This window comes from Coffea arabica, chromosome 7e (assembly GCF_036785885.1).
Source record: "Coffea arabica cultivar ET-39 chromosome 7e, Coffea Arabica ET-39 HiFi, whole genome shotgun sequence".
In the NCBI taxonomy this organism is placed as follows: Eukaryota; Viridiplantae; Streptophyta; class Magnoliopsida; order Gentianales; family Rubiaceae; genus Coffea; species Coffea arabica.
Window position 1 is genome coordinate 18,518,718 of NC_092323.1, and position 144,179 is coordinate 18,662,896.

The 144,179-nt window shown below is 35.3% G+C and overlaps 7 protein-coding genes, 2 long non-coding RNA genes and 1 other non-coding gene across 29 annotated transcripts in view; 3 read left to right on the forward strand and 7 right to left on the reverse strand.

Moving 5' to 3' along the window:
* LOC113701095 (uncharacterized) overlaps positions 1–3,204 on the reverse strand; it is a 4,519-nt gene extending 1,315 nt beyond the window's left edge. For 4 of the 8 annotated variants that reach the window (XM_027221588.2, XM_027221587.2, XM_072059924.1 and 1 more), the window contains exons 1-2: positions 801–3,204; positions 37–104 (exon numbers count right to left, since the gene is read on the reverse strand). In XM_027221588.2, the coding sequence (XP_027077389.1) occupies positions 1,127–3,046 (1,920 nt within the window). In that variant the 5' untranslated portion in view covers positions 3,047–3,204 and the 3' untranslated portion in view covers positions 37–104; positions 801–1,126. Of the gene's footprint in view, positions 1–36; positions 120–800 lie in introns of all 8 variants that reach the window. The other 4 variants (XM_027221590.2, XM_072059925.1, XM_027221589.2 and 1 more) reach the window with 2 other exon arrangements.
* Positions 3,205–44,092: 40,888 nt separating this feature from the next.
* Positions 44,093–44,575, reverse strand: LOC113700684 (uncharacterized). Its single transcript, XM_027221145.1, has one exon. The coding sequence runs from the start codon at positions 44,573–44,575 to the stop codon at positions 44,093–44,095; it is 483 nt and encodes a 160-aa protein (XP_027076946.1).
* A 4,164-nt stretch (positions 44,576–48,739) lies between these two features.
* On the forward strand, positions 48,740–48,845 carry LOC113702588 (small nucleolar RNA R71). The gene has a single exon (XR_003451224.1). It is a non-coding gene; the product is annotated as a small nucleolar RNA R71 (small nucleolar RNA).
* A 15,027-nt stretch (positions 48,846–63,872) lies between these two features.
* Positions 63,873–69,052, reverse strand: LOC113701750 (uncharacterized). 7 transcript variants are annotated; one of them, XM_027222523.2, is made up of 4 exons: positions 66,575–69,052; positions 65,878–65,935; positions 65,726–65,797; positions 63,873–64,434 (listed from the first exon to the last, which is right to left on the reverse strand). In XM_027222523.2, the coding sequence occupies exon 1, from the start codon at positions 68,821–68,823 to the stop codon at positions 66,901–66,903; it is 1,923 nt and encodes a 640-aa protein (XP_027078324.1). In that variant the 5' UTR covers positions 68,824–69,052; the 3' UTR covers positions 63,873–64,434; positions 65,726–65,797; positions 65,878–65,935; positions 66,575–66,900. The 7 variants fall into 7 exon arrangements, with proteins under 7 accessions (XP_027078324.1, XP_027078330.1, XP_027078319.1 ...); XM_027222518.2 differs by having other exon boundaries at positions 64,009–64,434; positions 64,707–65,797; XM_027222521.2 differs by having other exon boundaries at positions 64,009–64,437; positions 64,707–65,797.
* A 4,391-nt stretch (positions 69,053–73,443) lies between these two features.
* On the reverse strand, positions 73,444–87,878 carry LOC113701749 (probable LRR receptor-like serine/threonine-protein kinase At5g63710). Of its 2 annotated transcripts, none has more exons than XM_027222514.2 (12): positions 87,730–87,878; positions 86,050–86,223; positions 84,956–85,085; positions 84,782–84,853; positions 83,988–84,131; positions 83,728–83,799; positions 83,562–83,627; positions 82,651–82,721; positions 82,419–82,562; positions 78,509–78,850; positions 75,965–76,359; positions 73,444–74,015 (listed from the first exon to the last, which is right to left on the reverse strand). In XM_027222514.2, the coding sequence occupies exons 1-12, from the start codon at positions 87,740–87,742 to the stop codon at positions 73,704–73,706; spliced, it is 1,935 nt and encodes a 644-aa protein (XP_027078315.1). In that variant the 5' UTR covers positions 87,743–87,878; the 3' UTR covers positions 73,444–73,703. The 2 variants fall into 2 exon arrangements, with proteins under 2 accessions (XP_027078315.1, XP_027078314.1); XM_027222513.2 differs by lacking the exon at positions 87,730–87,878 and adding an exon at positions 87,220–87,356.
* Positions 87,879–94,125: 6,247 nt separating this feature from the next.
* On the reverse strand, positions 94,126–100,996 carry LOC113702446 (signal recognition particle 19 kDa protein-like). Of its 3 annotated transcripts, XM_027223662.2 has the most exons (5): positions 100,769–100,986; positions 99,816–99,917; positions 97,857–98,048; positions 97,588–97,687; positions 94,126–94,561 (listed from the first exon to the last, which is right to left on the reverse strand). In XM_027223662.2, exons 3-5 carry the CDS (start codon positions 98,031–98,033, stop codon positions 94,431–94,433), a joined length of 408 nt encoding a protein of 135 aa, XP_027079463.1. In that variant the 5' UTR covers positions 98,034–98,048; positions 99,816–99,917; positions 100,769–100,986; the 3' UTR covers positions 94,126–94,430. The 3 variants fall into 3 exon arrangements, with proteins under 3 accessions (XP_027079463.1, XP_027079464.1, XP_071915738.1); XM_027223663.2 differs by lacking the exon at positions 99,816–99,917 and having other exon boundaries at positions 100,769–100,996; XM_072059637.1 differs by lacking the exon at positions 100,769–100,986 and having other exon boundaries at positions 94,208–94,561; positions 99,816–99,999.
* Positions 100,997–109,357: 8,361 nt separating this feature from the next.
* Positions 109,358–110,830, forward strand: LOC140010987 (uncharacterized). Its single transcript, XR_011818189.1, has 3 exons — positions 109,358–109,512; positions 109,801–109,957; positions 110,782–110,830. It is a non-coding gene; the product is annotated as an uncharacterized lncRNA (long non-coding RNA).
* Positions 110,831–123,627: 12,797 nt separating this feature from the next.
* LOC113700685 (protein FAR1-RELATED SEQUENCE 5-like) lies at positions 123,628–128,001 on the reverse strand. Its single transcript, XM_027221146.2, has 5 exons — positions 125,884–128,001; positions 125,680–125,760; positions 125,441–125,512; positions 123,827–123,895; positions 123,628–123,699 (listed from the first exon to the last, which is right to left on the reverse strand). Exons 1-5 carry the CDS (start codon positions 127,999–128,001, stop codon positions 123,628–123,630), a joined length of 2,412 nt encoding a protein of 803 aa, XP_027076947.2.
* Positions 128,002–130,797: 2,796 nt separating this feature from the next.
* LOC113701136 (protein COFACTOR ASSEMBLY OF COMPLEX C SUBUNIT B CCB3, chloroplastic) lies at positions 130,798–134,685 on the reverse strand. Of its 4 annotated transcripts, none has more exons than XM_027221647.2 (3): positions 134,515–134,685; positions 131,676–132,214; positions 130,798–131,245 (listed from the first exon to the last, which is right to left on the reverse strand). In XM_027221647.2, exons 1-2 carry the CDS (start codon positions 134,611–134,613, stop codon positions 131,690–131,692), a joined length of 624 nt encoding a protein of 207 aa, XP_027077448.1. In that variant the 5' UTR covers positions 134,614–134,685; the 3' UTR covers positions 130,798–131,245; positions 131,676–131,689. The 4 variants fall into 4 exon arrangements, with proteins under 4 accessions (XP_027077448.1, XP_027077449.1, XP_027077450.1 ...); XM_027221648.2 differs by having other exon boundaries at positions 130,798–131,267; XM_027221649.2 differs by lacking the exon at positions 130,798–131,245 and having other exon boundaries at positions 131,273–132,210; positions 134,520–134,685.
* Positions 134,686–139,854: 5,169 nt separating this feature from the next.
* LOC140010891 (uncharacterized) lies at positions 139,855–140,433 on the forward strand. The gene is made up of 3 exons (XR_011818077.1): positions 139,855–140,144; positions 140,240–140,301; positions 140,395–140,433. It is a non-coding gene; the product is annotated as an uncharacterized lncRNA (long non-coding RNA).
* The last annotated feature ends 3,746 nt before the right edge of the window (positions 140,434–144,179 follow it).

Consider the following 144,179-nt stretch of genomic DNA (forward strand, 5'->3'; position numbering starts at 1 on the left):
ATGGAACTTGCTAGAGTAGAAAAAGTATCTTAGTACCATTCTGATGTGCCAGTACGACTTATTTCTTTTTCTTAGTTTTATTGCAGATGGTGCCCCAATAGCAGCTGTGCAATAAAAACCTATTCTTTAGTTATTATTGCAACTCAGGAAAAACCAACTATTAATATTAAAGAATCCAATAATCAAGCCTATTGTCAATAAATAACTAAACAACACATGCATTTGTTTAAAAAAAGGACGGAGAGTTTCTTGGATGAACTATTCAAGGTTACTGCAAAAGAACGATATTTTTGCTACACTTCTACTGAATGTCTGTATAATTTAGTACAGCAATGACAATTAAACGGGAACTGATCAGAACACTTTTTTTGGATCATACTTAAAAAGTTTGGGTTTACTCAAATGCAGTTAAAACAAATCAATAACTTAAAAGTTTGGGTTTACTCAAACGCAATTAAAACAAATCAATAACCATGCCTATTTATAGGACCTCAAACTGTGAATCCAAAGCAAGAAACTGGTCTAGAAAGTTTTTACACTTTCGAACTGGCTGCACTTTTGGCACCATTTAGGAATTAAAATAAAAGTAACAATTTTATCTTTGAAAAAGTTTTCTCGAAATTACAGAACTGCAGCTTAAAACTTCTCTAGAAATTCAAAGTCTCAAACTATATTTGCATATGCCATTTCATTTCTTATTTCCAATAAAATCAAATATTAGTTATCCGAAGTAAAATTGACAGGCAGGCTAAATTACGGACACACATGAATAATGAACAAAATGAACCTGTACAAGTTACCATTTAAGTGATATGCCACACTGAGGTTCTCCATGGAAAGATCAACAAGAAGTCTCTTAGAAGAAGTGGTACAAGTCCAATTAACAGCAGCAGATTTCTTTGATCTGCCACACTTGTCAATTGAACTTCCCTAAGCAATGCAGCTTCTCCACCAAACTAAAGACCTTGGAGGTGTTTCACAAAATATGACCAAGAGATCTCCTCTAAGGCTCAGTTGCATCAAAGATGATAAGTGACAACAGGATCCAATTCGAACCTAAATAATGTTAGTTCCAGCAAATTAAAGTTCAAAGGCCAAAATAAATGGCAGGACTAACATGTTGCAACTAATGTGAAGGTCCTCTTCGTTCCCCATCTATGAACTTCTTGCTATCGGGATCAATCTTCAGCATCAACATTAGCACAGAAGGATTGTTCTGATTCTCAGCAGATAAATCAAGTAAAATGGAAAAGGTATGTGCATCCAGCGAGAATCCTCTATGAACCATTTCTTCATGATAGACCATCGCATCATCATAATGACCTCCCTTAAGGAGTCCTCGTAGTATAACATTGTATGTAAAATCATTTGGCAGGCAACCCTTCCCCTCCATCTTTTTAACAAGCTCTTTGGCTTCGATGAGCAGACCTTCTGAAAGCAGACCAGCAATCATGGTGTTGTATGTTCTAACATCAAGATCCAATCCTTTAAGGGAGAGATTGTTGAAAAGTTCTCGAGCACTATCGAGCCTCCTGCTTTTGCACAACCCATCAAGCATGATATTGTACATTCCAATGTGAAAATTTGTTCCATCAGCTTCCATTGCATGGAATAACTGCAATGCTTCGTCGACATGTCCAGTCTTGCATAATCCATCCAACACCACACAGTAAGTATGAAAATCAGGCTTCATGCCAGAAGCTTGCATCTCGTTGAAAATTTCTCGTGCACTAAGATACCTTCCTGAACTAAATAACCCCTGCAAGACAGTGGTATAAACAACAATATTAGGTGTTAAACCTTTATGCTGAATCTCTCGAAAGAGATTTATGGCTGCTTCCGCTTTCTTGCTCTTGAAATAGGCATTTATCAGAATACCATAGCTATGGAGATCAGGTGTAAGGCCGCTAGCAATCATGGTATTGAAAACTCTCCTTGCGTCATCTATTCGCCTCTGTAAACAGTACCCATCCATTAAGGAACAGTATGTGACTAGATTGGGATTTTGACCTTGCTGGATCAAGATCTGGACTACATCTTCAGCATCTTCTATATGCCCTTCCTTACACAGTGCATCCACCACTATAGTGAAAGTAATAACATTTGGAATAATTTTATAAACCTTCATCTCAGAAAAGATCTTGCGAACATCCTCCCATCTGCTTAAGTTGCACAGACCTTGAATCAAACAACTGTAAGTGACAACATTTGGGGGAATGCCCTTTTCAATCATCTCCTGCAAGAGGGCAAGAGCTTCATCAACCATTTTATCCTTGCACAAGCTGTCAATGATTGTACTGTACACATTAACGTTGGGCTTACATCTTCTTCTTTTTTCCATGACTCTTAGGAATTCAATGGCCGTTTGAATGTTCCCTACCTTACAAAGCCCATCTATCACAATCAGAAACATAACTTCATTGGGCTCGCAAAGTTTTTCGAATATTATCTTCTTAAACAATTCCTGTCCCTGGGGGACCCTATATTCTCGAAAGAGTCCTTTGAGTAGAGTACTAAAGGTGACCACATTAGGGACAAGACCACGCTTCATGAAAGCAGCCAACACAGTAAACCCCAAATCCACTCGACCCAGGAGGCAGTAACAATTAATCACAACACTGAGGGTGGCCTCATCAGCAGGAATGCCCTTGACACACATATCTCTAAAAAGGGAAATAGCAGATACATAATGATTCTTCATCTTAACAATACGGTTCAGCAATTGATTGAACTGAATAACACAAGGCAGAGGCCTCATCCGGACCATATGCCGGTACAAGCTCAGAGCATCATGAAGACTGTCGACATTATTGATATCATTCCTCAATCCCGGTTGAAATTTCAGAGCTTTTCCAGAAGAACTCTCAACTTTGCCACTAATAGCAGAATAAAAAGCTAATTGGGGTTTAGGGTTTGGGAATGCAGAGAGAAATGAAGCAATAGTAGTACACCTAGCAGTAGCAGTAGTACCTACTGAAGCCGCTGCTTCCTGAGACTGAGCAATGGAAAGAATTATGGCAGAAGAAGCTCTTCTCCGCATCGCCATTATCTTCTGCTTCTACAGCTCAAGAATTAATCACGTGTTAATTGTTTAACGGCTTTGCAATTGGTAAAATTAGTTTCACCAAGACGATATCATCCCCTCTGATTTGCTTTCTTTCTTTCTTTCTTTTTACTTTTTACCTCCGATTTTTCTCTCCTGTGTAGCTTTTCAAATTTTCATGGGTGAAATCTATGAATCAGACTAGTATTTATAGTTTTTGCAAAGTGGAACGAAAATTGTTTTTGTGCTTTATCGGTAATAAAAAATGGTATAAATTTAAGGGAAAATCGTCCAAAACGTCCCTCACATTTTATAAAATGACTTTTTTCGTCCCGCACTTTTAAAAGTGTAATTTTATGTCCCTTACATATTCACATCGGTCAAATTTAGTCCTTAACTAGGTTTTCGATCATTTTTTGGCCGGAATTCATCACGTGCAAGGCACGTGATCATTTTTAAGGGTAAATTTGTCAAATTATATTTTACATAATCTAATTTATAGTTCTCCACATTTTATAAAACAAATTTTTTCGTCCCTCATATTTTATAAAATAATTTTTTCATCCCTCACATTTTCACAAAATGAATTTCTCCATCCCTCACATTTCAAAAAATAAATATTTTCATCCCTCACTAATTATGTGTGTGAGGGAAACCCTTAAAAAAAATGTGTGTGAATACATTTTGTTTAAACACATGTATATGTCTATTTGATTTTGCTTAATAATACGAATAGCATAAATATATGTATGTGTCTATTTGATTTCACTTAACAATACGAATACCATATATTATACGTAATCATTTGATTTCATCTGGTATTAGCTAGTAAAAAATCTTGCATTCATTGTCAAGTTGGCCAATAAAGCTATTTTCGGTCAAAATACAATAAGAATATGCAAATTAAGGTTCTATTGGTAAATATTAGTCATAATCATATAAAAAGAGAAGATAACCCACAAGTTGGGCCCAATTACATACATGTGTTTATGCTATTATTATTAAGCAAAATCAAATAGATATATACATGTGTTTAAAAAAAATGTATTCACACACATAATTAGTGAGAAATGAAAAATTCATTTTTTGAAATGTGAGGGATGGAGAAATTCATTTTGTGAAATGTGAGGGATGAAAAAAATCATTTTATAAAATGTGAGGGACGAAAAAATTTATTTTATAAAATGTGGAGGACTATAGTTCATATTATGTAAAATATAATTTGACAAATTTACCCTTAAAAAATGATCACGTGCCTTGCACATGATGGATTCCGGCCAAAAAATGATCGGAAACCTAGTTAGGGACTAAATTTAACCGATGTGAATATGTAAGGGATATAAAATTACACTTTTAAAAGTGAGGGACGAAAAAAGTCATTTTACAAAACGTGAGGGACGTTTTGGACGATTTTCCCTAAATTTAAATACTTCGCTTGTAAAAGTCTAATGGGGGAAGATTAGATAAAGTGGAAGAAATTATAAATAAAAAATTTATTTATTAAAAAAAATATAGAAGTTCAACCAACCATTTAGTGGAAGTTTGAGGAAGTAATACTTACAAAAATATATTGTTGTTAGAGTTGAATTTGTTTGTAAGGGAGGATTTGTATTTACCACACAAATACACATCAACCCAAGCAAGCAACCATTATAATTGCAATTTCATTTAAACAATCCAAATGTTGATGTAAAGGATATAGGGTTGTTAATGGAGAGAGAGTTTTACAAAATTTTCGTTGAGGACGGAAAATACAATTAAACCATTTTTTTTGGTTGGTTGTAACATGAAATAAGTAATATCCAAACATCCCATCGATTAATTTCAACAAAATGTGTCACCTAATAAAAAGGAAATTTATCAATTGCATATTGTATAATTTACATACATACATACACACAAACATATCCACACATACTAGAGTTCTGGCTTAAATTGTTGAACCAAAATCGTTTTGCATCGTTAGATATATAACTTACATGTTTAAGAGAAAAGAGCAAAAAAGGAAAAAAAAAAAAGGAGTATGTGGTTTTCCATTTTTGATTGTATAAAATACAGTTTCTTAGTTCAGAAAAACAAATGTAACATCTCTCTGTGTCTATCTATTGTTTTTTTTCACATTCAAAAGCAAATTACCGGTAGGTAGCCGAAAGTATTTTAACCCCATGCAGATCAATAATGATGCTTAGCAAAGTTGGCCATAAAATCTCTACTATAGCAAACTCTCCACCAGTTATGGTGTTTAAAAAAGAGGAAAAAACTTGAGGAGCCCTTAAACTATTGTCTTTGTCATCTTTTGGCCTCCCATCTAAAATTTGTTTCCGATTGATTCTTAAACAATTAAAAATGTATACTTTGAGGACTTCTGATGACTTTAACCACAAATCTGATCGGAATTAAAGGGCATTTTTGTCCGTTCATGTTTGAACCCTTGGGACCAGCAACTAAGGAGTGTAAAAAGAGATTGAAAGATGCAACTCTTCAATTCTTAAGCAAGCCAAAATCGAAGCAACGGAAATCCTTTCCAAAAATCGAGTTTTGCCCATTTGTTGAAATTTCATCTTCTTCTTTTGCAAAAAAAAGAAAATTTAGGGTTTTCTTGCACGTATAACATTGGAAGCTTTGGGAGCTGGAAGATGCCAAGATCAAATCCAATACCTCCAACGTGTGGCTGCGGATTGAGTACCATTCTGAAAACGTCATGGACTCCACGAAATTCAGGTCGAAGATATGCGGAATGTCCAGTTGCTCAAGTAATGGATAGCAGTAATTTAGTGAAGTTGTTAGTAATTGCTCAGGTAAGTTGTTAGTAATTGCTGTTTGTTATGAATTTGGGTTAGGGATGCAAGTATTGGAAATGAATAGATGAAGAAATGTGTCCGTGTTCAATGGAGATTATACCTGGGTTGCTTCGGCGAATCAATCAAATGGAGAAACAGCTCACAAATGCCGAAGAGTCTGCACAAAAGTGGGAGTGCAAAGCAGCAAAATTGCAGACAAAAGTTCGAAGATTGGAAATTATGATGCAACAACATGCATCAAGGGAGAGGAAGTTTGCTCAACTCTTGCAATCACCTATGGCTTTGTGTTAGCAGGATTTGCAGTCTGGGTGTTTGGAAATTTAGGAAATAACGATCTATTGCAATTACCCCAAAAAGATGTATTATAAGCAAAGGAATGAAGAAAGTGGAACTGGAATGTAATGTACAAATGTAGTTCATGGGTGAATGGAAAAACATGTTTTGCTTTAATTGGACACAGAACGTATTGGAAAAACATGTTTTGCTTTAATGATCGCATCATATTGGTTTGTTCTGTTTTTGTGAGCAATATACAATTGGAACAATGGTCCGTTTGACGTGTTCATTTTAACATGTTTAACAATGGAAAAGCTAGAATAGTGTAAAACTGGATTATGATAGAACATAGGGAAACCAAAACCTTTTTGATTAAATATCAACTGCCAACATATAATTACATCATTAATACCAAGAGTCAAGCCACTTAATTAACAAACAAAAGGTGGTCCAACTGTATGACATCTACGAATAAACCACCAAAAAAACAAGTCATTTTCATGCTCGACATAGCACGAGACAAGTCATGTTCTGAAAGCAAAAGTAAAAGGGCATCCAATGCCATTGACTACGCTACAAATCTAATAGTTAGTTGAAGATGAAGGCACACATCCTCTTCCTCTTCCTCTTGCACCAGCACCCTCACTTTGAGTTGGATTGACATTTCTTCTTCCTCCTGTACCAGCAACTTCATCTTGATTTGGATTCCCACTTCCTCTTCGTCTTCCACCAGCACTTTCACTTTGATTTTGAGTACCACTTCTTGTGGATCTTCCTTTGCCCCATCTTCCTTTCCATCTTCCTACAGTAAAAGGAGGCTGCTTTCCAAGATAAGCATAGTTGGAGTTTATCCTTCCCTTTTCAGCATCAGTCAATGTATTGTTTTTCTTTGTCCTGGAGGCTTGATTTTGGGGTGGTTGCCGTTGTTTTTGCTGTTGTGTTGATGACTGAAGGGTGGTGGTTGGTGCTGTTGTCTAGCTTGAGATGGCTGTTGTTGTTGGTTGTTTTGTGATTGATTCTACTGTTGGGTAGGCTGGTTAGATTGTTGTCCCTGCTCTTTATTTGCATGAGAAGATTCAGGTACACCCTGCTTTCCTCTCCTTCTCTGAAAGTGTAAATCCGGCCAGATCAATATGTGGATTAATGTACAAACAATGTTAGTAAAAATTTAAATTTCATACTCGTTTGGACTGTTGCTTTTCTGAATTTTGGCTTTGCTGTTGCTGCTCAGTCCCTCTATCTCTTGAACAAGTTGCAGCATTGTGGCCAGTTTCTCCACATTTTCTACAGTGCATCACAACTATCTTGCGCAGCTTGGTACCATTTCCCTTTTCCTCTGTTATATCCCTTCTTCTAGCCTTTTTCGGCCTTCCAGGTTGTACACAAGCGATTGGAGGATCCATTTCCAAATGCTCATAATTAGGCCAAAGCGAGACCCCACTAATTGGCTCCAAGACATTCTTATAAATTTTAGCAAACAACTCTCTTGAGTAGCATGGGGCTGTGAATTGCATTGGATTTCTATCAGACACCAGCATTGCAGAAATGGCATGAATACAAGGAATCCCACTTATCTCCCAAAGTTGGCAAGTGCATGTGTTTTTCCTGAAATCTACTGCATATTGAGCTGCCCGAGGACCTTTTACTTGGTAGCCATACAAACCATTCCAGATTGGCTCCCAAAGGCAGGCCTGCTTAATTCTATCCTCAATCAATTCCTTGATTAGGGGCCCTACTGGTTCAGTCCATTTAGATATCTCTTCTCTTCTTTGTTGGATCCTCTGCATCACCTTCTTTCTTATTTGTTCAAGCATTGACATTATTGGTTTGTCTCTGGCTTCAAGAATGAACGCATTGAAGGTTTCACAAATATTATTTACCAGCATATCACATTTCGTATGGACTGGAAAAAATGCCTTGCACCAGTGCCTGGCATGAGGTGCTTTTTTCACCTATTTAAAGGCCTCACAATCAAAATCTTTCATGTCTTCCATGGCCTTGTTGAACTCTTTCATACTTGTACTAGTGGCTATACTCCACATCTTGGACTTTAAAGCTTTGTCGGGATGTTTCTTTTTAAAATTTCTGTACATATGTTGTACACAATATCTATGCTCACTCCCAAGAAGTATCTCAGACATAGCTCTGTCTAATCCCTTTACAAAGGTAAAAAAAACATGAGTCAACACTCAAACTGATAAATATGAAAAATATCGTTTCTATTGGAACAATTGTTAACACTCAAACTATATTGATATTCTTACCTTTTGTTGATCAGAAATGAAGGTGTAATGATGTTGATTGTCAATATTTAGGTCATCAGCAAGGAGTTGAAGGAACCATCTCCATTGCTCTCCAGCTTCTTTTTCAACAACTGCCCATGCAATGGTTCACCATCCATTGTTAGGGTCAACACCCATAGCTGTTAGTAATTGACCATGATGAGTTCCTTTAATATGACAACCATCAAGACCTATTAGTGGCCTGCAACCACTAAAAAATCCCCTCTTAAGTGGCCCCAAACAGCAATAGAATCGCATGAATGTTGGATTACCACCAGGTTTTCTGAATGGAGTGAACATAATTTCAGTCGTTGTACCTGGATGAGTCTTTTTAAGCTCCTCAGAGTACCTATCCAAAAGTTTGTACTGCTCTTCAGCTGAACCCTTCACAGTTTGAGTAGTTAGTGCTCTTGCTTTATATGCCACTGCTCTAGTGATTTTGGACCTATACTCTTCATCAATTGTTTGTATTAACTCTTTCACAGGCAGTTGTAGGTTGGACCTGTACCTCTCTTCATACCTATTTGCCAACCACTTTGAGGTAATAGCTCTATTCTTTCAAGCATGGCCACAGTTTTCATGCTTATCATAGATTGACTTCACACTAAGTCATTTGTGCCTAGACAATTTACTGTTGAGGCAAAAACAAACCACCTACAGGGGGGCTTACATTTTGCTCTAACTCTTTTTCTCTCATTTTTACAAGGCTTCACAGGTTTACCATTAACAATTGCATAGTTTTTAAGAGCTTCTTTGAACTCCCTGCTATCAGCAAATCTTTGCCCTTTAAAGAATCTTGGATTTTTCATGTCCCTCTCTGGGATAAAGTCAATGAATTTGGGCATATATCCTCCCCTTTTCTCAGATGACTCTTCCCCACTATCTAGTTGATCATCTATTTTGTCCCCATCAAATGCAGCTCCAACATCTATAGTTTTTGAACCCAAAGTTGCAGGCTGTCTTGCTTTATTTTTTCTGCCTTTCTTTTGTGATTGTTGGATAGGAATGTTAGAAGTTCCAGTCACATCTTCATGCTCCTGCTGCTGGCCTCCCATAGATTGCTGGTCATTTTCTGTTTCATCTATATTGCCTGCATCCTCAAACATCAAGTCATCTTTGCAGAAATTATCATCAGCACTGAATTGCTCATTATCTGAACTGTTGCTCGTGTCATCAGCAGCATCATTGTCTCTATCCTTACTAGTACCTACCCCTCCCACTGTTTTAGTTGTTGTCTTTTGTTTGCCATCTTTAATTTCAGCCTGTGAGGTTGGAATCTTTTCATTAAGAATGTCTTTCTGCACCTGTTTTTCTGTTAAATTTTCACTTACACTTGCACCACTTTTTTTTTGGTTTTGAGTTCCAGCATTCAAAGGCTTTTTAGTTAATACCATATCAGTACAAGGCTCCTCTATAACTCTGCCCTCATCATCTATTTCTTCTATCAAAACACCAGATTTTGGTAGTGCTGCATGTGTCTCTACAGGCTCATTGAATTGCATTTTCAATACCTCTTCAATGCTCTTATGGTCACAGTAAACTTCCATCACCTTGTATTCCTGTACCCAACTACAGAACTGGTTAACATGTTCATCAGTTTGCAATTGCCTCAGTCCATCAGGTAGAACACTTGTCGGCTCAAGGTAATAGTACAACACAGCTTCCTCTTCCCTATACCCCAGTTTTTTTAACATTGCATTAATCTCAAGCACTGACATTCTATCACCATCACACAAATCTATATGATCAACTTCACCACCAGTATAAAATCTGTGATCTGAACCATTAAACTTGCCCCCATAGTGCAATCTAATAGTAAAATATTCACTCCCATGTTTTGTATAATCATGTATCAAATTAAAGTAAAAATTCACTATATTCATAGAGTAGTAAAAATAAGCAGCAAAATTGCTAAATAAACAATTGCCCATGCAACATCAACTATTTTTTGTCAAACTCTATACCAGAAATTTCATTAATTTACTATTTTTAGTAAACTAATAATGGACCACAAATATAGTAGGACCCCATGCAACCTACCAACAGGACAAAACTCTCAGACCTTGTTTCCACCCAATTAATTTAATTAAACTCCACTATATCTAAACCCCTATCAACCAACATCTAATTCTTTAACAGCCCCTAAATCGTTCAATAATAACACAACAATTACACACACAAACCCCAACGATATAAGCTTACAAATCAAGAGGCACATTACCGTATACGAGATATGGGTCAAAATATGCATCCCTCCTTCTGATCATCCATTCCCTTTCTCTGTCCATCCGTAGCTTTCAATGCAGAATTTCTCCCATGCAACCTTCAATAGCTATAATTGAAAGATTATCTAGCCATTCTTATACTTTAGATGAAATTTCAACAAGAAATGGGTTTTTGTTATCGGCAAAACTCGATTTTTGGAAAGGATTTCCGTTGCTTCGATTTTCGCTTGCTTAAGAATTGAAGAGTTGCATCTTTCAATCTCTTTTTATGCTCTTTAGTTGCTGGTCCCGAGGGTTCAAACATGAATGGACAAAAATGCCCTTTAATTCCGATCAGATTTGTGGTTAAAGTCATCAGAATTCCTCAAAGTATACATTTTTAATTGTTTAAGGATCAATCGGAAACAAATTTTAGATGGGGGGCCAAACGATGACAAAGACAATAGTTTAAGGGCTCTTCAGGTTTTTTCCTCTTTAAAAAAAAAAATGTAACCAAATATTTTTTTTGTTACCTATTAATTGTAACTCAACATCTCTATCTCTATGTTCAATTATCACATTAAATTAAACACCACACTTACTAGACTTTCTTGTCCTCCCAACACCATTATGTTCTCATTTTCTATTTTATAATAAAAAATATAAAATGTTTTAGTTGACATACTTAATAAAACATATGCCTTTTTTTGTCCTATTTTGAAATAATTCTTTATCTTATATCACATGCACATTGTTAAGAAAATAAAACAAGAGAATAGAACAGTGCAAAAACTTCACTAACAAATTTCGCAAAAATAGGAGATTTGTTGATGATTTTTGAGGTGTATACAATACTATTCTTAAGGTATTTATTGCCTCCAATACATTTAATAGTTTGCTTATGGGTTAAAACAATATACCCTTAGGATACAACAAGAATGAAGAGCCTTTGACAGCAAAACCAAAAGATCTTTTACTAAGAAATGATCAAAATAGTTAAGTTAGTTTGTTTTATTAAAAACTTGTCATTTATATAGAAAAGACAATCCAAAAGACATCAAAACTAAAAAACCACAATTTCCTCACTTCAATGATCATCAAGAGGCTGCTTTAGTTTCCTTTAATGGGAAAAAAATACCAAAACTGTTTTCTCACTATAATAATTATCAAGAGGTTGTAATTAGTCTCCTTTAATGAAAATGCCAAAACCATTTCCTCACTACAATGGTCATCAAGAGGCTACATTAAGTTTTTTTTGTCAAATATTCTGAATTTAACAAGCTTTATTTTCATTTCAATTCACAAACTATTCCAACAATCCCCCACTTAGTTTGTAAATGAAATAAATAATCTAACATACATAAACACTATGCATAAAAATAAGTATCATTAGATTTAAACTTTTCTTTTAGTGTTAGTATATCATTTTGAACTAATCAAATCATGGTTGTTTTTAAAATATTAAACCAAGATTTATAACTTAGCCAAGAAATACCATATACATGGCATTTAAACATTTGATCAATTCACAAAAATTTAGCACTATTACCAGCCATGTGCTCGATCCTAGTTTCATGATCATTTACAAAAGTAAATCATACATTTGCTAGAAGCGGCACCACTTCTATGATCCTATAGGTGAAAACACTTTTAAACTTTATGTAACAAAGCACTTCGAAAGCAATTACATTTCATTAAGAATATAATTGATCATATATTCAACATCCCATTTTGCACACTAGTGAGGTAACTTTGTTTACAAAGTACTAGTGTTCACAATCACAAGGTGAACGAATTTACATGTGGAGTTTTTTCAGGTGAATTTTAAAGCGCTGTTGCTTTTCGTTTTGAGGTAATGCATTCGGCTTACATGGTGACGTTTTTCAACTATCTTTTTATATTTCCAATTACATATTTATCTTATATGCATTTGATTATAAAAAATACTACAACAATTATTTCAAATAATACTATATTTAGACACATTTTTTAAGCCTACATTAGGTTAGGAAATATAGACAGCTAGCATGATGATTATATTAATGTTTTTTAAAGGGTAAAGATTTTCATGAATAATAAGAAGTGGTGGTAAATGCACACCATATGGATAATACTCCCATAAGTATGAGTAAAGGGTCAATGGATGAAGATAGAAAGTTAGGTTTCAAATCGTTACTAAATCTTTAATTTTTTATTGGTACAAAAAAAAAATTGAAGCGAAATAGCTATTAAATGATGACTTTGATTTACTAGAAATATGGACCTATTCTATTCTTTTAGTTCCATGGAAACAAAATCCCATCTAACTTTAAACAAGATTAAGAACTAATAACCCATGTACTAATAAATTAACTAGTAAAAGATAGGGGGAAAAAAAGAAATTTGTTAAATTACAACATTAAAATGAGTTGGAGCACTCAATTCATTAATTTAGAATTCATTTTCATTCTCTATGACCACTGTTCCGAAGCAAAATAACCTATAATAGTCTATTGCTAACTTTTGCACATAGTTTGATAAATTTTCTCTTTTTTAGAATTTTTGGTTGATTAGTTACTCGTGTACCATTGCGTGAATTATTTTTTGTTCAATGTTAACCCCTGTTTTGCTTCTTTTTAAAAAAAATGATTTTAATAAATTCGTGATTGTACATGGTTGATCCCCTTAGTAATTGTGAATTTCCATCAATTGTTCTAAATCTACTTCAAATTAGAAACATTAAGGCTTAGATTTGTTTTTGATGAAACCATAGGGACTAAAAAAGAAGCCACACTTAATGCCAAATATTATAGATTGTATTTGCTTTCGTTGAAACATTAAGGATTAAAATCACACAGGTACCAAATATTAGGAACCAAAACTGTATATCTCCTTCTTGCACAATGTACACTTATAATTTGAAGGCGATTGCAAATAAACATCATTGGTTTATTTTTAGCGAAAATCGTTCAAAACGTCTCTCATATTTTACAAGATGTCTTTTTTTGTCCCTCACTTTTAAAAGTGTAATTTTACGTCTCTTACAAATTCACATTGACCAAATTTGGTTCCTACCTAGGTTTTTGACTATTTTTCGGCCGGAAACCACCACGTGACTTGCATGTGATCATTTTTTAAGGACAAAATTGTCAAATCAAATTTTTACATAATCTGATTCATAGTCTCTCACATTTCACAAAATGAATTTTTTCGTCCCTGACATTTTACAAAATGAATTGTTTGGTTCCTCACATTTCAAAAAATGAATTTTTCCATCCCTCACATTTTTCAAAATGAACTTTTTCATCCCTCATTGATCATGCGTATGAATAGTTTTTTTCTATAAACCCACGTATATGTTATTTGATTTTACTTGAACAGTACGAGTAACATGTAATTTATATTTATTGAATTTCATTTAAACATGCTAATCGTAGTTATACACATGCTATTCAATCGATATATATAGGAGTTTAAAACTAATAATTTTGTTTGAAACTCATGTATATATTTATATGATTTCACCATTTGAACCTATTCAATATTTGTGACATTTCTCTTTTGGTAATAATTTATTTATTGAATTGTATAATAAGGTCACCTAATTAATGGGTCCTAACTCGAATTCTATAATTATACTAACAAATTTTAAATATGAAATTTCTACTAGACACTTTTAAGACCAACAGTTGAATTACTTGCCTTGTGATTGTCTTAAAATTTGAAAATGCCAATCACTTATATCTTTTTGTCATACTTTTCTTTTGTTTATTTTTTCTATCCAAATTTAATTCGATATAAACACTAGATAATATTTAGGATTAAATGTCTTCTTTATTTTCAAATTTTGAGTAAAAGAAATGAATATAAGTGAAAAACTAACAATTTTTTTAAACCCATGTATATATCTATTTGATTTTACTTGAGCATTACGAATAGTATGTAATATATCTCTATTTGATTTCACATGCTATTCATACTGTTCAGTTGAAATCAAATAGATACATACATGGATTTAAAAAAAAATTATTCACACACATGATCAATAAAAGATGAAAAAATTTATTTTAAAAAATGTGAAGGATGAAAAAATTCATTTTGTGAAATGTAAGGGACGAAAAAATTTATTTTATAAAATGTGAGGGATTATGAATCGAATTATATAAAATTTGATTTGACAATTTTGCCCTTAAAATATGATTACGTTCAAGGCACGTGGTGAATTTCGACCAAAAATTAGTTGGAAACCTAAGTAGGGACCAAATTTGACCAATATGAATTTGTAAAGGACGTAAAATTATATTTTTAAAAATGAGGGACGAAAAAGTTATTTTGCAAAATGTGAGGAACGTTTTGAACGATTTTCCGTATTTTTATGTACACAAAGTCTAAAATTCTTCTTTTGATTTCAAATAATACTTCATTTCATAATGTATGTTTTTTTTGGTTTAAAGTATAACATAACTAATCATTTGACAGAATCAGGGGACAATATAAAGAGAAAAAGTGGAATTTCTCCTACTTTATCTAATAAGAAATGTTATTTACTAGGCTCAAGCCCAATTAAAGCCTGACGTGTTCACATGTATAATTGTATATATAATATACATATAATTGCATATTAAATGATATATATAATATATAGTTATTGACGGGTATTTTACATACGTGCAAGCTAAAAAATATCGAATTACACTCGTTCACTGCAAGTATACAGATCAACTAGTAGTTTAGGGTATATATCGGGTCGATCCCACAAGGAAGAGTGAACAATTACCGGTATTACTAAAGCTTCTCTATTATTTAAACTATCAATGAATTATAACAAATTTATCCTACTGAAATTATACAAAATAACAAATAAATGCTCCTTAGGTTGTGGTATCCCTAACTACTCATGCAAGTGCTATATTTGGATCATTAAATACTACATCTAGGCTAATTATGGTGTAATTTCCTTATGCATTTGAATCCTACTTTCGTAGTGAATCAATTATACTTATAACTAATCCATACCTATTCTCATGGTTATGAAATTAGCTACAAGTTCATTTCTTCAGTGAAATTACATGAAATGAATCACTAAAAACCACATAGGTGCACCTCTACTTTCGTGAGTGTACTCCCTATGTTTAGCACTTCTTGAACTAATGTTAAATCTCAATTTTCATTGTAGAAATAACACCTTAGATAATCACAATTAATGGTACCATATTAATCATGATTTAAAGAGCTAAAGTGCTAAATAACTTGCTCAAATCATAGCAATTAAATAGCCAAATGATAAACACTAACAATCATAGAAAGTTCAACCAAATCCAAGGCATAAACTTTAGAAACACATAATAGACATAAATTCCAGAACTTGCATATTAACTAAATTTGGAATCAAGTACAAAAGATAAAGAGTTGGAAAGGAATGTAACGCATGTCACTTGAGCTCATCACCTTGCCTTCTTCATCTCCATCTTAATCCTAGTCTAGCAATATACAAGAATGGATGAACTACTACTCTATACTAAACTAATCTATCACTAAGAGAATGGAAAAGCTACATTTTTGCAGACTCCAAACTTCTCCCGTATGATTCCCAATGTCCTCAGATCTCCCAAATGTCTCTGCATATAAGCTGATGAAAAGCTCCTCTCTAGTCCAAATTTGCTGCTCTAAGGATTCTCAAATCTGAAATTGTTAAGATAGTCAATAACAAATGTTTTTGACTTGAAAATAAGCCATCTTTATTGCCCTCTTGTCTTCTGAGGCATGTGCACCGAATTCTCTTGCAGATTGTAGCTGGAAAGTAGTTTGAACATAAGAGAATTGACTGAGCAAATTGCAGAATTGCTGCAAGAAAACGCGCCTACACAAAACGCGGTTACAAGTCACGTTTTGTGTACTCGCGTATTCACTTTGTCCTTACTTCAACTGCGATTTTCTCTATCATAAAGGCTGAACTGGCTTTTGTGCAAAACACCAAAGTTGTAGCCCTTTGAGTTAGGTTTCCAATGCTCTAAAAATCATCCAGATCGGAGCTTTGTAACCTGAGATATGACCAAAATACTAAAGACTGGTCAGAACTCTGTTTTCCACTTTGGACAGCTGAGTTGAATTTCGGTATTTCAACTTTTGGACTATGAAAACGGCCGAATTGGACTTTGATGTCTTCATACCAAATGTAGATCTCTTTCTTAGCTTTAAATTGGTGTAAAGATCACCTCAATCCGATCAGTGTAGCTCCAGATATAGTCAAAATACCAAAACATGTCAGAGTTGTCAAACCTGACTTTTCTTGATTCAAATTGCATTTTTCCTTTTACACTTCATATTTTATTTTCACCACTTTAATCTATCTTCAATCATCCAAATATCTTCTCAATGCACTTCATTTGATGATTGAATCATTAAACCTACAAAATATGAAGTTTTTACCATAAAAATCCATAAAATGCAATGTTTAGCCACTTTAACATAAAATGTAGTTTTTTACCAAAACCTTAGTTATTTTAGTTATAAAACTAAATAATCAAACCAAAATTAACTAATAAAACACACTAAAAAATACGTAAAATATATTCTTATCAGTTATACATATTATAACATTAAAATATTTATACTTTATATACAAATTCATAATATTTTATAAATATTAATATATTATATATATTTATGTAGTTAATAATATGTTTGGATCAAACCCGATATAAGCCCAAATTTTGATATTAAATGATGAGTCGAAAAGTCCAAAAGCCCCATTTATATTTTAAGTTTGGGCATATCAAAGTACGGTTCATAGAGCCTGATTGACTCTCCCGAATCTAGCAACAAGAATTCTCTTGATCACTTGACCAATGCTAATAGTCTTAGATTCATGTATTGAGTAACTTGTTAATGAAAAGAAAAAGAGAGAATAGAGCAAAAAATCAGACTATATGTGGCAAGGAAAAACTAGAAGGTTTTGACTTTTTAAAATGATAATGGAGCTTATACTCGTTGGTCGAGTCACTTCATCTACAGGATGCAAGTTTGATTCACCAAGGATGAGGTTGAGGGTCACTTTTGATCCTCTTGAGGGTGGGAGGGATAGAAGAGAGATGAAGGCATCTGTGTTCATGTCTAGACTAATGTTGGGAAGACAAAATGTAGCCAATTTTGTCATCAAAATTTACCCAAAAGGATGTTGCTGCGGTATGTCATCAAAGAAGAGGTGTTGGGAATACACTACAGAATTTACCCAAAACTTATGCTCAAGATACCTTGATTTGTAGGTACAAATTGTACACCAGCTTTAGAGAGCTCGATTACAGATGGGATTTCGATTTCTCCTCCACCAGTGGAGGTCTGTTGATGTTGGTGCTATTTAAATTTTCATTTTCTGGCTTTTGATTTTCTTTATCTTGAGAGAAGCACAAGTACTCAATTGGTGCTTTAATGAGTCTGAGTACAGGAAGATTAGAGATGATCGTCTAGGGTAGCTTTAGTATGACTTTAATAGGCTTTGAAAACAATATTCTTTTGATCAGACGTGCCGGGACTTTGTTCAACTTTGACATAATGTTCCAGACCAAATAACCCAAGTTGTTTAACGTGGCTAGACTTTCCAAAATAACTTTCTTTAGCTTCTTTGATTTCATCTCCTTCATCAATTTCGGTGATTTCAGATGGCCCTTCTAATTTAGGCACGATGACACGGTACAAGAAGTCAAGCAAATGTGCATAATCCATCACTTCAAATTTTGACAGCTCATCCATCATCTTAAATGGCAAAAGCTCGTTGGAAAACCCAATTAACATTAACACATTATATTTGCCGCCTCTAATGAAGAAAACTGAAGTTCCAACTTTTCCCGCAACAAAAATAGTGGAATTTGATTTTCAAGCATCACCATATCTCTGAGAATTGCGTTGTGTGCTGACTTTCTTCCTGCAATATCAACCAAATGAGACATTCTTGATGATAATCTAGTTAGTACTTTACCTTCTTTTGTGGCAAAGACTTGAAGGAACTAGAGCAAGACAGAGCACCCACAGCCATCATCCAAGCTAAGGTTTCACCGTTGAACTCTAAGTACTTGTGGTAGCATGCTCAAGTCCTAGGCTCAAACCATTCCAGCTGGTCCACAACGCTTTGAAACTTGAGGGATTGCAATTGTTTTTAAGTTCTTTTGGCCGAAGCAAGCTTGTATCTTTCCATCTCATATAATTCTGATCTCCAATGAGATATTGTTGGGTTTGTGGGCCAACTCAAAACCCATGTTACCAAACCTATCATTAGGACTTAAGGGTTTTCAAGTAAAAAGTGACAAGTAGCAGTCATGTGAAGCATTCTTTCTTCTCGTGAGAAAAGCTACAGCAATCACTTTTTCGCTTGCTTGGAGAAAAACGAGAAGAGAGAGAGAGAAAAGAAACTAGAGAGAGGGAAAATTCAAGATCTTGATTGGAGGGTGATTCGAACTCTGATTAACATGAAATTTTACCCACACGATCCTGTCGTCTGACTCTACTTATTTATTGATTCAGATTTTGAATTTTCTCTTCGTTTGGTAACACCTTTCCAAATCCACTTTTTTGATAGTTATAATTTTTGGAGGTGATTTTGTAATAATTTCACTTGATTAATATTGGTGATATTATTGTCATCCGAATATTACGGATAGACCTGTATATTTCTATTATTGTGATAGCGAAAATTTTTTACTGGAAGTCCTGTGATTTTTTTTAATTTGGATTTTTCACGTAAAAAATCTTGGTATCCTGTGCCACTTATTTTTCTTGCATTTTATTATTATTGTTGGCATTATTATTTGGTGATTTGATCTATCCTTAGTTTAATTGGTACTTGGAGAAAGAGTAATTTTTTTTAAGTTAACCCTAATATTGTATACCTTGCACTGGTACTCCTTTCCCAACAAAGTGGTATCAGAATAGTTAGATTGGACTGCTCATTTGTACTAGTTAAAAAAGATGATTCGGATAGTGGTTGTATGATAAAATTGAATGTAACTAATTATTCAATTTGAAAGTCTAGAATGAAAGACTACCTGTATTATAGAGATTTGTTTGAACCTGTTCTAGGGGATAAGGGTAGACCAAGTGATATAAGTGATGAAAAATGGGCTGTTATGCACAGAAAAACTATTGATAATATTAAAAAATGGATTGATCAGAATATTTTCTAGCACTTTGCTAATGACATCAGAACTGATGTATTATGAAAAAAGTTTGAGAGCATGTATGAACAGAAGACTGGTTTGAACAAGACTAGCTGTTTGAAGCAATTACTCGAATGAGATATAAAGATGGAAAAAATATAACCGAACATCTGAGTAGTTTTCAGGGATTGATAAACCATGCAACCACATTGAATTTGAATTCGGATGATGAGGTGCAGGCTTTGTTATTGTTTAGTTCACTACTGGATAGTTGAAAAATCATGATGATCTCCGTCAGTAATTTAGCTTCCAATGGTGTGTTGACTATGACTATTGCAAAAAAGGCCCTTGTGAATGAAGAGTTCAGGAGAAAAAAAGAAAGAAATTGTCTATTTGTTCCAAATTCTGGTTACAGAAAAAGAAAGAAAGAAGAGGGAGAAACAAAAGTAGAGGACCCTACAACAAAAATGATAAATCCAGAGACAGGTCTGAGTCACGAAAAAATATTGCATGCTATTATTGTAAAAAGAATGGGTATTATATGAAGGAGTGCAGAATTTTAAAATGAAAACAAGTTGAGAAAAAAGATAGGGTGATGAAAAGACTACAGTAGTTGTGGCAGCTCATGATGATATATTTGTGTTTTGTGATGATAGTCAGGTGAATATTATCTGTTACGACAGTGATTGGGTAGTTGATTCAGGTGTATCCTACCATGTTACTCCACACAGGCATTTCTTCTCAACCTACACCAAAGGAGGCTTTGGTTATGTTAGAATGAGAAATGAGGTCTGGTGCAAAATTATTGACATGAGAGACACATATTTGGACACAGATATCGGATGCCAACTGATCTTGAGAAATGTTCGACATGTTTCTAATATTCGGCTTAATCTTATTTGTACAGGAAAACTTGATGATGAGAGTTATCATAAATTGCAAGATAGAGGAAAATGGAAACTCAACAAAGAAAATCTCGTTGTTGTCAGAGGAAAGAAACAGAATACCCTCTACTTGATGCAAGCCAAGTTGGGAAATGGAGAAGTGAATTCACCTCGTGATTCTTCAATCAACCTCTGACATAGACGACTTGGGTACATAGATGAAAAGGGGATTCAGACACTTGTTCGCAAGTAACTTCTACCTGAAATTAAAAGTAATGCACTTAAACCTTGTATTGACTGCATTTATGGAAAATAACACAGAATTGCATTTCAAAAGTTTTTTTCATCTAGAAAATTAAATCCGTTAGAATTGGTGCACACTCATTTTTGTTATATGAAAGATAAGTCTTTTGGTAATACTGTTTATATTGTAACCTTTATTGATGATTTTGCTAGAATGGTTTGGTATTTTGTTTTGAAATTTAAAAATCAGATTGTGAATGTATTTAAAGATTTTCATAATAAAGTTGAAAGAGAAACTAACAAGTAGTTAAAGTGTGTTTGTGTTGACAATGGTGGTAAGTACAAGGGACTGTTTAAAAGTTACTACAAATCTCGTGGGATCAGACTAGAAAAGACAGTACCAAAAACTCTTCAAAAAAATAAAGTAGCAAAGAGGATGAACAGATTCATCACTGAGCGGGTCAAATGTATGCTGTCTAATGCTAAACTGCCAAAATTATTTTGAGGTGAGGCAATGAGGACTGCAGTTAATTTGATAAATCTTTCTCCATCAATTTCTCTAGATGGTGATATCTCAGAGAGAGTATGGATCGGAAAGATGTGTCCTTTAAATATTTAAAAGTTTTTGATTATCGGACATTTGTTCATATTCTCAAAGATGGGAGGTCAAAACTTGATGTAAAATCAAAGAAATATATATTTTTGGATTATGGACATGAAAATTTTGGTATAGGTTGTATGATCATGTTGAAAAGAAGGTGATTAGGAGTACAGATATCGTCTTGTTTGAAGATCAAACCATTCAAGACATTAATAAAAGTAACAATCCAAAATTCTCATATGACATTTCTGCTAGTTCAGATCCAAATCCAGTTCCAGTACCTGTTGATTTTAATCAAGGGGGAGTTGAGATAGAGCAGAGAAAGGATGTTGATAATAGTGATGGTCCTGTTGTTGATGAATTTGAGTATGAGACACCACCTACTCCACCACTGCAACCACAAGATGAGTTTAGAAAATCTACCAGAGAGAGAAAACCTTCTAGCAGATATAATCTCCATGAATATGTGTTGTTGACATATGGAGGAGAGTCAGAGTCCTACTGTGAGACTCTAGAGCATGAGAACAAAAATGATTGGTTGCGAGCCATGCAAAAAGAGATTGTGTCCCTACTTGAGAATTACACTTATGAGTTAATGAAACTGCTTAAAGATAAAAGAATTCTGAAAAACAAATAGGTTTATAGGTTGAAAACTCAGGAGCATAGTTGACAACCAAAGTATAAAGCAAGATTGGTTGTGAAGGGATTTAGTTAAAAGAAGGGTGTAGATTTTGAAGAAATTTTCTCTCCCGTGGTAAAGATATCGTCAATTCGAATTGTTTTGGATATTGCACCTAGTTTAAATTTAGAGATCGAGCAACTTGATATGAAGATAGCTTTCCTGCATTGTGACTTGGGAGAGAAGATCTACATGGACCAACCGGAGGGATTCAGAGAAAGTGACAAGGAAAACCTTATATGCCGTTTCAACAGAGTTTATATGGGTTGAAATAGGTATCGAGACAAGGGTACATGAAGTTTGATTCCTTTATAATAGACTACGAGTACCACAGGATTAGATATGATCACTGTGTTTATATGAAAATTTTTTCAAATGGTGATTTTATTATTCTCCTGGTGTATGTTGATGATAGGGCAAATTCTACTTTACCCCCCTGTGGTTTAACTTTTTTTACATAACCCCTTCATGATTTCAAAAACTATATATAACCCACTCATAATTTGGATTAAAGTGTCAAAATGACGAGAATGATCATTTGTAACGGAATCACTTAAAATGTCAAAAATACCCTTATGTAAAGTTGAAAATTATTTATTAAGTAAGGGGGGTTATGTGTATATTTTGAAAATCATAACGGGTTTATATGGTAAAATATTAAATCATAAGGGGGTTATATGCTAAAATATAAAAATCATACGGGATTAGTATATCATGTATTTATAAGGGTGATTTCAACATTTTTAAAAATTCCGTTACGAATGACTATTTCCGTCACTGTGACACTTTAATCCAAACCATGAGGGAGTTATGTATAGTTTTTGAAATTATAGGGGGGTTATGTAAAAAAAATACTAAACCATAGGGGGTAAAATGTAATTTGCCCTTGATGATATATTGATTGTTGGTTGTGATACTATGAAAATTGACAGATTAAAAAAGGAGTTGAGTAAATCTTTTGTAATGAAAGATTTGGGTCTGACTAGACAGATATTGGGGGATGAAAATCTCAAGAGATAGACAAAATAAAAAACTTTGATTGTCTCAAGAATAGACTTCTTGTTTTTGAGTTGTAAAGCAAGAAGACAATTGATGTTTATTCACTGTTGGAGTTAATTAGTGATCAGTTTGGAGGATGAAGCTTTAATGAATGCAAAGAGAACTTTAACATATAATAAATAAATAAATAGGTAAAGATGTTATCCACCAAGAGTGAAATATGCGTTTCATTTGATTTACCTGTAAAATATATATCATATTCCTTGATACACCTTTTGCGGTCTATGCACGCATGAAAGAAAAAGACAATGAAAAAAATGAGTTGGAAAAGTCTAAATTTAATAATAAAAAGCAAAAAATTTGTGTCATAGGAATATTATGCGAGTTCATAACAATTAAATCACGGAATGTAATGATGGACTTGCTAGTAGAATATTCATTTGTTCTACCATCAATGCCTTTCTTTTATCTTTCACTTTAAGCCTAAGATAATGAAAACAAACAGTATCCTTCTCCTTGTTAATTTGTTATTGGAAATTTTAAATTCTTTTAGTATATATAAAACAAAACCTTTTCTCTATTCTGATTTTACAGTTGTTGACTTTATTGCATTACTCCTCCTTTTATTATTCTTGTTATTATTATTATTATTATTATTTTACATAAATTCTAATAGTTGATGAATAAAACTCATTGACAGTGTCGACCGTGTCACTAATCTTGCTTGGTAGTTCGGAGTAACACATTCTCTTTGACAAGCAACCTTCGGAAAATGCCACTAAGAGCTAACAAGAAGGATCCCAGTACACGCATGCTGCTGCCTTCCGCCAAGGCCGTCTTTTGATCTTTATTTGTCTGAGTGTTTTTTCTCCTGTTCTCTCCTTCAGGGATTCGCTTGAAGATTGCGGCAGATAGAGAAATAACGAAGGTGATAAATTCTCATTTGAATAATTTATATTCCAATCACCCTGCTCTCTAGCATGCCTTCAGCAATTCCATTTACCCCACTTGTTACATTGAGCCATTACCTTCATCACACTGAAGAAGACGGGCGTATTTTCGGCTATGACTATGTGCAACCTTCACTATTTTACTTGAAGCTTGCCTAGAATTTGACGATGCTCTGCTCTGCCCTGATTAAGCACCCTCTTAAATCAGCAAAGTTCCAATCACATGAATAATGCCAGACGGCCTAAAAACTTACATGATGCCAGACAACCATCCGAAGAAGCAAACAACTTAAGAGAACAACATTAATGTCACCATGTTTAAAATGAAATTGTCTTTAAACCTGTTCGGTGGTTTCTCTTGCGGAAAGATACAGAGAATATAACTGAAATATGTGGTAGGATTCAAAAACGAAGCAAATTATCAGAATAGATGTCCACGAGCTGCAGGCAGTAGGTACTTGATGTATTGCACCCTTTGATACTGGTACAGCATCATGTTGATTCATTGAGCTAGAAACTTCTCAGGCTTTTCGGAATGCTCCCACTTAATCTTTTACCCCTAGCATGCGAGCCAAGCATAAAACTGTTTCCATGTCGGCATGTGATGTTTCACACACACACACACACAACTGGAGCATAAGTAGACTTTTGAAGATCCCAGAAAAGAAACAGATTAATAACAGATTACCTGCATGGAGTGATTTAGAAGTCGATGCACAATATTTCATCATTTAAGAACATAAGCAAAAACAAAACTTCTCCTCGCAATCTTCCATTTCAGCTAGTGTTAAAGAAGATGCCATCTTTTCTACGTTTCACAAAGCTAGTATGTCCAAGTGCATATACATTGTTTGTGAAATCCGTAGGCCCTTCTTTAGTTGAAAATTGATCAGAGAAATATCAGGCACGGCACGGCTCCAATTTCAAGAACGTCTAAATTTTGCAGCTATCAAAACAAATAGTATGAAATGCGTATCTTCTTAAATGTCATGAAAATATTACACCTTTCCCTAACGTATTTGTTTAATTGATTTCTTAGTAGCTAGTGACTATAAACGTCTATTCCATCAAAACACTTACATAGCAACTATACTGAATTGAAGAGCAACTGAATTTGATAGATTCAACAAATCTGTTGAGGCACGAAAATTAGCGAAACATAACCTTGCTTAACAACTTAATAAAACAAACGAAAGAAGGAAAACTATGCTTGATGTCTGCATGTTTCCTGCGCCTTATCATTCGAAGATATTCTGCCATCTTGGAAAGTTGTGACTGCATGATAGACTAGATCCAAAATAATATGGGGGATAGCCCTGGCTTTACTGAAGTTTGGCATTCATGCTGAGACGTGGGAGTATTCAGCTTTCATACTAAACAGCAAATGTATGTTTTTGCTTTTTTTATATATAAAGGACGGAGACTTTCTTGGATGAAGTGTTCCAAGTTACTGCCAGAGAATGACCTTTTTGCCACACTTCTACTGGATGTCTATACAATTTATTACAGCATTGACAATTAAAGGGGAAGTGATCAGAATACTTATTCTGGATCATACTTAAAAGGTTGGATTCAGTCAAATGCAGTGAAAACAAATCAATAACCACGACTATCTATGGGACCTCAAACTATGAATCCAAAGCAAGAAACTGGTCTAGAAAGTTTTTACGCTTTTGAACCGGCTGAATCTTAAGCACTATTTAGGAATTGAAATAAAGTAACAATTTTATCTTAGAAAAAAATTTATCAAAATTACAAGAATGCAGCTTAAACCTTGTCCAGAAATTCAGAGTCACAAACTATATTTGCATATCGCATTTCATTTCATATTTACAATAACTTTAAATATTAGTTATCTGAAGTAAAAATGACAGACAAGCTAAAGTACTAACACCCATGAAAAACAAACAAAAAGAACCTGAAAAAGTTACCACTTAAGTGATATGCCACACTGAGGTTCTCCATGGAAATATCAACAAGAAGTCTCTCTAAGTGGTACAAATCCAATTAACCGCAGCAGATTTCTGATCTGCTAAACTAACCAATTAAGGAAATCCAATTAACAGCAGAGAATCTCTATGAATTGCTACACTTATCAATTGAACTTGACATATGGACTGCGGCTTCCTCCACCAGGACTGAAGATCTTGAGGGATTCGCAAAAATATGACCAACAGAGTTCCTCAAATACCCAGTTCAAAAGTGAACTTAAATAGTGTTAGTTCCAGAAAATAAATGTTTAGGGGACAAAAACCGGTAGGACCAAAAGTTGCAAATAATGTGAAGGTCCTCTTTATCTCCCGTCCATAAACTTCTTGCCACCAGGATCAATCTTCAGCATCAACATAAGAAGAGAAGGATTCTTCTATTTTTCAGTAGCAGAATCAAGTAAAATGGAAAAGGTAGATGCATCCAAAGAGAATACTCTGTGAACCATTTCTTCGTAATAGGCCATTGCGTCCTCATAATGACCTCCCGTAAGGAGTCCATGCAGAATAACATTGTATGTAACACTATCTGCCAGGCAACCCTTCTCTTCCATTTTTGCAACAAGCTCTTTAGCTTCGACAAGCAAACCTTCTGAAAGCAGGCCAGCAATCATGGTTTTGTATGTTTTGACATGAGGGTCCAATCCTTTGAGGAAGAGATTTTTGAAAAGATGTCGGGGACTATCGAGCCTCCTGCTTTTGCACAACCCATCAAGCATGATAGTGTAGATTCAAATGTGAATATTTTTTCCATCAGCTTCCATTGCATGGAATAACTGCAATGCTTCGTCAACATGTCCAGTCTTCCATAATCCATCCAACACCACACAGTAAGTGTGAAAATCAGGCTTCATGCCAGAAGCTTGCATCTCATTGAAAATTTCTCATGCACTAAGATGCCTTCTTGAACTAAATAACCCCTGCAACACAGTGTTATAAATAACGATATTAGGTGTTAAACCTTGATGTCGAATCTCTCGAAAGAGATTCATGGCTGCTTCCACTTTCTTGGTCTTGGAATAGGCATTTATTAGAATACCATAGCTATGGAGATCAGGTGTAAGGCCACTAGCAACCATGGTATTGAAAACTCTCCTTGCATCATCTATTCGCTTCTGTAAACAGTACCCATCCATTAAGGAACTGTGTGTGCCCCGGTCGGGATTTTGACCTTGCTGGATCATGATCTGGACTATCTCGTCAGCATCTTCTATATGCCCTTCCTTACATAGTGCATCCACCACTATACTAAAAGTAATAACATCTGGAACAATGTTATAAACCTTCATCTCAGAAGAGAGCTTGTCAACGTCCTTCCATCTGCTTAAGTTGCACGGACCTTGAATCAAACAATTGTGAGTGACAACATTCGGGGGAATGTCCTTTTAAATCATCACCTGTAAGAGGGCAAGAGCTTCATCAACCATTTTATCCTTGCACAAGCTGTCAATGATGGTACTGTAAATAATTGCATTAGGTTTACATGGTCTTTTTTGTTTTTCCATTGCTCGGAGGAAGTCAATGGCAGTTCCAGTGTTTCCCTTCTGACAAAGTCCACGTATCACAATCCCAGACGTAACTTCATCGGGCTCACAAAGTTTTTCATATATTATCTTTTTGAACAATTCGTGTGCCTGGAGAGCCTTATGTTCTTGAAACAGTCCTCTGAGTGGAGTATTAAAGGTGACTACATTGGGCACAATACCACGCTTAAAGAATCCACCCAGTACAGAAAACCCCAAATCCACTCGACCCACCAGACAATAACAATTAATCACAACATTGAGGGTGCACTCATCAACCACCATGCCTTTGACGCACATATCTCTAACTAGGGGAAAAACAGAAGAATAATGATTCTTCATCTTTGCGATTCGGCTTAGCAGTTGATTGAATTGAATAACACAAGGCAGAGGCCTCATCCGGACCATCTGCTCTACAAGCTCAGAGCATCATCAAGACTGTTGATTTTATTAATATCATTCCTCAATCCAGATTGAAATTTCAAAGCATTTCCACACGACGCTCTAACTTTACTACTACCAGCAGAATAGAAAGCTAATTGGGGCCCTAATGCAGAGAGAAATGAAGCAAGAGTAGTACAAGCAGTAGTACCTAATGAAGCGACAGTAGTACAAGCTGTTGGGATCCTTGATGTCCCACTTATCATGTGATGGTAGAAGAAATTTAAATAAACAACATATGACAAATTGAATAAACAAGACACTTGGCATAAATATAGAAGTGGTACTGAATTGTCACTGGAAAAGTGGCACTGACGATCCCGTGTGCCCCTTTCCACCCCCAACTTCCATGTTTAGTTTATTACGTCAAATTAACCACCACTTAATAGACTTCCTTATCCTCCTAAGTCCTAACAACCTAATCCGCCACTTTATTTATTACTTGTGATAAAGGCACATTCGATGTGTATACAATTTATGAACAATCACAATCACTTTTTATATGGAAGCATTTAGTACAAAATTTTCATAAAGAAAAAAAAAACTTTCATCTTTTAAAAGTTTTTTAAGTAGAAATTTAATTAACGTAGTGGTTATAATGTTTTAATTAATGTAATTGTTATAATGTTTGTGGGTGGTTACATTGGTTGGCAATAATCAACAACATGTAATCGGATGATAAAGATATACTCCCTCCGTCCCGAAAAGTTTGTCACTTTTCGGGAATTGGAATATTTTTCAATAGTAGACAAGAATAAGAGATAGCTGTCTGTAATTCCCAAATTATCCCCGCCAAGCTGTCCAAATTTTGACTATAGTGGTGCGGATGAAGTTATTCAAATGGTTTATGCAAACTAGTCAACACTTTGGACCCACAAATTATTAAAGCTACACTAACTTTTTGCTTATTTTGCACTGCACGCGCTAGTAAACATTGGCTAGCATCAGCCACGCACTTCAAAGCGTGTCTTGTTCTTTTGACAATTTATGCTGGACCCACATATTTAAAGGTAGTGTCAGAAGGGTAGAATTAGAAGAAGGAGAAAAATTCATTTGCCATTTTAGGTATGTGACAAACATTTTGGGACAGATCAAAATGGAAAGCATGACAGTTTCAATGGAACGGAGGGAGCAATTAAGTGATTGTAAGGGTAAAGTTGAAAATCTAAGAAATGACATAAAAGGTTTACACCAAATTCAATGCCCTCCCTTTATAGATAGTATAGATATTACTATATTTTTTTTCCCTCCAACCATACCCTCAGCTTTGTATTTATTTTTCTTTTTTTCTTACTTTTTCCTAATTTATAATTTATAAGCATAAAATGTACTATTAGTTAACAACTTTAATAAATTACATACCCATACTATCATTCTTTATATTATGCTACACACACGTTGAGTTTGCCTTTTCAACTGGTATAGCTAAAGTTAAAGGAAGTCACCATTGGTGCATGGAAATTTGTTTGCTAGTGAAGACCTCCAAAAACTTGGCAAGCAAAATTGCTTGAGAAGAATATCAGATAAGATCATTAATGCCTTTCATCCCTTTATTGTTAGATGTTTAATAAAAACAAGCAAACAAGCATTTAGATGACAATTAATAGGGGGTTAAACCCAAAATTGTGGAATACTGAAGAATGCTAACTTTGGTCAATCTGAGATATCTTGCTGCACAATGTACAAGACAAAAGGTAGCCTTAAACCTTTATCCCGACTCCAGCCCTTTAAGGCTTTAACTCAAAGTGGATGACCATCATCATCACCATTCACCATCCTCTCTCAAAATTATCAAGTCCTCTGTCGACAAAAAAATTAAACCAAGTTATTTGGAATTTTAATAATTTTAGAAGTTGATTTATTATTTGGTAACTAAATTAGAATTTATGTCAAAGTTGATTTAGGAAATAAGGTTGAGTCATGTTTTGGTATTATAATTAGAATAGGATTTATGGTTATGTTTCTCTATTTAAGGACTTGAACTCCACGTTTGTATTTGAGAGAGAGTTGGTCCCTATGAATAATAAAATTATTAGCCTCTCGAGGGCTTTAGTTTGCGTTTTGCAAGTTCTTATTCTTGTTTTGTTTATGGCTTACTTATCGTCTAGATTTTGCATAGTCATCACCGTTTCTGATGAACCAATAAAGTCTCAAGGTTATTTGCACCTTTCTTGAAGTTTTCATTCGTCGTCCCTGATTTCTCTTAATATATCCAAATTATCATTTCTTCAATATCTTCTGCTGTCTGATTTTTTGTGCTAACAAGTGATATCAGAGCTCTAGGTTCAATAAAGGGTAAAAAACAAAAAAGCCCCATGTGGTAAGCCTAATACACAGAAAAGCCCCCTATGATTTCAAAATATACAACACGACACCTCATACTTTGAACTAAATTGTAAAGGTGACGGAATCCGTTAAATTTAACGGAAATGACTTATTGGAACCTAAAAAAAAATTTTATACCTAATTTTTATCAAATATACCTATTCTACCCCTTAACCCTCAATTCTCTCTATTTAGAGAATAAAACAAATGATTTTTTTGAACTGTCTTTTGCTTAATTATATCAGGGCATTTTGGTCATTTTGTCCATTTCCGTTAAGTTTAACGGATTCCGTCACCTTTACAATTTAATTCAAAGTATGAGGGGTCGTGTTGTATATTTTGAAACCATGGGGGCTTTTCTGTGTATTAGGTTTACCACAGGGGGCTTTTTTGTTTTTTACCCGTTCAATAAATTGATGTTGGGATGCCTATAGACATTGACGAATTGACCCGATTACAAGGATTAATTGTGGGTTTTTTCCATTGTTAGAATTAAAGTATAAAAATTGTTGTGAAGAAATTAGTTGATCGAGTTAGATTACAAGTTTGGTCATGGAATATCTAGTTTATGAGGATTGGACCATAAGATTGGTTCGAGAATTGTCAAATTTATTGCGAATGTTACGATAGAGATTGAAAAAGAATCTTGTTAGTTAAATTGTGATTATGAAAATCACAAGATGAATTGTCAATAAGTTGACATCAAATTGGGTCATGAAAACAGTCTATTCAGAAGTGTAAATTATTTTCACAAGTGAAAAATAAGTTGAGTGACGAGATAAATCTGTCCAAGTGTGTGGAATATTGCAGCAGCAAAAATCAAGGGGATTATTGATAGTGAACCTGATCCAAAAGAGAGTTTGATTTAAAGGAGGCAATGTTAGCATATTAAATCAAGACTTAAAATTAGAAATTTTCATATTATTATTTAGTAGTGTTTTAGTCAAGTTAAGATTTTAGTAATTTTATTAAAGTCATGTTATGATAATTTTATTATTTAGGAATTAGTATCTTACTCCCTCTGTCCCATATATTTAGTCATGTTTGGGGATATATGCTTTTTATGCATAGTATATTTCGCCAAAAAAAATTTCCTTTTATTCCACTTTTACCCTTATTCATGTGCTGATCAAAGTAAAAAATAGAAATCAATCCTATCATATTTGTCTTTATGCATCATTAATGAAGGGTATAAGGGAAATTTTAGAGTATAAAGTAGTTAAAAATATCAAACATGACAAATATTTTGGAACAGTTAAAAAAGGAAAGTATGACACTTTCAATGGGACGGATGGAGCTAGTATTAATAAATTTCTTATGGTTGTAAGATTTGTTTATTATGAACAAGTTGAGAAGAGTCATCTAGTTTATAAATAGGGAGTCATATTATTGTGTTTAATTGAGAAAAGTGAAGGATTGAAAGTCTTGTTCTTATGATGTGGTTAATAGATTATTGTTAGTTTTATTCCTCTTCTCCTATACATATTTTTATGTGTGTAAATTACCTCCCCATATCTATTGATTTTATCCCATATATCTTCTATATATTTTTGTTGAATTTCTTGGATTCTACATTTAGTATCAGAGCCTTAGGCTCAAGAGTTTGACCTTAGGGTATTTGTGGTGTCTAAAGAGTGTGCAAAGTTTTTTGATAGAGGAGCTTGTACTATTGAAGGATGCAGCAGTTGTGGTAGAGTACTCGTATATTGAAGCATTGGACCACAAGAATTGGTCTTGGAGTCCTCGTTCGTTGATTGGAATTAGGAAAAAGTGACCCTAATAGGACAGAGATCTAAAAAGAGAGACTATGTCGTGATTGTTGATGTTGTGCAGTGATCAAGAAAAAAGTTCCTGCCAAATTGTTGATTGTACATAGTTAAATTTGATCAAGCCAGAAGCCAAAAAAGTGAAGAAATACAAGCAGGAAAGACACTTAAATCTTGTGAAGGTACATAAGATTGTTAATTTGTGAGTTGCCATGAAGAGGGATTTTGTCAAAGAAAATATTTATTCGAATGAAGATTTGAACATTGATTTTATTCATGGGGTAGATAAAATTATGAAAAGTTGTGGGATTGCAAATTTTTGTGGTGCAAATTATTGGCAAAAGGAAAGATATGATTTGTTGTTTTTTGGAAATTGTGTGAATAATTATCATGTGAGAAACCAGTGATTTCATTAGTGAATGAGTCAATATGGAGGGATACCTTTATGGTAGGAATCTGCCTATGGTAGGAATGCCGGCAGAGAGCGACACGTGTTGGGGGCAAAACGGTCCAAACGGAGACGTTAAATTGTTGGAGAGCGCGTGCATAGGGAATCAAGTAGAAGCGTGTACGGATGGAAGCAAACAGCAGACTGACTTCCGTACTATGTTATTACAAGTCTTTCCTTTGTACCAAATATTTGGTGACCCCACTTCTTCCCCATAGCGTCTGAAGTAAGCTTCAACTTTGGCTTTCCATTATTGAAGTTCGGCTTCCACTATGGACCCGAATACCGGATGACACAATGTAACTACATTCATTTTATATTCATTTTTACATTACATATGCATGTCATTCTTTTTAGTGGTTGCACCTTATATTCGTGAACTATCTGCAGAAAAAAAATAAAATTTTAGACTATACCAAATTTGTTATACCAAATATGTTATTCTTATTATTGTATTATTTGTTACGCCACTTTTCTCATTTTGTTAGGTCTACATTAATGCAAGTTTAATTCTTATTATGTCTCGTGTATCAGAAAATACATATTATCTTATTGACGTTGATACGTCCAATAGGTAATCAAATTGATGCTAAAATTTTAGAATGAATAAGTTGCTTTTGCATAACGGTTGTAAAGGTTTCTTGAGACTTTATGAATTATTCTTCTTGCGTTTGCAAAAACAATTGCAGAAGATTTTTTGTAGTGGAAACGGAGTTAAAACTTGCTATAGGTTACTTTCCTATATTTCAATTTTATCCTAAAGGGTAATTTGCTGTTCAACCTAATTTTATTCCAATTTTATCCAACTAGTAAATCAACTTATGAAAAATAGTGAAGTGGATAATTTATGGAGGCAAGCCGTAAATAGTGGGTGGTTAATTGTAAAACGCCTTTATGTTTATTTTATTTCGATAAATAAATTTGTTTTTGAGAAAATGGGTACTCTTTCCTTATAATACAGGAAAGCCATAAACAGCAACTGTTTTATTAGAAAACGGGCTTATTTTCTTTTTTTTTTCGAAAAGAAAATTTGTTTTTGGAAAAATGAGTGTTAAAATAAATTTTCTTTTGATCCGATCAATAAATTTTATCTAGACATCCATACAAAAATTTATTTATCGGATAAAATAAAAATAAACCTGTTTTTTAATACAACACTAGCTCTTTATGGCTTTCCGCCATTATAAGAATAGAGTACACATTTTTCCATAAAAAAATTTATGGATAAAATAAAATTCTGCATAAACCCATTTTCCAATAAAACACTAGCTCTTTATGACTTTCCTCCATTATAAGAACACAGTGCCCGTTTTTCTCATAAAAAATTTTATTTATCGGATCAAATAAAAATAAACCCGTTTTTCAATAAAACACTAGCTCTTTATGACTTTTTTCCATTATAAGAACAGCGTACCCATTTTTCTATAAATAAAAAATTTTATTTATTGGCTAAACTAAAAATAAACACATTTTTTTATAAAATACTAGCTCTTCCTGACTTTCCTCCATTATAAGAATAGAGTACCCATTTTTGCATACAAAAATTTTATTTATCGGATAAAATAAAAATAGATCCTTTTTGAATAAAACACTAGCTCTTTATGGCTTTCCTCCATTATAAGAACAGAGTACCCATTTTTCATAAACTAATTTATTTATTGGATAAAATAAAAATAAATCTATTTTTCAAAATAAGCACCAGCTACTTATAGCTTTCCTCCATAAATTATCTATTTTCTTAAGTTAATTTATTAGCTGGATATAATCAGAAAAAAAATTAGGTTCAACAGCAAATTACCCTTTACGATAAGATTGAAATACAGGAAAGTAACCTATAGCAAGTTTTAACTCCATTTCCAATACAAAAAATCTTCTGAAATTCTTTTTGCAAACGCAAGACACCTAATTCATAAAGTCTCAAGAAACCTTTACAACCGTTATGCAAAAGCAACTTATTCATTCTAAATTTTTACCATCAATTTGATTATCTGTTGCATGTATCCACCTGAATAGGATATTATGTATTTTCTGGGACACGAGACATAATAACAATTACACTTGTATTAATGTAGACCCAACAAAATGAGAGAAATAGCGTAACAATTAATACACTAATAAGAATAACAGAGTTGGTATAACAAAATTAGTATAGTCCAGAATTTTTTTTTCTGCAGATAGTTCATGAATATGAGATTGAACCACTAAAAAAAAGACATCTATATCTATATAAATTTGAGAAAGAATTTTTAGCAACAAGCCTTCACACGTCTTCCCACTACCAATTCTATTTTTCTAGCATTTCACATTTAATTTAATTTATAAAATATATTTCTCTTAACTTCCACATCTACTCTTCACATTTGAAATTGTTGGTTACTTTTTAAAATCATTTCATTTCAAATTGTTGGTTAATGTGCATGTTATCTTATTTGTACTTCAACCTATCACGTTTTCGATTACCTTGCGTTATTTATGATTCTACTCCAATTAAAACTTTTATAAGACCATAACAAGATATTACAAATATGACATTCTTTCATGCTTTCTTATTAATTTAAATAAGTAAGATTATTTACACTATATTTTTGTTATTCACACTTCAATAATCATTTTGATCATATAGTTTTCATTAATTAGACTATATGATAAAACAAATGGTGGAATTACAAATAATAAAAAATGGAGTGCAAATAACATTTTTCTAAGTAAGAAGTGCCTTCCATGCCTTTCTAATTTAAATAAGTAAGAAGTGGCTCCACTTATATAGGAATTTGGTTTGAAATTTATTAGTGGGAAGGTAAATAAAGAGAAAACATTACCAAACTTAGTAAAAGTAAAAAAGTAAATAATAATATTTTATCTTTTAACTTAGTAATCCTAAGTAAAATAGCAAAATTATACAGAAAACAAAAGGAAATAATGTCGTGGATTTAAAAAATCAAGAATGGTACCATTCATGAAATCTAAATTATGAAATCACTAAATAAAAAAAAAGTACTACTGGCCTTTTAACGTGGAATTTTTTTTTTGATAAATATGATAATAACAACACCAATTCTACCAAAAATTTTAAAAAAAGTAACATTATAGTTTAAGAAAAAATATAGAACATTCGACCCTAAAATACTACTTAATTTGTATATATCTAACCCAAATTTGACCCTGATTAGATTTGAATAAGAATGTAAAACCCAAACACTAAGGATAACTTTTGGTATCATTAATTATTTTATGTATTCTTATTACCGTCTTCATATGTAAATATGTATTTCCTATGTTAAATAAAAGTTATCTTTAATTAGTTGGCAATATCTAGGCAGACTTAGTCTTTCAAAACAATTGACTATTGTATTCATATAGTAGGCAATATCCGAATCTGTGCTTTTACCTTGCAGCCGCGGACAACATGTTAACGTTGCATCTCCACGCGCGATTCCACGGCTTAACGTCTCCGTTTGCAATCCATCCACCTGCAACACGTGTCGGCCTTTGGAGGCCTTTCTACCATAGGCACGGTCAACGCGTTCCTACCATAAAGGTATCCCTATATGGAGGAATTCTTTGACAAGACGGTAATAGCAACAAAATTGTATGCGAAGTACAAGCTTAATCTACTCCTACGTATGAAGACGAAGACGAGGAATAATAAAAAATTGGAGTTATACATTGTCTACGTTGCGATGGAACTTGCAAAGGCTATTCAAGCTAGAGATGGCATTAGACCCAATTATATGAAAAGCTTGGTTTAAAGAAGGCAATGTTGGCAAAAAAATTAAACCAAGCTATTTAGAATTTTATTAGTTTTAGAAGTTGATTTGTTATTTGGTAACTAGATTAGAATTTGGGGAAAAATTCACTTTTCGTCCTTAAACTTTGAATTAGGAACACATTTCGTCCCCAAACTTTTAGACGCATCACATTTAATACATGAATTAATTATTTTGGGCCACATTTAGTTCAAAAACAGTAAAAAATTTAATTTGGATGGAGAAAATGACATGGCCGTTAATTTTGACTGAGAAATTATTTTTACTTAACGGCCACGTGCCAAACACGTGACTTTCTCCATTCAAATTAAGTAATTTACTGTTTTTGGACTAAATATTGTAAAAAATAATTAATTCATGTACTAAATGAAATGCATCTAAAATTTTGGAGACAAAATGTGTCCCTAACTCAAAGTTTATGGATGAAAAGTGGATTTTTCCCTTAAAATGTGTGTCAAAGTTGATTTAGAAAATAGGATTGAGTACGTTTTGGTATTATAATTAGAATATGATTTATGGTTATGTTTCTCTATTTAACGACTTGAAGTCCACGTTTGTATCTGAGAGAAAGTTGGTACCTATGAGAAATAAAATTCATTCGCCTCTCCAAGGTTTTATTTTCGTTTGCGTTTTGCAAGTTCTTATTCTTGTTTTGTTTATGGCTTACGTATCGTCTTGATTTTGCAGCCATCACCGTTTCTGATGAACCAATAAAGTCTCAAGGTTATTTGCACCTTTCTTGAAGTTTTCATTCATCGCCCCTGATTTCTTAATGTATCCAAATTATCATTTTTTTTAATATCTTCCGCTGCCTGATTTTTTGTGCTAACATCCGACCAACATTGTATATTGTATCAGTAAACATTCTTCACCTCCACAACAGATGAGACCTGCCTTTCAGTCACATTATTCAAATTCTAAAGTAGTCTAGGTTAGCATTCAATTCTAAAATGCTACTCATGCCTTTTTTACAACCATTTCGCCATCATTATTTCAAGCAGTGTTGTAATCTTGCATCCTCAATGAGAAGTAGCCTGCTTTTGCTGAAGTTTGACATTGAGATGTGGAAGCATACTGGCTTCATTTCCACAATTTTCTTATTTGTATTTTAATTTTAACTTCGTCTCTTATATGTGATAAATTGACATTTAAAGTAGAACAAAATTTCAACGGTATCTTAACTCCAAGAATGTGAACTGTGTGGAAGAACAATATTTTCTGAGATAAACTGAAAGTGGAACTTATTCTACCTTGATAAAGCATATCGCAGCTTCAATCTGGAGACATTTCTACAAGGTCTTGTTGAGATCTTCACCTTAGGGCACGGGCACAAAAATAAATGTTTAAAATGAGCAAGAAAACTTATTGTTCTTGACCCAAAAAACAAGCAACTGTCATTGTTTTTGCAACAGATGATCCATCACTCACTAGTGCATGCATTAACAAAACCACACAAATAAAATCTGCATAGAGCAGCGCTGTATGGCAGATCAACAAAAGATTGCTTCTCAAATGTTTTTCAAGGGCCACTAAACAGTTTACGTTTTCCACAGTTTTAAGCATAACATACTTGACGAGGGTATCGTTAGTAGAGCCATAGAAATTGTTCACAAGATTGATTTAAGAAATTAGTCTTAATCTCTTCCGTTGAATTCTTTTACATAAAATTTATCATAACTTTTTTCCACTTTTAATACCTAATTGATTGTTTATATGCAGTCTTATCTGACGTGAAATCTTCACACTCCATACAAACTTCCACCGTCCCCTGCTCTCCAAAAAAGAACAAGAAAAAGAACCGATAATATGAAACTTGCTAGAATAGAACAAAGTGTATTATCAACATTTTGATGAGCCAGCAAGTCTTCTTTCTTTTCCTTTTTTATATTGACCATTGCAGTTGGTGACCTAACAGAAGTTCAATGAATTGGTATATTTGTGCAACAAAAGCTATTTCCTAAGTTATTATTGCAATTTAGCAGCAATCAAATACTAAAATTAAAGAATTCATTATCAAGTTTATTTTAAATGAACAACTAAACAGACAAGTAAATGTAGTTATCAGGAGAACAATATGAAGAGAACGGAGAGTTTCTGGGACAGATTATTCCAACTTATTGTAAGAGAGAGAATTTTCGCCACATTCCTATTTAGCATCTATACAATTTAGTACAGCATTGACATCAATTTTAGATAATGAAAGCTCAATGAGTTCTTATACTGATACAACTGTTGAAAGTTTACCATTGCCTACAAAATACAGGTTTGAAAGGTTTACCACTAAGGATCCTTCTGTAGTTCAGTTGGCAGTTAAACAGAAAGTGATCAGAACACATTTTCTGGATTATACTTGAAAAGTTAGTCATCGGTCAAATGCAGTGGACAAAGTCAAAAACCACGACCATCCATGGGACCTCAAAATTTTAATCCAAACCAAGGGCCTGTTTGGAATCTCAAGTTTTTTACAAGTTTGTTTGCTACTAGTTTTTTAACAACTTTTGCTACAGGAACCCCAAAAAACTTATCAAAGTTTTTAACCTACACACTTCAAATCTAATACACAAAAAACTTTCCCTTCAACTTTTCTTCTTTTTCCTCCCCCACCCAACCCACCACGTCCTCCGTCTTTAGCTGGAAAGTAGTATGAAAAGAAAGAAAAATGGCTGAACCACTTGCAGAGGAGAGAGGCAGATCCGAGGCTTTAGATCCGAGGGGTTAAATATGATCCGAGCTTGGATCCTAGCTGATATGAGAACTTCCTCAAAGTGATCCGAGCTCGGATCAACTGACCTCGGATCCATTACTCCAGAAGTTCAGACGAGGCCTCGGATTCCTCTTTGGTATGGATGGATCCGAGCTCGGATCCATCTCAATTTGCTTTCATCTTCTCTTTGTCTCCATTTTCGTTCCTTGTTTTCTTTGCTCAACACAGAATCACTAATGCTCATCTCTTTTTAATCATATGTGCGAGGGTCATGCATTGATAACCTTCAAAATATCACAAGTTTATGCATTAATCTATTCATTTTTCGAGTTTCCATTATTCAAACAACATTTAAGCAATTTGTACCAAAAAGAGTTCCAATATGACTTTAATCCTCTCAAAACATACCAAAAAGTTCATGCCAAACTGTACAAAATGTACGTTAAATATTCACTTATTAAATTTCTCCACACTTAAATCATTGCTTGTTCTCAAGCAATTCACACATAATCAGTTTCAATGATTTTAAGAGGTAAAATAATACATGTACTTTTGTTGAATTTAATTTCTCATGACTAGAAAATCAATCATTATGCCATTGTTCAAATTGCATTAAATACTCATAATATCAAGTAAAGAAAAGATAATTATACCCTAATTTAACAAGTTAAACTTAATTTCTCACTCTAACCTAATTTCACAAGTAAACAAACCACATAGTCAATTTATAGTCTTCCTCCTCCTATAACCATCTTTTTCTCAAAATTTAACAACTAAGAGGAACTTTATTTTACTTAAATAGTGAACATGTCTTTTGAAGCGAAAATCGACATTTTTAGGTGAAAATCCCCGATTACTTAACATTTCACTTACTCAAATTGTTATGCATGCTCTTAACTCCAGTACTTTTTTACCCAAATGTCAACATTTGTAGATGCCAACCCTCGGTTACTTGGCACGAGAATTATTGGAGTAGAACAAATATTATTATTTATATATTTTAACAAATCAATAACTAAATATTCCCTCATTGAAAATGTTTAAGAATAATTAAAGGAAGAGTATGGCTTCTTATTGACTATATCAATCACTTACTTATAAAATTAAACAAAGAGGAGAAATCTTATTAAACATGTAAAATTATAGGCATAATTTTCCTTACTTAACCGAATATACTTTCTAAAATGCAAAAATTTTAATTACATAATAACCAATTCCAAGTTAAATGAAGATTAAAACTTTTCAAAATACATATAAAGTTTCCAAAAATGAAAGAATTAGACACTTAATGTGAACAATTTGGCCGTTTTTGAAAAATTGCAAAGCCATAATTAAATACTGAAAAATATTTTAGAAAAATTTTAACAGAATTTCCCTTATAAATGGACAAAACTCCCTGTCAACATACCCAATTTCAAGAAAATTATGGCAATATTTTCAAATATAATTCCAACATTTTTAAGCCACAATAAACTGAAAACATGCATTTCAAGACACAATCAAGGCATAAGATAATCAAAACACAAAATACTCTCTTCCCCACACTTAAAATTCACAATGTCCTTATTGTGAAAGAAGGAAAAAGAAACTAGTACTCCCTATAAAGAAGTGGTGATGCAATTTGAAGCTACGAATATCATGAACATCCAAATTCTGTTCAAACTGAAACAAAGGATATGGTGAAACATAAGTAGCACAAGATTAACAAAAGAAATGAAGACTTCGAGATTTAAACATAATAAAAGCAAGAAAAACAAAAGACTTCAAAGCTGTTATGTTCACAAAGAAACAAAAGAAACATCATCAAAGGGATCTTCAAGGCTGTGTAGAATCAGGATCAACGCTCTCAGCAGCACCTTGTGACCCATGGGATGTGCCAATGTGGCCCTCCTCAGTGGTAGGAATCGAAGAAGGTGAACGACGAATGTGAAAGTGGTCCTCCATTGCTTGAAGACATCGATCATCCGTTGCTCATGCTGATCAATTCGCTCCATGACCCTTGTCTCCATACAACAGATAGCCTTGAAGACTTCTTGCCACTTGGATCTGGGAGGAGGTGGGGGTCGTGGAATGGGAGGAGGTGGAGTCGGCTGTGCCTCCATTTCTTGAGGTTCTTGATCTGGTTGAGAGTGAGGTGGAAGCTGAGCGGAGGTCGACGCTTCTCCAACGTCTCGAACCAAGGAGGCTCAAAAGTCTGTAGGGATACCCAAGAACCTTAATAATACAACATTTACCTTATCGACTGCCTTGGTAGTAAGGGTTCTCTCTGCACCCAATGGAACCTCGAGCTTCTCAAACAGAAGAGAGAGGAAGCGAGGAAATCCAAAACAAGTCTCACCGGCTCACATGTGTGCTGTAGTACGCATGTAGCTAATGATAATGCTTGTTAAAGGGATCCCTGTCAACTGTCGACCTATTCCATGTATCATCTTGTCCAAGAAATAGAGGTCACCATTACGCAGCTCCCTATTTCCACTCCTCTTCGGTACCACATTAAAAGCAAACAGATAGAAAATAATGTGGTACCTAGGTTCAAATGAATCTGCATATACTATTAGCTTCTTCGAACTTCTTCTCTCACGGTATTGACCCTTAAGACGTGATATAGCTTCTCCCACTTGCCATGGATCACGTGTCTTAAATTTTTTGGTCAATTTCACATCCTCCCTCGAATCCTTGATTTGGAAATATGTCGTAATTGTCCCGCGATGGATGGCAATTCGCTTTCCTCCAACTCAGGAGACAATTAGATTCCCACTATGGCCTTGCTTTTCTTCAACATTGGCATAAAATTCTCGCACCAAATTGGGATAATAATGCTTCGGTAATTTGAGTATATTCTCCCATCCAAGTCGCTTAAATGCCATGAAAATCTTCTAGTGGTCATCCACCTCCGGTGCCAAGTGCTTTTCAATGATGATTTCTTTGGTTGATCCTGCCTTGTACCACTGTTGATTTTCTAAGAATGTGAATGCTAAGGTGACTCCTCACGACTAGTGGATGCTCTCTTCCGGCGTGACCGAGGAGGTGATTCCGGAGAAGGAGATTCCTCCACTGGCGAGAGAGACTCCTCAGGTACTGAAGGAGTACGCTTTTCACTTGTAAATGGTGAAGGTGTACGAATAGTAGCCCTTCTTATGCGAACCATGGTGCCTATATCAAAAATAATATCAATGCATATTAGAAACAATCCATACCCCTTGAAAATACACTTTAAAAATGCTGAGAAGTCATTTGAAAAAATTTCAGCAGAGTTTTCCCTTGAAAAAGGACGAAACGCCCTGTCAAGAATTACCAAAATTCAAACAAACCTCTTAACCCTTTATGACATCCACTCTCAACAATTGAAAAGCATATTTCGAATTAGAATCTCATTAATGGTATGAAAAATCCAATCACTTGAGAATTTAAGCTATATTCAAGAATAGAATAAAATCTCAAAGTAAAAAAAAGGACTTTCAAAGATAATGTGCAACAACTTTGAACCTTAACCATTACTTCAAAGTATCATCTCCATATATATTAGCAAAACATCCTCAATTGGAACAATTCTCAACGTATAGTAATTTCATCCAAAAATTACACACCAATCGGTTATACTGAATACACATTATCATCAATTTGCATAAAAATTAGCTCTAATTCTTAAAAACAAGTGCAAATTATCCCAAAGAAGCCAGAAATTTCATGCAAAAAGTTCAATTTGCTTTAACTTAATAATTGAGAAAAAATTCTACAAAAATATCACCATATTAACAAATTCTTCAATTCTAAGCATTCAAGTAATTCTAATGACAAATATTAGCACAATGTAACACAATTATAGCAATAAAATTCAACATACATGCATTTCCTAAATATATAGAAAAATAGAAAAAAATGATAACTATGAATTTTAAAATTTCAAAAAAAATTGAAAATTCTTACCTCAAGTGTGTAGAGTGATGCTAAAGGATGATAAGAATGCCAAAAATGAAAGAGAAACAGCCCAAATTTGCCCCCAAATTGAATAATTTCAGTTCGGCCGAATCTTGTCTAGAAGGATTAAAATCCCTCTTTGATGATGTTTTAATGCGAAAGAAATTGGGGTTAATGATCATAAGAGGTTTGGGGAGGTTTTTATGGTGAGAGATTGGAAGATTAATGGATGAAATAGAAGATTGAAGGAAGGAGGCTAGGGTTTCAGTAAAGAAGAAGAGAAGAAAGCTGAAAAAATGCAGAACCGAGGTTTCGATTCTGCTATATCCGCGAATCGATCCGATCTCGGTTCTGCTATATCCGCAAACCGATGGTTCGATCAGGGCTCGGATCTGCTACTCCAGAAGCACAGACGAGCCCTCGGATCCGACTGGACTTTTACGGATCCGAGCTCGAATCCGTCTTTTTCTGCAATTTTTGCAAAAACTGTAAATTTTTTTAATTTTAACAGCTTTTTCTACTAATTCCAAATTACACTTGTGATGAATATTTTCGCAATTTCAACACTACACGCAAGTGTAATATACCCTAAACACAAAATCCAGCCTCCCAAAACGCATCAAACACATCTATATTGCAAATAGAAGGTTGAGCTTTTTTGAGCATTTTGGCACTTTTACACTAAAATGGTACCTTTAGGCATGAAATGTACATCAAATGAGTCCATGAGCATATACAAACATGTTATCACCAAAACTTACTTGGATATCATAAGAATGCATAATTCATATTGGAACAAAAATTATTTAAACACTTAAAACAAATTCTAATATAAAACTTCCCTTTTTCTTGGGTTTAGCCTCTTATGATCCTTAAAGATATTCCTTTGAACCGGAAAAATCTACAAAATCAATTTTTTTATCATTAAAATCATACCAACTAATAAAACATACAAATTAAAACACATTAAAATAAAAGAAATCATTGGATTACCTCCCAATTAATGCTTTTGTTTATAGTCGTTGGCTCAATTCAAGGGTTGAATTCTCAAATTGAAGAAGAATCACCCAAGTGACATATAAGTTCCTTGGGAACAATTTCACCTGCTAAGTAGGGTTTTAATCATTGTCCATTGACCTTAAACCTTTCATTTCTTGAATTTGCCACTTCAACAGCTCCATAAGGATATACTTGAGTAACTTCAAATGGTCCCGACCATCTTGACTTCAGTTTTCCTGGAAATAACCTCATGCGCGAGTTGAATAAAAGCACTTCTTGCCCTATCTGGAATTGTTTAGGGATAATATGCTTATCATGCCAATATTTGATCTTCTTTTTATAAATTTTGACATTTTCATAAGCATGTAGCCGGTGTTCCTCCAATTCACTTAACTCAAGTAAACTCCTTCCTCTTGCAAGATTAAAATCCATATTAATTGCTTTAATAGCCCAATAAGCTTTATAATCAATCTCTATAGGTAAGTGATAAACTTTTCCATAGACTAAATGATACGGCGACATTTCTAAGGGTGTCTTAAATGCCGTTCGGTAAGCCCATAGTGCATCATCTAGCTTTGTAGCCCAATCCTTGCGTGATTTATTCATAGTTTTCTCCAAAATGAGTTTTATCTCTCGATTTGCTAATTCCGCTTGTTCGTTGGCTTGAAAATGGTACGGAAGTGATGTCTTGTACCTACAACTATATTTAAACAATAAGGAATCAAGTTGTTTGTTACAAAAATGTTTTCCGTCATCACTTACTATGCCTTTCGGTATACCAAATCTGCAAAAAATGTTCTTTTTAAGAAATCGGAGCACAATCTTAGAATCATTAGTAGGTGAAACGATTGCCTCTACCCATTTAGAAATATAATCTATTACTACTAAGATGTACTTATTATTAAAAGAACTAGGGAATGGTCTCATAAAATCAATACCCCATACATCAAATAACTCAACCTCCAAAAAGATAGTTAGGGGCATTTTATTTTTACGAGATATATTTTCAGTTCTTTGGTATGCATCACAACTTTTAACATATTCCCTAACATCTCGGTACATAGTTGGCCAATAAAATCTTGATTGCCATACCTTTGCTACAGTCTTTGAAGTGCTAAAATGACCGCCTGTTTCAAGGTTATGACAGTGATATAAAACGTTATGTACCTCATCTTCAGGAATATATCTGCGCACCATACCATCAGCACAATGTCTATATAGCAATGGTTTCTCTCAAAAGTAACTTTTGACATCATGCAAAAATTTCTTCTTTTGATGATAATTAAATCCCTTAGGAATTTCTCCACTTACTAAATAATTAGCAATATCTGCATACCATGGAGAATTGATAACTGCTAGTACAAACTCATCCGAAAAATTTTCTTAGATAGGAACTTGATCTTTGACTGGGATATATTCCAAGCGTGATAGATGATCTGCCACAAGATTTTCCGTTCCCTTTTTATCTTTTATTTCTACATCAAATTCCTGCAACAAAAGAATCCATTGAATTAGTCTAGATTTTGCATCTTTTTTATTTAACAAATATTTGAGAGCTAAGTGATCCGTATAGATGATAACTTTAGATCCTACTAAATAGGATCTAAATTTGTCTAAAGTAAATATCACCGCTAATAGCTCTTTTTCTGTTGTTGCATAATTGAATTGTGCCTCATTTAACAATTTACTAATATAATAGATGGCATGCAACCTTGCTTCTTTCTTTTGCCCCAAAACTATCCTAACCGCATAGTCACTTCCATCGCACATCAATTCAAATGGTAGTGACCAACCGGATGAAGTTATAATTGGATCAGAAACCAATTCATTATTCAACCTTTCAAAAGCAACTAAACAATTGTCATCAAATTGAAAAGGGGTATTTTTACATAATAAATCACACAACGGCTTTACTATTTTAGAAAAATCCTTAATAAAGCGTCTATAAAAGCCGGCATGTCATAGAAAACTCCTTATCCACTTGACATTTTTTGGAGGTGGCAATTGCTCGATGACTTCAATTTTTGCTTTATCCACCTCAATTTTCTTAGAGGAAATCTTGTGTCCCAAATAATTCCTTCGTTTACTATAAAATGGCATTTCTCCCAATTTAATATAAGATTTTTCTTCTCACATTTCTGCAAAATCAAATCCAAATTATGAAAATAATGGTAAAAAGATGACTCATACACAGAAAAATCATCGATAAATATCTCCATAATTTTTTCAATATAATCAGAAAATATAGCCATCATGCAACGTTGAAATGTCGCAGGAGCGTTGCACAAATCAAATGGCATCCTTCTAAAAGCAAAAGTGCCATAAGAACATGTGAATGTGATTTTCTCTTGATCCTCCGGAGTTATAGCTATTTGGTTATACTTTGAAAAATCATCAAGAAAACAGTAAAATTCATATCCGGCTATTCGCTCCAATAATTGATCAAGAAATGGTAAAGAAAAATGATTTTTTCTTGTTGCCGCATTTAATTTGCGATAATCGATATACACTCTCTACCCAACTACAAGTCTAGATCGAATCATCTCATCATTTTTATCCATAATTGTAATGATTCCATCTTTCTTTGGTACAAAATGAATTGGACTAATCCAAACGTTATCGGATATAGAAAAGATTATACTTGCGTCAAACCACTTAAGAATTTCATTTTTTACCACCTCTTTCATGTTTGGATTTAGTCGTCTTTGTGTTTCCACCATTGGTTTGCAATTGTTCTCCAATAAAATACGGTGCATGCATATAGAAGGACTTATACCTTTAATGTCTGAAATTGTTCATCCAATTACCTTCTTATACCTTTTTAGAACTCTTAATAACTTTGCACACTACTCATCATCAAGGTTAGTACTAACGATTACCAGTAAAGTGCTATTTTTTCCAAGAAATTCATACCTTAGATGAGTTGGAAGTGGTTTAAACTCTAATTTTGGAGGTTCAATTTTCGAAGGCGATGGAAGCCCTTTACCTTGGCCAAGACTTTCATAAACACTACACTTTCTATATGGTGCTTGAAAATCCAAATACTTGGCCACTTCTTCAAGCTCTTCACAATCTCCCTCTTGCATACCTAAACTCAATAAACAAAGCTCAAGCAGGTCGAAGTCAAAATTGACTCGACTCCATTCTTGGATTAGTTTATCAATGGTGCCAATAGAATAAGTATGATTAGTAAAAGAACGGTATATTTTCATTTCATTCAAATTAAATTCTATCTCTTCTTCACCTACTTGAAATTTAAACTTGCCATTTTTAATATCAATAATAGTATCTGCAGTAGTTAGAAATGGTTTATCTAGAATAATTAGTAGAGATATATCTTCTTCCATATCTAAAATCACAAAATTCACTGGAATGATAAATTTTTGAACTTTGATCAATACATTCTCCAACACTGCCAATGGATATCTAATAGACCTATTCGCTAGTTGCAAAGTAATATTAATGCGTTTTAAACTCATGCAAATCTAATTGTCTAGCCACCGTTAAACAAATTAATGATATACTAGCACCAAGATCACACAATACTTTAGAGAAATCAATGTTACCTATGGTGCAAGGTATAGAAAAACTCTCCGGATCCTTCAATTTCGGTGATAGCTTATTTTGTATGATGGCACTGCATTCCTCCGTTAATGCTATTGTTTCGCAGTCTTCCAACTTTCTCTTTCAAGTCATGATTTTCTTGAGAAATTTCGCATATGAAGGAATCTACAAAATAGCATCAGCAAAAAGAATGTTAATGTGCAATTGCTTGAAGATTTTAACAAAATTTTTAAAATTCTTATCAAATTTATTCTGCTTGAGTCTTTGGAAAAATAGAACTGCAGGAGGTATCGGAATGGTAACGGGAGATGATGGTTGATTTTCTCTTGGATTCTCCCAACTATTTTCCTCCACAATCGCCTCTTGATTCTTTCTCTTTTCTACATGTTTTTCACTCTCATCTTTCTCACCTTTACTCACAGGAGGATCCTCTAATTATTTATCACTACGAAGAGTAATGGCTTTGACATGCTCTTTAGGATTAACCTCCGTTTTGCTAGGCAATTTTCCTTGATTTCGATTGTTCAAGGAATTAGCAATTTGATCAATTTGAACCTCTACATTCCTATATATTATAGTAAATTGGTCCAATCTTCCTTTTACTGCTCAAATCTGTCCGAAATAACCTTAGCGAGTTTTTCCACCGCAATCTCCCAACTTGGTTTTGTTTCAATTTGTAGTTGCCTTGGTTGGAATTCCGGTGGGTTGGTTGGCCTTGGTTGATTACCTTGATCTTTCCATCCAAATTTTGGATGATTTCTCCATTCCGAGTTATAAGTGTTCGAGTTGGGGTTATTTTGATGAATGTGTTGATTCTGAGCAGGTATAATTTATCAACAATTTACGATTCCGAAATTGTATCTACATAACGATTTCTAAATTGTACCTCCACATATAGAGCAACAAGTTACATGTGTATTAGATGAATTTAGACCAACTCCACCTTGTCTACTTAGCAATTTCATCACATTATTCATTTGAGCATTCAGCATATTGAGAGTGTCCATTTCTATCATACCTGGGTGACATCTCGTATTACCTCTCTCATTGGCCTATTGATAGTTATTTGTAGCTATTTTTTCTATCAAATTCTGAGTTTCTTGGGATAATTTACCCATTAAAGTTTCACCTGCAACTGCATTAATCATAATTTTAGTAGAAAAAGATAAATCATTATGGAAGGTTTGTACGATTAGCCAATCGGACAGTACATGATGTGAACATTTTCGTAGCAAATCTCTAAATCTTTCCCATGCCTCATATAATGATTCACCTTCTAATTGGCTAAACTAGTGATATCCATTCTTAGCTTAGCAGTCTTACCCAGTGAAAAATACTTATTCAAAAATATCCTTGATAAATCATCCCATGTGGTAAAAATGTTAGAAGCATAAGAGTGTAACCAAATTTTTGCCTTATCTCTCAATGAAAATGGGAACAATCTTAGCCTTATAACATCATCACTAACTCCATTCATTTTAATTGTATCACATATTTCCAAAAATGTAGCTAAGTGTGAGTTAGGATCTTTTGCTGCATTACCTCCAAATTGAGATTGTTGAATCATTTGTATAAGTGATCGTTTAATCTCAAAATTGTTAGCATTTACCGTAGGTCTTGCTATGCTTGTTTGAGATCCTTGTATCCCCGGTAGAGTAAAATCTCGTAGAGCTGGCCTATTTGTTTCGTTTTCTGTCATCTCTTCTTCAAATGGTAACTCTATTAAGATTTCCTCTATCGGTTGCTAAACTTCTTAGTCCTCTTGCTGTGGTGTATGCCTTCTTTGTTTACGTAGTGTCCTTTCAATTTCTGGATCAAAAGGTGCAACTTTTCAAAATACCCGGTGCATACACTACAAGCAGAAATAAGAGACATTATACAGTTTCTATTGTCACAAAACTGATTAAAATGCAAAATTAACTATAAACAGCTTAACTAATAAAAATATAGCTGTCTAAAGTAATAGAGATGATTAGGTCCTAATATTGCTGCTCCCCTATAACGTCGTCAAAAATTTGATGGTTTTTTTGTTATATTATAAGTGCAAGTTTAATTTCAATTTATACCCGTTGACTGCAAGTATGTAAGCCAAACTAGTAGTTTAGAGCATTAATCGGGTCGATCCCACGAGTAGCAATGTCTACAAGTATTAGATCCTTATTTTCTCTATTATTTAGACTTATAATGAATTTGAACAGAAAAATTATATTACTATTGCTTACAAATCTGATTTAATAAATGTAAGATATAATTGAAGAAAATTTACTAAAAAATTGAATCTAGGGATATAGATTCCACTTATGGTACAAAAGATTCAAATGAATGAATTTAATACTTGTTACTCCTCTTGTTCAACCAGGGATTCATTTCCAAAATTGTCAAAATCTCATTATCATGATAATAATGGTTTAGAACAGCCTAGTATTTCCTAATCTCTTGGTGAATAACTAACTCTGTTCTTACTTCATTCATGAAATGTAAATTTAATTCACTTGAATGTATTTCTATTCTCATGAACATACAACTCAAGCTCTACTCATGTTATTCCATTGCTGCTATCAATTCTCATTGAGTAATAACAACTATAAACCTGCTATTGGTGATCAAACAACAACAAGTAATCAACAATGCACAAGTAGACAAGTTAATACAAGATACACAAAGTGTAAATCACATTCAATTTATATCACTTGCCCATAAGTTTCATCTACTCCCTAGATTTAAAAATTTAGTTACTCATGAATGATATAACAATCAAATTCATAACTTCATTAATAGAAAATATGACAAGTTACAAATACAAGAAGTATAAAGAAAAACTTAGCCAAGTTAATGGTGAAACCCTCAAAATTCTGCTATGTCTTGCACTAGAAAATTACAAGATGAAGTTTTCAAGTGCTCCTTGCAATATTTGCTAGTTAGAGAGAATTGTCTACAAGAAATTGCTAGTCTCCGTATGATCTCTGACCTTCTCCTTGTTGCCCTCCATAAAAGCTGGTGAAAAGTTCCTTTTCCATTTTCTCATGAATCTCAATCCTCAATCTTGTTAAGAAAGTCAAAAGCAATGATTTTTGACTTGACAATAAATCATATTGTCCTCTCTTTGGCATCGAAGCATATGTCACCGAATTCTCTTACCAAATATAGCTGAAAAGTAGTGTGAAAAAAAAAGAAGAAAAATGACCAAGCCACTTGCAGAGGAGAGAGGCAGATCTGAGGCCTTGGATCCGAGGGGTTAAGTATGATCCGAACTCGGATCCTAGCTAATCTGAGAATTTCCTCAAAGTGATCCGAGCTCGGATCAACTGATTTTCGATCCATTACTCCAGAAGTTTAGACGAGGGCTCGGATCCCTCTTTGGTATGGATGGATTCGAGCTCGGATCCATCTCAATTTGCTTTCATCTTCTCTTTTTCTCCATCTTCGTTCCATGTTTTTTTTGCTCACACCTATTTCGCTCGGATCCGAACTCTTTTTCTTTGGTATGTTTTTTCTCCATCACTAATGCTTATGTCTTTTTAATCATATGTGTGAGGTTCATGCATTGATGGCCTTCAAAATATCACAAGTTTATGCATTAATCTATTCATTTTTCGGGTTTTCATTATTCAAACGACACTTAAGCAATTTATACCTAAAAAAGTTTTAATATGGTTTTAATATTCTCAAAACATACCAAAAAGTTCATGCCAAACTGTATAAAATGTACGTTAAATATTCACTTATCAGTCATCTCAACCCGAATTGAATCCGAAGAATGTGAGCGCAATGACCTTAAAGAGTGGAAAGAAAATTCGAGAATCCGAACTTGTGATTCCTAAGGACAAGGACGAGGAACGAATTGAAAAAGAGTTTGAAGAGGAAGGCAGATGCAACAAAGATCTCGAGGTACTCTCGGACCCAATCACTACGGTTAAGACTAACCCACTTTTCTTTCCTAGTAGGTTGGAGAAACCAAAGAAGTAGGACAAGGAGAAAGAGATTTTGGAGATCTTCCGCAATGTGAAAATTAACATTCCCCTGCTAGATGCGATCAAACAAACACCCAGATACGCAAAGTTTTTTAGGGGCTTGTGTGTCAATCGAAGGCGGTTGAAAGGAGATGAACGAGTTATAGTGGGGGAGAACGTATCAGCAATTTTACAAAGAAATCTTCCACCGAAATGCGGGGACTCAGGTATATTTACTATTCCCTGTAGGATAGGTGACACCTTGAGTGGAAAGACAATATTAGACCTAGGAGTATCAATTAATTTCATGCCAAAGTCCATATATACTTCTTTGAACTTGGGTCCTTTAAAAGAAATTGAGATAATAATCCAACTAACTGACCGAACCAATGCCTACCCTGAAGGGTTGATTGAAGATGTTTTGATAAAAATTAATGAATTGGTATTCCCAACTGATTTTTATGTGCTTGATATGGATGATGATCACTCTCTCAACCTATCACCCTTACTGTTAGATAGACCATTTTTTAGCACTGTCTAGACTAAAATTGATGTTAATAAAGGTACTTTATCTATGAAATTTGATGGCAAAAATCGTTCATTTTAACATCTTTGAAACCATGAAATATCCTTCAGATTCAAATTTCAACTCTGTCTTCTCTGTAAGTGCTATTAACTCTGCGATACAGGAGATTTTTGAAATTGGTGGTAGGGATGAGTTAGAAGTCACCTTGACTAAGCACTTCGAGTCAGAAACGACCAATGGGGTAGAGTTGAGCGAAAAGCTAAAATGCGTGATTGGAGCGTTGCAATCGTTGCCAACCATGAAATTAAGGTATGACCTCGCGTCCATTTTCACACCCGAACCTCACCAAAGGTTACTTCCATTTGTGGTGCAGGCACCTATCTTGGAATTGAAACCCCTGCTGAAACACCTGAAATATGCATATTTAGGTGAGGAAAAGACACTCCCAGTGATTATCTCCACGGGTTTATTAAAAGTTCAAGAAAACAAGCTAATTCGAGTTCTTAGGAAACATAAGCAGGTGATAGGATAGACCATCGCTGATATCAAAGGAATTAGCCCCACGGTGTGTACGCATCGGATTCGACTCGAGAAGCGTGTTAAACCCATGCGGCAGGCTTAACGGAGGCTAAATCCCCTCATGATGGAGGTCGTAAAGAAAGAGATTCTAAATCTGCTGGATGTGGAAATTATATTCGCAATATCAGATAACCCATAGGTGAGTCCAGTATAGGTGGTCTCGAAGAAGGCAGGGGTGACGGTAGAATCAAATCAAGAGGGTGAACTCGTGCCAGTTCGAAAGCCCACCGGATGGCGGTAGTGTATCGACTATCGGGAATTAAACGCCGTCATAAAAATGATCATTTTTCCCTTTCTTTTAGTGATCAAATGATAGAGCGATTAGCATGTTGAACTTATTATTATTTTTTGGATGAATTTTCAGATTATTTCCAAATTACTATTGCACCCGAGGACCAGAAAAAGATCACGTTCACGTGCCCGTTTGGAACGTTTGCATACAGAAGAATGCCATTCGAATTGTGCAATGCGTCTGCCACCTTCGAAAAATGCATGGTAAGCATTTTTTCAGAGTATGTTGGGAAGATTATTCAGATTTTCATGGACAATTTTAGCGTATATGGTGAAAGTTTTGATAACTATCTAGATAACCTGAAATTAATTTTAGTAAGGTGTATAGAAGTTAATATCGTGCTTAATTAAAAAAATGCCACTTTATGGTCGAACACGGGATAGTTTTGGGTCATGTAGTATCGTCTAGAGGTATTGAAGTTGATAAGGCAAAAATAAGCGTTATATCAATTTTACCTTACCTCGCGAGTGTGCGGGAAGTACGTTCTTTTTTGGGTCACGCAGGTTTCTATCGAAGGTTCATTAAATATTTCTCGAAAATTGAAGCACCATTGTTCCAACTTTTATTAAAAGATGCGGCCTTCGCATTTGATGAAACATGCAAGAGGGCGTTTGATAAGTTGAAAGTTCTATTGACCTCGCCACCGATTATCCAACCCCTTGATTGTAATCTACCATTTGAGATCATGTACGACGCCGGTGATTATGGGGTGGGCGTGGTGCTCGGTCAAAGAGTGGGAAGAGCAGTCCATGCTATCTATTACGCGTCTCAAGTCTTGAACGGAGCTCAACTGAACTATCCAACTACCGAAAATGAGCTTTTGGCGGTTGTTTTTGCTTTAGAAAAAATTCGTTCATACTTATTAGGTGCTAAAGTCATTGTATTTTCTAATCATGCAGCGTTGTGATATCTGTTGACCAAGAAAGATGCAAAATCTCGACTGATAAGATGAATATTGTTGTTACAAGAATTCGACCTGGAGATCAGAGATAAGAAAGAGGCGAAAAATCTGGTGGCGGATCACTTGAGTCGAGTACAAGTCGTCGAGGACGACCTCCCATTGAGAGAAGCTTTCTCCGATGAACATTTATTCTTTGTTAATTTATTTTTGCCTTGGTATGCAGATATTGTTAATTTTCTAGTCACTGACAAGCTCCCTGCAGGATTGCCCAAAGCAAAGAGAGACAAATTGAGAAGTGACGCAAAGTATTACATCTCGGATGATCCTTCCTCTGGAAGCGTGGTGCCGACCAAGTCATCAGAAGATGCGTAAGTGAGAATGAATTCCACTCAATATTAACATATTGTCATTCTTTTGCATGTGGAGGTCATTTCGGACCAAAGAGAACGGCTCGTAAAGTGTTGGAGAGTGGTTTCTATTGGCCAACCCTCTTCAAGGACGCCTACTCATTTTGTAAGTCCTGTGATAAGTGTCGACGAGTAGGTAGTCTCTCTCATAGGGATCAAATGACCCAAATTTCAATGATTTTCGTTGAAATTTTTGACGTTTGGAGTATCGACTTTATAAGTTTTTTTCCTTCATCTTTTGATTTTTTGTATATATTGTTTGCAGTAGACTATGTTTCGAAATAGGTGTAAGCAAAAGTCACCCGTATTAATGATTTCAAAATGGTTGCAGAATTCGTCAAGTCTAATATTTTTGTCCGCTTTGGAATGCCGGGAGCGATTGTAAGTGATCGGGGTAGCCATTTTTGCAACAAAACGATTGTGGCAGTTTTAGGAGATACAATGTCTTGCATAAACTCTCCACATCCTACCATCCTCAAACAAACGGTCAAACGATTCGATAGAAATCGATTTTAGAGAAAATGGTCTGATCCGATAAAAATGATTGGAGTATGAGACTAGAAAATGCATTATGGGCATACAGGACGGTGTACAAGACCCCCCATTGGCATGTCCTCTTATCGGTTGGTATTTGAGAAGTCATGTCACCTTCCAGTCGAGTTCGAGCATAGAGCATTTTGGACAGTTAAGCAATGCAATATGGACATTGTGGAGGGTGAAATTCAAAGAAAGTTGCAGTTACAAGAGTTGGAGGAAATTCGAAATGAAGCATACGAAAATACTGTGATTTATAAAGAGAAAAATAAGATCTTTCATGACCAACAAATCTCTAAGAAGACATTCGTCTGCAGGCAAAAGGTTCTACTGTATTGCTAGAAACTGAAACTATTTTCAAGTAAATTACGTTTTCGTTGGATCGGTCCTTTGTTGTGACTAATGTCTTTCACTATGGTGCAGTGGAGATCCAAAGTTTGAAAATGGAGAAAAATTTTGTGTTGAATGGTCACCATTTCAAACCATATTATGAAGAGTTTTCAGTTGAACGAGTGGAGATGATGCAACTAGAAGACCCAACTTGCTTAGTTTAAGCGAATTTTGGGCCACGTCTGGTCTAAGACGTTAAAGAGAGACGCTTTTTGGGAGGTAACGCAAATATTGATTTTGTTTATTTTTTTCATTGTTCAATGCCTTAAATTTGTCATTTCTCACTTGGGTACTAATTGATCTTGATACTTTTCTCAACTGTGACCAGGACAGGAAATCTTGGCGTGCCCACGCAAGGAGAGCACGCGTTAATCTTATAAGTCCCGGTGTCATGGTCAGGAGACTTTTACCAATCTTGGCGTGTCCACGCCATGTTCGAAACGCAGGCAGGCCAAGAAATCTTGGTGTGCCCACGCAAGGAGGGCAAACATTAATTTGCAAAAAAAAATCACCCCAGGATTAGATTACTTTTCCAAAACTTGGCGTACTCATGCCATATTGGTAAAACCTCAACATCTCGCGACGTTGGCAGGAAGTGGAATCATGGTGTGCCTATGCGAGGAAGGTATGGGTTAAATTGCAAAAAGTGGCTTCCAAGAGCCGCTGTTGCTGTCCACGTGCCACCCGCAGGCCGAGACCCACCGCCGCCTCCGTTGCGCCCCTCCACCACACGCCTCCCCGCTTTCTCCTTCCGCGCGCCGCGAGTCTTCAGGCCCACCAGCACACCACGCCATCCTTGCTCAGTTCGTTGCACGCTGCGCCCCCTGGCCTCGCCGCGATCCGCCACTAGCTGTCTCTCTCTCTCGCCATGGTGGAGGTACCATTCTCACCTATTACCTGCTTATTTGGAGTATCAATTGTTGGGTTTGGTTATTGGACTCAATAGAGGACTCCTCTACTGGAATTTATTTGCGTTAAATTGCATTGATGGAGATTGTCTGAATATTGATTACACTGTTGATTGGCTTGGGCATTTGTTCAGTTTGTTGGTTTATGGGAGTATTTGACGATTCAATTAAGAGACCACAGCCTTTATTTCGTTAATTTTTGTGATAAACACAGTGCTATCCCTGGGTTCTTTGAATCGTCTGTTCAATAGATTGTCAATCCTCTGTTGATTTTCTGTGGGTGTTACAATTCCTGTTGATTGAGTTGATATTTGAAAGGCACCTCTGACAGTTGTTTTACTTGTTAAAATTGGTTGCATTCAATTGCTTTGTTGGGGTCATCTACCTCTCGACTGAGAGCTGAGTTGTTTGGGAGTTTATTGATTCTATTGGAGCTTCTGTTGCGCTTTTGGTTGAATTAGTTTTGCTTCTGCCTTTTCAACTAGGAGATACCAGTGCTTGTTGGGTTGATTGTTGACTTCACAAGAGGATATTGATTTCTATTAATCTGCATTTACTTGTTCATCTATCTGTTGGCAATTTTGTTTCTATTGCTTGGGTTGCCTGTTGGCGACAATAGTGAGACCAAATCTCTCTTCTAGGTCCAGAGCCTCTCGACCTCAGCCTACCCTAATCCAACCCACCATTCCAGCCTCCGATTCCTCACACGACCCTTCTTCCTCGGGCAAGTGAGCTCGCCTTGGTAGGTAGAAGGGCGTCCATATTTCCGACCCTTCACATTTTGCATGTAACTTGATCTACACCAGGGCCGCCGACAAAGTAACGATATGCTATTTGTTATGAACGGCATATTATCCTCTACCGATTTTTGGACGCCACCACTATGGGTATTCTGAATATTAGGGTTGACTTTGACCGTTTGTTCACAGCCATTGGGTGGCACCCCTATGCTAATATTGTTAACTGTCCAGCATTTATTGAGTTGGTTAGGGAGTTTTATACCACATTTCGAGTTCAACTTTCCTACCAGTTATACAGTCTCTACCCCCAACGTCATTCGTTTTCGGTGAATGGGTCAGGAGCTCCATCACTGAATCACTGATTTTAACCTAGCCTTTGGTTTAATTGATAGGGCCTCCGCCGACTCTCGTAAATATGCCGAGAGTGCTTGTGACTATGTAGAGCTCTTCTTCTCCTGCTATGGATATATTTGGGAGGATATATCTGTTGACAATGCTAATTGCGACCCTCATCAGTCCAAGAGTTCCTATCTGAAAGACCCGACATCTCGCTATATCCAACGTTTCTTGGCCTATAATTTCTCGGATAGGCGGGATAGTTCAGAAATTTTGTCTAAATCGAAATTCTTTTTTATTTGGTATATGCACAATAACAGTAAGGTTAATTTGGGGTGCTGGCTTGCTTCTCAATTCAAGTCTGTTTTGACTAAAAAGAAGCGTCTCTTGATTCTTGGGTCATATATTACCCATTTGGCTGTTAATCTGCATTTATTTGATTTTTCTAACCATGATTTGCATGTAGCCTGTCAAATGGAGCCCTTAGACATTCCTTGCTTAGAAAAGATGGGTATGGTCAGGGAGGGTGATAGCGGGTGGGAGATTACCCTCCCAGGGCCGACTCGCGTCCCTCCTTGACACTCTTCTGCCCGTTCCTCCTCTGCTGGCGCTGATCCGGGTCCGTCTACTTCTGCCCCGCCTCCTCCAACTCCAGGGGCTGATGACTGGCACCAATTTCGAATACAAGTTCAAAATCTAAAGGCTCGGATGACTAATATTGATGCCAATGTGGCCCAAATGGTGCGGAATCTGGCAGCGTTTTTGCACCACACGGGTTTTCCACCTCCTTTTCTGCCTCGCCCACTAATGTGACCCATCACGGTCCCCGTTATTTCAGGGGAGTTCCGTTGCCCTTCTTCTTACTTTTGCTGTTTATTTGTTACATTGCAGACAATGTGCCATTCAGGTGTGGGGGGGGGGGATTTGACTGGTGTCTCTTTAATTTCTGCTTTTCTTACTACTTATCTTGGTGATCAACAATTGCCCGGTAACGTATTCTTCTATTGCTAGATGTGGTTTATTCTGTGAATTTAGCTTCAGTTGCAAGCTTGAGCATATTGTCTTGGTGAATACCGTGAGTTTAATAACTTTGTGCAAACTGTGGTTAACTTGTTTAGGCAATGTAAATATTTTGCTAGCAACTGTTGTGTGGATTGGTCAACTATTAATCTTAGTTCTCCATGTTTAGGAGATGACGTGGGTTATGATCTTTAATTGTCTGGTATTTTGGTGTTTTGTTGTGAATAACATATGGCTATACTCCGCTAGTGTTGTCACCCAGTAACCGGGAGTTTTTACCACAAGTGTTGATTTTCACGTCAACAAATGGCGATATCTATGAGTAGGTGGTCTTGAAGCGGTGAAAAGTTGAGTAACTGGGTTCTTTCATCTACAAAATGTCAAGGTTCATGTCAAAAGACTTGAATGGTTTGGGACAAAACATTTATTTGTTCAAAAGAGAAGAAAAACAAAAAAAAAAAGAGAGAAAAGAGAAAGGAAACAGATGTGAAAAATACGTAAGCATATGATCATATTGGCCCGCCGATCCTTGGTTTTCAATGTTGAGATTTTGATTGCCAGTTGGACCAATTGTTAACTGTTGCTAGTTTAATATTTTGCTTTCCTAGACGAGTTAGACATGAATTGGATGAGTCTGTGATTTCAAGAACTAACCGAGAGGATTATGTCTTGACACTTAGCCACTGAACCTTGATTTTGGTGTAAGCAAAGCTTTGCAATAGATGACGTGAGAGCTGACCATTGTTTAAGTTTAGTTGTTCTCATGCTTGAGGACAAACATGATTTAGATGTAGGGGGAATTGATATGGCATAATTTGTTATTAATTTTATGGTTAATTTCCCTTTTTGCCTTTGCCAGATATTATTTTAAGTGTTAACATATACTTATATTTGGTATTTGGATCTAATTTCAGGAAGTGGAGCAGAAAAGTGCTAAAAAGGGAGACCTTCTTGAGAGAATGCTCTGCACGTGGAAAGCTTCCAAGATATTTACAAATTTGGCTCCACATTATGCTACAACAGAGTCCTTTCCTTTTGCTGACTAGGAGTTTACTAGTATTAGGGAGTTTTACTAGTATTAGGAAACGGAAGACAAGGAACATTCGGCAGTGCTTTACCTTTTGTTTTTTTTTCCTTATTCGGAGGGGCCCAACTAGAAAAAAGGCTGGTGATTGTTTAGATTAGGGACAGCTTCGTTCTTTTGTTTTTTTGGTCCCGTTTCTTCGTTTCTTTGTTTTTGGCTTCTTCCGTTCTTGCTATTAGGCCAACGGAAAAACAGTTTTTATTCTGGATTTGTATTAGACAAAAGGAGATGTTTTCGAAATCAATTAAATTGCGTGAAAATTTTCTCATGAGGCGTGACTAAACTTTTCATCTAGTCAATAATCAACGCGACGATGCAGTTCCGAATATCTGTGAGATCGAATTAGTTTTCATGCGTTCCTTAATCTGTTGATATTTGTATGTTTTTTTATTTGAATTTTTATGAGATTATTTTGTTAATTGGATGTCAAGGGCCCGATATTCAAGGTGACTTTTAATCTCCTGCTAAATTAATCAATTAAATTCGTAATTGTTTAATCGATTAATATCAGTGGCAACTAGCGTTTATACACACTAGGGGAACGTGTGATCTGATCTAAATAACCCTCGTAGCGTTTTATTGATTAGAGTTAGGCTTTTCTAACTCTTAATGCAATTAAGGGATGAACTCCTACAGTTGTACCTAGGAGTGCTTCCTGATTAGGGGTAATTAATGGTCGTGCCTTGGTTATCAATAAATTAAGGAAAAGCTAGTTATCAGAGCTTGTTGGCGACTATAACTAATCTATTAACAAATTAAGTGAGCCTTCCTTGCATCAATGATCGGATAAATGGACTGCGTTTGAGAAGTTGTATCCTTGGCTAGAATTTGTCTATTATTGATTTAATTCCTGTCTACATTTGTATTAGTTAATTGTTTGTTTTTTGTTGAATTACTTAATTGTTTTTAGCTTTATTCCGATAAAACCCCCATTGCCAATAGAAACTTCAAAGAGACAAATATCCCCAATCCCTGAGGATACGACCCTGCTTATCACTATCTATAAAAATCATATTTTGTTTGAGCAGGCATTTATTATTGTACAGGCTCGACACCTGTCAAATATTAAGGCTTAGATTTGTTTTTGATGAAACCATAGGGACTAAAAAAGAAGCCATACTTAATGCCAAATATTATAGATCAGATTTGCTTTCGTTGAAATGTTACAGATTTAAATCGCACAAGTACCAAATATTGAGAATCAAAACTACATATATCCTTATTGCACTATGTACACTTTTAATTTTGAAGGCGATTGCAAATAAACATCATTGGTTCATTTTTATGCACACAAAGTCTAAAATTCTTCTTTTGATTTCAAATAATACTTCATTTCATAGTGTATGTCTTTTTGGTTCAAAGTAGGGCATAACTAATCACTTCACAGAGTTAGGGGACAATATAAAGAGACAAAGTGGAATTTCTCCTACTTTATCTAATAAGAAATGTTATTTACTAGGCTTAAACCCAATTAAAGCTTGAACTGTTCACATGTATAATTATATGTAATATACATATAATTGCATATTAAATGATATATATAATATATAATTATACATATTATAACATTAAATTTAATACTTTATATACAAATTCATAATAATTCATAAATATTAATATATTATATATAATTATGTAGTAGTTAATAATAAGCTTGGATCAAACCTGATATAAGCCCAAATTTCATATTAAATGATGAGCCGAAATGCCTAAAAGCCCCATTTATGTTAAAGCTTGGGAATGTCAAAGAACGGTTCATAGAGCCTAATTGACTCTCCCAAACCTAGCAACGAGAACTCTTTTGACCACTTGACAAATGCTAATAATATTAAATACATGTCCTGACTACCTTGTTAATGAAAAAAAAAAGAATAGAGCAAAAAAATCAAACTATATATAGCAAGGAAAAATTAGAAGGTTTTGACTTATTTAAATAATAATGGAGCTTATACTCGTTGGTCGAGTCACTTCACTTACAAGATGCAAGTTTGATTAACCAAGGATGAGGTTGAGTGTCACTTTCTATCCTCTTGAGGGAGGGAGGGAGGGAGATGATGGCTACTTTGATTTGTGATTCTTTGAGAGTCACGTTGAGACTTTTTAGATTCACCAAATTGGTTAAGGCGCGATAAATAACAAAGTGTAACCTTGCTTAACAACTTAGTAAAACAAACAAAAGAAAAAAAATCATACTTTTTTTTTAGCTTAAAAAAAAATCATACTTGATGTCTACATGTTAAGCAACCTCAAATTCGTCAATTTAAATGATTTTTGCCGATTTTTCACATTAGTTCAAACTACGAGGTACTGGATTGTATGATTTAAAATTATAAAGGATTTTTTTCTGTAGATTTGTTTAATCACATGAGAACTATTCTGTATTATAATTCTATGAATGTAATAAGTATATCAATTAAAAATTTGTTTGTTTCCAATACAAATACTCGCAAAAGAAGCGCATGAATTCCAAATTCGTTATTTGGACGATTTCCGTCACTTTTTAAAATTAGTCCAAACCATGAAGTACCGAAGTGTATGTTTTGAAACTATAGCCTATAGAAGATATTTCTTTATGTTCGCATAACTTCAAGGAGATTTTCTATATTTTACCGTAGTTCTTTATATACAAATTCATAATAATTCCTAAATATTAATATATTATATATAATTATGCAGTTAATAATGAGTTTGGATTGAACCCAATATAAGCCCAAATTCATATTAAATGATGAATTACAAAGCCCGAAAATCCGAAAGCCCCATTTATATTTTAAACCTTGGGTATGTCAAAATACAGTTCATAAAGCCCGACTGACTCTCCTAAACCTAGCAACAAGAACTCTTTTAGTCACTTGATCAACGCTAATAATCTTAAATACATGTATTGACTACCTTGTTAATGGAAAAAAAAAAGAGAATAGAGCAAAAATTCAGACCATATGTGGCAAGGAAAATTAGAAGATTTTGACTTTTTCAAATGATAATGGAGCTTATACTCATTGGTTGAGTCACTCCCATAACTCAGAAGTTTCTTAAGACTTAAATTCATTCTGAATTATTCCTTGTTTTTCTGTTGAAATTTCACTGATTTCAGTATAAAATAAAGGAAATGAATAGTTGAACGGTTGATTCTTTTTTTTTTTTTTTTTGTCGTCTTAATTTTCGCCTCTCCAAGGTCGAGGAGAAAGGACGCTTGGCGTGTAGAGAGGCGTGGCATGAGAGACCCGACCCCAAAAAGACTAAAAGAAAATCATGTATTGGTCCAAGTAAATTCATTTAAAAAATACATACACTAAAATATTTCATGAGTTTACTCTTCACCGACAGGATGCAAGTTTGATTCACCAAGGATGAGGTTGAGCATCACTTTCGATCCTTTTGAGGGAGGGAGGGAGATGATGGCTGTTTTGTGATTCTTTAAAAGTCACGTTGAGACTTTTTAAATTCACCAAATCAGTTAAGGTATGAAAACTAACAAATTATAACCTTGCTTAACAACTTAATAAAACAAACTAAATAAAAAAAATCATACTTTTTTTGAGCTTAAAAAAAATCATACTTGATGCCTGCATGTTTCCTGCGCCTTATCATTTGAAGATACTCTGCCATCTTGGAAAGTTGAGAATTCAGAAATAATAAATGTTAAACATGGCAACTGCCTCCAAAAATAGTTAAACAGATCTAGTTGCCAGAATGCCAAACATTCGCAGTATACAGAAATCAGGATGTCAAATTGTTATTCAATCCTCTAAAGAAGAAAAGAAGCAATAGCTTCTGCAAACAAGGGGAAAGACAAACTCTGAGGATTCAAGAACAACCAGACATCCACCTTTAATCGAAAGCTGAATCCGTTCAAGACATTCCCAAAAGTAGGGGTGAGCAAATTTGGTACGTACCGAATTCATACTCGAATTCAAATTCAATTTGATAATTTGAAATCGAATATTTGGTAATTTTGTACAAAAGCGATATTTACCGAATTCACTGAATTCTAATACGGTATGAAATAGGTAATGAGATTATGAATTTGATAATAACCGATTTCGAATTCGTTTATAAAGAATTGGTTTAGTATTAGTATATACTACTAATATATTATTATATTATATAGGTAAATGCTATTAATAATAGTTAGTATATGATATTATCATGTACTTATGATAATAATAATATATAATGATAATGATGTACAATCTACTACTATTTTAGTATTTGTTAATTGTTATATGACTATAATAATACAAATATACAACAATACATAACATAACTATAGTACTTATTATTTTATACATGACTAGAATTAGATAATATTTAATTAAGTATAGGTATAATACATAACTATATAGTATAACTATAATACTTATTATTTTAATTAGGCCGAAAACTGCAATTAAAGGATTCAACAAATTTTTTTTAAAATGAATTCGGTTTACCCGAATTCATTACCGTTTTCGAATTCAAATTCGGAATTGAATGAATTCGGGTATTTTCAATTCGAATTTGAAAGCGGTTTAGATTTCTGTAAGTCCAATAACTGAATTTACCGAATTCATATAATCGAATTATCGAATATGCACCGTTTGCTCACCCCTACCCAAAAGAAACCAGTGAATTTCATGACACATTTATGACCCTAGCCTCTTTTAAACATATGAAAATAAAGATAATAAAATAAACCACCGAAATGCATCAAGATTTCAATTCTAGAACTCTTCCCATTATAAAAGGGGGCCCCAAAAAAAAAAAAAGAAAACACCCCAAACTTGCAGGATGAATATCAGTCATCACAATCACACACAAACTCTGCCTTTCCATGGTCAAAGACAAACATTAACTGACGGCAGTACTAAACGAAAGAAGAATCAAGTAGAATTGTGAAAGATAAACAACAGATATGCAAATGTCCTGGACAAGCAATCATTCAACAACTTAGTTTCAACTAGCGGACACATACTTACGAGCAGAAATGCACGAATTTCTTCAAAAAAGCAATGCATATCCATTCCAGCTCAGATTTAGATGAACTTGGTCCAACGACTAACCACAATCCAATTCACAAATGGTTTGGACCAGTATCTCAGGACCAATGTCTTTCAACTTAAAGCTGGCTTTGGATTGGACGTTAGACCGAAGTTCATCAAGATTGGGGTTTCCTTCAGATGCAACTCGGTGGGTGCCATGAAGGCTCTATGGTGTACAGAAAAAATTGCAGCAGCCCCAGTAGACATAAACATCTGCTACAGTAAAACAACCTAGTCAAACACTACAAGAGACTTTCCAATTTAATTAGAACTGGAACTAGAGGCAACCAACTCAATAACCAAGACCTACTAATTGACTAACAAAGAAACGAAGTCCGCCAAAGACAAAGATTAGTTTGCAAATTGCAATCACTCAAGATTAATGATAACAGTTTGACAACAGTGTAAACTTTGACAAAAATGCTAAATAAAGAGATCAATTAAGCTAGTTCAAATATTCCAACACCACTAATCAAGGTATTTACCCATTTCATTAATGCACCGATAAGACCACAGCAGGAACATACAACTATTCAAGGGCAATGTGTCCCACAGTTCCCTGGATTTAAGTTGCAATCTGATAATTTTGTATCCACCGAAGAAAGCTTCCAAGTTATCATCCAGATGGACGTTTCGAGGCTTTAAATCAGGGTGAACAATTATACCATTGCAATGCTCATGCAGGTACTCCAGGCCATGCGCTGTATCAAAAGAAATTCTTTTCTACTAGGTCAGTCCAGGCCTTTTTCTCCAGGTTTAAGGTTTATCACAGGCACAAATAGATACTATACAATTACTGAAAGGTCATTCATATCACTGCAGATCATGCCCAGTCATAACTAGCAAAATCAATGAATATCTCCCAATTCCACCTCAGTGACCAATAATACCTTGTCAAAGAATTTTATGACAAACAAAAAATGGTTACTGGTATTCAAGATACACATTCACTATTTCCATTCTATGGTGAGTATCTTTCCAGTAAATAATTCAAATTTACTGCATACTGTAGGAATGAATATTGTGATGAAATTCTTCACAAACTGAACCAGCTACACAAAATAGATGCTACTACAAAAAATCCCATTAACAGAAAGCTTTTATCACAAACTTTTTTCCTGCATCCAGAAACAAGATTAGTTTTTCGGTCTAACAATTTGGATGTTGTTGCACAAAATTGGGGATCCTCCTCTAAAGCTGTTAGAAAAGATAATTAAGTTGTCCGTAGGACAGTTAATTTGGATGATTTTGAACCGTTGTAAAACAGATCTCTTGCATAAAAATTCAATGCAAGACTTGTCATTCAATGTTTGTCACCGAGAAATAAAATAAAATAAAATTAAGACTTTCCCTTAATTTTCTCACAATTCAATTTAAACTAACGTTATCTAAGACGTGGTTTGAAGTTAAAAAATCTTCCCTGATGTAAAAAATTAGTCTTGATCACTTCAGCCAATTCCTTTCATATAAAATTCATCATAACTATTTCCATATGTTTCAATACCTAGTAAACTGTCTCTATCAAGTCTGAGCTGACGTCAAATCTTCAGTCTGCGATACAAATTCCACTGCTCGCCTGTTCCACCAAAAATGAACAAGATTTAAAAAAAATTGATAGATATGGAACTTGCTAGACTAGAAAAAATATCTTGGTACCATTGTGATGTGCCAGTAAGACTTTTTTCTTTTATTGCAGATGGTGACCCAATAGCAGCTGTGCAATAAAAACCTATTCTTTAGTTATTATTGCAACTCAGCAACAACCAAATATTAATATTAAAGAATCCAATAATCAAGCCTATTGTCAATAAACAACTAAACAACACCTAGATTTGTTTAAACAAAAGGACGGAGAGTTTCTTGGATGAACTATTCAAGGTTACTGCAAAAGAACGATATTTTTGCTACACTTCTACTGAATGTCTGTATAATTTAGTACAGCATTGACAATTAAATGGGAAGTGATCAGAACATTTTTTTGGATCATACTTAAAAAGTTTGGGTTCACTCAAACGCAGTTAAAACAAATCAATAACCATGCCTATTTATGGCACCTCAAACTGTGAATCCAAAGCAAGAAAGTTTTTTACACTTTCGAACTGGCTGCACTTTTGGCACCATGTAGGAATTAAAATAAAAGTAACAATTTTATCTTAGAAAAAGTTTTCTCGAAATTACAGAAATGCAGCTTAAAACTTCTCTTGAAATTCAAAGTCACAAACTATATTTGCATATGCCATTTTGTTTCTCATTTCCAATAAAATCAAATACTAGCTATCTGAAGTAAAATTGACAGGCAAGCTAAATTGCTGACACCCATGAATAATGAACAAAATGAACCTGTACAAGTTACCATTTAAGTGATATGCCACACTGAGGTTCTCCATGGAAAGATCAACAAGAAGTCTTTTAGAAGAAGTGGTACAAATCCAATTAACGGCAGCAGATTTCTTTGATCTGCCACACTTGTCAATTGAACTTCCCTAAGTAATGCGGCTTCTCCACCAAACTAAAGACCGTGGAGGTGTTTCACAAAATATGACCAAGAGATCTCCTTTAAGGCTCAGTTGCATCAAAGATGATAAGTGACAACAGGATCCAATTCAAACCCAAGTAATGTTAGTTCCTGCAAATTAAAGTTCAGGGGCCAAAATAAATAGCAGGACCAACATGTTGCAACTAATGTGAAGGTCCTCTTTGTCCCCCATCCATAAGCTTCTTGCAATCAGGATCAAGCTTCAGCATCAACATTAATAGAGAAGAATTGTTCTGATTTTCAACAGATGAATCAAGTAAAATGGAAAAAGTAGATGCATCCAGCAAGAATCCTCTATGAACCATTTCTTCATAATAGACCATCGCATCATCATAATGACCTCCCTTAAGGAGTCCTCGCAGTATAATATTGTATGTAAAATCATTTGGCAGGCAACCCTTCCCCTCCATCTTTTTAACAAGCTCTTTGGCTTCGATGAGCAGACCTTCTGAAAGCAGACCAGCAATCATGGTGCTGTATGTTCTAACATCAGGATCCAATCCTTTAAGGGAGAGATTGTTGAAAAGTTCTCGAGCACTATCGAGCCTCCTGCTTTTGCACAACCCATCAAGCATGATATTGTACATTCCAATGTGAATATTTGTTCCATCAGCTTCCATTGCATGGAATAACTGCAATGCTTCGTCGACATGTCCAGTCTTGCATAATCCATCCAACACCACACAGTAAGTATGAAAATCAGGCTTCATGCCAGAAGCTTGCATCTCGTTGAAAATTTCTAGTGCACTAAGATACCTTCCTGAACTAAATAACCCCTGCAAGACAGTGGTATAAACAACAATATTAGGTGTTAAACCTTTATGCTGAATCTCTCGAAAGAGATTCATGGCTGCTTCCGCTTTCTTGGTCTTGAAATAGGCATTTATCAGAATACCATAGCTATGGAGATCAGGTGTAAGGCCGCTAGCAACCATGGTATTGAAAACTCTCCTTGCGTCATCTATTCGCCTCTGTAAACAGTACCCATCCATTAAGGAACAGTATGTGACCAGATTGGGATTTTGACCTTGCTGGATCAAGATCTGGACTACATCTTCAGCATCTTCTATATGCCCTTCCTTACACAGTGCATCCACCACTATAGTGAAAGTAATAACATTTGGAATAATTTTATAAACCTTCATCTCAGAAAAGATCTTGCTAACATCCTCCCATCTGCTTAAGTTGCACAGACCTTGAATCAAACAACTGTAAGTGACAACATTTGGGGGAATGCCCTTTTCAATCATCTCCTGCAAAAGGGCAAGAGCTTCGTCGACCATTTTATCTTTGCAAAAGCCGTCAATGATGGTATTGTACACTTTAACATGGGGCTTACATGTTCTTTTTTCCATGACTCTTAGGAATTCAATGGCCATTTGAATGTTCCCCACCTTACAGAGTCCATCTATCACAATCAGAAACATAACTTCATCGGGCTTGCAAAGTTTTTCGAATATTATCTTCTTAAACAATTCTTGTCCCTGGGGGACCCTATGTTCTCGAAAGAGTCCTTTGAGTAGAGTACTAAAGGTGACTACATCAGCAACAAGACCACGCTTCATGAAAGCAGCCAACACAGGAAACCCCAAATCCACTCGACCCAAGAGGCAGTAACAATTAATCACAACATTGAGGGTGGCCTCATAAGCAGGAATGCCCTTGACACACATATCTCTAAAAAGGGAAATAGCAGATACATAATGATTCTTCATCTTAACAATACGGTCCAACAATTGATTGAACTGAATAACACAAGGCAGAGGCCTCATCCGGACCATCTGCCGGTACAAGCTCAGAGCATCATGAAGACTGTCGACATTATTAATATCATTCCTCAATCCAGGTTGAAACTTCAGAGATTTTCCAGAATAATTCTTAACTTTGCCACTAACAACAGAATAAAAAGCTAATTGGGCTTTAGGGTTTGGGAATGCAGAGAGAAATGAAGCAAGAGTAGTACACCTAGCAGTAGCAGTGGTACCTAATGAAGCTGCTGCTGCTTCCTGAGACTGAGCAATGGAAAGAATTATGGCAGAAGAAACTCTTCTCTGCATCGCCATCATCTTCTGCTTCTACAGCTGATGAGGATTCTCAAATGTGAATGAATGAACACGCGGTTTAGCTTGGCAAGGTTCATCAGACCATATATCTCAAATGTGATCGGTTCTGGGGGGGTTTGGGTTTGGTTTATAAGTCCCTGGAAGGACCTCAAGAGTTGCCGGCTTTTGAGGTTTCTTCTGGGATTAGGTTTATAAAAGCCGAATTTCTAGACTTCAGTTTAGAAAAGGTCAAGAGAATGAAATCATGGACACGCGGCTTAGCTCAGCAAGGTTTAATTTTCATTTTCTTCTCACGTGCGAAATCTAAGGTAGTATTTCACTATTTGATCGGTTTCTTCGCTTTTGAAATAGGGATAATTTCACAAACCTCCATTGAGGTTTATGACAATTTCACTTGGCTCCCCTTAGGTTTTATAAATTACCTTGACCTCTATTGTGACAATAAAATGACTGTAATGACCTTCATTTAATCAATAATTCACTGTATAATGAAATGAGATTAAAAAAAGAAAAAGAAACCTGACTTCTTTGCCTATCCTGTTTACAAGTTATAACTAACGACGATTCTCTCACACTTACTGTCATTCCGTTCTCATCTATCAATCACTGCCTCCTATAACTTACTCTCAAATTACCACCAACCATTGCTTATAACTGCAGCAAATCATACCACAAGTGATCTCTCAAACTCTACTGTATATTCTTATTTCTCCTTTCTTCTCTTTGGAATTCCTAAATCCCAAGTTTAGTTGAAGGATTAGATTTGATCGTTGAAATAAAATTTGATTTCATGGACAAACAAAAAAGGAGATGAAGAGGCACACAATAATAATAGAACAAATAATGCAATCATTAGCCAAAAGAGGAAGAGGGACTAAAATTGGTAAATTTTCTAATTTGTCTATCATCCATCCAAAAAAACTTTTTAAGATATTAATAAGTATATTTATACTTTTTTTTTATACTCGACAATTGTTGGTTGTGATTTCATTATGGAGATAGAGTTCCTTCTCTATTCTTAAGATATTAACATGTTTGGAGATTTGATGGTAGGCTAGATTATTTTGTTTTGAGAATGTGCGAGCATTGGGTTTGAAGTTTAGGGTGTGATTAGTTGTAAATAAAATTTTGATTTTTGGCAAAATGAAATTCTTGAAGATCTGTATAGTCATTATGATACCTTCCTTCTCTTAAACTTGATTAATCCCATTCGTGCCTAATCTCTCCTAAGGATTTTCTTCAGGGCCATAATGTGGCTCATGTAGTAGGAGTTGAGTCACTTATATGGTACCAAACCAGAGCAGTTGATTATGAGTTTAACCATTTCATGGAACCATGTGGTGAGAATATTTCTGAAGGATGGAACGAATCTTCAAAATTGAATGCATGTTTTTGAAGAAGCAATTTTATGACTATGATGATGGAATTGCTAGGTTTAGAATTTGGAATTAGACTATTTGTTAGGCTAGTTTGTTAGTATAGTGGGCTTGGTTGAAATATAGGAGAAAACAATTGGCAACATAATTTTTGTTTTACTTTTGTACAAAAAGGGTAGTTTAGAATTTTTGAGAAAAAATAGCCTTTTGGGCCTATATTGTTATATAAATAGTAAAAGTAAGGGAGGTAGGTGTAATTTAATAAACTTGAGGGGAGAGGTTTCTAAAATTATCCCTTTGAAATATTCATGGTGAATTAATCACGTGGTTTACTTTATAATACACTAGAGTTAATTGTTTAAGGGGGGAAGATTAGGTTGGATGATTAAGTGGAAAGAAGTGTAAACAAGAGGTTTTGGATTCAAACACTTTTACTTATTAAAAAAATGTAGAAGTTTAACTAGTCACTTAGTGATTTGAAAAAGTAATGTTTACAAAATATGTTATAATTGCAATTTCATTTAAACAATCCAAATATTGATTTAAAGGATATATGGTTGTTAATGAAGAGAAAGTATTACAAAATTTTGTTGAGGACAGAAAGTACCCAATTTCATCTTCTTCTTTTTTTTTTTTGGTTGATTGTAACACGAAGTAAGTAAAATCGAAATACCCAATTGATTCCATTGATTAGTTTTAATAAAATGTTTCACCTAATAAAAAAGAAATTTGTTGGTTGCATATTGTACAATTTACATACACATATACACACAAACACATCCACACATGCTAAAGTTCTGACTTAAATTGTTGAACCAAAATTGTTTTGCATCATTAGATATATAACTTACATGTTTAAGAGAAAAGAAAACAAAAAAAAAGGAGTATGTGGTTTTCCATTTCTGATTGTATATAATATAGTTTCTTAATTGAAAAGATGAATGTAACATCCAAGTCCTTGGTTACATCTTTCTCTCTGTCTCTTTATTTTTTTTCATATTAAAAAGTAAATTACCGGTAGGTAGCCAAAAGTATTTAACCTCATGCAGATCAATAATGATGCTAATTAGCAAAGTTGGCCGTAAAATCTCTACTACAATAATAAACTCTCTACCAGCTATGGTGTTTAAAAAAATGTGTAACTCCAAAAAAAAAGTGTAACTAAATGTTTTTTTTGTTATCTATTAATTGTAACTCAACATCTCCATGTTCAATTATCATGTTAAATTAACCACCACACTTGCTAGACTTCCTTGTCCTCCCAACATCTTTTTGTTCACATTTTCTATTTTATAATTAAAGCATAAAAATGTATTAGTTGACATACTTAAAAAATCATTTGCCTTTTTTTTTTTGTCCTATTTTAATGACATTTTTTTTGTCTTATATTACATACACATAGGGTGTGTCCTTCCCACTAATATAAACAGATAAAATTCAAAGTCAGAATGGGTGCATGGAAACTTGTTTGCTAGTGAAAGACACCCAAAGCCTGGCAAGCAAAATAGCCTGGGAAGAGTACAGATAAGATTATTAATTCATTTCATCCCTTTATCGTTAAATGTTTAGTACCAAACAAACATATAGGCATTTAAATGATAATTGATAGGGGGATTAAAGCCAAAATTGTGGAATAGAGATGGATTAGTCTAGTCTTTGTTTCCTTCATAGCTAGAGATCTCAGTTATCATAAAGGTGTCCTAAATACTTGGAGCAATCAAGAAAGTTCACACACAATTGATTTTTAGAGAAGATTACTTACCAAGCTTAGGAAGTTCCTCCACACTCCCCCCCCCCCCCCCCCCCCCCCAACAAATTCTCTATTGTAGTTAGAAGAAAACCCTACAAAACTTGTACTTTCAGGAGAGAGTTCAACAACTTAAAAAGGAATTCTTTTACATTTTGCATAATGTTTGAGGGACAAAGGCTAATTTTCCAAGGACATGATGGAAAATATTATATATTTTAAGAGAATATAAAAGAGTTTCTAAAATCTTGGTTTTTTTTTTTTTGCCTTTTTCACGTCTAAAAAAAAGGAAGAAAGAAACGTCCCTCCTTCTGCCATGTTATATGAAATATAGTTGAATTCATACCTAGAGCGTTAAGTTGCTTTTTCCTTAAACCTAAAGCAACATGGGATTTTTTGGCTGGTAGATCAAATTTTGCTTAGCTACTTACCAATAGAATGTGCTGTTCTAATATTCTTTCTCTTTTCTTATTTTTAGTACAGAGTTGCTTTCTTATCTGAAAAGGGTAATTGTATTTTTCCATTTACAACTATTATGGTAGGGCTAATGATTCAATCTTGAAACAGGCTTCCTAGTAGTTAAAGACAATTGCTTCGTAGAATTCATGAGTAATCTCAGCACACAAATGGGAACACTATTAATCAACTTGAGAAAGAAAAATTGATGTAAAGACAACTTGCTAATGAACAAATTAACTAAATTGATTGATATAAAGTATAGCAAGCATATACATTCAAAGAATTATGATCAGGCACATGAAATCCCTGAGATAATATCAACTTATCTGTTACTAAAACTCTTGTAGCTAGATTCAGCAAGAAAAAACAAAACATAATTGGATTTGTAACGCCATAGCATATGACTCCATTAGTGAGTTATATAATCAGTAATATTATTCAGGGCTACTTTGGAGAAATATTTTTGCTTCAGTTTGGTCAATTTATAAGATTTTCTTTGAATACTAAGCATGGAAATTTTCTCAACTATTCCAGCAAAAAATCAATAGGGATCTAGTCTAGAATTATATAACCTAAGAAGGATCATAACTTAAATATGGGCAACAGATGATGCATAGAGCCAAACAATGGATTGCCTGATAATGGTTTACAATTTGAGAGAAATTATAAGATAAAAAAAAAAGACCTGAAGATAGTTCAGTCTTTACATGTACTTTTTATTAATTAGAAAAATTATATGTTTTAATGGGATTTTTGCTGACAATCGAGAATAAGAAATTTGATTAATAGGGGTACATTAGGCATCAAGAAGAATGAAGAAAGATGATTATATTATGTAGCAGAAAACAGATAGATATAGAGTCACACACAATTCAAATTCAAATTCAAGAAAGAAACATGATTATAATAGTAATAGATAAACAGATATAGAGTGTCCCGCACAGAACAAGAATCTGACAATTTAGCACGACCACCCGTTAATCCATGTTTTTTTTTAAACAATATATATATCCTAAGAAGACTACTTCAAGCTCGGCAATGTGTTTCAAGAAAATCCACCAAAATTGCATATCAAACATATATTAGTCTTAAGCTGTAGGCAGGAAAATCCTACTATTAGATTATCCATATGTTATGCATAGCATAACCTGCCATTCATATGCTGAAGTAACTATAGTCATACAAAACCCTAGTTCCAAGCCGTGGGTAATTTTACTTGTGAAATAGCTTTAGAATGATATTATAGAATTACAGAGATTTTTCACCAATGTGGTACACAGGCTACTGGTGATCTTGTTTACTTATCTTGCTTGAGACAACTGAATAGCTTCTTGATCTTGTGTATATTCATCAGCCCAAAGAAACTGATGGGACATGAGGGAGAATTCTTGATTTCTAACTTCTTCAAGCTGCTCCCACTCTGCCCATCTTGCAGATAATCCCACTCCGTGCAGCATGCTTACAACTTCTGCCATCGTTGGACGGTCTTCTGGTGAGTTCTGGGTGCAAAGCAAGGCAACCCGAAGAATTGTCTCGACTTCTTTGGCATCAAAAGTGTGCAAGTTCTCATCCACGATGTCCTCGAGCCTTTTTTCTCTCAGCAACTTCTTGATCTGGAGAATGACCACAATTATAAAGATACTTCTAATCAACCCTCATCAATCTCAGCGTCTGGAGACATACCGAAATCTATAGAGAAGCAAAATAGCTAGTAGCATGCAGGGATGAAATCCAACTGAACACTAACTTCTTGACCAGTTTGAGCACATATTTCATCAAAATAGCAAGGAGAGTTACTCAGCACTGCAACTGAGACCATTTGTGTTTGGAATAGATACATGGATAGTTCCTTAACAACCTTACAGGTCTAAATACTTTCATCTATATGTCTACTTATAAAACTTTCTAATCTCTTTGTACTGCATCTTGTAATTGACAAGTTGGTGACTCAAAAGTGGTGCCTGACAAAGCTTTCCAACAATGAGTAAATGGCCAGGCGTGCTATTTTGTTTGCACAAGATGTTTATTCTTGAAAAGTACAAGATCAAGGTCTTCTGGACTCATAGATGCTAGAGATACAAACTATTAAATGGTACAGCATTTGGTACAATCTAGAGTTAGTGCCACACAAGATGTCAATTGCAAGGATATGTAAGGTGATCCTTTTGGAGAAGTAAAAGCTGAGAGGAAGAAAGTTAACACTGAGATTAGAAAAAACATAGTAGGAAATCCAATATAAAAAATTTTGAAGCAACTCAGATTCCACATTTCAGCTCCTCAGTATAAGATCTACTTGCACACTGCACAAAATGATTTTTAAGCATTCTGTCCATACTATTCTATCCTGTTCTTTCTAATGACAGTTCTTCTGTTAACCTGTTCTGTCTATGGGATTAATGACGATTCTTGATTACTTGAAGTCAGCCAAGGCAAGGGCATTCTTATGGCGTCTGAATTCTGTTGGATGTTAAATTAGTACAAATTCCGAGTAGTACAAAGCTATAATACTCTTGGCTGACTTCCACTTTGAGTAACTAATCCAATTAACCATATTGAATTTACAAGTTAAGGCTACTGACCCAATAAATACAAGGCAGAACACAGGAATAAGGGAAAAAAACCTCAAACTTGGAAGGAATACAACAGGTAGAAACACACGTCACAAGTTAAGGCTACTGGACGAAATAAAATCCAATGGAAAAGGAAAAAAAAACACACACACACACGCACACAGAGCAGCACACACACTGAATTGAGCTGCCTTTCAAGAAAACCTTGAACATTGCCTCTGTCAAAGTGAAAAAAACTTAGACGAATAATGTTAAATAAATTGATCAAACAGGCGAATTATAAATGTTCCAACGCTTTCTTTGTGATAGAATAAATCTAATTCTCATTATTTCAATCTAGCCAAATCCCTTACGGATTGTAAACAGGGAGGAATTTCTCCAATCCACTCAATATTATCTACTGCCTCTCTTATAAACTGACCTAACCAAAAAGCAACCTCAATTGCACCCCTCCTAACCTGTTGAAGTTTATGCCCATGAATTCGTATAAGAAGCACTTGGGCATCAGCAACTCTAATTCACCCCTTTCATTACGGCATTTGCTAAAAAAACATTGCAAGATCTCCCACAAACTAGGGGCGTAAGATTTATCAAAAGGTGTTGAGAAAGAATAAATCAAGGAGTTGGCCTATTTCTCATTTTCTCTATTCACACTCTACCCGTATATAATTGTCATATCATGAATTACAAACAAGAATATAAATCAAGGAGTTGGCCTATTTCTCATTACGGCATTTGCTAAAAAAACATTGCAAGATCTCCCACAAACTAGGGGCGTAAGATTTATCAAAAGGTGTTGAGAAAGAATAAATCAAGGAGTTGGCCTATTTCTCATTTTCTCTATTCACACTCTACCCGTATATAATTGTCATATCATGAATTACAAACAAGAATAGAACAGGAACATAACAGTATTGCAATACAATCCTGAGTTATAGCCATTATTGCAGTATAAGTCTGTCTGAATTTCAAGAATGAATGAAATAACTCACATGATCCAGTAGTAGAACATCCTCCTCTTCTTCAAGCCGAGAGAAATCTATTGCACGCTGACCGGTTACAAGTTCTAGAAGAGTTATACCATATCCAAACACGTCTGTCTTCTCCGAAGACTTTCCAGTCGACAAATATTCAGGGGCAATGTGTCCCATGGTTCCTCGGACTTGAGTTGTAATGTGTGTTAGTTTTGTATCGACTAACTTTGCAAGCCCAAAATCTCCAAGAACAGCTTCAAAGTCATCATCCAGGAGGATATTCGCAGCCTTTAAATCCCGGTGAATGATTTTCGGATTGCAATGCTCATGCAGGTACTCCAGGCCATGTGCTGTACCAGAAGCTATTCTTTTCCTAGTAGGCCAGTCTAATCCCTTCTCTCCAGGTTTGAGGTCTATCACAGGATGAATAATAGATATTTAACAAGTACTGATCAGTCATTCATATAATTACAGGTCATGCATACTAATAACTAGCAAATACAACAATTGCTCTGTATCCTTCAAACAAATTGTGTATTAATATAAACTGGTATTGTCACAAAATTCTACAGAAAATGAAACCTGCTACAGAGGATAAAAGCTAGTAAAAAGATTTCCATTTATACTTGCATCCTTGTTTAAGAACTTTTCCTTTCTCATGTATTCTTCTATATAAACAATTTGGATACTTCTACAAAATGAGAAGCTATTAGAAAGGAATCTTCATTGTTCCATATAATTTAAGTTTTTGTAAGACATCATCTTGTTTGTTGAACAGGACTTTCAAGCATTGTAAAACTGAACAGACATTATTAGAGGCGAAAAAAAAAGAGAACAGCACAGAAACTAATTGTAAACTTGAGGGATAGCAATCAGTTATCCTGGCCATTTTAGCACTCTGTCTCCTGGGGCACAAGGGGCATGATGACGCGACGGCAACCATACCTTCATCCGGCTTATCACCAGCTAAAACTCAAACTCTTTCCTCTTCAATGTAGACTACTTTGCTTACTGTTTAACGTGCTAACATGCTGAGATCCAATACAGGTTTAGATCAAAAGGGTGTTGATTCCATAAAACACGAGATGAGTAACTGTCAATTCACTCATGACTCAACTGGGGTTCATGTCAGTGGAGGAAATAAATCAGAAGAAAGGGATTCTAACTACAAGACCCTAAACTGAGAACTTAATGAAAGAGAAAGATAGCAATTGTATAACTATCAAAAATATGTCAGTAAAATTTACATAAAAATTAACCTCAAATTCCATTTTCAAACATTTATGAGAAAAGGAAAACAAGAAAAATAACTTGTCCTTAAATTCCCAGTACCCTATTCAAATAGTTGGAAATGGAAATACTCACTTCTTAACGTCGTTCAAAGGTCACTAGGCATCTTGCTTAATATATCCTTTCTTCCACACCTAATTGTAACAATCCATCATTTCCAAGCATAAGATACTTTACCAGAATACATTTGGCAGAGCTCTAGAAATTGCTCCTAAGATCGTTCTAAGAAAGCAGTCTTAATTACTTCAACTGATTTCTTTTAAAATACATACACAACCTTTTCCATACTTTTGAATACATAATCAATTATCCCTGTCCGGTCTGATCTGACATGAGCTCCTCACGCTTTACATCTTAACTTCCACAATATCTTGACAAAGAAAAGAAAAGAAAAGAAAGATAGAGATTAAACTTGCTAGGCTAGAACAAAGTTCATTGGGAACAATTTGACGAGCCAGTAAGACCTTTCTCTTTTTGCAGATGCTGGCACAGTAGAAAGTTCAGCGAATTGGTGCAGTTGTTATGGAATAAGTATCTTTCTTTTGAAATTTTTGTAATCTAGCAACAAAAAATAATAATAATATTGAAGAATTCATAATCAAATTTAGTCCAGTTAAACAGCTAAACCCAATAGTTGATTTATTTATGGGTAGAACGACTAAACATAATGGAAAATCTCCTGGACAAACCATTTTAAATTATGTCCAGAGAATATTAAATTGAGTACAATATTGACATCAATTTCAGATGACAAAACAATCAATGCATTCTTCTTATGGTTAAACTGTGGAAGAATACCAGTGCCTACACAAAAGCAGTTTATAACATGTACCGGTAAAGAGGCTATTAATGTTGGCAGTTAAAGGGGAAGTGCACACTTGAAAAATTGGTCTTCAGTCATACTCAGTTTAAAAAAAAAAAAAAATCAATAACCAGGACTATACATGTAACATAATAATTTGATGGCAATGCAAGAGAGTGGTCTAAAAAGCTTCTAAACTTTCAAACTCATTGCATCTTTGATTCCATTTAGCAATTGGGGAAGTAAATGTAACAAATTTGCCCGCACTTGCCAGCAAATATTTCCTCCAAACCGTAGAACTGCAGCAATTGATTGCAACTTTTACTATAAATACGCATCCACAAACAATGTTCAAATGAAGTTCCATTTCTCATATCCATTAAGTCAAATATTAGTTATCCAGACTAAGGGAACCAAGCTGAAGTATTAACATCCATGAAAAATGAAGAAAGAGAGATTGTACAAGATACCTCTTAACCGATATGCCACACTGAGGTTCTGCATGAAAGGATAAACCAGGATTCTCTCAGAAGAGGTGGTACAAAATCCAATTAACCGGAGCAGATTTTTGTGAACTGCTACACTTATCAATTGAACTTCCCTAAGAAATGCGGCCTCTCCACCAGGACTGTGATAGTCTGTTAGGCGTTTCACAGCAACCTTTGTGTTATCTGAAAGCATGCCTTTATAAACTTTTCCAAAACCTCCTTGTCCAATAACACTGCTCTCACTGAAATTGTCTGTTGCAAGCTGGATTTCGCGCCAAGAAAACCTTCTCAGTTGTCCAAACGAAATCTTGCATTCATCTTCACCTGAAGAGACAAAAGATGCAAATGCCGGACATTGAGTCAAAGCTTTCCAAAATATATTCTAGTAACCTGAAGTCATAAATGCCAGTTTGAAAGTTCATTAAAACGGAAGAGATTGTTATCTACAAATGATTGTCAATTTAAGCGGGAAGGTAATGCTTACTTGTTGGTAAACAAATCTTAAATGCATATTCAGCAGTATGAATATTTGGCTATAGCTGTATATAGTGGATGATTCATCTAATACTCAATAAACAGATAGTTATAAGTGAACTTCTCTGTTTGTTTATCTAATTATATAATTATTGGTATTTTGTCTATTTTATTGCTTATGGCGGGTAAGTTGGAAAATTCCTGTACTACCTTAATTCACAACTACAACAAAAATGAATCAAAAAAGCATGCTGTGTTGGAAAAATTAATGTTTTCATCATCTGTTGGTGCTCATTTTTTTCAGCAGCAGTATATAGTCATATTCAAGCTAATTTTAGGTGAACATGCAATCAACAGACTCATATTATAGTACATGGCACATTAACTTGGCACATCAACAGACTCATATTATAGTACATGGCACATTAACTTGCGATTTCACGTTCCTAGATTAAAGTTCTCAAGATTTTCAAGTAAAAGATATCACAAAAGTCTGAAACGATCACAGGCCAAGTGTTGTCTCCTGCACGTGCACAACTGATAGCACTTTTTAACACTTCAAATCACTTTTTTTTCTAAGCTACAATTGATGATTTATTTGGATTTGAGTTTTTATTTCACTTTGAGTATCTGACTTTTCTAAGAAACTAAAGTACTGATATGAGAGATCCTGTGTTCTGGTATACCTTGGGGAGTGAGATTTAGCTGATTGTCAAAAATTGTATGAGAAGCATGTCACAACATCAAGAAACAAATATGATAACTTTCTTATAACCCATTTGTATAGTGGGGGCAGTAGCTTAAATATGGTTTAACAGGAGCTTGTTGAAAACTTGGAGTGAAGGTAGAAGGACATCCTTGTCCTTATGATCTCGGGTGGTTAAATGACATATTGACACTTCAATTCCTGGTAATAATACTTGATGCAGGCAAAGTTTTGAGTAATCTCAATGGTGAGATGAGTGACCTATAAAGTTGCTTACGTTTTGCTCAGAAAACCTTGGATTGAGTGCAAGGTTGTATAGAAATTAGGCTGCCTACACTCTAAATTACCGAGTGCAAAAGAGTATTGTGACCACCAAGGATATTCTTAACTTCAAGTTGGCGGCGATCAAATCTCCTTAATGCATATACATTTACGGTTAAAGAAACAAAATTATGATTAGGGAGATTCGTGTGAAAACGAGTGAAGACTTGTAGAAGATGGGAGTCCTCAAGTTGGTCACCTGAGAACACAATGCTTCACAGTCAAGCATCTCTAACTATTGGCTTACTGATACCAGAAGAATTTCTGTATGGAAATAATAATTCGTGGTTCACTTTGTACTTTACTCTCTTCCAGCATTTTGAAGCAAGTTTACCAAATTCTTCATCCCAAGGCATGGATTACCATCAAAACTGCAGAATCTTAAACTACAGACTCGAGTTCATCCAAAAAGGGGGAATTCGAGGTTGACCATATGACCAGCGAGAAAAAGCAGGTTTAAAGAGTGGTTGTTTGATTATTATGAAGCAGGCTAATTCTGAAAACTTCTGCATCAAGTTGTTACTTAATATTGGTGCTGAGATTAGTTAACTTTGTATGCAATTTTATGAGTCATTATCTTCCTTGTGCTACCCCAGGATCAAGTACTTTTAGTAGTCCTGATTTAACCAGGATTTGCATTCTATAAGCTAATCTCATGTATATATATATGCTAGCCTTCTCATAATATTGTATGCTCAACAAAATTTCTTGAGTTTTGCTAAAGTATTGTAGGTACTCGATAATTTCTTATATTCTAAGTTAAATTCTGTATTGCTTTGTAGAGGTTTCAAGGTCGAATATAATCTGTAACTTTCTTTTTTGAAGATCATACACTAATTTGAGAAGTGTCATTTGTCCTTAGTAGACAAGCTCCAAAGCTCTGCTAATACCAATTGTAGGCCACTGACAAAGGATAGCATCTAACCTTGGCTTAATTACCAAGCTTAGAGCAGCTCTACATTGTAGTCAAGTTCAAAGGAGGCTGCAACTGGGACAGGAAGTGGAAGGACCACAATGTGAGACTGAAAGATTGAGATAAGTTAAGAATACTCCCAGGATGTTGCAGTAATATCTTGTTTAAGTGCGACATTACATAAAGCACATGTTATTTAGATGATTCATGTACTTTTTAACAGTTAAAGGCTCAAATTAATATCTCACTCACAAAAATCTTAAAGCTTCTCTCTTTGTATGTTATTTAGGTGCCAATAACCATTGATGGATGGATACAAACTCCACAGTTGTGAAACATCTTTGGATTTCTAGATTTCAGATACCATACAAAAAATAAGCTCAATGACTATCCTGTTCTCTAAATCTCCTTTAAAGCTTCTTCATGATCTAGACTGATGTCTAATAGAGCTATTCTATTCTGCAACTCCATCTTAAATGTTTTCCACAGGATTTGTATCATGCTTGGCAAAAGTTTCAAATTTTTCTTTACAGGAAGTTTAATAGCAGTAAGTACTACATTATTCATGGCATTACAGGAGCCTATAAGTATTTAAGAATTGTGTTTATCCTCCTGATTCTGTAGGTGACCAGATTAAAGAAATGGGGAGACAAGTGGAAGCTGGTTGGACAGGCTTCAAGACCTGACAAGAAGTTTTAAATCTTTGTGCAGAACCTAACATTCCTAGTTATATCCTCATATAGCTTCTACTGTTAATAATTTTTAGTTAGGAGTTGATTTGCTGTTTACTGGTTTTAGGCCAATCCCCTGCCCCCTTTTCTTGCACTTGTAAAGTTATGAAGATATCAATAAAAGTATAGCAAAACTCTATGATGCTTATTTCCAGAAACTGGCTTGAGATATCGTGTATTAGATGTTTCATATATAAAATTTGAGTTTGAGGGCCAAAATGGCTACAAGACTACAAAGACTAGGATAGCAGCCCCAAGAGTTAAAGGTCTTAAGTTGAAATTTCTCATATGTATGTTTTTATTTTTGCAATTTAAAGTGCAGAGTTGCCATGAAAGCAGTTAAGTTCAGAAAATGACTTCTGCAGTACTTTTCTGCTACAGCTAATTTTTCATCACAGATGTTCCATGTCATGGCTATTCCTTCACTACGTTTTATCAATTTCTTTCACTTCTTTTCCCCTTGAACCTGAAGTTTTTAGACCTTTTGCCTATCTTACACCACAAAGCCATCCCCACAACCACCAGTTTGGAATAGCCAAGACTGAATGGTTCAAGATTTCCCATCTGTTATAATATAATGACTTCTCAAGATCTGGTTTCAAAGTCTAGAAGCCTACTTAAAGAAACATTTCTGCTCCTGGTATGAGAAGTGAGTGCAGACACAACTAGATACACAATTAACAAAGTAAGCCAAAAGCAGTGATTATTTAAAATTTAATCGGAGAAAATGGAAAATTGAAAACTTGCCTTCAACATCGACAAATACATCTTGTTTGAACTTCCGTACTTTATGAAACTGGTGTAGAAAAGCACCCCCAAGCAATAGAAGAATGAATAAACCACAGGTAACACCAGTTATTACAACTTGGACCCTCTTTTTCTTGCCAGAAACTAATGAAAATCGAGAGATCAGTTTCATGAGTCCAAAAATATGATCAAATAATGAAAGGAATCCAACTTATACAACCAATAGCCAAACCTGGAACAGAGGAACTTGAAACACAAGGTTGCTGGAAAGCTGTGCCACAACTAAGATGTGTGCCTGTGAAACTGATTTATAATCCATAAGAAAAAAATAAACCACTGAGAGGGAATAGAACAGAACATCAAGAAAGAATTCTCAGCAGTATGAGAAAAAAAACATAATAATTTTTGGCCATATCCTGATAATGCTTGGAAATGTTATGGTTACAATGCTGCACACATTAAGCTCTTTTGATACTCTCCATGTACATCATGTACAAATAGCAAGGCAAAGTAAGTTTCAATTCTATAACCCATCAAGGTAAAGTATTCGTCCTCTTTCGTCAAATCTGAGCATTCCTGGTAGTTCTCTTTCTTGCCTAAAATCTATAGTATATTTTTGAGCACTAGCTGTTAGATGAAGTTGGAAACTTATGATAAAGTGGAGGCTGTGGAGGCCATTGTAAATGTGACAGCTAAAACTGTGCAACTAGTTTCAGTTCACCACTTACATGAGGAAGTTGAAGCTTAAATATTTGAAAATCTAACATGTTGAGATCTAAATTAATAGCTGAGAATTTCTATGCCAAAATCAACGAGAATTAATTTAAAACCAGAGACCAATGTTTTTCACATACCCTACCAAAACCAAAATCTGAGGAACAATATCATTAGAAAGGCTTCATTGTATGTTCTGATAGAGGAGAATCACAGGATAGGATTAACATTAAAACAGTCAAGGACAATCCTGATTACCTCTAAATTTAATGAACCAAAGAAACACGAAAACTTCCAGTTATGACCATATGAAGCTAGTGTGCAGTTTCAGGAGTCAACAGTCAGAGGTAAACATTTGAAGAGAAATGATGATCATGGAAACCTAGTCGTCAGAATTCGAGAGGAGAAAATAAACTGGTGGTAACTTACTTGAATGTGGGCAATGAAAACAACTTAGTTGGAATTCTTCCAGTTAGGTCATTGGATGAGAGATCCCTACAATCCAATAAATGCAGGTGATACCCGAATAATCAAAAGGAAAAGAAACTGCACATACAATAAAAGAGAAGTTAAAGATCTCAAAAAAATTACTTACAATTGCATCAAGCTAGCGACATTAACAAGTGAATCTGGAATGGGTCCACTTAAGCGGTTTTCCTTCAGTATCCTGATGTAGAGGTGAAACTACATGTTCAGCACAATTAGTAATTGGGGAACAACGTTGCAAGAAAATTTTCAACATAAGACAGATATGCAAAATTGAAGAAATTACTGAAGATCTTGAAAGCAAAAACAGAGAAGTAGGGAGTTCTTGAATGTTTAACAGCAGCTGAAGAAGAAATGCGCCTGACGTACAGATGTTTAAGGTTTGAAAATTGGCCCCAAGTGGTTGGTATAGGACCAATAAATTTATTTTGTCCAAGATTCAGATTTTGCAGATTCTCCATGGTGCTAAGACAACCGGGCAAATCACCAGACAAGTTATTATCATGCAGATCCCTGCATGATTGCAGAGGCATGTAAGTTACATCAATAGAATGTGAAACACAATGAAATCTTTATCTTTCTTAAACTCCAGCAAGGAGCAAGTAATTTCCCTCAAACTTATCAAAGCTTTATTACTTATTTTAATGAAGAATTTAATCACTTCCTTTAACTAAGTCAATACCCTACTAAGCATCAAAATTGCAGTTCTGATATTGGTGCAACATATGAATTTTCTAGTGAGTTTAGAACAACTTCTGTTGATTAGTCCCTGCATAGCAAGAGTAAGAATACTCTTTTGTTTCTGTCCTTGACCCTTAAAGATTTCAATCACTTACTAAGACCTAAGACAATACTTTCGCCATGCTTCCAATATGGGCAAAGTAAATATAGGGCGTCTCCTTAAGTTCTTGCATTGTTGCCGATAAAGGACTTAGGTTTCCCTAGGATTACAAACCTCACCAGTCCCTTCTTATGAGATTATCAAATCAGTCCCATGCACGACAAATGCCTATTTTCACAAGCAAATAGAAACCTAGTGAAGCAGCACCAATTAAATCAAGATAAAAGTTTACAGAAGTAGAAACTGCCAAACAAAACATTTGCTTCCAAAACTAAGAGAGATACAAACATAGTGGAAACTTTACTAAGATGCAGAAACGTACAATGTAACCAAGGATTTTAGTTTGGTTATGGATGGCGAGACAGTTCCTGAAAATCCTTTAGAAGCTAGGCTCCTGAACAGCATATTGTTCACAAAGTAAGTGGATAGAGAAAAGTATTGGAACTAGGAAGAAAACATTAGATTACTAATAACAATTTTAAAGCAGAAAACTTACAGAGCCACGACATTCCCATTTAAACATGTAACATTAAACCAACTGAAACAAGGGCTCACAAAATGGAAATCCCAATCAACTCTGTTATTGGAATCATTCAAAGCTGTTAGGAATTCCATTAAAGCTTCACCTGAAACATTAGCATAATGATAATTATCTCTCAGCAAAGAATAAAAATGTGCTGACAGGTTGAAACTTGTGTTTATCCAGAATGCAGGAACTTTTGATATAAGAAGGATATAGGTAACAAGGTTTTTCTTTACTGAAATAACTCCGATAAGGTTACATGTTGTTACATTGCAACAAAATCAGTTAAACCCAAGCTGCATTCTATTTCCTGATCATTACATGATCAAAATTTTGACACATAATTTGGTACTATTAGAACTTGTCTTGTCCAAAATAATTAGACCTATGCTTTTCAATCCCAATTTCAGGTTATTAGCTGTTATGATCTTCAAGCTACTTTTTCTGAGGATGTTACATTTGCATGTAATGCTTCAATCCTGGATCAAAGGTGAATTGTGGAAGCAATATCAACACTCAATTCTCCTCTATTCTCATCTTATAGAAGAACTCAACAATATTTCAAAGTGCACGAACATTTAAAAACTTTCATATATTTCCACTAGAGATTTAACATCAGATATTTTTTTAAAAAAACTCTATGCAAGGACAGAAGGTTCGCATCGAAGGATGAGTAAAAAATGATCACATATCAATCAACTGTATTGCTTCTTCTCTAGCATTCTTCTTCTTCTTCAAAATTTTGATGCCATGGACAATTGGTGCTGCGTCTTCATAAAATGAAAGCAGATATGTGCCCTTCTATTGAATATACTAATGGAAAAAGAGTCTTAAAGAAAAGTATGAACTTGTTGATGCTAAGACAGAAACAAGACATCAAAAGTTTTGATTGAAAGAAAGCCAAAGCAGCGATTAGCAAGAGTTATATCCAAATTGGTGAGTATCAGAAAATGATCCTGCAGTTTCTAATTCAGCAGTCCAAGCATAAGAACCAAACAATGCATTGCTTACATCATTGCCATTCATAAAACTACAAATCTTTTGCCAGAAAACAGATTGAGACATACCTTCAACATCAGGCTTATTCGTTGAGTAAGTGCCACTGGAGAAAAGTAGGAGGAATATGAAACCGGCCAGTAGCTCCAAATGTGAATACCAAAGGAAAAAGGCCCTACTCGTGTGACCCGTTCTAACTTCCAAGGAGGGCGCATTGGCTGATCCTTTACCTCGTTTAGGAGATTCTGTAGTAAAGGAAGATTCAAACAGAATGTTTCAACATGGATCAACAAAATGTAAAAAATCTGTCAAGAAAAAAAAAGAACAAAAAACACTGATGCTCATCATAGAACTTTGCTCATGCTTACACCTCTTTTGCAAACTATTACTGAAGTAACTATTTGCATCATGCTTATCTAGTATTTCACACAACAGCAATGTTCATTATTTTTCCACTGATGTCAATTAAAATACACATTTAAGCCATCTCTGAATTAAATGAGATATATTCATAACTCAACAACAGTCATTCAGGTGCTTGATAATTAATTGAGTCAAGATTATAGGAGTTCACATTCTCAGATTGTCCAGATCACTAGAACTTATAATAGGAATCTGTACTCTGAGATGTTCACAAATTTCAAATGTTGCTTGGACCTTAGGAACAAGGGATATATGAATGTCTACACCTGAAAAAGGACAGCGTCTTTCGACAATCAATACATAATTTCCATTAAAGCTAAAGTGAATAACATAATCCATGTACAAATGATTTCATTTACAAGAAAGACTAGACCATGACCCTGAGTACCGTTGCCCGTGCCAACATATATGGATTACTGTGACAAGTATCCTCAGTCTCTTTCAGACTATGCTGACCACAAACAACATCTGTTCCTCATCTAAGCCAATTATTTTCCCTTTCTGAGCTGAATTCGTGGCTTAAGCAGCATGTTGAACTTCCCCTACTTAATCAACTGCCTTATGAAAAGAGTACTAAGAGTAGTTGCAGATCTGTGTTTCTTTTTTATGCTTGTCTTTGTGAGATACGCAACCTTTTTATTTACTGCCATGTAAAATGCAATCAGGAAGAAACACTTTGAATAAACCAAAAAGCAATTAGAGGGAAGACACCAAAAGAAAGGACGAACATAATCAAGTCTCAAACCCCCGCCCACCCTTAAAAAAAAAAAAAATGCACACAGCTCGGATCCTGGTTAAGTTAACAAGCAAGCATTTACCAAGGCAGATTGCTGAGGAACAAGGCTTATCAAAAACATTGTAAACCTTCATTCACACATTCAAAACCACACACTGACTTGAATAGAGCCTCTGATTCCATCATTTCTTCACTTTTCTATCAAAGTGCTAAAAATGACATGCATTAGCACTTTGATAGAAAAGTGAAGAAATGAAGGGATCAGACCTACCCAAAAAAATGGCATGCATCAGTAAATAAATGAAACCATGTGTATAAAAGATTCAACTGGGGAACACAGGGAAGAGCCACTGGAGCAACAAATGCCAGAAAACTGACATGCAGCTTCCAACACTAAGTGATGGGCGTTACTACTAACTAAAATAATACAAGTCATACATAGGAAAAAGAACATATTCAAGAAAGTATTACAAAACGATTATGGGCTTTTACATTATAAAAGATGGAACTATATTATCCAGCTAAAAAGAAAGCTCGAGAATGCCAATAATAAAAGTCCAGCAAATTAACAAGGATTAGGAAGATAACAGACCTGAAGTAGCCATGTTTGTCCAGGTTCAGACTGACTCATTAAGAAATACAAAATGGAAGAGTTGATAAGAGACATCATGGAAAGATTATCTGAAACTGCTGATGGATTAGTGTTTGGGACCCACAAAGCATTCATAAAAAAAGGAGTTAAAAAGAAAAAGTCGGGAATTGAAATTGCAAAGGGAAATTCTGAAAAGGCCAATGGCTGAGTAGTGCTTATGGCTGAGGCTCAGAGGGGGCTACTTGGGAATGAGTTGGTGTTGAACGAGAATCCCACTACTAATACAAAAACAAATTGTTCCCTTGATTTATACCTTTTGGATATCTAAATTCAGATGCTTAACAGCATTGAAGGACTCAGAATCATCTTTAGCATGAATACATTCTTTCCATTACAGAGTCTATTCATGCACCAATACTTCTATAACAGATAATTGTCAATGTCACATATGACCATGGAGGCCAATTAGGCAACGAAAGCAATCTTTTAAAGCAAAGCCAATTGTTTCATTCTTTTTCTTTTTTTTCTTCGATGGTTTCTTTTCAACCTTCCTTTCATGCAAACAGAGGCAATTTTTCTCAGCCAACACAGATAAGGCTCCAACACTTTCCCTTGGAAGAAATGTAGCTTCCACTTTTGTTACAGGAATCGTTGTACTTCCCATTAAAGTCTACAACTTATCCTAATTTTAAAAATTCGTAACCTATTCTTATCATTAAACTTTTTTCGATGTCAAGAAAACAAAAGAAAAAGAAAAAGAAGAAAATGTAGCCTTGCTGAGTGCTTACTGTCAAATCAAATTATGCACAACTTTGCACAACTTGAATAAAGTTCTTTCTAATTTCGCTTTCTCCATTAAGCCCACCTCAAATTGTTGGACACTTAAGATGGGAAATTGGGGGTTGACTACTTTAGATAGAAGAATTTTGATGACCAAGGTCTAAGCATCCATTATTGATATAGATGCCATATTGGTATTGGTTGTTTCACTATCCTACGCATAAAGGGGCATCATGCAATGCAAAACTTTTAAGATGTCACATTAGTTATTGAAAGCAACAAGGCTTTTGAATTCACTAAAAACTAGTAATAAAATTTAGACAAAACAAGATTTTGTAATTCACTATATTTTGTATCATTTTAAAGTGTCATCAATTGAAAGTCCAATACAAACTTCAAATCCATAGAAATTCATATCAAGAAAAGAAAATTTTACTAATTTGAGAACTATACTGTGATTGTAGTTAATTCTAGTGAACAACTGAATGCAACACAATTAAAAAAGGGATTCTGTTTGCAATGAAATGATTTTGTTTATGAAGTGTTAAATGCAGTAAAAATAGGAGTAGCAATTTTGCCTTGACTTGGTCAATTGGGAGGAAAATTCTGAGGTAACACTTTTATTTTCATATTGTTCTTAATATCATTAGTTTATTTATGATGTATTTTTAATTCACAAAGAAAACAAAAAGAATTCAAGATGGGATGGAAAAAAAAAGTTGACTTTTTAATGATCTTAGCCTCTTAGGTATCCTTGAATTGTCCCAATAACTAGTTTATGACCCATGCTTCTAACATGAGAACATGTATGGATGAGAGAAGAATTAATCGCAATAAATCCTCTTCAACTTTTGGTGAAGTTTCACTTTACCCCCTCCAACATTTTCAAAGAAATACATTGGCCCCATTCAGATATTCTTGGACAAAAATGCCATCAAAATATGGATAGTTTAATAGTATTTTCCGTCAAATATTTCTTTTTTTTCCTTTTCCTTATTATTTCCATTTTGTTCTTCACCATCTAGTCAATTTCATTTATGTGTTAACACTAGATTCATTTTTTTTAACATTTACCTTTATCATTATCTTCGTGTATTTGGTTCCGATTTTCACAATCTTGTCTCTTCCTCCACATAAACAAATTATGCAACATAAAACACTTTATACTATTCGAACATATCTAAGAATATACATAGCTAGAGGAATAGATTGATTTGTGAAGGATTGAAACTTGAGCTTTGCTAGGTTTTTTTTTTTAAGTAGGAATTATTAGCAGAGAGAGGAGGAATCAGAGTTTCATGATGGTTTAAGAGTTTAGTGAAAGGAGGGTTTGCAAAAAGGAAGTTAAAGGGAAAAATGGAAAAAATAAAAAGGAAACTAAGTTGGGAAAATAGATGGTAAAATCTTTGATTGTAAGAATATATTCGTAAAAAAAAAATCAATGGGGATTATTTCTTTATTCGAAAAGTTATGGGGTCAAACTACAATTCCTTCAAAAGTTCAAAACGGTTTAGTGCAATTAATCCATGACATAATCTACCTATTTTCTCTTTTTTGCCCTTTTCTTGATGGAGCCAAAAGAAAAGTTATGTTATCATGGTGCAATACCCTAAAGTTATTGCATGATGTGTAATATAAAAATAAAATAAGGAAAAGCTCTAAATTGGTCTTCTTGCCAAATGCCACCTGATATGGAATTTGGTTCCAGATGTGTCAGACAAGGGATCCATCCAAAGAAGGAAGATCATGTCCACTTGAAACTTGGCATATTGTCATTATTTATCCAAATGGTCTCTGTTTGGACCAACAGGATTCAGGACCATAATCTGTACGGTATTAGATAATCACAGTTTTTTTTTTTTTTTTGCAGTGCAACCAAATCAGAACATTTACTTGTTTCAAGACATTTTTGGTTTTTTTTTTCTTTTCTATTTTTTTTATATCATGCACTAAAGCGCTTCGTCATGTAATGTATATCAGATAAATAAATAATTGAAAAATATGTTTATGGCATAATGAAGAAAAATTATTCTAAATAATGGTTTTCAAAGCGATAAAACTAACTTTGTTTTTCACTATTAAACCCAAATCTGGAACAATTCTACAAGTGAGTTTTAATCTGAATATTGTCCTAATTGATTTTGTCATTGATGGCTACAATAAGTTACGTAATTCATCTTTCTACTTGTTTCCAATGATTTTTCCAATTTTCAACCTCCTATGACTTTCAAGATTGATTTGGTTTGAAATATTAGAATTAATTTATTGTTACCCCTTGGAGAAGATGGGACAAAATACCCTTAGGGATAAGTGGTGTTTGGACTTCGGAACAAAGATTAAGTAAACTCATTCACCTCACCTGAATATAAATCTACTTTAGAATAGCTACCTTATGGTAATGATAATGAAATAAACATTTTGTTAACCTAATTGTTCTATAAAATTATTGTGTATATGCTTAAGAGTAAATCTTATATATACTAACAGTGCATACACTATCACCGTTTGATTCATAACACATGTGCAAAAATTAAATTTCAAATTCAAATTTTTCATAGTTGTCATTCAAAAATTAAATGTCTGCTTGCAGATGCTTTGTAGTAGAGTTAAAGATTTATTCTCGATGCTTTAATTATTGGCTTAGATTTATTATGAAGATCATATTATTTAAATTCAAAATGGGTTAATGGGTTAATTGCACCAAACCCCATAAAGGTTTAATGTGTTTACATTTGAGTTCTTCGTGTTAGACTGTAACAAAAGACAAATGTCATTAATATTGTCCAAAAGACTAAAATAAGCTACTAAAGTTTATTATTCTTATTCCTTAATTATTCTTTGACCAAATCTTTGGCACTCAAGGCACTCGAAGGGACACAACAAAATAATTAACGTCATATTTTCCATAGATTTTTAAATTTAGCTTATTTAACCTTCTCAAAATGAGCTTTAATTCATACTGGCGAAACTATACAAATATTATATGGAGTTTGCAGTTAGATTAGATTTTGAGCATGCTTTGGTGTGAATTTTAAGGAGTTTAAACGTGTACTAGTGAATTTAGAGAAAAGATAAACGACGATCGCAATTTTGAGTTGTTCATTGAGAACTCTATGAAATATTAATTACAAACTGTTAAAGTATTAATCATTTAAAGAATCTCTTCCTAAATCCTAATACTATATAAGAATGAGTTTGGGTCAAAGAATGGCTTTGAATTTCAACCGCAAGAGTAGGGGTATTTTGGGATTGTGAGGTTGTTTTGAGTGTAGTTATAGTATTGGGTACTACTTTAGATAACATGTGTATTATTGTGTTTATTAAAATGTCCTTGTATTCTAAAAGATGCAGTGATGATTTGTTCAAAGGTTTGGGTAGTTTGGGAATGTGAGATTATTTGGTCATCTTTTCTACAATGGGTATAACCCATAATAGCTTCTTTATTGGTGTAATTACTTAAATGTCCTTGCAGAGACATTCATTTTGATTTGTGTCAATTGTTACTGTTACTTTGCTATTATAACTTGAAGAACTTCAAACGTCATCTTCATCTCAATTAAAGCATGGACAATGTGGTTTATTAAGGAATTTATGATTGAGCATTAGTTTCAACTTCAATTCTTCAAATGTCTGCCCCTTCACATTCTTCCGTTATGTTCCTTTCGTCTTCCGATAAATACTTATTTGTATTGCCATTGTACTCTGAATTTCAACTTATTCAATGAAACATCACCTCAAGAATGAAACCTCACCTCAATTGTCCTTATTTTTGGGGGAAAGATCTAATTAGTATCGAGTTAATGAAATTACAGGTAAAGGCCTATGTTAAAGGCATTTGGCATTATGTTCACCCAAAATCTACGAGGGTTGATGATCCATTGCTGAATCCTCGGATGGAACCAAACCTTTTGAGGCTAGGCTTTGTCATTGCTAAAAAAATTGGCTACTCTCATCAACAAGAATGTTGTGTAGATGCATCTTTAAGTGGATAATTACTTTGTTTATTGCCATTAATCATTTGGGTATCTGTTTAAAGTTCATTTAGTCTTGTTAATGAAAAGCTCATATACAAGTGTTTGTTTCAAAATATATGAACTGAGCAAGATAGCATGCATAATTTCCTTCTCCATCTTCCAGTATACATTAGATATTTTGTTACTTCATATTGTTACTCAATATGCGTGAGTTTTTTGATATTTGCTTGAACTACTGTAAAATCTTCTTTAACCACAGGCACCAAACACCTGTGCGATGCGCAGGCATTTCCCTCCTAGTATTACTACATAAAAGCAACACAATCACATAGTTACAACATAAAACAATGATTATACAATTTAATTTGGAATATAATCAAGTAAAGTATCTACAAAGTATACAAAGCATATTTCAAGTGCTAATTGAACAAAAAAAAAAAACAATGTTATATATCTTTGAGTAATCAATTCTTCTTTACGCTTCTACATTTCCCCTCTCAAATTCCGAACAAAAGGATTCTTCACTACTTTCAAATCTCAGAATCCCTAATAAGTGGTTTTTCTACTTTTCCTTTTGAAATCCCTAATAAATTTTTCTCTAGATGCCTTTGTAAAGGTGAATAAAGAGAGAACAATTATTTAGAGTTTTAGATTGTAGAAAAAAACTAATGATGCTTTTCAAATGAATTTGTTAGGACTATATTGAGAAAAATCGCATCCGATCCTCATCTTCTTGAGGAGCACGCTTACCAAGTCTCATCCTAAAAATTTGACACCTATAACAACTCACATAATTTCATTAACCCAACCTTATCTCGAAACCTATTTGGCTATTCCCTACTCTTGAATATTACGAAACCTGTCAGTGCATCAATAACAAGAAATCACATCAAACGAAAATCTATAAACCCTAAATCCATAATCAAAATTATTCTTAACACTCTCAACATTCAATGAACTTTTTTAAATTTGAATATCTGTGATTGCTTTGGAATTCTAAAAAATCACTACTCCTATTATAAAAAAAAAAATTGTTTGCAGATGTCTCAAATTTTTAAAGTGAGGCTCAATAAGGAGCTCCTTCAGGGGGCTGAGGATCGGATGCGAGAAAAAATGGAGAAGAATAGCTAAGGCAAAATCGAGTCACTTTCTTCGATCAATGGGTGGGTTTCTTGTCTGCTAATTTTTGAATGTTTTTTGCTGATTTCGATAAGGGTTTTGCACTTTGTTTACTTTTGCGGACGCGGGAACATAAAAAAAAAAAAAAAAAAGTATAGAAATGTTACTAAATCTTTTGTTGAAAGCTTGTGGGGGCTTTTTTTCCCCTTTTTGGAAGTGTGGGAACAAAATTACTATAATATATAAACAAAAATTTTTCGATATATAAAGTCATTCAAGCATGGCTAAGAAAATAAAGAAGCAAAATTTTAATTTCAACCTCACTAAACTAAACAAACAAAGCTCATACACAAGCTCGTTGAAATAGTTTGCTGATGCAGAGGATCTTTTCGACTAATGCACATAGAATTACATAGTCAAGCAAGCAGCTGTCATTTCCTCCTAGAAAAATATCAAAGGTTATCATGGGATGCTAGTTTCAGGACCCAACTCCTGTTTTAAATGTCTACAAACTTGAACATAATTAGGTTCAATAACTAATCCGATATAATTCAACCCATGGAAGAGCAAAACAATTCTAAATCAGCGGAACGAGAATACAAGAATTTGCCAACGAAGAATGAGCTCTATGAGATTGCCATTCAAGCAAGAAAGGTCCGCAACAAGAGGTAGTAGGATATAATAGAGGCAGGGCTTCAGATCCCAAAATTTTTTGCAACCCTGAACGCATCTTAAATTGAGGAAAAGATAAAAATGATGTGACAGGTTCCAAAATACATCATGTTCAGACCAAATATGGTGGAAATAACCATCATGAGTTTCATGAAGTTATCTCTTCTTCTTTCCACCCTTTGCAGGCTTCGAAGGGCCAGCCGCTGAAGATGTCGCAGGTTCTTGCTTTTTGGTCCTATTCGAATGTTTGGGGACCAATTCTGCAACACGGAGCATCAGTTGTTTCCCTACATGATGAACCAACATTAGAAACAAAGGATAACCAAAACAGATACTGTATTCTGAGCATTCCAAACGACAAAACCAGCACAAGGCATGCATAGACCTTCATAGTTCGTTAAATTTCTCCAGACAAGCCCATAAAAAGAGCACTACATATTCAAATTACTTGAATACTGAAAGTTCTAAAAACCTAAAATCTCATGTTCGAGATCAATACGCAACAAAAGTAACAACACTGAAGTGTATTAAGCAGCCATTATATAGGGTTCCTGTCATAGGCATTACAAAGGCTTCCAAAGATAGACAAAATGAAAAAATTGCGTGAGGACCAGACTATCTTGAAGCACAAGTTCATAGAAAGGAGAGACTTTATCTTTTAAAAGACAATGATACACCTTTTCACTTGGGTTCTATAATTCTTGTTAATGTGCCAGAGACAAGCAAAAAAGGCTCTGTCGAAGAAGGCACTGACAAAGAGCATCAAGCCAAAAATGATGAAATTTCCAGCAAAGAAAACAACTGCGATGAAGGGATATAAGGGGGAGAGAGTAGAGACCCAAGTCTGAATGTGGCCCAATTGCACCCACTTCACCCTTTCTTGTGTGATAAAATGTCACATTGGGCTAACCAAATCTGAATGTTGTGTAAATTAATATGAATTGAATGTTGGTTTTAATAAAAAAAATTGTGGCCCAATTACTTAAATCTCATGGGACAGATTCACTCTTTCTTTTTACGTGTGTGTGTAAAAATGCCCCACAAAATAAAAAGATCAATGTGCGCTTAAGATTTTCTCTACTTGGTTAGGTTTTGCACTTCCTTATCTGTTCCATTTTTCTGGAAAAGTTTTCCTATGAATATTTTTGTGTGATTTGTGTGTGTTTGTGAGAGAGAGGAGGGCAACAGTCTGCTGCCAGTTTCCAGCTGCCAAAGAAGAAGATGAAACAGACTTAGGAGAGGAGAAGCTGACTACAGGTTTCAGGTCATTAATCAATTTTGAGGATCATTTAAAAGGGAAATGGTGTAAATGTGCCAATTGCACTTCCTTCTCATGTGTTCTATTTTCCATCTAACTTAACAGAATGGCCTAGTTGAAGCTCAGTGGACTGGACGAGACAAAAAAAAAAGGTTCAATAATATGAACGAGAATCTGAGATAGTTTTGTGGGTGACTGTGCACTTCAAAAAAAGAAGTTATTAGTGACATCCATGTACCAAAAACTGCCTCCCATGGTCTGGCAAATATCTATATATAAAATTAAAAAAGAAATATTACCACATAAAACACGCATTAAGCAACATAAGACAATATCTTTTCTCCCTCTAATGAGAATATTGACTTCTAAGAGATTGAATTCATTAAAAGCAATATGATCAATTAGGAAGTATTTCATAGTAAGAATTCACTGTACAACTTCCAGAATTTTAATGCATCTCAGAATTTTAATACATATAGTAAGTGTAGATAACTTGGAAATCTCCAACTTATTACTGAAGCATATTTAGCATATTTGGTGATTTAATTATTAATCTTTTGCACAAAATTTGAACACCTCCATATTTCCCATACTATAAAACATACAGGTGCATGTATGGGCCAAAAACACTTGGCCTTTTCTTCAACCCTCTAATGTCTTTCAAATTTCATGTGCATCTAAGCCTCCAGCACTGATCTGTCTTGCTCCTCTATGGCAGAAGAAGCATGTCTGTTTTCCACTTCCTTTTCAATATCTTTCAACTATAAATTATCGAGTTCATTATGTATTGCCTCATTCTTCAACCCACATCTTTCCAACTTACCTATTTGCCACATATTGACAAGTTAACAAACATGTGATGTCAAACCATGTGATTCCTATTGTCCCATAAAAGTTCAAAATGCTAGAGAAAACTTTGTATTGCAAATGTGGAGCCTATGCAACTTAAATCTAGCACTATCAATACAAAGCACAATGGTTCACCACATGCATCATACCTTTGATTAAACGCCAATTTTGGCTTATCAATGAATTGACATCCACATAAATTCATGCAAAATATAGAATAGTATAATGAGAAAATCAATGCATATGCAAAATTCAAGGTCTTGAACTATTGTTTCAGATTGTCACGTATACCGACCAAACAAGAAGGAAACATCAATATATATATATATATATATAAGATTAGTTATAACTGATCCATTGAACAAAAGTAGTTTGTGAGGGACTCACATATACATCAGACAGCAATATAGACACTGTTTTATGCCAGAAATTCTCAAAGGTAAACCAAGAAAACAGCACAGTATTTCAACCAACACAATCAACTTCAATAGTCCAGAATTACGTCCTCTATCCCAGCATATTCATTGCAGCTATTCCGTCCATTTAACACTTAAACTGCATTGTATCATTTACAACTGTTATTAGTGCTATTTAAAATGCAACCAAAAATTTTAATTAATCAAAGCCAATATCCAGCCTTGTTAATTCTACTCGAACTCGAAACTGCAGATAGCCATCTCCAGTATTCTGTTTAGCATGCACAAAAACATTTTAATACATCTCCAAAATAAATGGTGCTGTCATCTTGTAGTTCCAAGTTTACACATCTTTTCCAAATTTATGATTCTGAAATACTAAATCACATACTTCTTAACTATCTAGACATATGTGTGGTTAGTGAATTTTTTGCTATTCTGAAAAACTTTGCTTCTTCCTTCCTTCCTCCTCCCCAACCTCTTATACTTGGTTCTCATGCAGTTTGGAAGAGTGGGGAGGAGGAGGAGAAGGAAAGGGGTGGGGAACCTCTGTCAAAATAACTAGGAGGAGCATAATTATGATGGATTATTCATTTTCGATCTCAGACAACTGCCAACAGCTTGTTTATGAATATCTTCCATGCAATATTGCATCAACAAAATTAGAAGCATTCAACATCTGAAGTAACTAGTTTAGCCACATGCCGAGTTAACTCGCGGCTCAATCAATAAACAAATAAATAAATAAATCAAATCTTTACAAAGCTAAGAATTTAAAGTCAGTCCTTACTAGAAGAAATGGCTGGATTGAAAAGACTTCCATCTTCCCTTTTTAACATAACCCTTACTCGTCCCCTTTGCATAAAATCACGTGGATATGCCTTGTCAACCTACGAGAGTTGTGTACATGCCCAAAAATCAAACTACATTCATAAAAGTATATAAGAAAATTCATATTATCAAATTAGCAATCCATCAAGCTCTTTGTTGATGTAAAACACAATTTTGCAAACTGCAACAAAGAGATGGAAACTTAAATGAAAGTGCTCAATAACATACCTCAATAGCACACGGAAGTTTCAGGTGAATACAGCAATCATGGATTTCAACACAAGTAGGGTTTTCACATGCTTTGCTGACGCTAATCCGCCTGCCTTCAGCTATTGTCTTCTTTGAGTTGATGTAGATAGGATAGAGCACAATCCATTTCTTTATAGCTTGTATATTACCATCCATATTCGCCGCCACCAGCTGAAAACATAAACACTTATGTCATTCGCAACAACCTTTCTGAAGAATTTAAAGACTAGAAACTACAAGGAGTATTTAAAACAGGAAGAAGCACAGAGTAAAAATCATACACAGTCAATTAATTACTCTTGGCTCAGCTTCTTTTCCTGTTATTTTGAAATTGTTATGCTGTTGCAGCTACTACAACTAACTTGACAACCTTGTACTCCTATCCCTACCCCTACTTTCCATCCCCATTCCCAAAAAGAAATCCATTAAATAACAGCACTTTTCTATGTTCTGCACTAGGACCCTCCCAAACTGCAAACCAGGATTTCTTTCAGAAAAAAGGAGAAAAATGAAAAGGGAACGGAAATAGAAGAAATAACAACAATTACGTTGTCAGATCAATACCTGCATGGAACTTAAAACTATTGGATATCCACTTTTCAAAATAAGACTAAACATTAGACATATTTACTAAAGAGCATGCAGCTACATCTTATTGCATGTTACTGCATGAAAATGCAAAAAGAAAAGAAATGCAATGAGTCAGAAGTGTTATGCAGGAAAACCATACTTTATCAAAAAGATACAACTAATGCTGTTTATTTATCAGAAGAGCTGATAAAAACTCAACAGTAGAACTCATAAGCAGATCTACCATCAGCTAGCATATCTTACTCAAGATAAGGAAAATCTTGTAACAAATTTGCTTACACTTAAAGCTAAAAGGAAAAACTTAAGTACACAACTTTCATGGACAGATTCCATTTACTGAAACTCTTGCCGGTAATATGACATTACTCAAATTGGAGTCTTTTGTCTATATGCAAAGGGATGCTCACTCTTTCTTCAATTCAAAGTGCAGTATCATCTTTCAGAGTTTATTACTAGTTCAAGAAATCATATTTATTCATACATCCTAGTTTGCATTTTCCATTAGTAAGAGAATCTATCCTCCTTCCAATAAGCACAGATTGGAAAACGAAAGACCTTCACACTCTAATACAACAAGACTGACCTTAATATTTCAAGTCAGTGAAGTTCAAGGTCAGCAAATCAAGAAAAACAATAATGGGCACCCACTAATGACTAAACCCATTCACGGAGTCATCATCGACATTGGTGATATCATGGAGGTAACTGACCACAACAAAATAATCACATAAAGTAAGAAAAAAGAACAAGATAAGTGGCTTAGGTATCATCTTTCCTACGTAAGAACATCAAGAACTTTAAATTTCAGATGGGAATTATGTAATGCTTGCCTTGCTAAATTCACTCTTCCTGTTATTAAAAGAAAAAACACCTTTTAAAAAAAAAAGGCGCCATAAAAATTTGAAAAAAAAAATCTACAAGAATTCTACATTTTCCCTTTCAATTTGCGTTTTAGAAAAATGATATCAGTCAATTTACAGATTTAATCATGCCAAATAACCATAAGCCATCAGGATACAAACATTTCCTCACTTGGGCACTGTAAGATAAATTGAAACCAAGGAAAACATAGGATGTATAATCTGAACAAAAAAAATGTAAACCCAAAGTGTATATCTACCCCCTGCCAATTTGCCTAAATTCCCCAACAATAAAAGGACCAAAGGAAGATTAAAAAAAAAAGGAAAAAGAACATTGATTCATGGATAAAGTTAACTCAAGAATCAATTAAATTTTGGTGTCTAGGCAAGCAAACGATGTTAACCAGAGAGCATGTATGAATACAATTATCTGATCTGATCCTAAAACCACTAAAATAAAAGGCAAAAAAATAAAGGAAAAAATTACCTGTAAAATTCAGGCAGATAAAGTTTGGGAACAGCTCAGAAGTGTTTACTCCTACTATCCTTGCCAGCAATTTTTGATTCTTCGTCAAATTCTAGTTGAATTCTGAAATTAGGGGTTTTTAGAATGGACTTCTGGCGTGGAGGAGCTTCTAAGAACTAGTTAGAGAATAAATCCAAAGAAAGAGAGAGAAAGAAAGAAAACAAGAAACCCAAAAAAAAAAATCACTTCCCGTTTTTTGGTTAATTACATTTAGCTCCCTTAAGATTCGGCCAAATTACAAATCAAAGCCCAAGGTTTGACCATATTGCAGTCACCCGGTTCCTGTCTCCAAGGCATAACACCAATTCCATTTCCACCACCTTTGTTCTGTCCCATTCTACTCTCTGTCCCATGCTAATAATAATGTTTAATCATTACTTCGTGAATTAAGCCAACCATTTTATCACATTGAGAACTTGATCCATTCGGGCCCTTATGTAGAGGGGCAACTATCAATCGGAAGGGGGGAGGAACAATATCCAAAGTCCTCAGACCCAAATTTCTTCTCCACCATTAGCTTTAACAGACAAAATAGGGTCCTGTCAAAATTACTTTTGAAGGAAAATGACTGGATATTTTAAATCTCCTCCAACCGTATAATTCAAGGTGAGAAAATATGCTGTCATTATGTCCTCAACCCAGCAGAAGAATTCAACAAACAGCGGAATAAATTATGATACTAACAACTACTGCTACCTTTTGTTTTGGTAACTACTAACAACACAACAGAAATGTTAAATAACGCTAATAAATACTTGAGTGGTGTGGCGGTGTTCATATCATGGAGATCGGCAAAGCAGCCATAGGATTAGAAATCTGTGGGGGAAATTGAGAGGTTGTGGACCGTTGGATTTAAATGGGTGCGGGATCAATGAATGAGACGGTATTGCACATTAGAGCAGAGGCAGACATACCAGTAACCAGATGCAGCGAGCTCTCTCTCTCTTCTTCGCTTTTCAAATTAGCTCCGATGTCAACCAACTCTGTAGCGATGGCGATGGAGGCTGACAGATGCGGCGAGCAACGGCGTCGGCGACGAGTGAGAGATTGAGAGTAACGGAGATAGGGTTGAGAAGTCACTCAGTGGTTCGAAGTTCGAACAGAGAAGAAGGGAGAAAGAGAAACTAAAGTCCGAAGCATTTCACAATTTTTTGGCACATTTTCCATCGTTTCTTCGCTTTTTCCCAACATTTTTTCTTTTTAGACCTTTTACAATTATGTTATTCTTTTTTGTCATTATGAAATTTTATTATTAAAAAGAGTACATTGTAAATCTATAACGGTTATTTTATAATTATAATACATATATATTATGTAAATTATATATATATTAATTAAATATATCCGATTCGACGAGTACAAGTCGCAAAATCCTGACTCAAACTCGATTTCAAAGTATAATTGAATAGCTCGAGACTCGCCTCGAACTCGATTAAATCGAGTTCAAGCCAAGTCGTTGAGTAGCTCGACCCGCGTACATCCCTAGTCACCCCCTTGCTGATGATCAAGCAAACAGAACCAACGAAATGACCATAATAACCTCTACTATAAAAGTGAATTTGAAAAACCTCAAAAAGTAAACAATCAACTGCAACTTGAAAACCAACTCCCTTTAGTGGAGTTGGCCACCACCTTTAGTGTGGCGTGGGAGGTCAAGGGTTCAACCCTTGCTCCCATAAAAAAGTTGCCACTTAATGTGGCTTTGCTTAAGATCCATGTGGGTGCTGTGCACCCGTATGATCCGATGGTGGTTTAGTCCCCATCGGTTCCCCGTGACCCTGTTGGGTCCCTCCCCTATTATAGGCTAGATTAGGAATAGGAGTAGGTGTAGATGTAGATGATGACAAGTGAAAAAAACTGCAACTTGAAGATTTATTTATGTTTCCTCTTCATCAACGCACAATATACTGATGGATGTTGCTGGTGATGACCAAATCAACACAAGTTCAATCAGTTTATTTCATTCTAAATCACAAAATTACACATATATGGACAAATTCCTTAGATTATTGCTCAAAAAAAATCCGTTAATTGTTGAATGTGTTCCTAAACATTTGTCAAAATACATTAAGTACGGCAAGCATAGTTGCCAAACACCACATTGTTAAGTCAACATTTGTCGATTTTTTTTTAAGGAATTATCTCGTGTATATCATCCTCATAGACACACTAAAACTCCCGAAACAGCAAAAGAAGAAAAGCAAAGAAAACAACAAAAGCCAAAAGTCTCAACTCTAAAGGTTTCCTTTTGTTAATCTTGAACAAAATTGCCAAACACCTGAAATTCTAAGCTAGACCTTTTTATCATACATGAGTTGGGCACAATCAAAAGTTAACTTTTCCTCAAATTCGTCCAAGGACCTTTAAATTTTAGGGTGTTTTTTAATGTGTTGGTTGGTATTAAATTAATTAAATAATGTAGTAGATGATGGGTAATAATGGAATTATATTAATTATTTTCTCTCTTCTAATATTACTTTTTAGGGTAAAATACCAAAAAACTTCCTATGGTTTGACAAATATTTAATTTAACTCCTTCCGATTTGGAAACCTACATTATAACTCCCTGTGATTTTGACTAAATTGAAAATTAGACAGAAAGCATCAAATCTAACGATTGTATGTGAAATGGCAATATTGTCCCTACTATACATGATATGCTTCCATTCAATTTTCAATTTAATCGAAATTGTAAGGAGTCATAATGTAATTTTTCAAACTAGATGGAGTTAAATTGAACATTCAACAAACTATATGGAGTTCATTATATAAGGGTAATATTGACATTTCACGTATATATGTTAGATTGGATGCTTTCCGTCCAATTTTCAACGTAGTTGAAACCACAAGGAGTTATAATATAGGTTTTTAAACTAGAGGGAGTTAAATTGAACATTTAGCAAATCACAAGGAGTTTTTTGGTATTTTACCCTACTTTTTAATTGTTAGTTGGATCTAGATGTTACAAGATAATAAATATCAAGAAAGATTAGTATAATTTTCAAAATTTGAAAGGAGGTCGGTGAATTAGTTAGAAATCTCGTGAGAGGTTTCTAAAATTATCCCTAAAAATAAACTCAAAGATGTCGCTATCGGGAGTTAGATGGTTGGATCCCATTGCATTATCAGGATACGGGGCGGGAACGGTCATCAGATTGACCGTTCCCAAGCGGTCTCCTCACAAGCAGAAAGGAAAGGCAAGAAATGTACTACGTCAGCAGCCTTCAGCAGACTTCCAAAACGACGTCGTTTCAATATAAATGAAGGGAAAAAAAATAGATGATGGTGTTGACCGTAACGGACCGTCAGCACCAATGGCAAGCAAAGTCCCGCCTAAAATGAAACATTCCCCAAGAAGAGCCCTACTTACACTCCCTCCCAAAGGAAGCGGTTGCTGAAATTAACAAATGTAAAAAAATAGGGCAAGATTGGAGTGGAGGAACTAAAAGAGGAAACTAGAAGACGGGCAACAAAGTGCGACATTGGCAAAAGTTGTGGAACAGCGGCATCGTTGAAGGAAAATAAGAGCAAAGAGAAGGAAGAAGTGGTGGCGGAAGTAAAAGTTTTTGGTGATTGGGGTTTAATAAAAGAAGAAGAAAGTTGAACCCAAGTTTGAAAGTGGAAGATCGTGGGATTCGAAAGTAGTGAACGTCCACAAATCAGTCAGGTAAAACATGAGGAAGCCTAGAATGATATAGTAATGCATGCTATTTGACCAAAAAGTGGAAAAATCTTACTTTCTGGATGTTGTTGGTGTACACTATCATGATTGTACAGAGGGATGTCACACATGCAAAATTTTGTGTATAGTAATTGATAAGTGCAGCGTGATAGGAACATTACGTGTTAGCCTTTGATCGTCGAAACAGGATAGTGGGAAAGGAGGGGAAAATGTTGCGGCACAACCGCTTGAGAAAATGTGTGCATGGATCTGGGAGGGAGTTCGTAGGTGTAAAAAATTGGTGTACGTTCTAATTACTATATGCTGAGTAGATGTACAATATGTTGAGTGTGTGATACACTGCGTTATCAAATAGTCACAAGATAATTCAGTGAAGGATGGGTCATACAGCATGTTGGCTAAAAATTATGTTATGGTATGTGAGAAAAAAGTGACATGGAGAAACATTGATATGGTGTGTTAAGTGTAAAGTATTAACATAAGAAACGTTAGTTTGGGATGGGTATGTTGTATTTGATATTTCAGATCTGTATGTCTAGTATAGTAGTTGGTGTGTATGAACACAATGTTGGCTAAGTCTTACTTTTTGCGGACTAACAGGCACAGAGAAGAAATAGAGTACAAATATTAGTGTAAAATTGGTATGTCGTATTTTGATCGTCATTACTGTATGTCTATTATATTAGTTCAAGTGCATGAATACAATGTTAAATAAGTCATACATGTTGTCCTTTAACTGTTACATGATTTGGATTAACAGGTACAGGACAGAAAGAGAACATAAATGTTAGATTGAAAATGGAATATGGTATTTGGGACTGCATTGATGTATGTTTATTGTAATAGGTGTTGTGCATGAACAAAATGTTGGATAAGTGTTACATGGTGTGGATTAACAAGTACAGAGAAGAAACAGAATAGAAATGTTAGTGTATAATTGGTATGTCATATTTGAGACTTCGTTGGTGTATGTTTATTGTATTCGTTGCTATGCATAAACACAATGTTGGATAACTGTTACATGTTGTGGATTAACAGGAATAGGACACAAATAGAATAGAATTGATCGTTTGAATTTTATATGTCGTATTTGGGTCATCATTGGTATATGTTTATTGTATTAGTTTATGTGCATGAACACAGTGTTCCATAAGTGTTACTTGTTGTAGATTAATAGGCACAGAGAAGAAACAGAGTAGAAAATTTAGTGTCAAATTGGTATGTCTTTTCTGGATATTCATTAGTGTATGCCTATTCTATTAGTTCACGTGTATGAACACAATGTTGGATAAGTCTTACATGTTGTTGGATAACTGTTACATGGTGTGGATTAACAGGAATAGAACAGAAAGAAAAGAGTAAGGTTAGATTGAAATTGGAATGTCGTATGTGGGACTACATTGATGTATGTTTATTATATTAGTTCTTGTGTATGAACAAAGTGTTGGAAAAGTGTTACATGGTGTTGGATAACTGTTACATGGTATGGATTAACAGGCACAGGCCAGAAAGAGGAGAAATGTTAGATTGAAATTGAAATTTGCTTCCATTTGACACTGCATTGATGTATGTTAATTGTATTAATTCTTTTGCATCAACAAAGTGTTGGAAAAGTGTTACATGGTGTGGACTAATAGGCACAGGCCAGAAAGTGAAGAGAAATGTTAGATTGAAATTCAAATTTGCTTCCATTTGAAACTGCATTAATGTATGTTAATTGTATTAGTTCTTGTGCATGTTCACGGTTGTGTTGGATAAGTGTTACATGGTGTGGATTAATAAGTACAGAGAAAAAATAGAGTAGAAAAGTTAGTGCGTAATTGGTATGTCGTATTTGAGACTTCGTTGGTGTATGTTTATTATATTCATTGCTATGTATAAACAGGATGGCACGGATAAGAAGCAAAAGACGGAACAAGAGTTTAGACGAAAATGAAGGAATAGAGGCAGCGGGGACAAGTGAAGTTAGACAACCAGTTCCACCGCTGAATGCGTGGATGAAGTTTAGGTAATGTTGGTGTTTATTAAAAATAATAATGATGAGTAGAATGCACAGTTAATCGGTTAATATTGAATATGTGTAGGAAGGAGTATGAAAGCACCGTTCCAGCGAAAGGCATTAAGATAACAGAGGTACGCATAAGAACTAAATGAAACATTAATTTGGAAAGTTGGGGTGCGGTAAAAGTAATCAACACAATCAGAAAAGGGTTAATATCAGAAACCTCCCTCTTGGTTTCTTAGAATCGCACCTAGCACCCTCCATGTTATCAAAATCACACTTAGCACCACAAGAATGACAACTTTGATGTCATTGTCAGCCCCTCTATTTGAAAATAGTAGTAAAAAATGAAGTATAGGAGAGAGACTTTATTTTTGTTCCTCTTTTATCCATAACCCAAAATGAGTATACTTCGTAGGAGCAAAACAGGTATAAATCTTGATTTTTAGTATACGTAAATGATCATATAATAAATAATAGGATAGCATCAGGGTTGTAATAGGATTTGTATGAAACTGTAACCGAATTTGTTATTTTGTAGACCATGGAGTACGACGATATGTATCGTTTGGAGAGATGCGAGGTAAATAAGGTTGTTAGATCAATCATTCTTGAACAGGGTAACACGTTTTGAAAATTTTGTAATTTTGTGTAACACATTAGTGTACATATGGGTACAATACGTAATAATCGTATCTCTTATGATAGGTTTTACGGATAGTTCAATTAGAGTTACAATTTGTAAAAAAATATAACATTATTCAGAATAGTTATCAAAAAATTCTTAAAAAAATTTTCTGATTTTTTTATCTGTTTTGGTATACAGTTTTGTTCTTAGTTTTGTAGTGGAGTATTGGTCTCCGTATACTGCATAGATTATTTATAAATTATGGCCATTCAACTTTAGTTGTGGTATAACATTATTTATCCAGATTTTTTTTTGCCTCTGAATGAGTTAAGGTTATTTGTGGCATGGGGTAGATGTTGGTGATTTTTGAATAATTTGTTATCTTTTGATTAGGATAATCTGTCACATCCCACTGCCAGGGGTGCTAGGTATGATAATATTAACTTGAGAGGTGTCAGATGTGATTAGAACAAAAGTCAGGGGAGGAATTATACTATTAACCCATTAGAAAATGATGATGACATTAGGAATGATTAACGATTATATGCATCGAATGCAGTATAATAAAATGGTCAAAGCAGCATATGATAAATTGAGCGAGGAAGAAGTACAGAAGCGAAAAGAGAACTATTGGAAAGAAAAAGAGGAGTATAAGAGAGAAATGACGCGACTTGGAAAGACTATACCGCCAATAAAGCAGTATAAGGTAATCACAAAGCATGGATGAAGTTTAGGTTTGTATGTAATAATCTGTGTATGACTAACTAAGTTTTTCGCTTGAATTTGATTATAGAATCCGAAGTACACCATTCGTTATTCACCAAATCAGATGGTTTGGTTAGCATCGAACATTGATGAAACAAAAAAACAGCAAATCAGAGATATGGGGTTTGGAGGGCTGCTGGAAATACAGTGTCGCTCCATTCCGAACGGCATAGGAACCTGGCTGGTCGACAATTTTAATCCTACACTAAGCAGCTTTCAATTACATGGAGATGGTGTGCTACCCCTAACAGTAAAAGACATCGGTTTCATCCTTGGAATCCCAAATGATGGCCCCTTACCAGTTGAAGATGCTGATAGCAGTGAGGGTGGAGATTCTGGACCAAGTCGCCGAACATACAAATGGAAAGAGCTGCCGGAGGAGTTAGTATCCATGAGCAGTGGGGACGAGTTCAAGCGACTATTTGTTGCATTTGCTTGTGGATGTCTATTGGCTCCAACTACACGGGCTGAGCATAAAATCCGGCTATGGGATTGCACGAAGGTGGTTACTGAGGTGGCCTCATTAAACTGGGCCCAGTACATTAGAAATGTACTATGCAATAGGATATTAGAAGTGCAGAAGAAAAGCGGAAAGCAGCACCAATATGTTGGGGGCTGCATCTTTGTTCTACTGGTAAGTTTAATTACACGTTATTGAAAGTTAGTAAGTCATTTAACTAGTAGGGGATGCAACGATTTTGAAATTTTAATTAGGCACATGAAGGTTGTTTATGCAACGTACATATTATGATATGATAAGTGAGTATGAAGGACGGGAAAGAGGATTGTCGAACAAACGGGACATTAGATATAAATAAAATTTTGAAATTCGTGATACATATATTGTTTGCAAATGATATAAATGATGAGTCAGTCGCCAATTTGCTTGCAGGTGCATTACCTCGATCGAGTGACAATACTAAAGCATAGAGTGGCTCGAGTTACACCAAGAGCAAAGGCATGGACAGATGCTTTAATTTCACAGCGGGATGCATTGGAGATCGATAATCTCGGAGGTTATGGAAAAGGAAAACTAGTAAGAGAGATAATTATTTTTTTGCTTCGATAAGGATTGTAACTTACTAGTTAATATGTATAAGACACACATACCATGTACTTACGAAATGATGGTTTGACTTTATTTTCGTAGATTGGGGCGCATGAAGAGGAAGAGGCTGAATCAGGTGCACAGATAAATGAACTACCCCCTGAGCTAGTTGGAATAATGATGGACAGCGGTCATCATGACATTGCTGTAAGCTGCCTAACTTTTCTTAGAAGAAAGTTCATTCTGTAATGTTGTTGCTTAAGAGCAAATGTTATGCATTTATACTGATGTTTTTGTAAGCAGCCAAACCTACGTAACTGGGGAAAGTTATCTTGTCCGATACAATCATGATAAATCTTCCATGACCGCATACAATCATTTTGCGTTTGCTATGCATAACATACAAAAATAGGAAAGTTAGTTGTAAGTGGAGTTTGGGACAAATAAGTTACACCCAATCGTTTGTTAAGCTTTGTAAAAGGTGGCAACATTTTTCAAATACCGGTCACAAATAACACTATTGTTGTGATCTAAGCTAGGTACATTTCTTGCATAGAACAGATCGTGTCGTATTTTCCATATTCTATGACAGAAAAGAGCAGTGAAAAAAATTCTCGCATATTATTCATGCAAAATATAAAAGTAACTATCATAACCTCATTCGATTCGAGTGGCAAATACAGCTGAAGGCATTTTCACATATAACTGGATATTCATAACTTAGTCATGAAAAATATTTCACCAATTGAAAGTGAAAAGGCAGATTTAGTGAGATCCACGAGGAAGTAATACACATCAATGCATAATTTGCTATTCATCTGTTCTGGATTAAGTCGAAACGAGCTATTCATTATAGTTTGTTAATGTATAAGCAGGCTGAGCTTTCAGAAGTGTACAGTATGACAGTGAATTGTCAAAGAAGGATATTAAAGATTGCAGAAATATTGTGTTCTCATCCTAGGGCCAAAGCAGCAGCAACAGAGGTCGTTTCAAAGGAAAAGCAGAAACAGAGGCTGTCTGATTCAGAGCAGATACATCTTGATATGGAAAGCGAAGATCATTCAGAATATGAATCGGCTGAGGATGGAAAGGACTCCAAAGATCTCGATGACGGTGATAGTGAAAAAGAACAAGATGCCGGCGGTACTGCCGATGACATTGGGACGTCAATCAGATCAATAGATGAGACTGAACCAACAAATCGGCAATCAATAGGGCAGAAGACGGTTGAAAAAGAGCAAAGTGGGAGAACTAGTGATGGAAAGGAGGCAGAAAATGATGGCATCACAGGTGATGGGAAGGACATTTCATTCAGTGGAAACAAGGCAAATGATACCCCACCAATTGGCCAACTTGATTCACGAGACGTTGAAGTACATACTGACCATATAACAAGCATTTCTGACCGCATTACGGATGAAGCCACACAACATATGCAGCATGATTGCTCAACAGGTCCCATACAAATTGAGCATCCTTTGGATGGGCCAAACACACCGAGAAGGTTGCGGTCTTATAGTCGCAAAAGGAAAGGTTAGTAAACTTGGTGGCTGTCAAGAATTTGATATACGAATTTCCATGAATTTATTGTATTATGTTCTGTCGACTGTAAACCCTGATACCGTTGAGGCTGAATTATTGCGTAATGCATTTTAGTTTTGCATATCAATTGAAGAGTACTTGGCTGATCGGTTAATCGATTAAACTTTACTGCCCTGCTGCTGACCTATTAATTTTTTGTATAACACGCATACCTAAGCATTATTCTGTCAGTGTGAACTAATTATTGAATTATGTTTTCTGATGTATTGATATCTTCAGCAGCTGTTGAAGATGAGAATGAGGGGAGACCAACTCGGGCAACGAAGAAAAGCAGCATGCTACGGTCAGCCGAGTACCTTCTGCCTTCACACGTAACAGTCAGCACGTACGATAAAAGGATCGCTGCATTCGCGTGGGAGGTAGATCAGAATCCCAAGTAAGGTTCCAATGTGTTTATAATACGATTATAAGGTTATGCTACAGCCACTTAAGAATTTATAGTTGCCACTATTTGTTAAGTGCATCTCTCCAGTCCATTCCTAATGAATTCATGCATGTTTTGAGGTTAACTCAATGTCCCTCTTCTTCGATTTAATTATTTGTTAGTCACCAAGTTAAGACTAGCAAAATGTACTTCCTGTTAGGTGTTAGTTACTTGATTATTTGTACATGTGGAATGGAGATTAGATATAGAATACTCAAATGTTACTTTTGAGAATGTTAGACGGATTCTTGAACCCATAATCACGAAAAAATAGCAAAGTCGTGAGTGGGTTTGAGTCGTTTTAGCCACGAGGATGTAAGAAATAGGACCTGAAGTTATGATAAGGAGGGTGTGTAAGACTTTTTCTGAAATTTTTTGAATTCACAAAGGAGGAGAGTGAGACTGTCAAAAGCTGAATGGGGGTATCTGAAATTATCCCTTTTATAAATAGTCAGTCATTTCTTGCATGTTGCCTTTGAATTTTTATGCTCTCCCAGTTAGAATTAAAGTTGGTTTGCAGTGGCATCACTTCTTCTTAGAAGACGGTTGTAAAATTTCTCCCAAATTACGTATCTTTTACTACTTGATTATAATGAAGAAGTAGCAGAAGGTAGTAAAATTTCTCCATCCTAGGGGATGCATGGTTTATTAGTGCTACTATTTGTTGGCTGAAACTGAGTGTAACAACTTGAGAAAGCATTTACATTTTTGTAACTCATGGTTGATAAGAACTGGCAAATTTAAATAGCGCCTCCTTTTGTCTCGCGTAATGGCAGGGAGACTCTCATTCAAATGTTTCAACTTTCTCTCACACGAGATGACCTCAAGACTCTTTGTGATGGCATGCATGTCTCGACTCGGGTTAGGCATATTTGACACATACGACAAATAATACATTGTGTTGGTTTGGTAAGGTAAAGTGATAGGTTTTTGAAATGGCAGTAACTAAATCAATTCTGTCACTGTGTTGTGAATAAACAGGTCATCGACATGTTTGCCCGGCATATCAACTGGGGCGGGGCGACTAGCACAACCAATAGAGTCAAACGCTATATTGTCGAGCCTATAGCAGTTGTAAGCATTAAAATTGTTGTTGGCTAATGGCAAGTTATTCATTAAACTATTATGAAAATTTCGCACAAATGCATGTTATAATCTTATACTAATTCTGAAAATCACCGTTAACACTTATATTCCCTTGTACTGATTATTAACAGGATGGCATCCTGCATCTTCGAAAATTCGATGCACAGTCGGATGACATCCTAACTGCTAAGCTTATGAAGTTGTTCAAGATCCGCGGCCCGGATAATTCGGCTAATCCTTCCAAGTGTCAGTTGGTATGGACATAATCTTATCGTAACTATTGCTGAGTTTGTATTTATTGGCAAATTATTAGTAAACATGAAAATTATGGTAGTTTAGCATTGAAATGGTTTTTGCTCTGCATCAGATTCTTGTCCCTGTCTGCGTAGATAGTTACTGGTTCGTGTACTCCTTCCATGTCACGCATCACGTAGTCCATCTGCTAGACCCTGACCCACAACAAGCAAAAAGCAAAGATATTACAGTTCTAAAGCGCCTGGTATGATTGTTTATGGGAATAGTTCATTGATTTTTACCATATGTTGAGTTACTTGACCGTGTTTCGTGCAGCAACGTGGCCTTGGACTGATAATGGCAGCTAAATTTGGGATGAAAATTGACTTTGCAAGTTTCAAACTCGAAGTTGCTGATGTCCCTCATCAGTCACCCGATAGCTGGTATAATATCGGATCTTCCATGTCCTTTTCCCCGATAGCTTATCACTGCAATGGTGTACTACCATCACTTTACTATATTATCCTTATTCCTGAGAAGATTCATGTTGATCTGACCAGGTTCGATAGTGGAGTTTTCACGATGACCTTTCTTGAATACTGGAGTGGAAGATTGGCTATGCGAATTACAAAGGTGTGGTCACGTTTTGTAACTTTCTTTGTACGTACGTGTGGCAATAAAATGGTTAATAAATTGGACTTAATCGTGGTGCTGATTATCAGAGGTGAAATTGTGGCAGGAAAATATTACGAAGTATCGAATGCTGTACACCACGCGGCTTTGTAGTTCGGAGCATAATACGAAGTTTGTAGACACTATTTCCGCCATGCTTGGGAGTAAATAGTAAATGGTTGCAAGAGCATCTTCAACAGGGATGTAATTTGTTGTTTCTGCTATGCATAATAGCAAAGGATATTTTTTGAAACAGTGATGGCATGATTTTGTTTTTTTGGACACATTAGCGCCAATATTTGCAGCTACTTGTAATTTAAGTTAGGTTTTGAGTTGTCACTAGAATATTGTCAGTAATAACATTAGCCGATCATTAATTGTTTTAAATCTGTCTGTGACTTTATGCCAACTACTTGTAATACCGGCACTACGAAGATTATGGACAATGAAGAGTAGTGGCAAAATTCATGACTTATTAGAAACACGTTATGACACTGATAGTGCCATTGCTCGTTCTTATCGCCTTCACGCTTTGTACGCAGGGTTTATTAATTGACATGGATTGGTATATATCTGCTTTCGTAGTTGAAAGTGTGTTACATAGAGCACGTAAAAAGTTGGGTCATACTGTTGTTGTATAAGACATCTTGAATCTTGCGCAAGTTTATAACTTTCACATGATCGCACTTTATATTAGTCAGACTGGTAATAAATTGCATCAAATATTAGAGATACTAGTTTTGGCCATTTTCAACAGCGCGTAACTTTGGTTGCACACGGCGTAACTTTGTTTGCACCATGTGTAACTTTAGTACAAAATTACTTGTTGGTCCCACACACGGTGAAAAAATTGATGTCCATTAATTATCTGGATCGCACAATTTGTTGATGCCAAAATTATCCCTCAACAGCTCAGGCGAGGTCATTCTTGCCCCGTTTTCAGTGTTTAATATACTGACCCCTGTTACAAAATTTCTCGTCTAACCGTACTTTACTCAGAGGCCCATTTCATACTCTCATTTTATTGACATTGGACCAAAGCTCAAACTGTAATGGTTACCTTAACAATTAGTTGCACGTATACTAAAGCAGAAGAATCACCCATTTTTTTTAGGGATAATTTCAGATATTTAGAGGTGAGGTTTCTGACAGCCTCACCCTCCTCTCCTGTAATTTAAAAAATATCGTAAACCTCCCCTGTCAGAATTTTAGGTCCCATTTGTTACATTATCATGGCCAAAAAGACTTAAATAGAGCAGACGTGTTAGCTAATATTTCGTGATTATCAGTACAAATTTGGTGAAGTTAGTTATAAACACAATTAATCTAATGAACGATAAATTAGAACCTTTAACCAATATAAAAACAGGCAAGTAACTAACATATAACATAATGTACATGTTTGTAAACTTATTGTACCTTATAGATCACTCCGAGTAAGGTGTTTATAGTTAAATCAGTATTAGTCATATAGAGAAGGGTGTTACATACCTACTGCAACTTAAGAGGACAAACACCAATTTTTTGTGCCTGTTGTGCAAAATGAAAATAAAGGCCATGGGACTTGATAATGCGACGGTTTGGCCATATAAAGTTCAAAAAGGGTTTTTTTGTATCAAAAATGGAGTCGCCACTTGGTATAGAGTTAGGGTGTACCAAGTCACCCAAAAATGATTTTTGTTTTTGAAAAGTAAATAAACCCTTTTAGAGAACTTTTGGGTCTGCGTAACCAAAAGAGGGATCGGGGGTCACATTTGACGAAGGGGAAGGCAAGGATAAAAATCCAAGGCACCCCTTCGACCTAGCCAAGGCTAGTTGCGTGATTTAGCCCCACCTTTCCTAACTTTTCTACCAAAAATATGTATTGCATGTTTTGGATTTGACTAGATGGATGCAAAAAGAAAGAAAAAAAATGCAAACCTAAATTCTAAAATGTCTCTTGTAAGGTTTTTGGTCCCAACCACATGAGTTGTGGCGGCCAATAAAGGAAAACCTTATAGAGGTCGATTAATGCAAATGATGGCTAAAGTGCAAGCGTGCAAGTGTATAAAAAGGTGCACGTGTGAGATTGTATAAAAATCCAAGTGTTTGTGTGCAAGTGTATGAAAAGGTGCATGTGTGAAATTGTATGAAAAATCCAAGTGTTTGTGTGCAAGTGTATGAAATATAGTGATAAGTGCATATAGGTGTAATTAAGTGCAATTTTGTGAAGTAGAAATCAAAATGAACACTAAGGAAAGGAAAAGGGATGAGGAAATGTGAATTGAAAAAAAGTGAGTAAGTGATAAATGAGAACGAATGAACCTAAAGGAATGCATCAAGTCGGGTATGGGAATGACTCCTAACTTTTTCGACTTCGATTTTCCCTTTGATTAGAAAGCAAAACTAGCGTGCTAAGGCTATCGAGTAGCCACACTCGCTCGTTTCCCTTATCAGAAGGGGACTCTTCAGGCAAATGTACCCTAACTAGCATGAAATGTAAAAATCCTAAAATGGAGGGAAAAGGGGTTCGAGGGGCATGCAAAATGATAAACTAAAAAGAATGCATGACATGTAATGCACATGCAAACATGTACTAACGAGGGGAAATCCCTAAGGGTCTAGCGTTGGACTAGCCCATTCTATGAATTCCGACTAGCGTTGGACTAGCGGAAACGTACATTCATCCATCACATTCATTCATGGCTATGGAAAGCGAGTAGACATGCCAAACACTCATAAACACGTAGCACATAACATTTAGCATGCTCGACTAGATGCAAGGCCCTAATAAAGCAAATTAACACGTAGTAACTAAACATGCAAGACACATAAAGCAATTAGAGCCCTAACTATTACATTTGCTAGCTAGGCACATGTCTTCAACAGGTCTTCATCGAATGCTCCTCCAAGCCCTATCTATTACAAGCCAAGAGGTGTACACATACCCCATAATAAGACTTAAAATGGAAATGGACCAAATTGCTTGCCAAGCCCTATCTATTACAAGCCAAGAGGTGTACACATACCCCATAATGAATAACTTAAATGAAAGCAAAAAGTAAATGAAATAATGGAAAGAAATTTAGACAAGGCAAAGAAAGCGAAGTAGACATGCATATCCACATAACACGTAGGAGCACATAAGGTCAAATGAAGTGAAAATAAGGGATAGAGTGTACCTCCCTCGAATCGATGCCCTAAATGGAGTGGAATCATTTATTTATCCTCCAAAATAAAAGAAATGGTCAAGGTACCAATTTATTTGGAAAAATAGGCAAACACAAGCTCACTTGGTCATAAAGCCCCTAAAGTCATGAATTAAGTGCAATTGAAACAAAGCATGGTAATTATTTGAAGCAAACAAGCAATGAAAATTGCAAAAATTAAGGCTGCCAAGGACCAAATTGAGGACATTATTCAATTGGTTGGGTCATAGTGGCATAAGGGGAAACTTGAGGGGTTAAAGTGCAAATTTTAGAATATATTTCATGCATGCTACGTAAATCTCTTTGTTTTGCTGGTTCCTTTCATCTGCAACATGCTAAACTTCTCAAATACAATCCTAATATGCAACTAACATCTCACCAATCAATCAAAGCCATCGGCATTAAACTAAAAACTAACACAGAATTCAACAAGCCAACAAATTATGATGAGATAATGTAAATTCCAGCAATCTTTCATGCAAACTCAAGAAGATTTCTGCAAACGGAAAGTGCAAGCTTGCTGCATTTCTCATTTCCATTTCCAAGCATTGATCAAAAACATGTCATCTAAGCATAACCATTTCATCATTGCAGGATTAAGACAGCAACTCTTATTGCAGGATTAAAACAATGAATGAAACTGACCACCAGAGGTAAAACTAAACAGCAAGACAGCAATAGAAAGAAGGGAAAAAAGTGCCACAGGTTTTTTTGCAATATTCTGCTGCAATGTTCATTCCAGAATTTTTCCTTCCTGCAGCGTTAAGCTCTCAAATGCAAGTTTCTTCAAACAAAAAAACAGCAACGACCCTCACTCAATCACCATGATACTATGTGTGAAAGGAAGATTCAGGCCAAGGAAAAACATTGAAATTTCTGGTTCATTCCAAGTTATCTTAAATCAAGATTTGCTGCTGCGATTTCGTTTCCAACGGGTACTTCAAACCCGAACATCAAGTTTGATCAAGGCCCCATTTCAAACGATCCTCTAAAACTCTAAACTAGACACCGCAACACATAAATTTGACATCCGAGCAAGTAAGATTTGGACAGAAATGACACAAATTCTTGGAAGGCTTCATGCAACAAAAATGCAATCGAAGCTGCGTCCTTCAGTAGAGCGAGGACGACAGCTTCATTTAGCTATCTTTTCACTCAAGCCTTGGCAATCCAAATTCAGATAATGAAACACATACCAAGAGCCCACACGAATTCTAATTAATCAGGCCGGATCATACACCATTAGATGACAGAAAAACAGCGAACAAGGAACTAGATTTTCCGTTATTTAATATCAGGGTCAGCCTTAGCCTGGGCATTCTGCCATTGAGCAGAATTGTTACGACAAAAACAAAGCTACTCTGGGTTTGACAAAATCATTTCTAAGTCCAAAAGTTGCCCCCCGAAAGGCTTCAACAGATTGGTGGACGAACGAATGAAATCAAAAGGAAATCAGCAAGACAAAATGAAGGCAACCGTACCCACTGAGGCAAGGAACCAGCAGAGGACCAAATATAAAAAAAACAAACTACACACAACGTGAGCTTAGCCGTGAAAGTTTCTAGCTTTTCATCTCTTTTCTCTGCCATGATTCTATTCCCGTAAGAAAAATAAATTTAGCCAACTCGACCCAGGTGCAGTTTTCATCCAAGAACCCTTTCGAATACTAAACAACAGCAGTCTCTAATGCATTCAAGAACAGAAAGCAAGCATACAGATCACTCCATTCAGATTTCCACGACAGTAATGAAAAGTCATGCGGATGCAAACGGAACATGAATCAAGAGAACAACAGTTACCTTCAACCCGAATCCGCTGCACCGTGAAAATGCTCCCCAAAAAAGTTCTGACTTTGGAAAAAAGCTCTTCCGCTGATTCTGCGTCTCCAGCTTCTTTTCTCTTGCCCAGCTCTCCGACTCTCCCTCTTTTATCACTCTTCAAACCCTAGCCATCATTCAGATTTCCTCTTCTCAGATTTCCCTCGGTTTTGGTTCTCCTCACCTCCTCCCTCTTTTCTAGCCGTCAACTTCACCCTCAGCTCCTCTCTCTCGTTCTTAGTTCTCTCTCTTTTCTAGCCACTCCCTCAAAGCTGCCCTTTCCCCGAGCCGTAAAACAACCTCCAGCCCGTAACCTCTCCTCTCTGTTGTCGTTTTTCTTTTCTTTCTTTTCCAGATTTGCGGCTGTCCATCTCTCCCCCTGTGGCTGCGGTTACTACCCAATGCAACCTCCCCCCCAAAACCTAGCCGCATCCCTTCTTTTTATATCAGATGGCTGACCCTCAAAAACCTGATATCAAGGGTCCTCATAAACCTCATTCCACTGTATTTGCCGTGGCCATCCGATTGAAATTTTTGTCGTCCTTGAATTTCTGAAATGCAGTTTTGCATGCTTGGTCCGCGTGACGTGCACTTGGCTTTGCTTTTCCTCTTTCTTTTCTTTTCCATTTTCACTTTTCTAAAATCAATATAAATAAACCTAGTTAAAAATTAAAAAAAACTAAAACTTTCAAAATATCAATTACATTTTTCCTATTTTTCAAATTAAAAAACAATTTTTTGTGGGCATTTTCTTGTCCCTGAAAAATAATAAAAATAAAGCTAAATAAATAAACAATAAGAATAATAACGAAATAATAAAATAAAATAAAATAAAATAGCCAATATTGTCAATTAAATAAATTAAAATTTTGGTGTCTACACCTGTTTCATATCAGATTAACTCACTAATGCAAGATAATCAGGGTATTCACAGTTATATAGTTGTTTCTCTCTCCAACTACCCATTTTTTATTATTTGTATTTTTGAATAGGGTCTACTTTGAGACTGCTTATTTAGTTTTAGGAGAAGTTTGTGGCATTTTTGAAACCACAGGGGAGGGAAGTGAGACTATCAGAAACCTCAGGGGAGGTATCTGAAATTATCCCTTTTTCTTTATATAAACCACAGTAACGCTTTGTACATTAGCACCGGCCCGTAGCTGTTGTTAAGTTCCTTTGACAATAACAGCACCAATTTTTCGTAACAGGTTAGTAACTCCACGTAACAATGTTCGAATATGTGGTACTGCCGCTTTAACGCTTTCTACGTTATCACTGCTGCGCCTTTTACTCCATGGTTGCTAGTTTATATCTGAGACTGGCCACATTTTAATTGCCACCTGTGTGAATCATCACGATCAACACACAACCATCCCCATTATTTCATCCACTCACCCATTCTCTAATCATAGGCCCCAAACGAGTTGTACATGGTTTAGATGTCTTCATCTATCAATGTTGGTGGCGGAAGTAGCGAATTAAGGTACCAATATCGGTACTGTAACTGTGGAAAAAGGGCTAACCTGAAGATCGTGGAGTCACAGAAACCGACGAAGGGGTTGCTGTACTTCGTCTGTGAAGGAAAAACTTGTGCTTTTTTCGCTTGGTGTCATCCAATAGGGAGGAATCATGAGCAAGTTCAGGCTAACTACTGCCCTCCCTCACCTAATCGACAAGCAATAAGTAGAGAAAGCTCCTTCGACAGTCCCGAAACAGTGCAAAATGAACCAAACTCTTTCCCGTATGATGTGCACCGAATCGAACAACATATTCGACAAATGAAAACCTTCATGACGATTTCGGTAGCGGTCGCCTTTCTGTTGCTCCTAATTGCAATTTATCGCTGACAACACCTTCAATTTTTCGATCCATATGATGTGAACTTCGCCCGTAGTTTGTCGGAGATGTATCCTCTATAGGCAAAGTTACACTTGTGTGCTTGTACTGTTGACTTTCCATTTTGGCAGTTGCTCTAGAAGATATTAGAAACAGTAGATGCAGTCGTATAGTTGAATGCATCTGGTGAAGTCACATTGAAAGTTTTTTGTGAAGTTATATGATTGCTCTTTTATGTGAAATCGCTTGTGTTGTTCAATTGTTTTGTGTTAATGACTCCAACTAATTGAAACTAGTAATTGTATAATGATGCACAAATGGTGACCTTAATTGTAAATTGTTACAATTCGTACGTTCTTACTTACAGCTTTGTTCGTCCTAAGTTACAACATTCATAAAATTACTTGTCAAATTGAACATCTGTAATAAAGCATCAGGAGCAAAAGGAGATGCTTATTCAGGTACCATCACATTGTGGGTCATTGAATGACCAGGGTCATTCAGTTTTACACATCTGACTCTGGGCCAAAAAAATTGACATTCATTGTGAGATTTTGTGCACAATGTTTTGCGTATTACTGTGTATGCACATTGTCGAAATTAAGGTCACTGATGTTCCAATACAGATTTTGAGATTTTGTATTCACATCGGTACCCTTGATGTTGCAATACAGATCTTACCATGATAAAAACTGTAAAATTTTTTTTATTTTCTGATGCTGATTAGTGACACGACGTAACACTTATTAAGAGTATCAATACTAAAAATATAGTTCAACATTTTGTGAATACGATTGACAACCTGTTCATATATTGTTACAATTCGTAAATTCTTATTTACCTCCTTGTGTGTTCTGAGTTACAACATACATAAAATTTCGGGGAAAATTTGAAATCCCCTATAGAGCATTGGAGTAGAAAAAGGTATGAACCGCTCATAGAGGCTGTAAATTTGGGTCATACACTGACCAAGGCCATAGAGTGTTACACATTTGACTCTTGGCCAAGAAACTGTTATTTTGGGCTGTCATACCTCCCTGTGACAGTGTAACTGTGTATGAACACAGTGAAACGTTCATGAATCTAATGTGTAACTCTGTATCCACGTGACTCGTAAAAGTTGGTGTACAGGACCAAAACATGATAAAAGCTGCAAACATGTGTTGAAGTCTGTAAACGATTAGCAACAGCACGTAACACGTATATTCACTGTCGGTACTACAAATCTGGCGCTTCGTACGTAACAAAACTTATCCGACATGGTTCAGGCACTGCATGTGGGTCTACAGTCTCTTCTCCCGTGATGTACTAGTTGCCCTCATATGCGTTCGGGAATATCTCACTATTTTAATGAGATATTTGAGAAGGTCTCGGTACGCAATGTTTTGGGGTTCGAAACGATCATCGTAACTATACATTTTAGATACTTAATAAAGTGTCTAAGAAATTTAATGTGTCAGTGGGAGGAATTATTCGTTTCGGCCACGGGTAATAGCACAAACAAGACAAGAGGAAAGGTTCATCGAATATTAACTAGTTGTATTATCATTGGATGTAATCTCGGGGAATATCTAGTTGGAATATTATTCAGTTTGAAATAGAGCAGACGAAAAGCTGCTGATTGCAAATTCATTAGTTATAATAAATTGCAACATACACCTAACTGGTTGTAACGCAATCCGTACATAGTGAAACGTACACGTTACTGATGTGTAACTGTTTATCCACATGACCCTTAATATTGGTGTATAGGTCATTTCATGAGCCAGCTGTCATAATTTGTTTTATTGTGTGAACAGATTTGACACAATTCAATTAATTGCATCGAACTCTACAGCTTCCACTGCCACGACAAAATTGTTTGGTCTGGAATGCGTTGTCCAGTGATATTTCGGTACCCATTGTGAGGGTCCTGCGGACTATAAAAGGGCGCGGTTGCAGTAGTATATCCCTCAACAACACCAATTTTTTTCCATCCACCTTTCATTACTACACAAATATTTTTCATTTTCAATAACTTCACACTTCCTATTTCATTCTACTGAAGGGTGGCAATGAACCCGTGCATGAAATTTATTATTAGTATTTTTCAATCCTCCTCTAACCTCAATTGTAGTGTCATCAATAGAGGGTTCACACAGAAATCAAGCTCTTGGGTGCCAAATAGCAGCCAGTAGGTTGCATGATGTTCGAGAAGATCTCGCTAATTTAATGAGATGTTCGAGAAGGTCTCGCTACATCAATTGTTTTGGGGTTCGAATCGACCATCTCTATGTTCTCAATGGACACTTACTAAAGTGTCACTAGAAATTATATGTGTTATAAATTGGACTTATTGTTTGTGCCAAGCGCAATTGCGCAAACGAGAGAAGAGGAAAGGTTCATCGGATATTAACTAGTTGTAGTATCACTAGTTGTAGTATCACTAGTTGTAATATCAGAAAAACTGCCGTTTGCATATTCATTAGTTGTAATACCAATTGTAACATATACATAACTGGTTGTAACTCAACATGTACATGGCGTAATAAAAATTTGTTGCATTTTAAATATTAGTTATCACACTTTCAAATTACTTGTCCCAACGAAGTATCATGTTCTTCTGCGAAACTGTTACTTATTATGTGGTCATGTGGAACCAAGCCAAGCCGCCAATTGTAAGTTCATTTCTGTACTGAAGGAGTAATACCTATTGAAGTGCCTGTAATACTATCTGTAATACTTATCGTTAATACAATTGTAAACAAATTGTCTAAATTTTAACATATAGGCAAATGACAAGGTGCCTGTACAAGAACATCAATAAGCGGTAACAGCTTATTAACGTCCTGTAATTTACGTAAATACTGGTTGTAACTTCTTGTTACACTTGAAAAGTAAGGTGACTTTGAATAATTGGGTATTCACCTGACCCAAATTGTTGTTGGAGTACAGGTCATGATCGAATCAAATTAAACAATTATTTCATCCACACACTATACATTTGACTAAACGTTGAGTCTATTGTCTCGTTAATAGGTGGTTGCCATGCATTCATCTACTCACCCAGGAGTACTATCCCGTGGAGAACAACATGAAATGACATAGCAAGCAGTTGGTCAAGTTGTCGTAAGAAACCATTTACTATGCATGGTCTTAAATAGGTGCTCTGTTAAAAATTTCTACCTCTTTTTTTCTCCCACCTAATTCTTTATCAGTAGATCCTTTCTTTCATCCAACCAAAAAGCAGTAGGTATTAGCGTAGTCATGCAATCCACAAACGAAGGGTCTCATACAAGCTCACCATCAAATGTTCCGCAAAAAAGACGAAAAGTATCATTGGATCCAACAAATGGCATAAGTAAGTATGAAACACCAGATGGGAGGATTTTATATGGTACCAAACGCGAGTTCAGGAACGCTCCACTTAACACCAACAATTCTCTGGGACTAGCTGGTCACATTTTTAAAAATACCGTCAACGATCATCTACCGTCTGGCTATTTCGTTATTGACCATGAACCCATATGGGAGCCTGTTCGTGAGCGAAGAATGGAATTAGAGGTATTTTGTCGCTGGCATGGCATCCGCATCCCGAGAACAAGGTCAGCAGATCTTGTTATAGAACCACAAGCCAATGATGCAAGCGTATTACATAGACTACAGCGAGAAATTATGCAGATGGAACGTAGGCTTCACAGGTTCCACGAGATGCAGGCCGCAAAAAGACATGGTATGGTTCAACACATTTTAGTAGATCCCATGCTTATATCGGACCCGGACCTATCTGACTTTACTGAATCAAGCGACGATGACTTTCAAATGTACATACCCCACTGTTTAATGCATGACGGCGTTCCCAGGTGTTGTATGGGATACAACTGATAACAAGGGATGTAGTCCAATGTTCATCAGGGTAGCGATAAAACTATACTCATTATAATCTCTACTCAAACAAATTGCTTACCATATTTGGATATTAATCATGCCTGTTAAACAGTCGTAACTAGTTGTAACGTAACAGTAACATATCCCTTACTGGTTGTAACCCATTGTGTACTGTTCGTTCTTCCTTTTTGTGACATTGTAAAACTTCGTTTTAACGTTACAAATTAATTCTCCAAGGAATCATTTTCTTATGCGCACCTATTACCAACATGTGGTCGTGACCTGGTTTGACCATAATTCAATTAACCTAAAAACTTGTAATACCAATTGATGTGTCTGTGATACATCATGTCAATGGGGCGCTAAATTCGTCAATCGATACAAAACAAATGGCCTAAATGATAATGTTTTAATAAAAATAGCCCAATAATAATTCGAATTTAGCATCGTAACAAAATCAAGACAATTTATACTTTAGACTGTGTTATCTTATACATCGTACCTTTGCCGGTGCGATCTATGCCAATAATTATGGCCATTAAGGTATGCAATTGAATGTAGTAGAATGGTATACATATCACGCCAGCCATTCAACTGTTATGGTCGATTTAGTGAAAAATATCCGATCACAAAAAACACGTTCAATTCTATTGTAAAATTGTTACTTCAATTTTCTACCAACTTTATAATTTCCGGACAATTTTATATAACCCAATACAAACTATTGATGATTACTACCACTAGATGTGATTACAATTGTAATCCACTTGTCTAAATTTGAAAAGAGTGAAATATCAATGCTGCCTGTACAACCTCGTCAATAAGTTGTAACACCCTATTAACTGCTTGTAACACGTACATATGCAGTATTCCTAAGTTGGGACAACCATTTAATGTCTCGTTCGCAAAATATAGTTACACATCATTCATCAATCTCATTCTCGGGGGAGGCGACGTCAGCGCGAAGTTGCAATCCCTGGGTGTTATTTCTTCCCTGAAATGCGTAACGATGGTAAATCAGCAATATTATTAATGAAACATACGATTAATGATATACGATATCCAAGTCTCCAATTAACAACAGTACACAAATATGTGCTGTAACGATAAAAGTTTATCACCTGGGGTGAAGGTGCAAATACATGATATGCATCAACATCACAGTGTGTTAAAAGTGCTGCACGCTCCTCCTACATTACATAGTATAAGTAATCGACAGTCAACAAATCATTACCAATCCCTATATTGCTCACTTAAAAAGTTAAATTGGACTAGACATTATAATAAAAATGATATATCAGACCATTAAGACATCTCTTACAGAGTTATACTTGGAAAAAATAGAAAATCTGGGATGCATCCATTCTGTAGGGACACTTGTAGGAGGCCCCTGATTAGCCAAACGGTGAACCTTCGAATAATAAAAAATAATATGTTATTAAAGCGAGCATACGTTAACTACATAATTTGCATGATTTGACAGCTTTCGGGTGCCCACCATTACAATACTATAAAAAAAGGGTTAATATCAGAAACCTCCCTTGAGGTTTCTTCTAATCACACCTAGAACCCCTCATGTTTTCGAAATCACACTTAGCACCCCTGGAATGACAACTTTGGTATCATTGTCCGCCCCTCATTATTTTTATTCCACTTTTACCCGCAATGGTGAACTCTATTTATGTAGAGTTAATTTCGGAAACCTCCCTTGAGGTTTTCCCTAAATTATGTAAAATTATTATGTAATTATGTAATATTTTTTGTACAAAGTGTAATTCTAATTGAACTATTTGTAAAATTTATCAACACAAATACGATTATTACATATTGGACTCATATGTACACTAACAACTTATCAGACTTCTATTGTAACGATGTACAAGAAATTTACATAAAATTACAAAATGTTCAAAAAATGTTACACGATTTAGGGATGGTTGATCTAACAATTGTTCCTATCCCACTCCCTAATATTAAATAGCTATAGAGTTTCCAGTGATGTTGACTTTTGGCAATGGACATAGTGCCATTGCCAAAATTGCAATTTCTAAGTGAATAATAACATAATCTAAAAGAGGTTTAAAGATGATGGGAATTCATGAGTATATAGCATTAGCAATCCATTTTTACTTGATAATAGGGTATCGCAATATTAATAACTTACAAACTCCATTCGACTAGGATGCACAAAAAGCTATTTATACGACCTCATTTTCATAAAAATGGAAGAGCAAGTTTATTTACAACTACAATCACATATTGAAACTATTGCTGCCATTATGAGAATCCATAGTCACATTTTTTTTATCACCGTTCAGATCAATGTAACATTTTTTAAACAATGTGTAACTTTATGTGAATTATTTGTAAAACTTAATAACAGAAACACAATCTATTATAAAGATGTACAACAAGCTTACATAAAATTACAAAATGTTCAAAACATGTTACACTGCTTAAGAACGATTTTGTAGTGTTACAAAAGTTGGAGGGATGTGAGTTACATAAATAGAGTTCACAAGGAGGGTAAAACTGATTACAAAAATAATGAGGGGCTGATAATGATACCAAAGTTGTCATTTCAGGGGTGCTAAGTGTGATTTCGAAAACATGAGGGGTTCTAGGTGTGATTAGAAGAAACCTCAAGGGAGGTTTCTGATATTAACCCTAAAAAAAAGGTAGCTCTACTACACGAATAAGAAGGTCTTTATTTTAACTACTAAATATATACATACCGTTTCACTTTCATCGATATTCGGAGCAATAGCGTTTGGAGGGCCATTCACTGTCTGGCTCATTGAATGCGTCTACGAGTTTCGTATGGACCAAATCATTGTATAAGACAATCAAAATAGGTATATCAGGAGGGATGACAGCCGTAACAACATTATCACACAATGTAAGATCAATGTAACTATTGATGCTGTTAGAAACATCCAAATAAAAGCAACGGTCATGTCCGTTTTATACTAACCGAAACAGAGTCAGTAGATGAACGACATCCCATAAACATGTATTCCTCAATTGAAACCGATGTCGGCTCCGATTCTGAGGCCTACAGTATTGACACGGCAATAATATTATTTCATCATGAATGATACCTAAACTTTAGTTAATAGCATAACGATAACTTAGTTTTAGCATAAATGTTCCCCGAGTACCAAAATTTGATCCATACCGTAGTCTGTGTAGTCCTTGATAATCTAGATTTTCTTTTTACTCTGTCAAATTTATTGATCCAACTTCGCATCACTCTACTTTTCTTCCCACCACCTCGTTTTTTAATGCCTCTTGCGACTACTGCCTCCCCCATTTCATTCACAATTTCAATTTTATCCCGTTCCTCCATATTCAGATTTTTTTGATTTTGCAAAGGTTGCTCTTCACTTTCTGAGAGGAGGAGCTCAACTCTCTTTGCCAAATCGGATATGACAGTGATTGCTACTTTGCTGGTGTCCTCCGACATTGCTGCTCGAGTTGCGACCTTAATCATGGCTGGAGCGAGCTCCCGATAACGAGTTGAAATCATTATTTTAGGATCAGCCACAACTTCCCGTCTTCGCCGATCAAAACAGTCTCCAGCCCGAGCTCTTTTTGTCCATCGCCTCTTAATGTATTCAGGAGGAATTATTTTTATGCCCACAGTATCAAACACCTTCAACGCGTGCCCACATAAAATGCCTTCATTCTCGTATTTTTTGCAACTACAACGTACACTTAGATCATTCCGATTGAATACCACTATTCTTTCAGGTCCTCCATCATACCTCATGACCGCAAACTCCACAATCATCGCTGCATCTTGCTGTCTCAATATAACCATAGCTGTTGACTCGCCATATTCATTTTGGAATGCAACAAATACGGTTGGTGAATACGTCTCTGATGCATGCACGAGCATAGGTGTTTGCCTTAACCCGACCATGGGGAGCTTTTGCCTCATTTCATATTCTGCGATCAGTTCATTATGTCTCTTTTCATCAACCACCCGATTGAAATGTCTAAAGAACTGCACAAGGTCATGATCCAGTTTCAAATGATTTTTAATTGCTGCATTTAGGCTTTCGCTAAGTTGGGTGCTTCGCATTCCCGCGGTCCATCTTTCTTTCATCATGCACCTTGCCCATTTATCACGAATTCTATACAACCCGGAGAGCCATTCATTATTTTCAAGATTGTGTTTCTTCACCATCGCCTCCCACACCCTATTGAATTGTTCCACTTCTTCAAACTCATACATGCATGCACCAAACATGTATGGAAGATCACTATTTTCCTTGTAGTGATTGCCAAGATGTTTCATAAAATTACGCCTTATGTGAAACGTACATAGACCGTGAAATGTTTCAGGCATAACAACTGAAAGAGCGGCTGCCATGGCATGATCTTGGTCGGTTAGTATGGTACTTGGACGCTTTCCGCACATTGCTTCTAGAAATGTACCAAACACCCATTTGAAAGAATCTATAGTCTCATCATACATAAGGGCAGCACCGAATATCACAATTTGCCTATGTTGGTTAAAACCCACAAACACTCCAAGTGGCCGGTATTCTTTATTTGTTTTGTAGGTTGTGTCGAATGTGACTACGTCTCCAAAAAATTTGTAGTCAATTAACATTCCTGCATCAGCCCAAAAGATATTCGTTATCTGCTCTTCACAGTCCAGCTGTACGGCATGAAAAAACGATGGATTCTCGAGTGTTTGCTCTTGAAAATAATTCAGCATGCTACCTGCTTCTCCATATTTCAAACTCCTTTCCCGTCGAGTACGAAGATATCGTTTCAGGTCTTCCCGAGTATATCCCACATTTCCCATCCCACTTGCCTCCTTTCCCATAAGCTCATGACTCTGTTTCAATGAAAGCCCAGCGTCCTCGCTTATTTCAGCTTGGAATCCTTGAGCCTCGCTCACTTTTCTTTGTGATGGCATTATGTGCGCACATTGAACAATGTGCAACTCATGGTTATGCTCTAAGACAATGTCATGCACACGGTACTTCATTGTTCCTCTAAACAACACGATAACCATTTTAGCTCCACACCCTGTTTTCGTCGGCGCTCGTGTCCTCTTTGGCATCACATCACCTTCGTACTTGCGCTTTACACCTTCCTTGCAGCAACTATATCTCCTAGACGTGGTCACGCCGTCTTTGTCTTTATTCAGATAGTCTTTACGTACACTAAAACCCATTTTAAAGGCATATTTGTTGTAAAACTGGTACGCATCATCTTCGATGTTGAACTCCATTCCTAATTCAGGGGTCCCATCTTCTGCCAATTTGCTGCAATCCATTACTTCTGATCCTGCCAATTATGTATCAAACACCCTAATTTGCAACACTTCATGAATAGTATGTACATAAACGACAACATATATGTATATTACCATTCATAATGTGTTATGAATCATACATTACTCGTATACCAAATTCTATTATTACGCTATCAATATGATTAATGATTCACATCACCTTACTTTTATCTAAGACAATCTGTGTACAAATACAACTCCATGTAGACTAACTTATACGGATTGTAATGTATTGGTCACACGATGTAAGTCTATTTTAACTGTATGTACATCCACGCTGGTGATTATATTTTGATTCTAGATTTTTTAGCTCACTGGACCTTATGTCATTCGTTAATGACAACCGCATAAAATAGACTAAATAGTCTGTGTCTTTATTTAAATAGTCTTTGCGTACATTAAATCCCATTTTAAAGGCATATTTGTTGTAAAACTTGTACGCATCCTCTTCCATGTTGAACTCCATTCCTAACTCATGAGTCCCATCTTCTGCCAATTTCTCTACAATTCATTACTTCTGCTCCTACCTTCTATGCATCCAACACCATAATTTATAATAGTTCATGAATAGTATGTATGTAAACGACAACATAAGTGTGTATTACCGTTTATAATATGTTATGTTACACACATTACTCGTATACCAAATTCTATTATTACTCCCATCGATATGATTAATGATTCACATCACTTTACTTTTACTCTAATACAATGGCATTATCTATGTACAAATATAACTCCATGTATACTAAGTTATACGGACTGTAATGTGTTTTTCACTCCATGTAAGTCTATTTTAACTATATGTACATCCACTCTGGTGATTATATTTAGGTTCTAGGTACTTTGTTTCATTGGACGTTATGTAATTCGTTACTGACAATCGCCTAAGCCAATTCCTGTGCATTTTCTACTATTTCTACATTTTCAGGGCCAAACAAGCATTTTTTACTCATTCTAATACATTTCTTACATCATGTAATTTACTTAAAAAACCAGGTACATCTATTTATTATTCACATATATCTTTTCCTCTGCTTTTCCTAGGTCAAACCCCAGACCTCCATTTTATACACACTGCATACTCAACAGAGGGGCAAACTAAGATTGCGTGATGACCATGGACCAACTAGTGGATGCACAAAGATTGTAATAGGGTGGTTATAACCTGTAACTTATCTACAGCAGCATGTACATTCATTCACTTGTTAAATAGTTCATCACTGCAAAACTGCACACGCTCTCACACACACATACAGTACACATTGACTATTCTTCTATTATCTTCATATTATGTCTTTATTGAATCTAACATTCAGAAAAGTTGCTGGTATAAGATTCACAAAGTTGTTGATATGGTTGAATCACGTTACCTTGGCCCGTTGAGAGCTTTTTGTTTCACCGAATGCCCTTATGCACAGTTGCTTCTGCTATTAAGTTGCACAAAAAATGGTGGGCAACGTCAGATAATGAATTTCCTCTTTAATTCGCTTCTACCTTGCCGGCTGTCTTGCCCGCATTGCTCATACAATTTCTGAAGACATCGTTGGCCTTCTTTTACAGCATTCTAACTGTTTGCCTTCTTCCTTCTTCTTCTGATGCCATAACCCAACTCTCTCCACCTAATTTCACGTCAGCCAAGCAACAATGACATACCGAGCTTGCTTTCTTCTCTCGATTTTGGTTTGTGCGGCTAATTCAAATTTTGAACTTCAGTTTCAAAATTTCAATTCTTCCGTTTAGAGGAAACGGAGTCCGTCAATCTTATTTTTTTCCTTTCGTCAAACGGTGACGTTTTTTTCCTTCAAAACAACCAGTTGACGTGGCTTATTTTGCTCCATTCCTTTCTTTCTGTGAGGGGACCGTTCAGGAGCGGTCCTCAGAAGGACCGCTCCTGCCCCGTATCCGCATTATCATCCCTCACTCATCCTCCATCACATTGCCTTATCATCAATTCTTAAATTGGTGAAATGACGTGACAAAATCTTATTTTAGACTCATCTTGCATCACATTTGCCCGATTATGAACTCTTGAATTGGTGAAATGGTGTGACAAAATTTGGATCACTTGATTTACATGGACCAAATTTACTCCAAATGTTTGTCTTCCCTTCGAGTTTCTTTCAGCTATCTTACCTATATTTTGTTGGCAAACATTTCGATAGATCCGATCTGTATAGTCCGATCTATGTAGACCATGTGATCCAATTTTTACCACACCATCTCACCAAGTTTCCATTTATGGTTGTTCTGCCCGTTTTAGCTTGAATAAATCTTCTAAATGAATCTTCTGATGAAACTTCACACTTAAGTTATGTTATAGGAAAAAAGATTCTTGCATTTTTCCCTCTTGTTGAAAAAGCATCTATTTTTCCACGCATTTCTCAAAAATATTTCAATTGGTACACACAAGAAATAGGCCAATTCAGCAGCCTTTTGTTCAATTTCTTATGGAATCAAATTTTCATTAGTACAAGTCACTAACTTTTGAATTGGTGAGATGCTGTGTTAAAATTTGGTTCACGGTCTACAAGACCAAGTATAGCCAAGTTTAGCTTTTGCCAAAGGGAGAGATTGAGAAAGAGAGAATAGTAATTTTTTGGGTAACTTTTTTGTCTCCTTTTTTTATTCATGTGTTTTATTTTTAAATATTTGCACTCTGTTTCAATGAAACTTGAGGGTTACCGTGGTCGTTTGCCATAAAAGGGAAGGTGCTTCAATATTGAAAGTTTCAAGCATGTTAGTGGAAATTGTTTAAAAAAAAAAAAACTCAGGAGAGGTCTATGAAATTATCCCCCTTAAACAATTTAAAAAGGAAATCGTTATTCCATGGATAAAAAGCACAAAGAGCAATGCGTACCAAGTCAAAAATACAAAGATTGGACCTTGGAATCAAACATCCACGCAGGAATTTCAACCCAAGCCCACGTATAAATTTTGTCAACCAACTAGATACCATGCATGCCACTGGCCATTTGGTCCAGTGATCATCACTCTCTTTAGTGATGCTGGAGGTCAGGGGTTCAACCTCTGCCTCCCACAAACTTGCCACCTTACGTGGCTGGTCTTCTGTCCCCACGGAATAGCTCGAGCGGTCCGCTCCCCCTACTTAGGGTATGGCGACCTTCCTGATTTATTCAGGGTTCGAGTCCCGTTGTTAACGTGCTCGGTCTCTCCCGGGCCGCAGGGGATTAGTCGGACCCCGTAAGGATTGAGCCGGACACCCCTGTGTCGACAAAAAAAAAAAACTAGATACCATGCATAAGAAAGGTAATAAGAACAACTGAATAGGAAGGTTATACAATAAATTGAGGGAAACAATTGAACCCTAATACATAGCCTAAGCTATAACAGCAGTGATTATGCTTCAAACATCCAGCTTTCAGATTAACTCCACAATGGCAACAATACTGGCTACTCTATACCAACCATATCCAGGAAGAGCCAAAAATTGAACTCCTCAGTGTTTCATTCCCTTTTCTTCCCATCTGTTAAAAGCAGCATAAACCCTTCTAGAGATACAGAAGCTAGTCGGTAACTAATGGAGCTAGAAGATAACATCACAGAATCAAATTTGTTTTGCCCTCATTTTTGATTACCTAATATACACTCCCAATGCTGTATATTTAGAAGTAGTTATTTAGTTTGACATGTACCTGCAGCATGCTTGTCAGCTAATCTGTTGAGATAAGAGGACGAGAAGCCCTTGTGGACCTACTAATATTTCATTAAGGAAGCTGATCAACCCGAACCAGACTACAGGTGTTACATCAACTCCACCTAGGGGTGGAATCAACCTGCGCGTCGGAATGAGAAGTGGCTCGGTGGGCGCATATGCTATGAAGTACGGAAACTTTTCAACAGGCAGCTTCGGGTACCAGGACATGATTATTCTCAGGATGAACAAAAAAGAAAAAGCTGAGAGGAATGGCCCGAGAATTGCAATTGCCACTTTTGCTGTAGCGGGGTCTAAATCTATTATTACCAAACTTTTGGTCAATGCTTCTGTGGCATTTTGCATCTCTGCATTCTTGCTGCTGATGGTATTAATGACCTTCTGTCCACAGAAAGGATTATCTGACATAAGTGGTTGGAGGTCTATGCTTGGAGGAGAAACTCCTAGAAAACAACATACTCTGCTTCCCATACCTTGCAAGTTCCTCTTATTTATTCTGGGAGGAAACTTGAAGTCTGCCTGCAACATGGGATACATAAGAACATTAAGTTTGAAATACAGGTTCATAGTTTCCAAGGTATGCCTGCAGTGCAATAAAACCTAACTAAACATAGTTTGAGAGAGACAGACAATGATATCTAGAGTTTCTGCACGCCGCCATGTCTCATACTTCTTGAATCAGAATCCTAACTTTTAACAACAATAATCAAAAGAAAATGACTTTATTGATCAAAATGTGCAACTACAATCAATGTCTCAAGTGCTATTTCATACTTCCGTTCTAGGATACAAGTGAAAGGTACATTGAGAATCCAAAAGACGAACTTATCTATTGTAGTAGAAAATATTTCATGCCCAAATATCTCATTCTTGAACATTTTAACTACCATAAAACACATAATGTCCCATTTTGTAACAAGTAAATCCTCCGAAAAAGTTGCGGGTTCATACAAACATTAACCTCATTTCTCCACCTTACAATCAAGGGCAAAACTACAACCATACCAGCAGGAACTAAACTACAAAAAATAAAAAATTGTAAACTGGATGAACTCAGTAAACATAGATAAAGGGGAATTTCATCATTAAACAATTTAAAATGAACTAATTCAATTAGCGATGCAATGTGCAACAAATAAGTAAAAATCAAGGGCACACACAGCCACTGCAATGAGTTACTCTCGCTGTTGCCAAGCCACTTCTGTGGAACTCAATCCTAAACTATTTGGACCCACCTTTTAAGCTAAACCTGAATGTATCTTACTCAGCATCTGAATTGATCTAAATTCAACACTTCTATTTTTAAAGAAAAAAAACCTCAAATATAACCTTTGCTGCAAAAATAACATATAATCTATCACCAAAATAAGAAATACGACCACAAAGTTAAGAGTGGAAAACCAGCAATGTAAAGTAGGTGGTGCCAGATAATGTGGAATTGCTAAACTTTGGCAACAATCAAAACAGAAGGTAATGATTACGACTACAGTTTTCAAGCATCGAGCAATACACAGTGTAACAACCAAAGTTACAGTAGAAGATACTAAATATAAAGTGCCCTCCACTGTGGCTTCCCAACTGCATTCAAGGTCTCATTAGAAAGAATGAGCAATTTTTGCATGAGTCTATTAGATATTAACAAAAAATTTGATGTCATTTCAGACTTCACTAGAGAAACATTTTCTACTTTCTTCTAGACTATATTCCACAAGATTTGCATAATTTGTGATGCTGCAAATTGGTTACCAGAAAGGAAAAACCACAATGAGACTACTAAATTCTTTTCCATGGCGGGACCAAAAGCAAGCCAACTAGTTAAGCAAGAAGGATTAAAAGCTCAATCAACAACCAGAATAAAGAAATAAATAGATTGAAGCTTGCCAAGATAATAGTAGTAGTACAAACAGTGAAACCCCTCTATATCGGAACAATGGTATGTGAAGCATCCCAGGATCAAACCCAAAAATGCAGTAGTGGTAGTAAAACTTTTTGCAGAAAGTTAGACGACCCACAGTAGGTTATATCATCTGTACAAGCTTAAAAATCTAAATCTTCAAGCATAGAATCGGTAGTGTATTTGAAAAGTGAATAGGACTTAATTTAGAAGGCGAATGCACTGCTAGCGCCTACTTCCAAGTGGACAATAAATTATAGGAAAATTTTAAGGTCCCTTTTGAGGTAGCATTCCCTCAATTTATATCCCTGATGACGATAGTAGTTTATCTTTTGAATGATCGAAATTGTCACAATCTAAGGGTGAAAACCATCCAATGGTGAATCTAACATAACCATATGACCATAGAACCTCCCTAAATTAAAATGTCCCACAGAATGTAAGGAGGAGTACATGTACATTAATTGATTACAAGTTACCAAAGTAAGCAAATTATTTCTAAAGAACAAAACTACCACAACAGTGGAGCATTAGACTGTGCAAATCAGTAAAGAAACCAACTTGTAATTTATTCTGCTGCAACTTGTAATTCATCCTCTTTTTCTCTTTCTTTTACTTTTCTATTTTGTTTTTTCAAATTGTCGATCATATCATTGACACTATAGTGTAAATCCAGGACTGATTCACATTTTAAACTCGTAAAAAAAAAAATTCATTTAGAGATGAAACCCACATGCAATAAAATCTTTCGAGCCAAGAACCCATTTTTCATTTTTCGTTCTTGAAACATTATTTAAAACAAAAATACAAGAATAACCATCAACAACTGCTGCAATAACGTCAAATAAAATCAAGAATTCACATTAATCAATCAAAAAAATTTCCTTTTTTTAATAAATTAACGAGGACTGAGGAAGCAAAGAACCTTACCAAGTGCAGAATCAGGACGAACAATGGATGCCTTAGGCATGAGAGCGGCACACACCACTGAAGAGGTTGTAGTATAAGCAGTGATGGAGGCCATCTCTTGGTTTCAGGGGAGGACTGAAGTTGTAAGCAGGTGTATCACTTTGACGGGGTTTTCTTGGTTGTAAGCAACTAGACAGGATGGCTAGGCAGAGATAGACAGCCCATCATCTTTAGAAGCCCAACCAAATTTTGCCACGTGTAACATTATGGGTTGCTAATTACTACCAGATAGAAAATATTACACGTGAGGGAGAGGGAAAGGAAAAAAGGAAAGTTCGGAAAAAGGGATAGGAAAATTCAAAATTTGGTAAGTTTTGGGAAATTTGTATTTATTCAAGAATTATATATATATATATATATATATCATGAAATCACTTTGTGAACATACATCGTCTATGTACATTTGAATATAGATATGTGCACATTTATAAATTTAATTGTGCACATACACGTGTGCATTTAAATGTGCATATGTGAGTGTGTGTGTTATATCATGAAATCACCTTGTGAACGTATATCGTATGTGTACGTTTGAATATAGATATGTGCACATTTATAAATTTAAATGTGCACATACACTTGTGCATTTAAATGTGCATATGTGAGTGTAAGAATGAACATTTTTTTGTTCATTGAAATGCACATTGACAATTGAGTGTAGATTAATTAGCAAAGTGCTGTTATTCAATAAAATGCACGCCTATACAAGAATGGGTTAGTCATTTAGTGATAGATTTATTACATATTCTAAATTTTCAATCCATGAATAGTGATATACGCTTGATTCACAGATTAATCAAAAGTTAGGCTCTTCTTATAAAATTTTAATTTTTTAATTTGCATTTTCCAAATCTTCATTTCAAAATATTAGGCCTCATAGATTTAGGGGAGATATATGTAATGGATTAACTTTTCCTACACTGACAGTGTATACACTGTCAGCATTGAATGAATGATAACTATGTAAAATTTGAATTTGAAATTCAATTTTTGCACATATGTCACGGATCCAACGGTGATAGTATATGCACTGTTAGTGTATGTAAGATTTACTCATATGTAATTTATCCAATAGATTAAGAAAAAGTTACTTTACAGTTTTTAATCTAAAACAAAATTCAATTTCTGTTTGGCAATGCTTCACAATATCCACAAATTTAAGGTGACTAAAACCAAATACAATGTAAAGCTACAAAACATAAAAATTTAAGGATTCATAAAGTCCAAAGAAAAAGAAATTTCCATTGACATTCATGTTTTGAAGAAAATAGAAATTAAAGCCAAGACTATTGGTAACTAAAAAGAATTAGGATATGGGATGAACATTGACTAACCAAATAAGGATATGCAGCTATTGTACTTTGTAATTAACTTTCACTAAAATTTTATCTCTCAAGAGTTAAAGAGGATATGCTTTCTTGGAACATAAATGTTCTTGTGAAATGACATAAATAAACAACATACCATTGAAATAGGTGGCAATACAATAGCACTAGATGCAGTGGTGGAGTCAAGATTTTTATTTAGGGGTAAATTTATGTGTGTGTGTATATATATATTGTCAGTTTAGTAGTGTAGTTTTAGAACCAATAAATGGCTTTTTTTTCTTTATTTTTTTGGACACCATGATATCTAATTGTAATCAAAGTAAAAAATTTTTAATTAGATTTCTATTTTTTGTAATTGGATTATTTAAATAAAATAATAATAAAATTAAGTGTATGAAATATAATGAGTAAGCTATATATTTATTATTTCATCAACATATATATTAATGTACTTATTAAAATAACTATTCATTTCTCTGTTTTCTCATTCTTCATCATCAACCATATAGACTAAGTGTGAAAGCCGGGGTTCCACATCGGCGTCATCGTCCTCAAGTGTGTCGCAGGGTGATTGTAGGGCTGTCAACGGTTCGGGTCTGGACCCGGACCCGGACGGATTTGCCGGGTACGGGTAGGTATATTGTTCCGGGACCAGGACCTGGACCCGGACCCGTTACCTCTAATAATTTTACGGGTCGGATACGGAATATACCATTCCGACCCGTATTCGACCCAGACCCGTTTTTTAATTAATTAATAATTAAAAATATATACCTATCTCTATCTGTCATAATTATTACCACGTTACTTTCATTCCCTCATTTGTTCAACCCTAATACCCTCTACCCATTTCCGTCGCACTCTCCTCTTTTGCTCCCTACCCATTTCCGTCACCTCCAGACTCCCGAGTCCCGCCTCTGCCTCCCGACTCCGGCGACGTTTCTAGTTTGCGCTTCATCCCCAGCTCCAAAGAAATCGCTGGGTCTGGCCGGCTCCAAAGAAGCAACTCAAGCAAGACCAGCTCTTCCGTGAGACCTTTTCTTTTGCTCTACCTCCGCGGCTCTGCCAGTCCGCCGTGGTGCCTGACGGTTGCAGCAAGCCCAGCTTCTAGTTCTACCAAGTAGCAAGTCAACTTTCTCTCTCAGTCAGGTATTTTTTTTTAATTTTTTGTAGGGAAAATTTGAGAAGATATGAGAAATGCTGTAGAACGAAACCTTCTTACCTCCCCAAACCAAAAAAAAAAAACATAAAGTCTGAATGGAGTAGGAAATTCCAGGTTGATGATGTCGAAAATTGTGGATATATTTGCCATTAAATTAGTTTTTTTTTTGGGGATTGGGTAATAATCGTCCAGTCCAATTATGCTGCCATAGGATTTGTCCTCGTGTGTCGGGATGCTGTTGTCTATAATTGAATATAAATTTCAAATGGTTGATGCACACACGAATCTGCTCAATTTGTCGCCTTCTCGGATTGTCAATTAACAAATCGAAGAGAAAGGAACTTTCATTAAGGACCAGATCTTATCTCAGAGGTGTTTCTGTATCGGATTGAATTGTTCGACAACAAATTGCTACTGTAAAATGTTTACATAATTCACTTTACGTAACAACATTATTAAAAATAGAGAGAGAGAGAGACTTTAGGTAATTTCTTTGTGTACTAAATTAGAAAACAGACGCAGAGTGAAGGATATGGAACTTGATTCATTTCTAGCAAGGAAGGCAGGAATTTGATTCATGCCCTGAACTAAATATAATGAAAAACTTGTCTTGTTTCCCCTCTATTAAAACTGCAATTTGGTGTTATCATAATCAATGCAATGGCTTGCTAATGATAAGACTTCGCATTGAGCTTTGCTGCAGCTTATGTGTTATAGTCCTATAAAAACATAATAACAAGGCCAGTTAATACCTTAATGAGCTTTACTCTTCTAATATGGCTGGAATGTTAATAAACTCAAGAATCTAGTGCATGATAAATTCCTGCAGCAGGTTACTTACACTGACCTTTCTCATTTCTGCTTTTGCTGAGACACTAATTTGGACTCTTACTGCTGACAGTACTTTATTTGAGTCTTAATGTGTGTCTGGATTGTAAATTACTTGAGTCTTACTACTGACAGTACTAATCTGGAGTATTGTATACTGGACAGTACTATCTTATACTCGTGCTTAAAATTTTGCATTCACTGAAGTTTGAATGCGACATTCTAAGGAATTTGTCTTGTACCATGTTTATCTAATAAATTCTGTTATTCACTAATTGCAGGATGTCATCTTTGCCAAGTAATCCAACAGGACCAAGTAGCACAGCTGATGAGAATGAGGTTGCCATTTTGGATTCGGAAGAGGAGGAGGTGAAGGAAGATGATTCAAGTAAGAAACATAGGGAAAAGAAATTAACATCTAAGGTATGGGTTGATATGGATAGAGTTAGGACTGCTACTGGTATTGTTGCCATATGTAAGCATTGTAAAAAAAAATGGCCGGGGATAGCTCATGCGGGACAAGTCATTTGAAAAAACACATAGATAATTGCATTGCTAGAAGACATAGGAGTGGGGGGCAGCAAGTACTTCAATTGGCTAAAAATGCTTTGGATGATAAAGTTAAAGTTCAAACTTTCAAGTTTGATCAAGAGAGAAGTAGAATCGATTTGGCTAGAGCTATAATAAAACACAACTATCCTTTTAACATAGTTGAGCATGAGTACTTTGAGATTTTTCTGAATAATTTGGAGCCAAATTTTAAGCTGGTTTCTCGAAATACAGTCAGGGCAGATGTGATTAGTGTTTATAAAGAAGAAAAGGCAAAATTGTATAAGTATTTGGATGATTTTGATGGTAAGATAAGTCTTACTACTGATCTTTGGGCATCAGATCACCAAAATTTTGCGTATGCCTGTTTGACAGCTCATTATGTCAATGAACATTGGGAATTGAAAAAGAAAATTATTGCTTTTAAATCTGTTCCATATCCTCATGATGGTGAAACATTATTTAGATTTATTTCTGATATCATCTTGGAATGGAACATTGATAAGAAGCTGACCTCTGTTGTTGTTGATAATGCATCTTCAAATGATTCAATGGTTAAATGTTTGAAATCATGGCTATTGGATAAGTCATTGCTCAATTTAGGAGGTGATCTTTTTCATGTTCGATGTAGTGCACATATTCTTAATTTGATTGTGCAAGATGGGTTAGCTATTGTTGGAAAATTGCTTCATAAGATTCGGGAGACCTTAAAGTACTTGAAAAGGTCTACTTCTTCTTATCAAAAGTTTGAGAATGCAATTAATCAATGCAAGCTGAAAAATAAAAAAAGAGTGGGTATGGATGTTCAAAATAGATGGAATTCTACATTCTTGATGCTTGAGACAGCTTTGCCTTTGAAGGAAACTTTTTGTCGTTTAGAACAAATGGACAGAAATTACAAGTTGAATCCTTCAGAAAATGATTGGAAAGTGGCTAGTGTTGTTCATGGTTGTTTGAAAAAATTTTATGAAGCTACATGTCATTTTAGTGGTTCTAATTTTCCCACAGCAAATGTTTTCTTTCACGATATATGTAATATTCGTCTTAAGATGAGGCAATGGGAAGTTAGTGAGTATGATTTTATTCGAGAAATGGCTATTCCAGTGAAAGCAAAATTTGAGAAATATTGGGAAGAATGTTCTTTGGTGCTAGCTATTGCTGTGGTACTTGATCCTAGATTTAAGTTGGCTTTAGTAGAGTATTATTACAATGAGCTTTATGGAGAAGGTGGTGAAAGATATGTGGATAGAGTTCGTAATGCTATTGCTGATTTGTTTGTTGAATATGGAGGTGACCTTGCTACTTTTTCGAGTTATGTTGATAATATAGGAGAAGGGACTTCTACTTGTGGAAATATAGATGTACAAGATGATGATGATGATAAGTTGTCTGATTTTGACAAATGGTATCAGCAATCATGTTCTTCCACTATTCTTGCTAGCCAAAAATCTGAATTGCAATCATACTTGGATGAGCCTGTATTTCCAAGAAAAGATGATTTTGACATACTAGGTTGGTGGAAGGCAAACAGTCCAAAATTGTCTATTCTTAGCAAGATGGCTCGTGATATTCTTGCAATTCCAGCTACTACTGTAGCATCGGAATCAGCATTTAGCGTTGGCGGAAGGGTAATTGATAAGACTCGTGCTTCTTTGCTTCCTGATGTGGTCGAAGCTTTGATAACAACTGGAGATTGGTTACCTTTGAAAAAGAAAAGAAGTAAGTCCATGTTTATGTTTTTTTTGTTGTTTTTTCTTTTTAAATCCATATTACTCTAGAAAGACTAACTACTTTCTTTCTCTTTGTTTTCTTAGAATTATTTGGAGAAGATTTGGGTGATTCTTCTAAAGTTATCAAGTTAGGGTGATGTATTTGAGTAAGGCCAATTTGATTTCTCTCTTACCTGATTTGTTTTTGTATTAATTAGTAATTAATTTACAAATATATTATATCCTTGTTTTTGTTGCAGAAAATTGTGAAACTTGAGAGGCATGAAGACTATTGTAATAGACAGGACTTCATTTGTTAGTTGATGTATTTGATATTTATTGTTTGATTGTAATTTGTTGGATGTCATATTGGCTTTGTTGCTAATATATGACTTTGTTGGATTAGATTCAAGAAGCGGACTCAGTTTCTGAGTCCCCCGCCTTTGACACTAGATGTTTATTGTATTAATGAATAGTTTGCTACATCTTCTATTTTGTTGTTGATGTTACTTTATATTATCTTTTATTTCCTTGTTGGCTGAAATCTTTTAAATATTTAACTCTTGAGCATTTTCGGTCCTTGAAAATGCATTCTCAGGTGAAATCTGTTGGCTGAAACCTATTTTATATTATCTTTGTAGTCAGTCCTTGAGTATTTTCAGGTGTGTTATTTGACCAGGTTTTTGACGGGTCTTTCTTTGTTGGCTGAAATCTGTTAAATGTTTAACTCTTGAGCATTTTGAGTCCTTGAAAATGCATTTTTAAGTGAAATCTGTGGGTGAAATCTATTTTATATTATCTTTTAGTCAGTTCTTGAGCATTTTTAGTTTTGTTATTTGAACAGATTTTGACGGGCCTCTTTGCCGGGTAGGCCTGGCCCGGACCCGGGACCCGTCGGATATGGGTCTGGTGAAGTATTAGAAGGCCCGTCGGGTATTCGGGCCGAATCCAGAATTAAGGCAGTATGACGGGTCCGGGTCCGGATTTAGTAATTCCGGCCCGGACCCGGCCCGTTGACACCCCTAGGTGATTGGTTGGTTGGTGATGACATGGATGTTGTCAAACATTGGTGGTATCCGATTGTTTCTTTGGTGAAACAGTAGAGTTGTTGTTTGGTAATGGGTTGTTGGGATCAAAGATTAGTTAATATTACAATTGTAGCCATTTGGTCTTCGAGGTCAACCTGATTGTACTCATGAAAGTGATTGCTTCTCTGACTTCATTTGTTCCTAATTCATGTGTCAGTGGTGACTTTTTTGCATCGCCTGTTTCTCCTTCTTTCTTGCCATTTGACATTCATTGGTTGCCTAATTGTCGTACAATTTTTTCCCAAACTATGTTTCCCCGTAGTTGTTGCTCAAGTGGTGAAGCAGTAATTTAGTAATGTGGTTGCTGGGTTCCTAGCCCCATTGATATTACTATTTTAGCACTTCGCTGTGCTGTTTTTTACGTTTGGCCTTTTATTGTATTTTGTTGTTCTGCTATTTTTTGGAGGGTGTATTGGTAATGTGGTCTTTGCTACATCTCGCTTGCTTAGCCAGATATTCGCCTTCCTATTGGAAAAGTTGGGCAAACTGACTCTGTGTTTAGCATTCGTACATTTCCTCCACGATTTCTTTCTGTTCTTTCCCGAGGATTAGGTGGTTGTGATTATGAGACCTGTTGGTTGTCCCCATTATTTTTTTAGACATATAGCTAATTGGTATGGTGGTATCTGTTTTGGTGTTACTCGTCCTCCTTATCGTTCACCATTCCACGGAATCGGGTGAGCTCTTCTGTACTTTTATGGACCTATTTCACTTTTCCTTGCACATTTCCCCCTTCACAATACACTTATTTCTGGAGGTATAGTGCTAATTTGTTATTTTTCAAATGTCTATATCTCATTTTCTTATTACAAGAGTATTTTTCTTGACTTCTTCTATCTCATCTATTCATATTTTCTCTTCTGTTAACAACCTATCAAGAACTCATTTCTTTTAACTCTTGTTTGAGTCTATTTAACTTTGTATTTGCTGCTAATATCTTTTCTGCATGTGCATTTGTACTTTATACCAGAATGATAGTTCATTCACGTTTCTTAGTCATGGACATTTTATGTGTTTTCTTTTTATCCTCTGAACTTTTATCTGTTATTTATTCTCGAGAGAACCCATTTGTATTCTGAGTTGTCAAAGGACTAAAATTAGTACTTCTACAATTGTTCGCCATGTTTTAGTCCACGTCACATGAAATCCTTCAAGTTTGTTAGTGTTTTTTAAAACAGCTAGCTGCTTTTGTTTATAATCATTAAACATATCTATATACTTTTGTCATTATGGTAAAATCCTTCCAGGAATCAATCTTCAGCATCCACCTTCAAAATTAGATCGTCTAGAAGTATTCCAACTCAGTCTATTATTCTTCCTGCTGCTCCAAATTGTGATCATTGTGGTGCTAAACGGTTCCATTCAGAACCTCCTTCTTTTTGTTGCTCAGGAGGTGAAATCTCTATTGTTGCTCCTGCTATGCCTTATGCTCTTAAATGTCTATTCATTGGTGATGACGAAGAATGTGAGCGTTTATGAAAAAATGCTCGTACATATAATAGTAATATGGCATTCACATCATATGGTGCTAAATATGATGGCAAATTGACAAAGAATACAAAAGAGGTTTATACATTTCGAGTCCAAGTTAGGTCTGTCACTTTTTGGATAGTTTAGTTTCTTTGTCTGATAAATCATCTAGAGTTCAGTTATATTTTTATGACACTGATGAAGAGCTTGCAAAAAGAGTTCAAAATTCTGATAAGATTTGGCCAAGCACTCTCAAGCTACTGATGACAATCCTGCAAGAAAATCCTTATATCAGGTTTTTTAAAGATTTTAGGGATGTTCCAACCCTTGAGAACCATACTATAATTCTTAAGTGTTATCCTGGGCTAGATTACTGTGTCTTTATTCTTCCTATTGCCTCTCAAGTGGCCGCTATATGGACTGAGACAGATAACAAGTCAGTTGAAAAGAGCCCTCATATTCAAGTTTATAACCATTCAAACACAGGTTATAGAGTTCAATCATATTATGCGTGTTACGATCCGCTTCAGGACCCTCTTTTATTTCCAAGAGGTGAATCTGGTTGGTATTGCGGGATTAAGAGAATTTGTTCGAAAAGAAAAGGCATGGATGGATGCTTGTGACGTTGATGTTCATGTTGATTTTTCTTCTGCTCAGAATCCTTCTGACTTATTTAGCATGAAAGATATAGGCACGTGTATTTCTTATATTTATACGTTTATACTGTTATTGTGTTTTATATATTCATTTATAATATGCCTTTCTTGTTTTTATTTAGCCGCTCAACAAAAAAAAGGATCAGGATTATACTGTGTCCGCTAGAGAGTACTATTGTTATCGGTTGCAAATGAGAGATAATGATGATTCTATATTGCTTCATAGTTTGAGATTATTATAGTAGTTTGTTGTTGGCACATATATAAAAATCGAGACATTTAGGCTTGATTTTCATAGGAAGCAGCAAAATGAAATTAGGACACAGATCCTTCAAGGAGTTATGGACTGTGTTGCAATAGGCCAAACTCAGGGCTCTAGAGTCAGTCGTTGAATAGTATTACCAGCTTCATTTGTCGGCGGCCCAAGGGATATGAGGCGGAGATATCTTGATACAATGACGTTAGTTCAGTAATATGGAAAACCTAACATATTTCTTACCATGACCTGCAATCCACTGTGGAAGGAAATTCAGGATAATCTTCAAGATCATGAAAAACTGCAGGATAGGCCTGATTTACTAGTTAGAGTATTTAGAACTAAGTTTGAAATGTTAAAAGTCGAGCTACTTAAGAAACAAATTTTCGGAGAGGTTGCAACTTGTGTCTAGGTTATTGAATTCCAGAAGCGAGGTTTTCCATATGCTCATTTACTACTTATACTTAAATCAGGGTCCAAGCTATTGAATCCAGAATCATATGACAGAATTGTGTCTCCCGAAATACCTGACGCTGACAAAAATAGGCATTTATATTCACTTGTGATTAGAGGTA

Excerpts from the sequence above, each read along its gene's own strand:
- LOC113700684 (XM_027221145.1), bottom strand. The coding sequence starts at position 44,575 with ATGAATAAATCACGCAAGGATTGGGCTACAAAGCTAGATGATGCACTA.
- LOC113701750 (XM_027222529.2), bottom strand. The coding sequence starts at position 68,823 with ATGATGGCGATGCAGAGAAGAGTTTCTTCTGCCATAATTCTTTCCATT.
- LOC113701749 (XM_027222513.2), bottom strand. The coding sequence starts at position 87,271 with ATGAAGGTTTACAATGTTTTTGATAAGCCTTGTTCCTCAGCAATCTGC. Across the intron at positions 85,086-86,049 it reads GAATAAGCCTGATGTTGAAG|GTGAAGCTTTAATGGAATTC; the intron begins GTATGTCTCAAT and ends CTAATGTTTCAG. Across the intron at positions 82,563-82,650 it reads TTCAAGTTCCTCTGTTCCAG|TTTCTGGCAAGAAAAAGAGG; the intron begins GTTTGGCTATTG and ends GATTTTCATTAG.
- LOC113702446 (XM_027223663.2), bottom strand. The coding sequence starts at position 98,033 with ATGGATGGTAATATACAAGCTATAAAGAAATGGATTGTGCTCTATCCT. Across the intron at positions 97,688-97,856 it reads AACTTCCGTGTGCTATTGAG|GTTGACAAGGCATATCCACG; the intron begins GTATGTTATTGA and ends CAACTCTCGTAG. Across the intron at positions 94,562-97,587 it reads CAATCCAGCCATTTCTTCTA|GGAAACAACTGATGCTCCGT; the intron begins GTAAGGACTGAC and ends TTCATCATGTAG.
- LOC113700685 (XM_027221146.2), bottom strand. The coding sequence starts at position 128,001 with ATGGATTGCAGCAAATTGGCAGAAGATGGGACCCCTGAATTAGGAATG. Across the intron at positions 125,761-125,883 it reads CAAGGACTACACAGACTACG|GCCTCAGAATCGGAGCCGAC; the intron begins GTATGGATCAAA and ends TCAATACTGTAG. Across the intron at positions 123,896-125,440 it reads ATATCGATGAAAGTGAAACG|GAGGAGCGTGCAGCACTTTT; the intron begins GTATGTATATAT and ends TATGTAATGTAG.
- LOC113701136 (XM_027221647.2), bottom strand. The coding sequence starts at position 134,613 with ATGGCCTCCATCACTGCTTATACTACAACCTCTTCAGTGGTGTGTGCC. Across the intron at positions 132,215-134,514 it reads CTGATTCTGCACTTGGTAAG|GCAGACTTCAAGTTTCCTCC; the intron begins GTTCTTTGCTTC and ends CCCATGTTGCAG.